The sequence below is a fragment of the Ranitomeya imitator genome, chromosome 2 (assembly GCF_032444005.1).
Source record: "Ranitomeya imitator isolate aRanImi1 chromosome 2, aRanImi1.pri, whole genome shotgun sequence".
Lineage (NCBI taxonomy): Eukaryota > Metazoa > Chordata > Amphibia > Anura > Dendrobatidae > Ranitomeya > Ranitomeya imitator.
In genome coordinates, this window is record NC_091283.1 from 391,004,448 (window position 1) to 391,138,807 (window position 134,360).

The window sequence follows — 134,360 nt, forward strand, 5'->3', positions numbered from 1 at the left end:
TAATGACTGCACATGATGCTCCATACTGTATAATGACCGTACATGATGCTCCATACTGTATAATGACCGTACATGATGCTCCATACTGTATAATGACCGCACATGATGCTCCATACTGTATAATGGCCGCACATGATGCTCCATACTGTATAACAGCCACACATGATGCTCCATACTGTATAATGACCGCACATGATGCTCCATACTGTATAATGACCGCACATGATGCTCCATACTGTACAATAGCCGCACTTGATGCTCCATACTGTATAATGACCGCACATGATGCTCCATACTGTATAACAGCCACACATGATGCTCCATACTGTATAATGACTGCACATGATGCTCCATACTGTATAATGACCGCACATGATGCTCCATAATGTATAATGGCCGCACATGATGCTCCATACTGTATATTGGCTGCACATGATGCTCCATACTGTATAATGACCGTACATGATGCTCCATACTGTATAATGACCGTACATGATGCTTCATACTGTATAATGACCGCACATGATGCTCCATTCTGTATAATGACCACACACGATGCTCCATACTGTATATTGGCCGCACATGATGCTCCATACTGTATAATGACTGCACATGATGCTCCATACTGTATAATGGCCACACATGATGCTCCATACTGTATAATGACCACACATGATGCTCCATACTGTATAATGACCACACATGATGCTCCATACTGTATAATGACCGCACATGATGCTCCATACTGTATAATGACTGCACATGATGCTCCATACTGTATAATGGCCACACATGATGCTCCATACTGTATAATGACCACACATGATGCTCCATACTGTATAATGACTGCACATGATGCTCCATACTGTACAATGGCCACACATGATGCTCCATACTGTATAATGACTGCACATGATGCTCCATATTGTATATTGGCAGCACTTGATACTTCGTACCGTATAATGGCCACACATAGCTACTCCTAACACACGCGGCTGCGCTCTGTAAACTTTGCACACACGGCTCCGTTCCGTACACACGGTTCCACTCCATACATCTCATACACACATGGCTCCGCTCTGTACACCTCGTACACATTCAGCTCCGCTCCATACACCTCATACACACACGGCTCCTCTCCATACATCTCGTACACACGGCACTACTCCGTACACCTCGTACACACACCGCTCCGCTCCATACACATTGCACACGCTGCTCCGCTCCGTATACCATGCACACACATGGCTCCGCTGCGTACACCTCATACACATAAGGCTCCTCTCCATACATCTCGTACACACACGGCACTACTCCGTACACCTCGTACACACACGGCTCCGCTCTATACACATTGCACACTCTGCTCCGCTCCGTATACCTTGTACACGCATGGCTCCGCACACGTAGCTCTGCTCTGTACACCTCGTACACACGTGGCTCCGCTCCGTACACACGTGGCTCCGCTCCATACACCTTTCACACTCTGCTCTGATCCGCACACCTCTTACACACACGACTCCGCTCCGTACACCTGTCACATGCTGCTCCGCTCCGTACACCTCGTACACACGCGGCTGCGCTCCGTACACCTCGTACACACGTGGCTGTGCTCCGTACACCTCGTACACACGGCTCCGCTCCGTACACCTCGTACACACGGCTCGGCTCCGTACACCTTGTACACACGTGGCTGCGCTTCATACACCTCGTACACACGTGGCTCCGCTCCGTACACCTCGTACACACGCGGCTCTGCTCCGTACACCTCGCACACACGTGGCTGCGCTCCGTACACCTCGTACACACACGGCTGCGCTCCGTACACCTTGTACACACGTGGCTCTGCTCCGTACACCTCGTACACACACGGCTGCGCTCCGTACACCTCGTACCCATGTGGCTCCGCTCCGTACACCTCGTACACACGCGGCTGCGCTCCGTACACCTCATGCACACGGCTCCGTACACCTCTTACACACACGGCTCTGCTACATCCACACTGTAAACACCTCCTGACCTCACACATACACTTTAACTTACCCTCCTCCGGCGCCAATGGCAAATAGCAGAGTCCTGTACAAGGATGTCCTCCCGATCATGTGACCCCTGACTCCTCCCATCCTGTGACCTCATCACAGGTCCTGTGCGCACAGAGCAGCCATCATATGGTGTGCTGCTGTGCGGGCCGGGTGCAGGGACTCGGGGAGCTCTCAGCTGACCGGCTGATACACACACCTCCCAACCAGTGCGGGACAATTAATGTCCCGCCCGGGATCGCGGGGCTGACTGTCAAAATCAGGACAGTCCCGCTGGATCCGGGACGGTTGGGAGGTATGTAATACTATGGGCGTGATCAATAGGTTGTCCAGACACTGTGCATCACATTTATCTGTGTGGATAGTGTCTTATGCAAGCCTTACCTCTTTTACCCTCACACTAGGACACTTATCATATAGGAAGGTCACACCCAGGGCCGCCATCAGGGCACTACAGCCGTGACTGGTGTATGGGGCCCGGTGAACAGAGGGGGCCCGCATCGGGCCCCCTCTTACCTGCTCACCGGGCCCCTACCGGCAGCCGCAGGCTGAACCGGGCCCTTAGCGGCGGCCGGCGCTACAGCTGTACGCTATTGACGTGCGGGCCCGCGCCCGCACGTCAATAGTTAACAGCCGCCAGCCGCAGCGTGCAGGTTGCCGGCGTCTGACGTCAGTCGCCGGCGAGTGCACGGTGCAGCTGCGTGGAGAGAGGAGCGCGGCAGGTAAGTAGAACTTTTTTGTTTTTTTAGGAGAGCTGCGATGCGGGGGGGGGGGGGGGGGCCAGGGCAGTAAAGCTGGACACGGGGTGGGGGACCGGGGGCAGTAAAGCTGGACACAGGGTGGGGGCCGGGGGGCAGTAAAGCTGGACACAGGGTGGGGGCCCGGGGGCAGTAAAGCTGGACACAGGGTGGGGGCCGGGGGGCAGTAACGCTGGACACAGGGTGGGGGCCGGGGGGCAGTAAAGCTGGACACAGGGTGGGGGCCCAGGGCAGTAAAGCTGGATACAGGGTGGGGGCCGGGGGGCAGTAAAGCTGGACACAGGGTGGGGGCCCGGGGGCAGTAAAGCTGGACACAGGGTGGGGGCCGGGGGGCAGTAAAGCTGGACACAGGGTGGGGGCCGGGGGGCAGTAAAGCTGGACACAGGGTGGGGGCCGGGGGCCAGTAAAGCTGGACACAGGGTGGGGGCCCGGGGGCCAGTAAAGCTGGACACAGGGTGGGGGCCCGGGGGCAGTAAAGCTGGGCACAGGGTGGGGGCCGGGGGGCAGTAAAGCTGGACACAGGGTGGGGGCCGGGGGGCAGTAAAGCTGGACACAGGGTGGGGGCCCACCAGGGCAGTAAAGCTGGACACAGGGTGGGGGCCAGGGGGCAGTAGAGCTGGACACAGGGTGGGGGCCGGGGGGGCAGTAAAGCTGGACACAGGGTGGGGGCCCAGGGCAGTAAAGCTGGACACAGGGTGGGGGCCGGGGGGCAGTAAAGCTGGACACAGGGTGGGGGCCCGGGGGCAGTAAAGCTGGACACAGGGTGGGGGCCGGGGGGCAGTAAAGCTGGACACAGGGTGGGGGCCGGGGGGCAGTAAAGCTGGACACAGGGTGGGGGCCGGGGGGCAGTAAAGCTGGACGCGGAGGGGGGCAGAGTGCTGGGCAGAGTGCTGGACAGAGATGGGGCAGAGTGCTGGACAGAGATGGGGCAGAGTGCTGGACAGAGATGGGGCAGAGTGCTGGACAGAGATGGGGCAGAGTTCTGAACAGAGATGGGGCAGAGTGCTGGGCAGAGATGGGGCAGAGTGCTGGGCAGAGATGGGGCAGAGTGCTGGGCAGAGATGGGGCAGAGTGCTGGGCAGAGATGGGGCAGAGTGCTGGGCAGAGATGGGGCAGAGTGCTGGGCAGAGATGGGGCAAAGTGCTGGGCAGAGATGGGGCAGAGTGCTGGACAGAGATGGGGCAGAGTGCTGGACAGAGATGGGGCAGAGTGCTGGACAGAGATGGGGCAGAGTGCTGGACAGAGATGGGGCAGAGTGCTGGACAGAGATGGGGCAGAGTGCTGGACAGAGATGGGGCAGAGTGCTGGACAGAGATGGGGCAGAGTGCTGGACAGAGATGAGGCAGGATTGGAAACAGATGGGGCAGAGTGCTGGACACAGATGGGGCAGGATTGCACACAGACTGGGCAGAGTGCTGGACACAGATGGGGCAGGATTGGACACAGATGGGGCAGGATTGGACACAGATGGGGCAGGATTGGAAACAGATGGGGCAGGATTGGAAACAGATGGGGCAGAATGGAGACAGATGGGGCAGGATGGATACGATAGAGACAGATGGGGCAGGATGGGGAGATCATGTGGGGCAGAATGGATACCCATGAGGGCAGGATGGGAGAACATATGGCTGGAGCCTGGAATGAGACACACGGGGGCTAGGATGGCGAATATTACCATAGGGGCTAATTAAGGGATATTATTATTGCAGTGATGTATTTATTTTATTTTTTGAGTATACTGTTTTAAATGGGGGGGAGGTCCTGTTACTGTGTAGAGTGATACTATGTTGCCTTCTTCATGTGGTGTAATGTAGAAGTTGGGAAAATTAAGTAATGTGTTCTACAAGTGGAACTCGAGATAACTGTTTTATTTCCTGCAGAGACGAGTCCTGGCTGGATGAAGTGATGGCGGTCTGTGCTGGATGAAAGATGAAGGACTTCACCTAGAGACGTCACTGGTGAGTCAGTGTTACCTATACACTGACACTATACACTGTATACTATATACAGAGGTCCTGTGTACAATGTCACCAGTGATCACTGTATTACCTATACATTATATACAGAGCTCCTGTGTATAATGTCACCGGTGATCACTGTATTACCTGTACACAGACACTGCATACTAATTACAGATCTCCTGTGTATAATGGCACTGCTGGTGATAGTATTGTGGTTTTTTTTTAATTACTGATCAGTATTGTAGTATTCAGTCATTTGTGGTTATATGCGGTCTGGTCATGGTGTAGCGGTATTTGTTCCTTGTATTTTATATTATTCGATCACTGTGGTGGTAATATGTCATCTGGTCATAGTGCGGTGGTATTTGTTCCTTGTATGTAGTATTATAGGTCATTTTAAAAATTGAAAAATAAATAAAAATATACCTAAATTGTATTGCATATTTTAACAAATATTTAGTAGGTTACAGTAGAGTAGGGCCCGGCCAAAAGTGTCTACCGTGTTATGGTGGCGGCTTAAAAAATCTTTTGGCCAAAACAAAAGCTGCCGGCTATATGTGTGATCTGGTGATGGGAACTGTCAATGTGTGATAGGTGAGAAGTGGAGATTTTCCAAGAGAGAGCGGTGGGACTGTGGACAGTTCGACGGGTGGAGCCTGGAGGCGGGGCTGGGGTGGAGCCTGGGCGGAGTTTCAAGGGGGCCCCGAAAATTTTGCCAGTATGGGGCCCCGAAATTTCTAGTGGCAGCCCTGGTCACACCTGCCACTGCAGGAGACCTTTATGAACCTGAACTATTTCTCCTGATGAACCCCCTGAACAGGGGAGGAAACGCGTTGGGAAAGGAAGACACATTACTCAGGGAGGCTATACTTGCCATGGGCACCGTGTAGTAGATCTATACTTGGGAGTCTTTTTGCAGGGGGCACGACAGGGAAGTCAGACCCTGAGACCCTCCCCCCCATATTTTTTCCTCTTGTTACTTCAAGTTCACCTGTCCTGATCTTTTATGAATGGTGGAAAATCAGGAAACAACAATTGGGTGAGATTGTACCATTTTATTACATGCACTGGTATTTTTGAGCACTTTATAATTTTTTGTTTATTGTCTTTTTATCGTATAAATTAAGGGATAAGTTTTATCAGATTTAGAAGCTGGCTACGCTGGGTGATTTCCACCTGGACAAGGGAACTCTGGACTTGCCTCCAAACCGGCTGGACTCTGCCTGCCCTGTGATCTGGTGCTCTGGACTGTGGATGCTGAGGTTTTCAGTAAAGATAAAGAGACTGCAACCTTGTGTCCTCGTTCTTCACTGCGCCATTCACCATACCACCAGCTACATACTGGGAAGCCCTGGGGACATACTTCACCTGTGGGAAGGTATACTATCTAGCTGCCATAATATCACCCCAGCGGACCCCTTAAAGCAGCGTCGGTCACCCTGACCGAATACCACAGGTGGCGTCACGAACATAAACTTTATCCCTTCAAAGACCTTTCCCTTTTTTACGGACGTCCCATGGCCATGGACCGGGTCAGCCACTGTGATATCCCCCTGTGAACTGCAGGACCCAGTACCGAGTACCCCACGTCCCTTGGGGGGTGATCCAACTTGGCGTCATGAACAGGATCCACTAAACCCCGTGAATGTGCGCCTAAAGACTGTGCCAGAACTGTGCCTGAACCGTATTTTATTGTGAGACTCTGTATTGCAAAAAGACTGCCAAAATTGCTGCCAAACCCGCTGCCATTACAGTGCCACGAGGAGCGCTGGAGAAGAAGGGCGTGCCATCGTTGGTGGGAACTGAGAAGCGCGAAAAATAATGGCCGCCCAGTCCAAGTATCTCTGTACCCTGAGGACGTGTCCATCAGCAACAGAGATCCGCCTTCTGATCCTAAATGGTGGGAGGATACCAAGAAGAAGGAACTGCCCCAGAAGGAGAGCGGGAAAGAGACCTGGACGCAGAGAGCCAAGTGGAGGACGCAATGGCCAGCAGCCCGGAACCAGAGCATGGGGTGGAAGCTGAGGACTGACTCCCCCAGAGACCTGGAAAGGAGCCGCGGCAAGCCGTCACCAGTCATCCCTACACTCCTGCAGACCGGAGTGGAAGCTCTTATCGACCAGCTCCTGCAGATGCAGTTAGACGCCGGGACCATTAGCAAGCCAGCACCTGCGGAAGACTTGCAGGAGCCGTGTCCCGTCCAGCAGCCCTTGACACCGAAGGAGCCCGGCCCCGGAGATGCTGCGGAAGGTAGGACCGACAACCCTGCCCTGGTAGACGAAAACCTCTTAGTGGGCCCCGTAGCTGCACCACCCTGTTATGGCTCTGCCTGACTCCAGATTCTAGGGGAGTGGGACCAGGCCACGGGGATGGAACAGTTCCTGAAGACCCCGATTCAACCCGCCAGCCTACCTGGAGAGGTATATGCGGAGATAACCATCTACTGCTGGGTGAATCCCGGATCAAATCTCATGGGGTTCCCCGGGATAGCCAAACAGGAGGGAGAAACCCTAGAGGTCCTGAGCTGGGACGAGTACCAGCAGCAACTCGCCCGCAGATAGGAGGAAAGAGAGGAGGAACACCAGGCCCGGCGCAGAGCCTTTGACAAAAGGGATCTGCAAGCCAAGGCCCAGGCCCACAAGGACCGCCATGTAAACCAGGCCCCACTTAAGCAGGGCACCGTGGTAACCTTTAAACTGAAAGGAGGCTGGGGCTTCATAAAGGAGCAGGGGTTGTACGCCAAAGTGTTCGTTAATCAGAGGGACGTGGACTCCCATCTCTGGGAAGGACACCCGGATAGGGATCTGTACCCAGGAGACCGTGTCACCTACACTAGGCATTTTGGTGAAAAAGGGTGGTACGCTTTAAATGTCCACAAGTACAAAGACTCCATGTCCAGGCCGCTCAGCTCCAAGACACCAGCCATGCCGCCTCGTGCTGTAACAGCGCCCCCTTGTGCCAAACCGGCTACAACCACCACTACTCCCACTGTCACCCCTTCCTGCACCACCACTAAGACTATGGTGTGTACCATCACCACTACGGAGACTGCTGTAGCCACTAGGCCAACCATCACCTGCACCCAAGCTGTAGTGGAGCGGAGGTCAGTGGTCACCCAAACCCCCGTCAGGAGTGCAGGCACACCATATGTAGCACCTGGTAGCCGCCCACTTCCAAAGGGACTGCCTTTACCAGTGCTACCCCAGTAGAACAAAGGAAATTTGAAATGACTGTATATAGTTCACCGTTAACTCTGCTGCTACCACAAAAAGTTCACTGTTAAAAAGTGTATTGAACCCGACCAGGGTTTCCTTTAAAAGGGTCCTATGCGTAAAGGGATCCTGTGTTTGCACAAGTTGCCTTAAAGAACTGTGAATCATGGACTGATAATGATCAAAAACTTTTCCTGTAAATAGTTTGCACTTTTTAAAGGTGCTTCCTACTGGTTTTACAAAAGAAGCTTTTAAAGACAAGAAATTGCTTCTAACACTGTTGTGAGAACTGCTTTGTTTTCCAGAGACCTGAAGAAAAACCCATCTGGCGCGGCAGGACTCCGAGTCTGGTTACACGCCTTGTAGCCCACCCAAGCCAACGTTGAGGGTTAATGACGGGTCCCTCACATCGTTATTGCTGATACTAAGTTATTGATTAACTTGAATATTAATGATTGACTTGCGTATTAATTGCACTACCTCAGTATTGAAAAGATTGCACTTTGTTGAGCAAAAGCCAGATAGTTAGTATATTAGTGAATTAATATATACTGAATGAAAATAAAATCGAGACTTGTAGTTAGTGTTGTGTGTAGAAAGTAGTAGAAATGTTTGATGTTGAACCTTTGAATCAGATAGACGTGATGTAGTATACCCGTAGGGGTAAGAGAATTCTGCACTTTTGAATAAAACTGAAAAGAGAATATAGTAAACCCGTGGGGGTTGATAGAAAGTTTTGCACTAGAAGAAGAGTAAGAGTAATAGAATGTTGATTTGCACTTTGAAGCCTTAAGAGATAGTATGCCCGTAAGGGTCATCGCATTTCATAGTTAGTTAATTGTTAAGTTGTTTTCTATTCTTATCAAAATGGGCCTATAATGTAAATAGTTTATGAAACGTTCAAGTGTTCTCACCTCCCATAAAGGGAAGCTTAGATATAGTATTAACTTGTTTTATAGCATTCCAAAAATTGTATGTCTTTTTGCTAACATGTATTGTTGTTCTTCTTTTCCCAGTCTGGGACTACTGGATTTAACAAGGGGGGGGGGGGGGATAACGGGGTTGGGCTTGGGGGAGTGCGGCGCCCCAGAGTCCTGGTCATCGCAGTGATATTGCTTTCCTCTCGGGGAGAGTGATGCTACGTTTGGAGGCAAAGAAAGGATAACTGCATCCAGGTATCACAAACATGCAAAACATTCACACTCCAGGCCACCAGGGGAAGCTTCTGCTCCTATTTATTAGGTCACTCCCTTATATATAAATGACTGGTAGTCTGTAGGGAAAGTCAGTGACTTCCAGACAGTAGTCTGAGAAGGACAGAGTGTCCAAGGAGCTGTGCATGCCCTCAGAGCTGCAGCTCCCAGAAAGAGACATTGAAAGGCAGAATTGTACTGCAGCGATCATGAAGGAAGTCGAAGCAAAGGAGAGGATACCAGAAGTGGACCAACCTCGCTCAGGCTGCCTCCTTCTGAGGTGCAAAATCCCGGTAGCCGGAACACCAAGGGAGTAAGGACCTCTACGCCTTATTTCAGAGACCGGCAGAACAGCTAATTGCAGGTTACCTGTCCACACCTACATCCAGGAGGCACGGTGACACCTACAGAGCCAGGTTATATAAGAGACACCATAAACAGGCTCAAGTCACCAGTCATACAGGTTTTGTCCTATACGGGGGACAGAGAGAGCGAAACATCGCATCTGTGAGACCCTTATGTGAAGCCATAGGCAGTAAGAGACTACACCACTGCAGCGCAAGGGAAGGCTACTGATTTCCACCTCGACAAGGGAACTCTGGACTTGCCTCCAAACCGGCTGGACTCTGCCTGCGCTGTTATCTTATGCTCTGGACTGTGGATGCTGAAGTCTTCAGTAAAGGTAAAGAGACTGCAACCTTGTGTCCTCGTTCTTTACTGCGCCATTAACCATACCACCATCTACATACTGGGAAGCCCTGGGGACATACTTCACCTGTGGGAAGGTATACCATCTAGCTGCCATAACATCACCCCAGCGGACCCCTTAAAGCAGCGTCAGTCATCCTGACCGAATACCACAGGTGGCGTCATGAACATAAACCTTATCCCTTCAAAGACCTTTCCCTTTTATACGGACGTCCCAGGGCCACGGACCGGGTCAGCCACCGTGACATCCCCCTATGAACTCCAGGACCCGGTACCGAATACCACACGGCCCTTGGGGGGGCGCTCCATTGTTATATATACAGTCTATGGCTTTGGACATATATAACCTGCCTCTGGGTTCCTTGCCGGAAATAGAGGTCAAGATTAACAAATTCTCCTATCTACATGATTATAAGCTGAGGCTCCTAGATAGAGCAAACACCAAGTTTCGACTTCGAGTCCTGGGAAAACCTCACCACAGGATGAAAAAGCAGTGAATATATAATTTAATTTATGCACTGACCAGTGCCACGCCCGAGGAGGAGCTACGGATTGAAGACGACGTCTGAGAGAAGAGAGTTGAGTATAGAAGCTGGAACAAAAGCTCTGATGTGACAGGACGCAGGACTGATTCCTCAAATCGGTATAGTCCTGCTGAATCCGGGGCAATTGGGAGCTATGCTTATGCCCCCTCCAACATCTCCTGCTGCCAGTGAACACTGCAATCTGCTGGACCAAACTGAAAGTGAAAGTAAAAAGAATTGTGTTAGCAGGAACCAAATTGTGCTGGGAGATTTGGAGTGGGAGTGAATTTGCCAGCTGAACCTGATCAGGTGACACACAAGAAAGACTTCCTTAATATAAAAGGCCTGACCAGCCTTTTTATATTAAGGAATATAAAATAGAGAAGAGCAGTTTGTGCCAGAGCCTTCACAAAAGTAATTTGTATACCTGTAAGGCGGGCTTGCAGTCACCATTGTTACAGAAGAGTCAGAGAGCGGTCAACTGCCGGACAAGGCCTGAGTTGTGAGGAAGATCCATGCCCTGCTCCACTGGAAGGTCGTGATAAAAGCCAAACCAGCCATGAGGGACGCTGCAGCCAAATTACTGAGACATGCTTGGAGAGTGAGACGGGGGACATTGTAAGCCAGTGAGGGCGATTATAGGATGACTCCAGTCAAGGCCTGGGATCCAGACTATGCTGGTCAACACCTGGAACCCAGCCCCCCCACTTTACCAGATTGTCGGTTGATCGGAGGATGTACCTGGTGTGGGCAGCAGATGAGACAGGACCTGATGCTAAAGCTGCACAGAAAGCGTTATTATTAGACTTTATCAGGGCCAAGAAAGCCACAAGGATGCCCTAGAGACTGTACCCGCTAAATACAGCATTTGCCCCCTTCCTGGTTAGACCAAGGTGGGACTGTAGACCCCGAACTGATCTCGAGGGCATATCAAGATTCAAAGAAGCTTTATTGGCAGGACCAAATACACATCAGTTTTGCCAAAGCAAGTGTATAAAGGCAATAGGGATAGGGACTGTGGGGATGTTGGGTAGGAGCTGTAGGGAAGGTGGATGGGGGCAGATCCATTGTGGGGGTTATAGTCCATGGCATAGGGGAGGTGGATGGGGCAGATCCAGGGTGGGGGCTATAGTCCATGGCATAGGGGAGGTGGATGGGGCAGGTCCAGGTTGGGGGCTATAGTCCATGGCATAGGGGAGGTGGATGGGGCAGGTCCAGGTTGGGGGCTATAGTCCATATCTCTTGTAATGTACTAACCAGTATATCTCTATACATATAATTGACTGTAAGTGCAGCTGTGAATATTGTTATTGTGCGATTTATCCGTGATAATAATATTTTCTGCATGTAACCCTGTTTAGTGAATAAAGTAGAAGTAGATTATTGATCCGTCCTGTTGTCTCCGCTGCTGCATTCAGATCACCTGCATTACATGAGACAAGTGGGAAATGACAATGGCCGGTGGGCACTAGAGGGGAAGAAACATTTGCCTGATGCTGAGCAGAGCTTCTCCCTCTCTCTATTCTGTGACCCTTTGGAATTCTGCTTCCAGGACCTGTGATGATGTCACAGTCATGTGATCAGTCACATGGGGGAGGAGCAGGATGGCGGCTTGTAGGAAGTGAAGGGTTTTCCATGTAGAAAGCAGCAACATGTAAGAGCTGAAGGGTTAATTGATTCTGGGGGGACTCCTACATGTACAGGTGTGTTTTTGTAAAGCTTCTTATCTTTTCTCAAGAGGTGATGTTGCTAGATGGTTGTATTGGATAATGGGCAAGAGATTCGGGGGAGGGAGAGGGGGTTGGTTTGGGGGTAAGGGTGTTTAGTAAAATGAAAATGTATTATCAGGTTATGTATCTAACGTACGGTATTTGTCTGGAAATTGTATAGACTGTGTTATTGGCGTTTCATATGCTTTAATAAAAAAGTACATGATTTTAAAAAAAGCTGAAGGGAGAAGTCTGCACTGGTGAGCGGTAATGGGGAGCAGGGACTGTGTGATAGAGGGGACAGGACTCAGTCCTGGGGGGCACCGGGACTCTGCACATTAGGGTACAGCCGGCTCCACATGTAAGAGCTGAAGGGAGAAGTCTGCACTGGTGAGCGGTAATGGGGGAGCAGGGACTGTGTGATAGAGGGGACAGGACTCAGTCCTGGGGGGCACCGGGACTCTGCACATTAGGGTACAGCCGGCTCCACATGTAAGAGCTGAAGGAGAAGTCTGCACTGGTGAGCGGTAATGGGGGAGCAGGGACTGTGTGATAAAGGGGACAGGACTCAGTCCTGGGGGGCATCGGGACTCTGCACATTAGGGTACAGCCGGCTCCACATGTAAGAGGTGAAGGGAGAAGTCTGCACTGGTGAGCGGTAATGGGGGAGCAGGGACTGTGTGATAGGGGGACAGGACTCAGTCCTGGGGGGCACCGGGACTCTGCACATTAGGGTACAGCTGCCTCCACATGTAAGAGCTGAAGGGAGAAGTCTGCACTGGTGAGCGGTAATGGGGGAGCAGGGACTGTGTGATAGAGGGGACAGGACTCAGTCCTGGGGGGCACCGGGACTCTGCACATTAGGGTACAGCCGGCTCCACATGTAAGAGCTGAGGGGAGAAGTCTGCACTGGTGAGCGGTAATGGGGGAGCAGGGACTGTGTGATAGAGGGGACAGGACTCAGTCCTGGGGGGCATCGGGACTCTGCACATTAGGGTACAGCCGGCTCCACATGTAAGAGCTGAAGGGAGAAGTCTGCACTGGTGAGCGGTAATGGGGAGCAGGGACTGTGTGATAGAGAGGACAGGACTCAGTCCTGGGGGGCACCGGGACTCTGCACATTAGGGTACAGCCGGCTCCACATGTAAGAGCTGAAGGAGAAGTCTGCACTGGTGAGCGGTAATGGGGGGGCAGGGACTGTGTGATAGAGGGGACAGGACTCAGTCCTGGGGGGCACCGGGACTCTGCACATTAGGGTACAGCCGGCTCCACATGTAAGAGCTGAAGGGAGAAGTCTGCACTGGTGAGCGGTAATGGGGGAGCAGGGACTGTGTGATAGAGGGGACAGGACTCAGTCCTGGGGGGCACCGGGACTCTGCACATTAGGGTACAGCCGGCCCCACATGTAAGAGCTGAAGGGAGAAGTCTGCACTGGTGAGCGGTAATGGGGGAGCAGGGACTGTGTGATAGAGGGGACAGGACTCAGTCCTGGGGGGCACCGGGACTCTGCACATTAGGGTACAGCCGGCTCCACATGTAAGAGCTGAAGGAGAAGTCTGCACTGGTGAGCGGTAATGGAGGAGCAGGGACTGTGTGATATAGAGGACAGGACTCAGTCCTGGGGGGCACCGGGACTCTGCACATTAGGGTACAGCCGGCTCCACATGTAAGAGCTGAAGGAGAAGTCTGCACTGGTGAGCGGTAATGGGGGGGCAGGGACTGTGTGATAGAGGGGACAGGACTCAGTCCTGGGGGGCACCGGGACTCTGCACATTAGGGTACAGCCGGCTCCACATATAAGAGCTGAAGGGAGAAGTCTGGACTGGTGAGCGGTAATGGAGGAGCAGGGACTGTGTGATAGAGGGGACAGGACTCAGTCCTGGGGGGCACCGGGACTCTGCACATTAGGGTACAGCCGGCTCCACATGTAAGAGCTGAAGGAGAAGTCTGCACTGGTGAGCGGTAATGGGGGAGCAGGGACTGTGTGATAGAGGGGACAGGACTCAGTCCTGGGGGGCACCGGGACTCTGCACATTAGGGTACAGCCGGCTCCACATGTAAGAGCTGAAGGAGAAGTCTGCACTGGTGAGCGGTAATGGGGGAGCAGGGACTGTGTGATAGAGGGGACAGGACTCAGTCCTGGGGGGCACCGGGACTCTGCACATTAGGGTACAGCCGGCTCCACATGTAAGAGGTGAAGGGAGAAGTCTGCACTGGTGAGCGGTAATGGGGGAGTAGGGACTGTGTGATAGAGGGGACAGGACTCAGTCCTGGGGGGCACCGGACTCTGCACATTAGGGTACAGCCGACTCCAAATGTAAGAGCTGAAGGGAGAAGTCTGCACCGGTGAGCGGTAATGGGGGAGCAGGGACTGTGTGATATAGAGGACAGGACTCAGTCCTGGGGGGCACCGGACTCTGCACATTAGGGTACAGCCGGCTCCACATGTAAGAGGTGAAGGGAGAAGTCTGCACTGGTGAGCGGTAATGGGGGAGTAGGGACTGTGTGATAGAGGGGACAGGACTCAGTCCTGGGGGGCACCGGACTCTGCACATTAGGGTACAGCCGACTCCAAATGTAAGAGCTGAAGGGAGAAGTCTGCACCGGTGAGCGGTAATGGGGGAGCAGGGACTGTGTGATATAGAGGACAGGACTCAGTCCTGGGGGGCACCGGACTCTGCACATTAGGGTACAGCCGGCTCCACATGTAAGAGGTGAAGGGAGAAGTCTGCACTGGTGAGCGGTAATGGGGAGCAGGACTGTGTGATAGAGGGGACAGGACTCAGTCCTGGGGGGCACCGGACACTGCACATTAGGGTACAGCCGACTCCAAATGTAAGAGCTGAAGGGAGAAGTCTGCACTGGTGAGCGGTAATGGGGGAGCAGGGACTGTGTGATAGAGGGGACAGGACTCAGTCCTGGGGGGCACCGGGACTCTGCACATTAGGGTACAGCCGGCTCCACATGTAAGAGCTGAAGGAGAAGTCTGCACTGGTGAGCGGTAATGGAGGAGTAGGGACTGTGTGATAGAGGGGACAGGACTCAGTCCTGGGGGGCACCGGGACTCTGCACATTAGGGTACAGCCGGCTCCACATGTAAGAGCTGAAGGAGAAGTCTGCACTGGTGAGCGGTAATGGGGGAGCAGGGACTGTGTGATAGGGGGGGACAGGACTCAGTCCTGGGGGGCACCGGGACTCTGCACATTAGGGTACAGCCGGCTCCACATGTAAGAGCTGAAGGGAGAAGTCTGCACTGGTGAGCGGTAATGGGGAGCAGGGACTGTGTGATAGAGGGGACAGGACTTAGTCCTGGGGGGCACCGGGACTCTGCACATTAGGGTACAGCCGGCTCCACATGTAAGAGGTGAAGGGAGAAGTCTGCACTGGTGAGCGGTAATGGGGAGCAGGACTGTGTGATAGAGGGGACAGGACTCAGTCCTGGGGGGCACCGGACTCTGCACATTAGGGTACAGCCGACTCCAAATGTAAGAGCTGAAGGGAGAAGTCTGCACCGGTGAGCGGTAATGGGGGAGCAGGGACTGTGTGATATAGAGGACAGGACTCAGTCCTGGGGGGCACCGGACTCTGCACATTAGGGTACAGCCGGCTCCACATGTAAGAGGTGAAGGGAGAAGTCTGCACTGGTGAGCGGTAATGGGGGGCAGGGACTGTGTGATAGAGGGGACAGGACTCAGTCCTGGGGGGCACCGGACACTGCACATTAGGGTACAGCCGGCTCCACATGTAAGAGCTGAAGGGAGAAGTCTGCACTGGTGAGCGGTAATGGGGAGCAGGGACTGTGTGATAAAGGGGACAGGACTCAGTCCTGGGGGGCACCGGGACTCTGCACATTAGGGTACAGCCGGCTCCACATGTAAGAGCTGAGGGAGAAGTCTGCACTGGTGAGCGGTAATGGGGAGCAGGACTGTGTGATAGAGGGGACAGGACTCAGTCCTGGGGGGCACCGGACACTGCACATTAGGGTACAGCCGACTCCAAATGTAAGAGCTGAAGGGAGAAGTCTGCACTGGTGAGCGGTAATGGAGGAGCAGGGACTGTGTGATAAAGGGGACAGGACTCAGTCCTGGGGGGCACCGGGACTCTGCACATTAGGGTACAGCCGGCTCCACATGTAAGAGCTGAGGGAGAAGTCTGCACTGGTGAGCGGTAATGGAGGAGCAGGGACTGTGTGATAGAGGGGACAGGACTCAGTCTTGGGGGGCACCGGACTCTGCACATTAGGGTACAGCCGGCTCCACATGTAAGAGCTGAAGGGAGAAGTCTGCACTGGTGAGCGGTAATGGGGGAGCAGGGACTGTGTGATAGAGGGGACAGGACTCAGTCCTGGGGGGCACCAGGACTCTGCACATTAGGGTACAGCTGGCTCCACATGTAAGAGCTGAAGGGAGAAATCTGCACTGGTGAGCGGTAATGGGGGAGCAGCGACTGTGTGATAGAGGGGACAGGACTCAGTCCTGGGGGGCACCGGGACTCTGCACATTAGGGTGCAGCCGGCTCCACATGTAAGAGCTGAGGGGAGAAGTCTGCACTGGTGAGCGGTAATGGGGGAGCAGGGACTGTGTGATAGAGGGGACAGGACTCAGTCCTGGGGGCACCGGGACTCTGCACATTAGGGTACAGCCGGCTCCACATGTAAGAGCTGAAGGTAGAAGTCTGCACTGGTGAGCGGTAATGGGGGAGCAGGGACTGTGTGATAGGGGGAACAGGACTCAGTCCTGGGGGGCATCGGGACTCTGCACATTAGGGTACAGCCGGCTCCACATGTAAGAGCTGAAGGGAGAAGTCTGCACTGGTGAGCGGTAATGGGGGGCAGGGACTGTGTGATAGAGGGGACAGGACTCAGTCCTGGGGGGCACCCGGACTCTGCACATTAGGGTACAGCCGGCTCCACATGTAAGAGGTGAAGGGAGAAGTCTGCACTGGTGAGCGGTGTTATGCTAGGCAATTCAGTAACACAATGTACATAGCGATCAGAGCACATACAGTGATCTGACAATAACCCAAAATAATAGAACGAGCTCTGAGACGTGGAAACTCTGTAGACCGCAATTCCTGATCCTCTCCAAACACAACTAGAGGCAGCTGTGGATTGCGCCTAAGGCTCCCTATGCAACTCGGCACAGCCTGAGAAACTAACTAGCCTGAAGATAGAAAAATAAGCCTACCTTGCCTCAGAGAAATACCCCAAAGGAAAAGGCAGCCCCCCACATATAATGACTGTGAGTAAGATGAAAAGACAAACGTAGGGATGAAATAGATTCAGCAAAGTGAGGCCCGATATTCTAGACAGAACGAGGATAGGAAAGATAACTTTGCGGTCTACACAAAACCCTAAAGAAAACCACGCAAAGGGGGCAAAAAGACCCTCCGTACCGAACTAACGGCACGGAGGTACACTGTTATGCAAGGCAATTTCAGTAACACAATGTACATAGCGATCTGAGCACATACAGTGATCTGACAATAACCCAAAATAATAGAACGAGCTCTGAGACGTGGAAACTCTGTAGACCGCAATTCCTGATCCTCTCTAAACACAACTAGAGGCAGCAGTGGATTGCGCCTAAGGCTCCCTATGCAACTCGGCACAGCCTGAGAAACTAACTAGCCTGAAGATAGAAAAATAAGCCTACCTTGCCTCAGAGAAATACCCCAAAGGAAAAGGCAGCCCCCCACATATAATGACTGTGAGTAAGATGAAAAGACAAACGTAGGGATGAAATAGATTCAGCAAAGTGAGGCCCGATATTCTAGACAGAACGAGGATAGGAAAGATAACTTTGCGGTCTACACAAAACCCTAAAGAAAACCACGCAAAGGGGGCAAAAAGACCCTCCGTACCGAACTAACGGCACGGAGGTACACCCTTTGCGTCCCAGAGCTTCCAGCAAAACAAATAGACAAGCTGGACAGAAAAAATAGCAACAAATAGCAAAGAAGCACTTAGCTATGCAGAGCAGCAGGCCACAGGAATGATCCAGAGAAACACAAGTCCAACACTGGAACATTGACAGGAAGCATAGATCAAAGCATCAGGTGGAGTTAAGTAGAGAAGCAGATAACGACCTCACCAGATCACCTGAGGGAGGAAACTCAGAAGCTGCAGTACCACTTTCCTCCACAAACGGAAGCTCCCAGAGAGAATCAGCCGAAGTACCACTTGTGACCACAGGAGTGAACTCTGCCACAGAATTCACAACAGTACCCCCCCCTTGAGGAGGGGTCACCGAACCCTCACCAGAGCCCCCAGGCCGACCAGGATGAGCCACATGAAAGGCACGAACAAGATCGGGAGCATGGACATCAGAGGCAAAAACCCAGGAATTATCTTCCTGAGCATAACCCTTCCATTTAACCAGATACTGGAGTTTCCGTCTTGAAACACGAGAATCCAAAATCTTCTCCACAATATACTCCAATTCCCCCTCCACCAAAACCGGGGCAGGAGGGTCAACAGATTGAACCATAGGTGCCACGTATCTCCGCAACAATGACCTATGGAATACGTTATGTATGGAAAAAGAATCTGGAAGGGTCAGACGAAAAGACACAGGATTAAGAACCTCAGAAATCCTATACGGACCAATAAAACGAGGTTTAAACTTAGGAGAGGAAACCTTCATAGGAATATGACGAGAAGATAACCAAACCAGATCCCCAACACGAAGTCGGGGACCCACACGGCGTCTGCGATTAGCGAAACGTTGAGCCTTCTCCTGGGACAAGGTCAAATTGTCCACTACCTGAGTCCAAATCTGCTGCAACCTGTCCACCATAGTATCCTTCAAGCCAATGACGCCACTCCTCGAATGCCCACTTCATGGCCAGCAACTCTCGGTTGCCCACATCATAATTTCGCTCAGCAGGCGAAAACTTCCTGGAAAAGAAAGCGCATGGTTTCATCACTGAGCAACCAGAACCTCTCTGTGACAAAACAGCCCCTGCTCCAATCTCAGAAGCATCAACCTCGACCTGGAACGGAAGAGAAACATCTGGTTGACACAACACAGGGGCAGAAGAAAAACGACACTTCAACTCTTGAAAAGCTTCCACAGCAGCAGAAGACCAATTGACCAAATCAGCACCCTTCTTGGTCAAATCGGTCAATGGTTTGGCAACACTAGAAAAATTGCAGATGAAGCGACGATAAAAATTAGCAAAGCCCAGGAACTTTTGCAGACTTTTCAGAGATGTCGGCTGAGTCCAATCATGGATGGCTTGGACCTTAACTGGATCCATCTCCATAGTAGAAGGGGAAAAGATGAACCCCAAAAATGAAACCTTCTGCACACCAAAGAGACACTTTGATCCCTTCACAAACAAAGAATTAGCACGCAGGACCTGAAAAACCGTTCTGACCTGCTTCACATGAGACTCCCAATTATCCGAGAAGATCAAAATGTCATCCAAGTACACAATCAGGAATTTATCCAGGTACTCACGGAAGATGTCATGCATAAAGGATTGAAACACTGATGGAGCATTGGCAAGTCCGAACGGCATCACTAGATACTCAAAATGACCCTCGGGCGTATTAAATGCAGTTTTCCATTCATCGCCTTGCCTGATTCTCACCAGATTATACGCACCACGAAGATCTATCTTAGTGAACCAACTAGCCCCCTTAATCCGAGCAAACAAATCAGATAACAATGGCAAGGGGTACTGAAATTTAACCGTGATCTTATTTAGAAGGCGGTAATCTATACACGGTCTCAGCGAACCATCCTTCTTGGCCACAAAAAAGAACCCTGCTCCCAATGGCGACGACGACGGGCGAATATGCCCCTTCTCCAGGGATTCCTTCACATAACTGCGCATAGCGGTGTGCTCAGGCACGGATAAATTAAACAGTCGACCTTTTGGGAATTTACTACCAGGAATCAAATTGATAGCACAATCACAATCCCTATGCGGAGGCAGGGCATCGGACTTGGGCTCATCAAATACATCCGGGATTAAGACAAGAACTCTGGAACCTCAGAAGGGGTGGATCACGAAATTGACAGAAATGGAACATCACCATGTACCCCCTGACAACCCCAGCTGGACACCAACATGGAATTCCAATCCAATACTGGATTATGGGCTTGTAGCCATGGCAACCCCAACACGACCACATCATGCAGATTATGCAACACCAGAAAGCGAATAACCTCCTGATGTGCAGGAGCCATGCACATGGTCAGCTGGGTCCAGTATTGAGGCTTATTCTTGGCCAAAGGTGTAGCATCAATTCCTCTCAATGGAATAGGACACTGCAAGGGCTCCAATAAAAACCCACAACGTTTAGCATAATCCAAGTCCATCAAATTCAGGGCAGCGCCTGAATCCACAAACGCCATGACAGAATACGACGACAAGGAGCATATCAAGGTAACGGACAGAAGAAATTTTGACTGTACAGTACCAATGGCGGCAGACCTAGCGAACCGCTTAGTGCGCTTAGGACAATCAGAGATAGCATGAGTGGAATCACCACAGTAGAAACACAGCCCATTCAGACGTCTGTGTTCTTGCCGTTCAACTCTGGTCATAGTCCTATCGCACTGCATAGGCTCAGGTTTAATCTCAGGTAATACCGCCAAATGGTGCACAGATTTACGCTCACGCAAGCGTCGACCGATCTGAATGGCCAAAGACATAGACTCATTCAAACCAGCGGGCATAGGAAATCCCACCATGACATCCTTAATGGCTTCAGAGAGACCCTTTCTGAAAATGGCTGCAAGCGCAGATTCATTCCATTGAGTGAGCACGGACCATTTTCTAAATTTCTGGCAATATAGCTCTGTCTCATCCTGAGCCTGACAAAGAGCCAGCAAATTTTTTTCTGCCTGATCTACTGAATTAAGCTCATCGTACAGCAATCCAAGCGCCAGGAACAACGCATTGATATCACTCAATGCAGGATCTCCTGACGCAAGAGAAAATGCCCAGTCCTGAGGGTCGCCACGCAAAAAAGAAATGACGATCCTAACCTGTTGCGCTGAGTCACCAGAGGAGCGAGGTTTCAAAGCCAGAAACAGTTTACAATTATTCTTGAAACTCAGAAATTTAGTTCTATCTCCAAAAAACAAATCTGGAATAGGAATTCTCGGTTCTAACAAAGAATTCTGAACCACAAAATTTTGAATATCTTGAACTCTTGCCATGAGCTGATCTACACATGAAGACAGACCTTTAATGTCGATTGTAACACCTGTGTCCTGAACCACCCAAATGTCTAGGGGAAAAAAAAGACAAATCACAGTGCAAAGAAAAAAAAATGGTCTCAGAACTTCTTTTTTCCCTCTATTGAGAATCATTAGCACTTTAGGCTTCCTGTACTGTTATGCAAGGCAATTTCAGTAACACAATGTACATAGCGATCAGAGCACATACAGTGATCTGACAATAACCCAAAATAATAGAACGAGCTCTGAGACGTGGAAACTCTGTAGACCGCAATTCCTGATCCTCTCCAAACACAACTAGAGGCAGCAGTGGATTGCGCCTAAGGCTCCCTATGCAACTCGGCACAGCCTGAGAAACTAACTAGCCTGAAGATAGAAAAATAAGCCTACCTTGCCTCAGAGAAATACCCCAAAGGAAAAGGCAGCCCCCCACATATAATGACTGTGAGTAAGATGAAAAGACAAACGTAGGGATGAAATAGATTCAGCAAAGTGAGGCCCGATATTCTAGACAGAACGAGGATAGGAAAGATAACTTTGCGGTCTACACAAAGCCCTAAAGAAAACCACGCAAAGGGGGCAAAAAGACCCTCCGTACCGAACTAACGGCACGGAGGTACACCCTTTGCGTCCCAGAGCTTCCAGCAAAACAAATAGACAAGCTGGACAGAAAAAATAGCAACAAATAGCAAAGAAGCACTTAGCTATGCAGAGCAGCAGGCCACAGGAATGATCCAGAGAAACACAAGTCCAACACTGGAACATTGACAGGAAGCATGGATCAAAGCATCAGGTGGAGTTAAGTAGAGAAGCAGCCAACGACCTCACCAGATCACCTGAGGGAGGAAACTCAGAAGCCGCAGTACCACTTTCCTCCACAAACGGAAGCTCCCAGAGAGAATCAGCCGAAGTACCACTTGTGACCACAGGAGTGAACTCTGCCACAGAATTCACAACAGTACCCCCCCTTGAGGAGGGGTCACCGAACCCTCACCAGAGCCCCCAGGCCGACCAGGATGAGCCACATGAAAGGCACGAACAAGATCGGGAGCATGGATATCAGAGGCAAAAACCCAGGAATTATCTTCCTGAGCATAACCCTTCCATTTAACCAGATACTGGAGTTTCCGTCTTGAAAGACGAGAATCCAAAATCTTCTCCACAATATACTCCAATTCCCCCTCCACCAAAACAGGGGCAGAAGGCTCAACAGATGGGACCATAGGTGCCACGTATCTCCGCAACAATGACCTATGGAATACGTTATGTATGGAAAAAGAATCTGGAAGGGTCAGACGAAAAGACACAGGATTAAGAACCTCAGAAATCCTATACGGACCAATAAAACGAGGTTTAAACTTAGGAGAGGAAACCTTCATAGGAATATGACGAGAAGATAACCAAACCAGATCCCCAACACGAAGTCGGGGACCCACACGGCATCTGCGATTAGCGAAAAGTTGAGCCTTCTCCTGGGACAAGGTCAAATTGTCCACTACCTGAGTCCAAATCTGCTGCAACCTGTCCACCACAGTATCCACACCAGGACAGTCCGAAGACTCAACCTGTCCTGAAGAGAAACGAGGATGGAACCCAGAATTGCAGAAAAACGGCGAAACCAAGGTAGCCGAGCTGGCCCGATTATTAAGGGCGAACTCAGCCAAAGGCAAAAAGGACACCCAGTCATCCTGATCAGCAGAAACAAAGCATCTCAGATATGTTTCCAAGGTCTGATTGGTTCGTTCGGTCTGGCTATTAGTCTGAGGATGGAAAGCCGAGGAAAAAGACAAGTCAATGCCCATCCTACCACAAAATGCTCGCCAAAACCTCGAAACAAACTGGGAACCTCTGTCAGAAACAATATTCTCTGGAATGCCATGCAAACGAACCACATGCTGGAAGAACAAAGGCACCAAATCAGAAGAGGAAGGCAATTTAGACAAGGGTACCAGATGGACCATCTTAGAAAAGCGATCACAGACCACCCAAATGACTGACATCTTTTGAGAAACGGGAAGGTCAGAAATAAAATCCATAGAGATATGTGTCCAAGGCCTCTTCTGGACCGGCAAGGGCAAAAGCAACCCACTGGCACGAGAACAGCAGGGCTTAGCCCGAGCACAAATCCCACAGGACTGCACAAAAGTACGCACATCCCGCGACAGAGAGGGCCACCAAAAGGATCTAGCCACTAACTCTCTGGTACCAAAGATTCCAGGATGACCAGCCAACACCGAACAATGAAGTTCAGAGATAACTCTATTCGTCCACCTATCAGGGACAAACAGTCTCTCCGCTGGGCAACGATCAGGTTTATTAGCCTGAAATTTTTGCAGCACCCGCCGCAAATCAGGGGAGATGGCAGACACAATTACTCCTTCCTTGAGGATACCCGCCGGCTCAGATAAACCCGGAGAGTCGGGCACAAAACTCCTAGACAGAGCATCCGCCTTCACATTTTTAGAGCCCGGAAAGTACGAAATCACAAAGTCAAAACGGGCAAAAAACAACGACCATCTTGCTTGTCTAGGATTCAAGCGCTTGGCAGACTCGAGATAAGTCAAGTTCTTATGATCAGTCAATACCACCACGCGATGCTTAGCTCCTTCAAGCCAATGACGCCACTCCTCGAATGCCCACTTCATGGCCAGCAACTCTCGGTTGCCCACATCATAATTTCGCTCAGCAGGCGAAAACTTCCTGGAAAAGAAAGCGCATGGTTTCATCACTGAGCATCCAGAACCTCTCTGTGACAAAACAGCCCCTGCTCCAATCTCAGAAGCATCAACCTCGACCTGGAACGGAAGAGAAACATCTGGTTGACACAACACAGGGGCAGAAGAAAAACGACGCTTCAACTCTTGAAAAGCTTCCACAGCAGCAGAAGACCAATTGACCAAATCAGCACCCTTCTTGGTCAAATCGGTCAATGGTTTGGCAACACTAGAAAAATTGCAGATGACGCGACGATAAAAATTAGCAAAGCCCAGAAACTTTTGCAGACTTTTCAGAGATGTCGGCTGAGTCCAATCATGGATGGCTTGGACCTTAACCGGATCCATCTCGATAGTAGAAGGGGAAAAGATGAACCCCAAAAATGAAACCTTCTGCACACCAAAGAGACACTTTGATCCCTTCACAAACAAAGAATTAGCACGCAGGACCTGAAAAACCGTTCTGACCTGCTTCACATGAGACTCCCAATCATCCGAGAAGATCAAAATGTCATCCAAGTACACAATCAGGAATTTATCCAGGTACTCACGGAAGATGTCATGCATAAAGGATTGAAACACTGATGGAGCATTGGCAAGTCCGAACGGCATCACTAGATACTCAAAATGACCCTCGGGCGTATTAAATGCAGTTTTCCATTCATCGCCTTGCCTGATTCTCACCAGATTATACGCACCACGAAGATCTATCTTAGTGAACCAACTAGCCCCCTTAATACGAGCAAACAAATCAGATAACAATGGCAAGGGGTAAAGATATTTAACAGTGATCTTATTAAGAAGGCGGTAATCTATACACGGTAACATAGTTAGTAGTAGTAAGGCCGAAAAAAGACATTTGTCCATCCAGTTCAGCCTATATTCCATCATAATAAATACCCAGATCTACGTCCTTCTACAGAACCTAATAATTGTATGATACAATATTGTTCTGCTCCAGGAAGACATCCAGGCCTCTCTTGAACCCCTCGACTGAGTTCGCCATCACCACCTCCTCAGGCAAGCAATTCCAGATTCTCACTGCCCTAACAGTAAAGAATCCTCTTCTATGTTGGTGGAAAAACCTTCTCTTCTCCAGACGCAAAGAATGCCCCCTTGTGCCCGTCACCTTCCTTGGTATAAACAGATCCTCAGCGAGATATTTGTATTGTCCCCTTATATACTTATACATGGTTATTAGATCGCCCCTCAGTCGTCTTTTTTCTAGACTAAATAATCCTAATTTCGCTAATCTATCTGGGTATTGTAGTTCTCCCATCCCCTTTATTAATTTTGTTGCCCTCCTTTGTACTCTCTCTAGTTCCATTATATCCTTCCTGAGCACCGGTGCCCAAAACTGGACACAGTACTCCATGTGCGGTCTAACTAGGGATTTGTACAGAGGCAGTATAATGCTCTCATCATGTGTATCCAGACCTCTTTTAATGCACCCCATGATCCTGTTTGCCTTGGCAGCTTTGGCAGACGGTCTCAGTGAACCATCCTTCTTGGCCACAAAAAAAGAACCCTGCTCCCAATGGCGACGACGACGGGCGAATATGCCCCTTCTCCAGGGATTCCTTCACATAACTGCGCATAGCGGTGTGCTCAGGCACGGATAAATTAAACAGTCGACCTTTTGGGAATTTACTTCCAGGAATCAAATTGATAGCACAATCACAATCCCTATGCGGAGGCGGGCATCGGACTTGGGCTCATCAAATACATCCCGGTAATCAGACAAGAACTCTGGAACCTCAGAAGGGGTGGATGACGAAATTGACAGAAATGGAACATCACCATGTACCCCCTGACAACCCCAGCTGGACACCAACATGGAATTCCAATCCAATACTGGATTATGGGCTTGTAGCCATGGCAACCCCAACACGACCACATCATGCAGATTATGCAACACCAGAAAGCGAATATCCTCCTGATGTGCAGGAGCCATGCACATGATCAGCTGGGTCCAGTACTGAGGCTTATTCTTGGCCAAAGGTGTAGCATCAATTCCTCTCAATGGAATAGGACACTGCAAGGGCTCCAATAAAAACCCACAACGTTTAGCATAATCCAAGTCCATCAAATTCAGGGTAGCGCCTGAATCCACAAACGCCATGACAGAATACGACGACAAGGAGCATATCAAGGTAACGGACAGAAGAAATTTAGACTGTACAGTACCAATGGCGGCAGACCTAGCGAACCGCTTAGTGCGCTTAGGACAATCAGAGATAGCATGAGCGGAATCACCACAGTAGAAACACAGCCCATTCAGACGTCTGTGTTCTTGCCGTTCAACTCTGGTCATAGTCCTATCGCACTGCATAGGCTCAGGTTTAATCTCAGGTAATACCGCCAAATGATACACAGATTTACGCTCACGCAAGCGTCGACCGATCTGAATGGCCAAAGACATAGACTCATTCAAACCGGCGGGCATAGGAAATGCCACCATGACATCCTTAATGGCTTCAGAGAGACCCTTTCTGAAAATGGCTGCAAGCGCAGATTCATTCCATTGAGTGAGCACGGACCATTTTCTAAATTTCTGGCAATATAGCTCTATCTCATCCTGAGCCTGACAAAGAGCCAGCAAATTTTTTTCTGCCTGATCTACTGAATTAGGCTCATCGTACAGCAATCCAAGCGCCAGGAAAAACGCATTGATATCACTCAATGCAGGATCTCCTGACGCAAGAGAAAATGCCCAGTCCTGAGGGTCGCCACGCAAAAAAGAAATGACGATCCTAACCTGTTGCGCTGAGTCACCAGAGGAGCGAGGTTTCAAAGCCAGAAACAGTTTACAATTATTCTTGAAACTCAGAAATTTAGTTCTATCTCCAAAAAACAAATCTGGAATAGGAATTCTCGGTTCTAACAAAGAATTCTGAACCACAAAATTTTGAATATCTTGAACTCTTGCCGTGAGCTGATCTACACATGAAGACAGACCTTTAATGTCGATTGTAACACCTGTGTCCTGAACCACCCAAATGTCTAGGGGAAAAAAAAGACAAATCACAGTGCAAAGAAAAAAAAATGGTCTCAGAACTTCTTTTTTCCCTCTATTGAGAATCATTAGTACTTTTGGCTTCCTGTACTGTTATGCAAGGCAATTTCAGTAACACAATGTACATAGCGATCAGAGCACATACAGTGATCTGACAATAACCCAAAATAATAGAACGAGCGCTGAGACGTGGAAACTCTGTAGACCGCAATTCCTGATCCTCTCCAAACACAACTAGAGGCAGCAGTGGATTGCGCCTAAGGCTCCCTATGCAACTCGGCACAGCCTGAGAAACTAACTAGCCTGAAGATAGAAAAATAAGCCTACCTTGCCTCAGAGAAATACCCCAAAGGAAAAGGCAGCCCCCCACATATAATGACTGTGAGTAAGATGAAAAGACAAACGTAGGGATGAAATAGATTCAGCAAAGTGAGGCCCGATATTCTAGACAGAACGAGGATAGGAAAGATAACTTTGCGGTCTACACAAAACCCTAAAGAAAACCACGCAAAGGGGGCAAAAAGACCCTCCGTACCGAACTAACGGCACGGAGGTACACCATTTGCGTCCCAGAGCTTCCAGCAAAACAAATAGACAAGCTGGACAGAAAAAATAGCAACAAATAGCAAAGAAGCACTTAGCTATGCAGAGCAGCAGGCCACAGGAATGATCCAGAGAAACACAAGTCCAACACTGGAACATTGACAGGAAGCATGGATCAAAGCATCAGGTGGAGTTAAGTAGAGAAGCAGCTAACGACCTCACCAGATCACCTGAGGGAGGAAACTCAGAAGCTGCAGTACCACTTTCCTCCACAAACGGAAGCTCCCAGAGAGAATCAGCCGAAGTACCACTTGTGACCACAGGAGTGAACTCTGCCACAGAATTCACAACAGTACACCCTTTGCGTCCCAGAGCTTCCAGCAAAACAAATAGACAAGCTGGACAGAAAAAATAGCAACAAATAGCAAAGAAGCACTTAGCTATGCAGAGCAGCAGGCCACAGGAATGATCCAGAGAAACACAAGTCCAACACTGGAACATTGACAGGAAGCATGGATCAAAGCATCAGGTGGAGTTAAGTAGAGAAGCAGCCAACGACCTCACCAGATCACCTGAGGGAGGAAACTCAGAAGCCGCAGTACCACTTTCCTCCACAAACGGAAGCTCCCAGAGAGAATCAGCCGAAGTACCACTTGTGACCACAGGAGTGAACTCTGCCACAGAATTCACAACAGTACCCCCCCCCCTTGAGGAGGGGTCACCGAACCCTCACCAGAGCCCCCAGGCCGACCAGGATGAGCCACATGAAAGGCACGAACAAGATCGGGAGCATGGACATCAGAGGCAAAAACCCAGGAATTATCTTCCTGAGCATAACCCTTCCATTTAACCAGATACTGGAGTTTCCGTCTTGAAAGACGAGAATCCAAAATCTTCTCCACAATATACTCCAATTCCCCCTCCACCAAAACCGGGGCAGGAGGCTCAACAGATGGGACCATAGGTGCCACGTATCTCCGCAACAATGACCTATGGAATACGTTATGTATGGAAAAAGAATCTGGAAGGGTCAGACGAAAAGACACAGGATTAAGAACCTCAGAAATCCTATACGGACCAATAAAACGAGGTTTAAACTTAGGAGAGGAAACCTTCATAGGAATATGACGAGAAGATAACCAAACCAGATCCCCAACACGAAGTCGGGGACCCACACGGCGTCTGCGATTAGCGAAAAGTTGAGCCTTCTCCTGGGACAAGGTCAAATTGTCCACTACCTGAGTCCAAATCTGCTGCAACCTGTCCACCACAGTATCCACACCAGGACAGTCCGAAGACTCAACCTGTCCTGAAGAGAAACGAGGATGGAACCCAGAATTGCAGAAAAACGGCGAAACCAAGGTAGCCGAGCTGGCCCGATTATTAAGGGCGAACTCAGCCAAAGGCAAAAAGGACACCCAGTCATCCTGATCAGCAGAAACAAAGCATCTCAGATATGTTTCCAAGGTCTGATTGGTTCGTTCGGTCTGGCCATTAGTCTGAGGATGGAAAGCCGAGGAAAAAGACAAGTCAATGCCCATCCTACCACAAAATGCTCACCAAAACCTCGAAACAAACTGGGAACCTCTGTCAGAAACAATATTCTCTGGAATGCCATGCAAACGAACCACATGCTGGAAGAACAAAGGCACCAAATCAGAAGAGGAAGGCAATTTAGACAAGGGTACCAGATGGACCATCTTAGAAAAGCGATCACAGACCACCCAAATGACTGACATCTTTTGAGAAACGGGAAGGTCAGAAATAAAATCCATAGAGATATGTGTCCAAGGCCTCTTCGGGACCGGCAAGGGCAAAAGCAACCTACTGGCACGAGAACAGCAGGGCTTAGCCCGAGCACAAATCCCACAGGACTGCACAAAAGTACGCACATCCCGCGACAGAGAGGGCCACCAAAAGGATCTAGCCACTAACTCTCTGGTACCAAAGATTCCAGGATGACCAGCCAACACAGAACAATGAAGTTCAGAGATAACTCTATTCGTCCACCTATCAGGGACAAACAGTCTCTCCGCTGGGCAACGATCAGGTTTATTAGCCTGAAATTTTTGCAGCACCCGCCGCAAATCAGGGGAGATGGCAGACACAATTACTCCTTCCTTGAGGATACCCGCCGACTCAGATGAACCCGGAGAGTCAGGCACAAAACTCCTAGACAGAGCATCCGCCTTCACATTTTTAGAGCCCGGAAAGTACGAAATCACAAAGTCAAAACGGGCAAAAAACAACGACCAACGAGCTTGTCTAGGATTCAAGCGCTTGGCAGACTCGAGATAAGTCAAGTTCTTATGATCAGTCAATACCACCACGCGATGCTTAGCTCCTTCAAGCCAATGACGCCACTCCTCGAATGCCCACTTCATGGCCAGCAACTCTCGGTTGCCCACATCATAATTTCGCTCAGCAGGCGAAAACTTCCTGGAAAAGAAAGCGCATGGTTTCATCACTGAGCATCCAGAACCTCTCTGTGACAAAACAGCCCCTGCTCCAATCTCAGAAGCATCAACCTCGACCTGGAACGGAAGAGAAACATCTGGTTGACACAACACAGGGGCAGAAGAAAAACGACGCTTCAACTCTTGAAAAGCTTCCACAGCAGCAGAAGACCAATTGACCAAATCAGCACCCTTCTTGGTCAAATCGGTCAATGGTTTGGCAACACTAGAAAAATTGCAGATGACGCGACGATAAAAATTAGCAAAGCCCAGAAACTTTTGCAGACTTTTCAGAGATGTCGGCTGAGTCCAATCATGGATGGCTTGGACCTTAACCGGATCCATCTCGATAGTAGAATGGGAAAAGATGAACCCCAAAAATGAAACCTTCTGCACACCAAAGAGACACTTTGATCCCTTCACAAACAAAGAATTAGCACGCAGGACCTGAAAAACCGTTCTGACCTGCTTCACATGAGACTCCCAATCATCCGAGAAGATCAAAATGTCATCCAAGTACACAATCAGGAATTTATCCAGGTACTCACGGAAGATGTCATGCATAAAGGATTGAAACACTGATGGAGCATTGGCAAGTCCGAACGGCATCACTAGATACTCAAAATGACCCTCGGGCGTATTAAATGCAGTTTTCCATTCATCGCCTTGCCTGATTCTCACCAGATTATACGCACCACGAAGATCTATCTTAGTGAACCAACTAGCCCCCTTAATCCGAGCAAACAAATCAGATAACAATGGCAAGGGGTAAAGAAATTTAACAGTGATCTTATTAAGAAGGCGGTAATCTATACACGGTCTCAGCGAACCATCCTTCTTGGCCACAAAAAAGAACCCTGCTCCCAATGGCGACGACGACGGGCGAATATGCCCCTTCTCCAGGGATTCCTTCACATAACTGCGCATAGCGGTGTGCTCAGGCACGAATAAATTAAACAGTCGACCTTTTGGGAATTTACTACCAGGAATCAAATTGATAGCACAATCACAATCCCTATGCGGAGGCGGGCATCGGACTTGGGCTCATCAAATACATCCCGGTAATCAGACAAGAACTCTGGAACCTCAGAAGGGGTGGATGACGAAATTGACAGAAATGGAACATCACCATGTACCCCCTGACAACCCCAGCTAGACACCAACATGGAATTCCAATCCAATACTGGATTATGGGCTTGTAGCCATGGCAACCCCAACACGACCACATCATGCAGATTATGCAACACCAGAAAGCGAATATCCTCCTGATGTGCAGGAGCCATGCACATGATCAGCTGGGTCCAGTACTGAGGCTTATTCTTGGCCAAAGGTGTAGCATCAATTCCTCTCAATGGAATAGGACAGGACACTGCAAGGGCTCCAATAAAAACCCACAACGTTTAGCATAATCCAAGTCCATCAAATTCAGGGCAGCGCCTGAATCCACAAACGCCATGACAGAATACGACGACAAGGAGCATATCAAGGTAACGGACAGAAGAAATTTAGACTGTACAGTACCAATGGCGGCAGACCTAGTGAACCGCTTAGTGCGCTTAGGACAATCAGAGATAGCATGAGCGGAATCACCACAGTAGAAACACAGCCCATTCAGACGTCTGTGTTCTTGCCGTTCAACTCTGGTCATAGTCCTATCGCACTGCATAGGCTCAGGTTTAATCTCAGGTAATACCGCCAAATGATACACAGATTAACGCTCACGCAAGCGTCGACCGATCTGAATGGCCAAAGACATAGACTCATTCAAACCGGGGGGCATAGGAAATCCCACCATGACATCCTTAATGGCTTCAGAGAGACCCTTTCTGAAAATGGCTGCAAGCGCAGATTCATTCCATTGAGTGAGCACGGACCATTTTCTAAATTTCTGGCAATATAGCTCTATCTCATCCTGAGCCTGACAAAGAGCCAGCAAATTTTTTTCTGCCTGATCTACTGAATTAGGCTCATCGTACAGCAATCCAAGCGCCAGGAAAAACGCATTGATATCACTCAATGCAGGATCTCCTGACGCAAGAGAAAATGCCCAGTCCTGAGGGTCACCACGCAAAAAAGAAATGACGATCCTAACCTGTTGCGCTGGGTCACCTGAGGAATGAGGTTTCAAAGCCAGATACAGTTTACAATTATTCTTGAAACTCAGAAATTTAGTTCTATCTCCAAAAAACAAATCTGGAATAGGAATTCTCGGTTCTAACAAAGAATTCTGAACCACAAAATTTTGAATATCTTGAACTCTTGCCGTGAGCTGATCTACACATGAAGACAGACCTTTAATGTCCATTGTAACACCTGTGTCCTGAACCACCCAAATGTCTAGGGGAAAAAAAAGACAAATCACAGTGCAAAGGAAAAAAAATGGTCTCAGAACTTCTTTTTTCCCTCTATTGAGAATCATTAGTACTTTTGGCTTCCTGTACTGTTATGCTAGGCAATTCAGTAACACAATGTACATAGCGATCAGAGCACATACAGTGATCTGACAATAACCCAAAATAATAGAACGAGCTCTGAGACGTGGAAACTCTGTAGACCGCAATTCCTGATCCTCTCCAAACACAACTAGAGGCAGCTGTGGATTGTGCCTAAGGCTCCCTATGCAACTCGGCACAGCCTGAGAAACTAACTAGCCTGAAGATAGAAAAATAAGCCTATCTTGCCTCAGAGAAATACCCCAAAGGAAAAGGCAGCCCCCCACATATAATGACTGTGAGTAAGATGAAAAGACAAACGTAGGGATGAAATAGATTCAGAAAAGTGAGGCCCGATATTCTAGACAGAACGAGGATAGGAAAGATAACTTTGCGGTCTACACAAAACCCTAAAGAAAACCACGCAAAGGGGGCAAAAAGACCCTCCGTACCGAACTAACGGCACGGAGGTACACCCTTTGCGTCCCAGAGCTTCCAGCAAAACAAATAGACAAGCTGGACAGAAAAAATAGCAACAAATAGCAAAGAAGCACTTAGCTATGCAGAGCAGCAGGCCACAGGAATGATCCAGAGAAACACAAGTCCAACACTGGAACATTGACAGGAAGCATGGATCAAAGCATCAGGTGGAGTTAAGTAGAGAAGCAGCTAACGACCTCACCAGATCACCTGAGGGAGGAAACTCAGAAGCCGCAGTACCACTTTCCTCCACAAACGGAAGCTCCCAGAGAGAATCAGCCGAAGTACCACTTGTGACCACAGGAGTGAACTCTGCCACAGAATTCACAACAGAGCGGTAATGGGGGAGCAGGGACCGTGTGATAGAGGGGACAGGACTCAGTCCTGGGGGGCACCGGGACTCTGCACATTAGGGTACAGCCGGCTCCACATGTAAGAGCTGAAGGGAGAAGTCTGCACTGGTGAGCGGTAATGGGGGAGCAGGGACTGTGTGATAGAGGGGACAGGACTCAGTCCTGGGGGGCACCGGGACTCTGCACAGTAGGGTACAGCCGGCTCCACATGTAAGAGCTGAAGGGAGAAGTCTGCACTGGTGAGCGGTAATGGGGGAGCAGGGACTGTGTGATAGAGGGGACAGGACTCAGTCCTGGGGGGGCACCGGGACTCTGCACATTAGGGTACAGCCGGCTCCACATGTAAGAGCTGGAGGGAGAAGTCTGCACTGGTGAGCGGTAATGGGGGAGCAGGGACTGTGTGATAGAGGGGATAGGACTCAGTCCTGGGGGGCACCGGGACTCTGCACATTAGGGTACAGCCGGCTCCACATGTAAGAGTTGAAGGGGGAAGTCTGCACTGGTGAGCGGTAATGGGGGAGCAGGGACTGTGTGATAGAGGGGACAGGACTCAGTCCTGGGGGGCACCGGGACTCTGCACATTAGGGTACAGCCGGCTCCTCATGTAAGAGCTGAGGAGAGAAGTCTGCACTGGTGAGCGGTAATGGGGGGCAGGGACTGTGTGATAGAGGGGACAGGACTCAGTCCTGGGGGGCACCGGGACTCTGCACATTAGGGTACAGCCGGCCCCACATGTAAGAGCTGAAGGGAGAAGTCTGCACTGGTGAGCGGTAATGGGGGAGCAGGGACTGTGTGATAGAGGGGACAGGACTCAGTCCTGGGGGGCACCGGGACTCTGCACATTAGGGTACAGCCGGCCCCACATGTAAGAGCTGAAGGGAGAAGTCTGCACTGGTGAGCGGTAATGGGGGAGCAGGGACTGTGTGATAGAGGGGACAGGACTCAGTCCTGGGGGGCACCGGGACTCTGCACATTAGGGTACAGCCGGCTCCACATGTAAGAGCTGAAGGGAGAAGTCTGCACTGGTGAGCGGTAATGGGGGAGCAGGGACTGTGTGATAGAGGGGACAGGACTCAGTCCTGGGGTGCACCGGGACTCTGCACATTAGGGTACAGCCGGCTCCACATGTAAGAGCTGAAGGGAGAAGTCTGCACTGGTGAGCGGTAATGGGGGAGCAGGGACTGTGTGATAGAGGGGACAGGACTCAGTCCTGGGGGGCACCGGGACTCTGCACATCAGGGTACAGCCGGCTCCACATGTAAGAGCTGAAGGAGAAGTCTGCACTGGTGAGCGGTAATGGGGGAGCAGGACTGTGTGATAGAGGGGACAGGACTCAGTCCTGGGGGGCATTAGGACTCTGCACATTAGGGTACAGCCGGCTCCACATGTAAGAGCTGAGGGGAGAAGTCTGCACTGGTGAGCGGTAATGGGGGAGCAGGAACTGTGTGATAGAGGGGACAGGACTCAGTCCTGAGGGGGCACCGGGACTCTGCACATTAGGGTACAGCCGGCTCCACATGTAAGAGCTGAAGGGAGAAGTCTGCACTGGTGAGCGGTAATGGGGGAACAGGGACTGTGTGATAGAGGGGACAGGACTCAGTCCTGGGGGGCACCGGGACTCTGCACATTAGGGTACAGCAGGCTCCACATGTAAGAGCTGAAGGGAGAAGTCTGCACTGGTGAGCGGTCATGGGGAGCAGGGACTGTGTGATAGAGGGGACAGGACTCAGTCCTGGGGGGCATCGGGACTCTGCACATTAGGGTACAGCCGGCTCCACATGTAAGAGCTGAAGGGAGAAGTCTGCACTGGTGAGCGGTAATGGGGGGGGCAGGGACTGTGTGATAGAGGGGACAGGACTCAGTCCTGGGGGGCACCGGGACTCTGCACATTAGGGTACAGCCGGCTCCACATGTAAGAGCTGAAGGGAGAAGTCTGCACTGGTGAGCGGTAATGGGGGAGCAGGGACTGTGTGATAGAGGGAACAGGACTCAGTCCTGGGGGGCACCGGGACTCTGCACATTAGGGTACAGCCGGCTCCACATGTAAGAGCTGAAGGAGAAGTCTGCACTGGTGAGCGGTAATGGGGGAGCAGGGACTGTGTGATAGAGGGGACAGGACTCAGTCCTGGGGGGCACCGGGACTCTGCACATTAGGGTACTGCCGGCTCCACATGTACAGTTATAGTAAAAAGTTTGGGCACCCCTATTAAGCTTAATGCTTTATAAAAATTGTGTTTTTTGCAACAGCTATTTCAGTTTCATATATCTAATAACTGTTGGACAGAGTAATGTTTCTGCCTTGAAATTAGGTTTATTGTACTAACAGAAAATGTGCAATCTGCATTCAAACAAAATTTGACAGGTGCATAAGTATGGGCACCCTTATCATTTTCTTGTTTTAAATACTCCTACCTACTTTTTGCTGACTTACTAAAGCACTTGTTTTGGTTTTCTAACCTCTTTGAGCTTTGAACTTCATAGCCAGGTGTATGCAATCATGCAAAAAGCTACTTAAAGTGGCCACTTGCAAGTTGTTCTCCTTTTTGAATCTCCTCTGAAGAGTGGCATCATGGGCTCCTCAAAACAACAGTCTAATGATCTGAAAACAAAGATTATTCAAACATAGTTGTTCAGGGGAAGGATACAAAAAGCTGTCTCAGAGATTTAACCTGTCAATTTCCACTGTCAGGAACATAGTAAGGAAATGGAAGAACACAGGTACAGTTCTTGTTAAGGCCAGAAGTGGCAGGCCAAGAAAAACATCAGAAAGGCAGAGAAGAAGAATGGTGAGATCAGTCAAGGACAATCCTCAGACCACCTCCAGAGAGCTGCAGCATCAACTTGCTGTAGATGGTGTCACTGTGCATCGGTCAACTATACAACGCACTTTGCACAAGGAGAAGCTGTATGGGAGAGTGATGCGAAAGAAGCCGTTTCTGCAAGCACGCCACAAACAGAGTCGGCTGAGGTATGCAAAAGCACATTTGGAGAAGCCAATTTCTTTTTGGAAGAAGGTCTTGTGGACTGATGAAACCAAGATTGAGTTGTTTGGTCATACAAAAAGGTGTTATGCATGGCGGCCAAAAAACACAGCATTCCAAGAAAAACACTTGCTATCCACAGTAAAATTTGGTGGAGGTTCCATCATGCTTTGGGGCTGTGTGCCCAATGCCGGCACCGGGAATCTTGTTAAAGTTGAGCGACGCATGGATTCCTCTCAGTATCAGCAGATTCTTGACAATAATGTTCATGAATCAGTGACAAAGTTGAAGTTACGCAGGGGATGGATCTTTCAGCAAGACAATGATCCAAAACACCGCTCCAAATCTACTCAGGCATTCATGCAGAGGAACAATTACACTCTTCTGGAATGGCCATCCCAGTCCACAGACCTGAATATCATTGAACATCTGTGGGATCATTTGAAGAGGGCTGTCTATGCTCGGCGACCATCAAACTTAACTGAACTGGAATTGCTTTGTAAAGAGGAATGGTCAAAAATACCTTCATCCAGGATCCAGGAACTCATTAAAAGCTACAGGAAGCGACTAGAGGCTGTTATTTTTGCAACAGGAGGATCTACTAAATATTAATGTCACTTTTCTGGGGGGGTGCCCATACTTATGGACCTGTCAAATTTTGTTTGAATGCAGATTGCACATTTTCTTTTAGTACAATAAACCTCATTTCAAGGCAGAAACATTACTGTGTCCAACAGTTATTAGATATATGAAACTGAAATAGCTGTTGCAAAAAAAAACAATTTTTATAAAACATTAAGCTTAAGATTAATAGGGGTGCCCAAACTTTTTAATATAACTGTAAGAGCTGAGGGGAGAAGTCTGCACTGGTGAGCGGTAATGGGGGAGCAGGGACTGTGTGATAGAGGGGACAGGACTCAGTCCTGGGGGGCACCGGGACTCTGCACATTAGGGTACAGCCGGCTCCACATGTAAGAGCTGAAGGGAGAAGTCTGCACTGGTGAGCGGTAATGGGGGAGCAGGGACTGTGTGATAGAGGGGACAGGACTCAGTCCTGGGGGGCACCGGGACTCTGCACATTAGGGTACAGCCGGCTCCACATGTAAGAGCTGAAGGGAGAAGTCTGCACTGGTGAGCGGTAATGGGGAAGCAGGAACTGTGTGATAGAGGGGACAGGACTCAGTCCTGGGGGGCACCGGGACTCTGCACATTAGGGTACAGCCGGCTCCACATGTAAGAGCTGAAGGGAGAAGTCTGCACTGGTGAGCGGTAATGGGGGAGTGGGGACTGTGTGGTAGAGGGGACAGGACTCAGTCCTGGGGGGCACCGGGACTCTGCACATTAGGGTACAGCCGGCTCCACATGTAAGAGCTGGAGGGAGAAGTCTGCACTGGTGAGCGGTAATGGGGGAGCAGGGACTATGTGATAGAGGGGACAGGACTCAGTCCTGGGGGGCACCGGGACTCTGCACATTAGGGTACAGCCGGCTCCACATGTAAGAGCTGAAGTGAGAAGTCTGCACTGGTGAGCGGTAATGGGAGAGCAGGGACTGTGTGATAGAGGGGACAGGACTCAGTCCTGGGGGGCACCAGGACTCTGCACATTAGGGTACAGCCAGCTCCACATGAAACTGAAAGCGAGGATGAGGTCTCATCGCCACACGATTACAGAGAGAAAACCCCTTTACCTGTGGCCAAGTATTACACAACATAAACAATATTAAAGTTATATTAAAAGGGAACCCTAACTTTAGCCCATCCCTAACCCTAGCCTCAACCCTAACCCTAGCCTCAACCCTAGCCCCAACCCTAAATTTAGCCCAACTCTAACCTTAGTGGAAAAATGGAAATTAATAATTTTTTAAATTTTATTATGTTTACCTAACGAGTGGGGTGATAAAGGGGGGTTGGATTTACTATTATTTTAATTTTGATCACTGTGATAGGGTCTGTCAGTGATCAAACTGAATAGGAAAAATGTCCTATTGTTGCCTGGTTCCGGCTGATTGATCTCGGCGCGCTCACTGCGCATGTGCTCACCATTTTCTCCCGCAGGAATATGCCGGCAGGCTGGGGAACTTCACGGGGGGTTGCAAGGATACCTGACGTACTGGGGGAGATCAGGGGCACTCATTTCTCTCTCCTCTGATGTGCGATCACATCAAAGGAGAGAGAAATTAAATAGGAAATCAGACTTTTTTTTAATGCGGTCTCAGTTATTCCATTAATAATGGCGATTGCAACACTGGGGTGGGTAAAAACCGACCCAAATCATGTTCTCTGGGGTCTGAGCTACCCCTGGTAGCCAAAACCCCGGAGAAATTCCGACACTGGGGGGCGCTATACACTTATTTATCCGCGCCATTAATGAGGCATAAGTAACCTTAACTGCCGTTGTTAAAAGGTGTATCGACTGTCGTTAAGGTGTTAATTGTCCATTTGTTATGCCGTCTGCTCTTTTTTTGTATGCATTTGTTTTTTTTCAGATATAGAGATAAGCGGACCTGTGGATGTTCAAAAGGAAGCAAAATAGGTGTAAGAGCAGGACAATTGAACAAATGTGGATAGGAAAAATATTTAAAATGACTGAATAAAACAAATAAATGACAACAATCTTACAGGAGGAGGAATTTTTCAAGCAGGCATTGAAGTGGGATAGTAACACTGATGATCAGCGCTGGTCATCTTGAAGGAGTACTCAAAGCAGTGCAACTCGGCACACGCTTCTCGAATGAAGGCCCACTAGGTGCTGGTGAAGTGGTGTTCCGCAGAGCGACTCACCCATACATGCTACAGCTGAAACTCCACTATTGCCGCCTGCTTCTCACAAAGTCTCTTCAGCATGTGACAGATGGAGATCCACCTTCTGGGTACGTCGCACATGAGGCGGTGAGCAAGAAGACAGGTGTGGCACTGCAGCGCGGACAGACGAGCAACAGCAGAGTGAGATCGCAGAACGAGCGCAAAGACGACCGAGCCCGGACTTTCAGCAGCAGCGCTGACATATCAAGGTAATTTTTAAGGAAGATCTGCACCATCAAATTCAGCACGTGCGCCAGGCAAGGGATGTGCGTCAAATTAGCTAGACCCAGAGCTACTATGAGAGTTTGCCCATTATGGTACACCACCAGGCCAGGCTTGAAGTTCAGCAGCATCTACACGTTCGGACCTTACCACTAGCCCAGGGGTGTTCAGGCCTACGAAATTATGCAGAACATCCTCTTGCCTGCGTGCACCACAGGAATGTGTTTGTTTCATTTGGGCACTTATCAGGTACAGAATGAACATGGCCGCTCCCTGCAGCAGCTACAACACCACCACAAGCAGCACCATGGCCACGTCCCCTATTTTATTTTTTTTTTCTACCCCAAAAAAGTGCACAGTAAAGAAGAGAAAGTGCCCAGCAGAATATTAAACTGTTAGGGTATTCTGCACCAGGCTGTTGGGGGCCTCCGCATCAGGCTGTTAGGGCCCCCTGCATTAAGCTGTTAGGGCTCCCTGCATAAGAATGATAGGGCCCCCAGCACCAGGCTGTTGGGGTACTCCGCACCAGACTGTTAAGGAACCCAGAACCAGGCTCATAGTAAACTGGCAGCGTTTATACAGACATGGCTGCAATGACTCCTGAAGTGCCCACAACCTAAAATATTGTTGATTAGCTGTGCTGCAGCCTTCTAACAAACTTTATTCTGCACCGAACAGTTGCACCGAACAGTAAAACGGACTTGCCTGAAAAAGTGTGTGTTCAAAGTTTGGCACCAGACAATAGGTGTCCGGCACGAACTTTACAGTTTGGGTTCACGCATCCCTATTCAGATACTGTGTTATACCATGCCTGATGAAGAGACCTTAGAAGTCTTGAAAGCTTGCTATGTAACAATATTTTATTTTTGATAGCTATTAAAAAGTATCATAACTACAAACTTATTATTGTTTTTCCAACTGAGAGCAATCTTTTTTTTGTAATACTTTTTACATACAGACCGCAATGATCTCAGTTTGCCAGTATGTTATTGCTGATCTCTCTATATTTATTCCGTTATTAATTCTATATCTCTTGTTATTGTTTATTTAATTATTCAATCTCATCATTCCCCTCACCCCATCTTTTTTTTTCTTTGTTTCCAATCCCACTTTACTACCTGTACTGGGAACAAAAGGGGCAGTACTGCAAAATGGTGCATAAATAGTAAGAAAGTAGTAATTGTTAAATATTCTTATTTCTGTATATCCATATATATATATAATTACCTTGTAATGTCTTCACATCCTGCTTCATCCAGATGTGTCTGGATCCCAGAATTCCAAGCGGCGCAAGTTCACCGACCTCCATATTGGGACACCCAAGTGATGTGTGTTTCAATATGGAAACTGCTGGTGGTACCAGCCTCTTGTGCAGTACCGCCAGCGGAACACCGTCACACCACACACAAACATTGTATACGCCATATGCACCACACACATACAGACTGTATACACCGTATGCACCACACACACTGTATACGCTGTACGCAGCCTCTTGCGCGGTACCACCATCGGAACACCGTCGCGAACACGCCGCTGCCAGGATCAGCCAAATGATTCACTGACTGCCGCCATATTTGTACAGGAGGAGCGCATGTGCAGTTTTAATATGACCGCCGCTGTCTGCTCAGGTGCAGTGAATCATTCAGCTGATCCAAGCAGCAGATGCTCGACGTGTCAACAGGCAGAGGAAGCCGGTCACATTAACGGGGTTTGCCCATGAACATGAAAGTTCATTTTAAAAATTGTCTGTGTCTGACCGCGTACAGGGCATACCACTTCTCCTGGGCTGGGGGAGGAAGCAAAAGACAATACTGACATTACAGCAGGGGATCACAGAGGATTTCTTTTGTCATGTAAAATATTTCACTGACTTTTTAAACAATATTTTACCTCACAAAATGTATCCTCTGTGATGTCCTGCTGTAATGTCAGTATTGTCTTTTGCTTCCTCCCCTGCACAGGAGAAGTGGTATGCTCTGTACATGGTCAGACACAGACAATTTTTAAAATGAATTTTCGTTCGTGGGAAAACCCCTTTAAAAAGCAAATATTAATGCCAACATGGCTCCTCCTAAAAAGTACACCAATGACAATGAAAGGAAAGCAGCAAAGGCACAACGTAGAAGACAACAGGCAAATGAGACTTTTGAAGAGCAACAGCATCACTGGGACAAATACATTGCATATAAGCGTAGGAATCAAGCATATGAGTCTCCTGAGAGAAAGCGCACAGGGGTGAGAGAGACAGCACAGTGGGTAGACAGCACATGAGGGGAGAACACAGCACAGGAAGGAGAGAGACAGCAGATGAGGGGGATATCATATGGGATAGACAGGTCAAAGAAGAGAGCACAGACGGGAGAAGTCAGCACATGGGGAAAGAGTGAGTGGATAGGTGGGTGAGCACATGGGGGGAGAGATTCTCAATGCTGCAAAGCCTGCCCCCATTGTGACAATACCGCTCTCCTGATGCCATAGCATCGGTCCTCCGTCTAGTTTATTTATATATGACTTCTTACCAGATGTGATGCTCCAAAGAATATGTCACAATAATTCTTTAAAGCAAAAAATAGGGGAAGTAGTTACAATGAGATTGATTAAATTTCAGGCTGTTCCCCCATGTTGGAATATTCTAGTTTGTATATATATGTACAGTATACGTAGACACACATATAAACAATTCACGCTAATTACAGCCACTAGAAAGGACTAGTAGTAGTTGATACTAGAGGAGTGAAAAAATAATCAGTATGGGATGACCGCTGAAAGAGCCCACCTAGTTGATTAAGACCATAAATAGTGAGTCCAATAAGACCATAAGTAGTGAGTCCAATAAGATTCCACAATCTGTAAACTGGAAAATCATACAGTTCTTACCCCAGTCCGGAACTCATAGAAGAAAATGATCCGCGATGGTAACAAAAGTTGAAGTCAAAGCGATGATTCAAGTAGTAACAAATAGCCGTCCCGGCCGGTGGCAGCCTATCCCTCCAAAGCTAGCAGCGTGCGGCAGGGTCCAAACAGGCGAGCGTCGCACAAGGTGTGAACGGTGAGAGCGACGCGTCTGAAGGACCTGCGTGACGTAGTGAGAAACGTGACCGCACACGTGACTGGAGGGAGATACGGATAGCGGTAAGGACCATATACCGACGATTATATCAAGCCATCCCTGAGGAAGGAGACAGATGTCTCTGAAACGCGTCGGTATATGGTCCTTACCGCTATCCGTATCTCCCCTCCAGTCACGTACACGGTCACGTTACTCACTACGTCACGCAGGTCCTTCAGACCCCAATGCACTCTTCAGACCGGAGCACGTGAGGACTGAGCGTCGGTAACCGCTTCGCTTGGATCCGGGGGCTCCGGAAGGTGAGTATATAACTATTTTTTATTTAAATTCTTTTTTTTAACAGGGATATGATGCCCACATTGCTATATACTACGTGGGCTGAGCAATATACTACATGGGCTGTGAAATATACTACATGGGCTGTGCTTTATACTACGTGGGCTGTGCAATATACTACGTGACTGGGCAATATACTACGTGGCTGGGCAATATACTACGTAGCTGGGCAATATAGTACTTAACTGGGCAATATACTACGTGGCTGGGCAATATACTGCCTCACTGGGCAATATACTACGTAGCTGGCCAATATACTAGGTTACTGGGCAATATACTAGGTTACTGGGCAATATACTAGGTTACTGGGCAATATACTAGGTTACTGGGCAATATACTACGTGGCTGGGCAATATACTATGTGGCTGGGCAATATACTACGTGACTGGGCAATATACTATGTGGCTGGGCAATATACTACGTAGATGGGCAATATACTACGTGACTGGGCAATATACTACGTGACTGGGCAATATACTACGTGACTGGGCAATATACTACGTGACTGGGCAATATACTACGTGGCTGGGCAATATACTATGTGGCTGGGCAATATACTATGTGGCTGGGCAATATACTACGTAGCTGGGCAATATACTACGTGACTGGGCAATATACTACGTAGCTGGGCAATATACTACGTGACTGGGCAATATACTACGTGACTGGGCAATATACTACGTGACTGGGCAATATAAGTGGCTGGGCAATATACTACGTGGCTGGACAATATACTACATACTACATGACTGGGCAATATACTACGTAGCTGGGCAATATACTGCCTCACTGGGCAATATACTACGTAGCTGGCCAATATACTAGGTTACTGGGCAATATACTACATGGCTGGGCAATATACTATGTAGCTGGGCAATATAGTACGTAACTGGGCAATAAACTACGTGACTGGGCAATATAAGTGGCTGGGCAATATACTACGTGGCTGGACAATATACTACATACTACGTGACTGGGCAATATACTACGAATTGAATGGTAGTTTCCATCTATCTCCACAGCAAGAGGAGCACTTGTCATCTGTTGCATGTAGCATTTTCTAATGCATGAAGTGATTGAAGAGCCACCTTTCCCTACATCACTTGGTTTATATACTGTATATACATGTCTCACATAACACCGGTTTCTGTATATGGCCTACCATCTACCCTAAGCTACGTGTACAGAAAACACCTAAATGTCAGCAAACCTTCCATGAGAGTGACGCAGTGTACCAATACAGAGTTAAGAGTAAAAATGAATACCCATAATTAATATCTAACAGTAATAAATGGGTTAAATTAATTAAGAGCATCAAAATTGAGCATGTAACAGAAATAATAGGTGACTGTGGAACATCTGATATACGAAAAACCTACAGTAATTGTGTACAGCCAAGAAAAGGTACAAAATTGCTATATATGATTGTATATAAATAGTAGACAAAAGTAACTTAAAAATAGAGGAAACACTAGAGAGTGACAAACACAGCAGGACGGGGCCATAACTGGATGTAGTGATTGTAGTGATCATGTGAAGCCGGTAACAGCTCCGGAGATTTCTTACATGGGATCTTTATGATGTTACATCGTCATCTCCCCATTCAGGTCCCTACAATATCGGATCCACTCAGTGGAGGTCTTCTATATAAGAACATTTTCCTGATTGACCCATCAAGGATGGATATGGACATGGACAAGATGGCGGAGAGGATATTACACCTCACCCTAGAGATCCTCTTCCGACTTACTGGAGAGGTGAGAGATTCTGATGAAGTCACATTACACCATTCTTATTTATGGGAATAAGAGATGGACAGAACTGGAGAGGTGAGGACTCTGGATATGTCTGTAGTGAGATTTTCTTAATGTGTCTCCATAACCAGGATTACACAGTAGTGAAGAAGACCTCTAGTGAGCACCGTGAGCCCCCTGTGTCTGATGAATGGGGAACTCCCCTGATCCCAATCACGGGGCCTCCACCTCACCCTCTGGTACATGAGGACATCAATGGCCAGAAGATCCTAGAACTCACCTACAAGATGATTGAGTTGCTCACTGGAGAGGTGGGAATGCAGGGACATAATACAGTAACGCTATGAAGGGTTCAGGGGATGACTGTATCATTCTATGTGTCAGGTTCCTATAAGGTGTCAGGATGTTGCCGTCTATTTCTCCATGGAGGAGTGGGAGTATTTAGAAGGACACAAAGATCTGTACAAGGATGTCATGATGGAAGTTCCCCAGCCCCTCATATCACCTGGTAACAGTCAGGACTACATGTACATGGTCTACAATTATCTGTATGTAAAGAATGAATTCAGTCCCTGTATGTGTTTCCTCTAGTTCTATCCAGTAAGAAGACAACACCAGAGAGATGTCCCCGTCCTCTTCTTCCACAGGACTGTAAACAAGAAGATCCCAATGTTCCTCAGGGTCATCAGGAAGATGGAGAGAAGGTATCATGAGATCTTCCATATGATGTGTAGAAGGCTGTGAAGGTCTTAAGCTCAGTCTTGTTTTATCCACCAGTATAAGGCTAAGTTCACACTTGCGTTGTGCAGTCCGTTCAACAAATCCGTTAAACGGACTGCACTAACGCAAGTGCCGACTTTGGCACAGCGCTAGCGCAGATGGAGCATCTGTTAGCTCCATCTGCGCTAGCAGTGACTGACCCGGAAACGCTGCAGCCCACATCTCGGGTCCGTCACTCAATGACGGCACATCACTAGCGCACGCCCATTGTGGGCTAGCGCTAGCAATGCGTTCGCCATTGCAAGTAATGGCGGCGTTAACGGACTGCGCTACACCGCGTTATGCCGCAGTGTAACGTAGTCCGTTAAACGGGTTCACACAACGCAGTGTGAACCCAGCCTAAGGGAAGAGTCAGAGGTATAACTCGGACGGGGATTGCATCACAATGCTCGAACTTGCCGGTGGCCCTCCCAACCCGAGCATGACAGCATGTATTTTTATGAAACTGTCATGCTTGGAGTCCACACCTAATATCATGCCTCAGGTGCCAGCAATAGCACAACCTCTCTTTACAGTGCCCTGCAATGGAAATACACTACAACTACAGTCTATTGTGAATATATATTAAATCACTGGAACTTTCAATAGTAACTTTCCCCTTCCCAACTGCAGGGCTGACCCTCTGTAACTTTCACCTGCCCAGCTGCAGAGCCGACCCTCTGTAACTCTCTCATGCCCAGTTGCAGCGCTGACCCTCTGTAACCCCTTTGCCCAGCTGCAGGGCTGACCATCTATAGCTGTCCCCTGCCCAGCTACAGGGCTGACCCTCTGTAACTCTCCTCTGCCCAGCTGCAGGGCTGACCCTCTGTAACTTTCCCCTGCCTAACTGCAGGGCTGACCCTCTGTAACTCCCCTGCCCAGTCCATAACTATCACATAAAAGTGACTATAATAAACCATGGCATTAGTCATATAGTTACAGTACTTTTCATCAGGGTCCTGTAATAACAAAGTATCCTACAGCATCACAAACATACCTTTATGTCATACAGAAACTATTATTAGGAGTTGTCAGGGTCATTCATTCCTTTACACCAGGAATATGACAGTGAGATTTCCTTGCTTTCTCGCCTTCACAATCCTCAGATCTTAACCCTATAAAGCATCTCTGGGACGAGGTAGAATTGGTTGTTCAGAGCATCTCAGCACCTTCATCTAATTTGTGTCAACTACAAGAACCTATCCTGTTGGCATGGGCCAGTATTCCTGGGGAACGATCTTATCACCGTGTGCCATCTATGACGTGGTTAATATCTGAGGTTCTGAAGGGCAAAGAAGATCCTATGTGTTACTGGATGGGTGTCTCCAGTAATGTGGCCATTCAGTGTATGTTTTATATCTAGTGGAGATGACAGGATAAAGCTGATCATAGACATTAGATGTTGTCTGGATCTTCTCAAATGTCTTTATCTGTTAGTGACTTTTACAATATGTATTTTAGGGTGAAGATCTGCCCCATATTAATACTACAGAGACATATGTGAGAGGTGATGAGTGGTGTAAAGAGGAGATTCCTACAGATAACCGCACAGGTGAGTAGTGACCACTAAATGCAGAAAAGTCACAGGTTCTAATCAGTCCCTGCCTTGTAGAGTAACTTTAGATGTTTGGAGTTTTTTATGTGTGTTTAATGAAATTTTTTATGTGGATGTAGGGATTGATTCAATATGGGGACTTTCTTTTTTTATATTTACAATGTGCTAAGAACTATCACGCACGTACAGTGCCTTGCAAAAGTATTCGGCTCCCTAGAACTTTTCAACCTTTTCCCATATATCATGCTTCAAACATAAAGATACCAAATGTAAATTTTTGGTGAAGAATCAACAACAAGTGGAACACAAATGTGAAGTTGAACAAAATTTATTGGTTATTTTAAATTTTTGTGGAAATTCAAAAACTGAAAAGTGGGGCGTGCAATATTATTCAGCCCCTTTACTTTCGATGCAGCAAATTCACTCCAGAAGTTCATTGTGGATCTCTGAATGATCCAATGTTGTCCTAAATGCCTAATGATGATAAATATAATCGACCTGTGTGTAATCATGTCTCAGTATAAATGCACCTGCTCTGTGATAGTCTCAGGATTCTGTTTGAAGCACAGAGAGCATCATGAAGACCAAGGAACACAACAGGCAGGTTCATGATACTGTTGTGGAGAAGTTTAAAGCCGGATTTGGATACACAATGATTTCCAAAACTTTAAACATCCCAAGGAGCACTGTGCAAGCGATCATATTGAAATGGAAGGAGTATCATACCACTGCAAATCTACCAAGACCCGGCCGTCCCTCTAAACTTTCATCTCAAACAAGGAGAAGACTGATCAGAGATGCAGCCAAGAGGCCCATGATGACTCTGGATGATCTTCAGAGATCTACAGCTGAGGTGGGACAGTCTGTCCATAGGACAACAATCAGTCGTACACTGCACAAATCTGGCCTTTATGGAAGAGTGGCAAGAAGAAAGCCATTTCTCAAAGATATCCATAAAAAGTGTCGTTTAAAGTTTGCAACAAGCCTCCTGGGAGACACACCAAACATGTAGAAGAACTTTTTGTCAATAATGCCAAACGATATGTTTGGCGTAAAGGCAACACAGCTCATCACCCTGAACACACCATTCCAACTGTCGAATATGGTGGTGGCAGCATCATAGTTTGGGCCTGCTTTTCTTCAGCAGGGACATGGGAAGATGGATGGAGCCAAATACAGGACCATTCTTGACTGTTATAGTCTGCAAAAGACCTGAGACTGGGACGGAAATTTGTCTTTCAACAAGAAAATGATCCCAAACATAAAGCAAAATCTACTAATGGAATGGTTCACAAATAAAAGTATCCAGGTGTTAGACTGGCTAAGTAAAGGTCCAGACCTCAAACCAATCGAGAATCTGTGGAAAGAGCTGAAAACTGCTGTTCACAAACAATCTCCATCAAACCTCACTGAGCTTGAGCTGTTTGCCAAGGAAGAATGTGCAAGAATTTCTGTCCCTCGATGTAAAAACTGATAGAGACATTCCCCAAGGGACTTGCAGCTGTAATCGCAGCAAAAGGTGGCGCAACAAAGTATTAAATTAAAGGGGATGAATAATATTGCATGCTCAGTTTTTGATTTTCCACAAAAATTTAAAATAACCAATACATTTCTCTAGTCACCTTCCACGGCGGCATATGGAGGTTGCCTCTTTGCCCTAATGGGGAACAGGAAATACGGAGAGGTTAAAAGGCCCTCCCACCTCCCCCTCACCAGTGTCTTTCCTGTTCCCCATGGGACAGAGAGAGGTTCCGTGTGCTGTGGTGGCCGGTAACTGCAGGACCTGACTAGGCTTTGCCTATTAAAACCGGGCAGCTTGGGTCGTTTCTCTCCTCCCCCTTGTGCTGCTTCCGCCGCGCGCTGCGGTGTCCTCGGGACCCTTCCCTGGCCTTCCCGCGCCCCCTTGAGGGCAAAGCAGGCCAGTGATCCCAACCAGAATCCTCCCTGAGCTCTCCGGTCTCCTCTCCTCTGCACGCTGCCAGGCGACCCGGAAGTGATCGCCTGTCACTTACGGTCTTTTCTGCCGCTCTGTGGGGCACTTCCGCTGGCGGCGCCTCGTGCAGGACACCGTTCCTCCACCCGGGACCATGGAGGGGAGGAGAATATCGTTAATCGCTGGGGGCAGGGGCCTGCTACATAGCATAAAACCTGCCGGAAAACGTCGCAGGTAAGACTTCCTGTCATGGAAAGCAGTACCTGCCCTGCACCTGCAGAGCCCAGCGCTGCCCCTGCCACAGTAAGTGCTGCAGAGACAGGGGTCCTTAGTTAGTGATCTAGGGGGATCTTATTATTTCTGACACTCTCTCTCCCCTCTCGTTGCAGGGAGACAAGTCCACCCCTAAAACTACTACTAGTAAAAATAAATGTGTCATCTGCAATATTAAGTTGCCCCCATTATGGGAGAAAAAACTCTGCAGATCCTGTACTGACAAAATTGTCAGAGCAGAGCAACCTTCCCTATTGGAAGAAATCCGCTCCCTAGTCAAACAAGAGGTGCAATCTTCTCTAGCGGCCTTTACCCCTCCACCCCCACCGCCAATTTCTCCAGCAACGCAAAGGAAAATTCAGGATGAGGATTCTGAATCTGAATCAGACCTCTCCTATGCCTCATCCTCGGGTCGACGGGAGGAACCTATGTCCCCTATAACCTCTGAAGCCAGAAAATATCTGTTTTCTTTAGAATGGATTGAGGATTTAGTATCTGCCGTACGCAGTACTATGGGGCTGGAGGAGGAGTCAGAACCACAGTCCATACAGGACCAGATGTTTGGTGGAATAACTAAGGGAAAACGTGTAGGATTCCCGGTACACTCTAATATATCTGATATGATTAACCAAGAGTGGGAACTACCAGAAAAACGCCTCAGTATTCCATCTGAGATGAAGCATAGATTCCCCTTAGAAGGAGATTCGGCCAAATGGGATGTCCCCAAGGTTGATTCACAAGGGGTAAGAGTGGCTAAAAGAACGTCTCTTCCATTCGAAGACTCTTCACAGTTAAAAGATCCAATGGACAGAAAAATAGAAAGTCTGTTGAAAAAATCTTGGGAGACTTCCACGGTAGCCCTTAAAGCCAATATTGCTTCAACTTGTGTGGCTAGAGCCCTTTACCGCTGGTTGGGGGAACTGGAATCCCATATATCCCAGGGCACTTCTAGGGGTGAATTGCTAGATTCTCTACCCAGTCTTCTTAGAGCTACTGGTTTCTTGGCGGATGCCTCTATGGAAACTGTCAGTTGCTGCTAGATCATTAGTGGAAACTAATTCAGCTAGAAGAGCTCTTTGGCTAAAAATGTGGTCTGGTGATATCACCTCCAAGGCCAAATTATGCGCCATACCATTTAAGGGTAACTATGTTTCCAGTTCACCACCTGACAGCACACTGGAGGACGTCCTTCTTATCCTTGATGGGACAGGAACACGAGAGGTTAAAAGGACCCTCGCCCTACCACCCTTCAGTGTTTTTCCTGTCCCATCAGGGATAGGAACGGAAGAGAGGACCTGCCGTTCTGTGCAGGGGGATGTGGATCGGGGGGGCTCGGCCTCACCCTTTCCTCCATGAGACACCCGCTGGCTGACACCCGCCCGAGGGTCCCTCGGCCTACCAGTGTAGCGCTGCTCCTGGTTGGGGATCGCTTCTCCCTGGGGGGGCTCTCGATCTCTCCATCCGTCCCCTGGTGCGCGCGATCCCAGCGACGGCCTCTGCAGTCGGCGGTGTCTCCATGCGGCCGCTGGGGGAACCAGATCATCGCCGCACCTTCCTCTCTTTCCGGCCGCATGTCACTTCCGGTTTGCGGCTGAGGGGGATGGACGGCGTCTCTGCAACAGGAAGTGCAGGGAAAAGAGCGGTGGAAAGCGCTGGAGCGCTGTTTTGAAGATGAGGAACAGAATAAAAGGTATGGTGCAGGGGCAGTAGCGATCTCTAGAGCATCATGGAGGACGCAGCTAGAGCAGAGGGGCAGGAGTCAGCAGCGTTAGTAAGTAGGGAAGCCCTAAAAAAAAAAAAACGCTAGTGGTTTATATATATATATATATATATATATATATGTATATATATACACATACATATATATATACATACATATATATATATATATATATATACACATATATATATATATATATATATATATATACACATATATATATATATATATATATATATACACATATATATATATATATACACATATATATATACACATATATATATATATATATATACACATATATATATATATATATATATACATATATATATATATATATATACATATATATATATATATATTTCATAGGCAGCCTCCTTATACGAGAAATCGGTAAAGAAGCCCGGTAGGAATAAGAAGTGTCCTATCTGTGCGGTTAAGCTAAAGGATTCCTGGCAGAAACCCTTATGTGAAGCATGCAACTCCAAAGTCATAGGAGAGGAACAGGCGTCTCTTATGTCAAATATGAGAGCCATGATAAGGGAGGAAGTTCAGGCTTCAGTTTCAAGTCTGGTACTCCCTCAAGTCTCACCTTCACCTTCGGAGAAGCCAAGGAAAAGGCCGAGGGTCGAGTACTCTTCCGTAGAGTCATCATCCTGTGGGTCGGAGGTAGAGGAGGAAGATGAGAATAGAGATCCCCCGGAGAAAGGGAGAAGATATTTGTTCTCCGCCACAGACACAGGAGAACTGTTGGAAGCAGTGCGGCATACCATGCAGATCGAGGAGCCGCAGCCGTCTTGCTCCGTTCAAGATGAAATGTTTGGGGGCTTGCGCTCACAGACTTCTAAAGTCTTCCCTGTAAACTCCCATATCAGATCTATGATTCTGGAGGAATGGGAGGAAGCCGAGAAAAGACTGACTATCCCTAAGGACTTCAGACTTCGCTTGCCGTTCGATCCAGATGAAGTTAAAGAATGGGTCGATATACCAAAGATAGACATACCTTTGGCTAAAGTATCCAGAAGGACGGCGATTCCGTTTGAAGACTCTTCCAATTTAAAAGAGCCCATGGACAGGAAGGCAGATGGCCTTCTAAAAAGGGCCTGGGAAAGTTCCTCGGCGATTATTGGGGCTAATATTGCAGCGACATCAGTGGCCCGCTCCATGGACCTTTGGCTAGATGATCTTCAGGATCAACTGGTAGCCAAGACTCCCAGAGAAACTATTCTAAAGTCCCTACCTTTGCTAAAACTAGCAACTACCTTCTTGGCAGACGCATCTGCAGAATCGGTCAGGTTTGCGGCTAGAGGGCAATCTCTATCTAACGCAGCCCGTAGAGCTATTTGGCTTAAGAGCTGGTCGGGGGACATGCACTCTAAAAATAAATTGTGTTCTATACCCTTTTCCGGGGGCAGGGTCTTCGGACCGGTCCTCGACGATTTTCTCGAAAAAGCCACAGATGTCAAGAAAGGTTTTCCGGAAGAAAAGCCTAAAAAATTCCAGCCCTTTCGAAGACCCCGCTATAATCAAAAACCCGATTATAGGGGTAAGGGAAAACAGGGTAGGTGGAGCTACCAGAAAGGAGGGGATAACAGGTCTAAAAATAAAGAAGCGAGCTACTCGGGACCAGGGTCTAGCTGCCGCAGGAAATGACGCCATCAGAGTAGGGGGTCGTCTGACAGGATTTCTGGGAGGATGGAGGGAGATCACAACAAGTCCATGGGTTCTACAGATAGTATCCCAGGGGTACAAAATAGAATTTACATCCCTTCCTCCCGAAAGATTCCTGGTATCCAGCTCTCATCTAAAGCTGTCATCCCCCATGTGGTCAGATTTTCAAGACCTTTTAAAAATGGCGGCTATCGTTCCGGTACCCCCTCAGGAAGAGTGCAGGGGTCACTACTCCAATCTCTTCTCGATAACAAAACCATCGGGAGAATCAAGAACGATTATAAATTTGAAACATCTGAACAATTGGGTCCTTTACAAAAGGTTCAAGATAGAGTCGATTCGGTCTACCATCCCTCTGTTGGGAAAAGACATGGTAATGTGCACTCTGGACTTAAAGAGTGCATATTACCATGTACCCATTTATCTAAGTCATCAGAGGTTCCTGCGGTTCGCGGTAAACTTGGAAGGAAAGATCTTCCATTTCCAATTCCGCTGTCTCCCCTTCAGCCTGGCTTCCGCTCCCAGGGTTTTTACAAAACTTATGGTGGAAGTAGTCGCTTTCCTGAGGAATCAGGATATAATGGTGGTTCCCTACTTAGACGACTTCTTCATAGCGGCAGACTCAGAAGTCCAGCTCAGGATCAACTGTCAGTCCCTCATCTCAACATTACAGAATCTGGGATGGATTATAAATTGGGAGAAATCAGATCTAATCCCAAAACCCAGAATAAAATTCTTGGGAGTCATGCTCGATTCGCAAGCAAGAATGTCCTTTCTTCCAGAGGACAGGCTAAAGGGCATAATACAGAAAATCCGTCACTTTTCTCGGGGCCGAAATACGATCAGAGACGGGATGAAAATACTAGGTCTGATGACTGCCTGTATTCCTTGCGTGAGATGGAGCCAGTTTCATTCTCGACAGCTTCAGAGGGGAGTTCTGAGGAGCTGGAACAGAAGGCAGAACTCGCTAAACCAGACCCTGAGCCTTACTCCGCAGGTCAAAAGATCTCTGGTGTGGTGGACTCTTCCCAGAAACCTCCGACTAGGGGTGCCATGGCTTCAGACACCAAGCGTATCAGTTACAACAGATGCCAGTCAGCTCGGTTGAGGAGGTCATGTACTGGGAAGATATTTTCAAGGTCGCTGGGAAAAGGAAGACAGCAACCAGTCATCGAACCACAGAGAGCTACAGGCGGTTTGGGAGGTCTTGACGGCAATGCAGCATCTGCTGCAGAACAAACACGTGAAGGTCTTCTCAGACAACACAACAACGGTAGCCTTCCTGCGGCATCAAGGAGGTCCAAGACATCTGGCGTTACAAGACCTGGCGGAACAGATATTCCGGTGGGTAGAAAGGTCGGTTCTGTCCATCTCGGCGATCCACCTGGAGGGCTCCAAGAACCAGTTGGCAGATTTCCTCAGCAGGAAAAGCGTATCCCCCACGGAGTGGGAACTGAACAACGAGGTGTTCAAAGATCTGTGTCAACGTTGGGGGATGCTGACGGTGGACCTATTTGCTACAAAAGGAAATGCGAAGCTCAAGATCTTCTACTCCCTAAACCCTTGGGAGAGTCCAGCCGCGATCGATGCCTTCTCACAACCCTGGAACCGCGGTTTTCTGTATGCATTCCCTCCTCTAGCAATGATCCCGAGGACACTCAGAAAGATCTGCGAGGACGAGGCCAAAGTCATACTCATAGCTCCTCACTGGCCGAAACGGAGTTGGTTTCCATTGCTAAGAAAACTGTCAGTGGAAGAACCCCTCCTGTTACCAGAAAGAGAGGATCTTCTTCTACAAGGTCCAGTTCTACACCAGAATCCAGGAGCACTTCAGCTGGCGGCCTGGATCCTGAACGGAAGGTCTTGAGAGCAAAAGGGCTTTCAGATGATGTCATTTCTACCCTTCAAGCCAGCAGGAAGCCGGTGACATCGGCTATCTATACGAAAATATGGAAGCGATTCTGTGGGTTTTGCGGAGAGATGACAGTTGATACTGACCATCCAAATATCCCCAAAATTCTTGACTTTCTGCAGTCAGGGTTTCAAAAAGGTCTTAGACCAAGTACATTAAGGGTCCAGATAGCGGCCCTGAGTGTATTCTTTGATTCCTTCCTGTCTGCCCATCCCTGGATTAGTCGATTCTCTAGAGCAGTCCAGAGATTAAAACCATTGATTAGAAGGTCAGTCCCGCCGTGGGATCTGAACTTGGTTCTAAATTTCCTATGTGAACAGGCGTGGGATGTAACAAGGGATATAGAAATTGATAAACTCTCCCTTAAAACCGCATTTTTAGTTGCGATCACGTCGGCAAAAAGATTGGGGGAACTACAGGCTCTGTCGGTACAGAATCCATATTTGCAGATATTCGAGGACAAATTAGTACTCAGACTCGATCCGGCGTTTCTCCCTAAAGTTGTGTCAGATTCCAATATGAATCAAGAGATTGTTTTACCATCATTTTGCCAGTTCCCTAAAAATCAGAAGGAAAGTTTTTACCACAACTTAGACGTAAGAGACTCGGTGCTCAGGTACCTCGATTTATCCAAACCCTGGAGACGGGACAACAATTTGTTCGTCCAGTTCAGGGGTCCAAATAAAGGAAGAAAAGCGTCTAAAGTGACTATCGCACGGTGGATAAAATCCACAATCAACTTAGCTTATAAAGCTAGAGGACAAGATTCCCCGGTTAACATCAAAGCCCATTCATCTAGGGCCATGGCCACGTCATGGGCAGAGAAAGGGGGGGGCGACGGCAGATCAGATCTGCAGAGCTGCGTCATGGTCTAGCCTTAGTACCTTTTCTAAACACTATAAGTTAGATGTAGTGTCACCTCAGTTGGCTTTCGGTAGAAAGGTACTGCAAGCAGTGGTCCCTCCCTAAATACCAGTCTCCTTTGGTATTTCTCCAGTGTGCTGTCAGGTGGTGAACTGGAAAACAGTAATTAGACCTACTGGTAATTGTATTTCCAGGAATCCATCCTGACAGCACTATTAGTTCCCTCCCTAATGTATGATCTTTATACTCATGTGATGTAACATTTGTATGATTGATTATTTTGTTAAAATAAACCTGTGTTTTTGCATCCACCCAGATGTGTTACTTTGGAAAAGCACTGAAGGGTGGTAGGGGGAGGGTCCTTTTAACCTCTCGTGCTCCTGTCCCATCAAGGATAAGAAGGACGTTCTCCAGTGTGCTGTCAGGATGGATTCATGGAAATACAATTACCAGTAGGTCTAATTACTGTTTTTTGGTCCTTCCCTAGATGACATCTTGGAAAAGGCAACCGATAAGAAGAAAGCTCTTCCAGAACAAAAAACTCCAAAGAAAAAGTTTTTTCGTCCTTTTCAATCCCAGACCTCTCAAAGAGGAAAAGGCAAGTCTGGAAGGTGGAGTTACCCGAAGGGAGGGGGGAAAAGTATCCTTATCCCTCAACAACAACAACAGTCTCAGCAGGAGAAGCGGTGACTTCTACCCGGTGGGGGGGAGACTCTCAAATTTTGTGCTTCAGTGGCAAAACATCACCAATTGCTCCTGGGTCCTCAATGTCATTAAAGCGGGCCTTTTAATAGAATTAATTTCCTCCCCCCACGGGGTCTAAAGATTACCTCCCTTCCCTCCTTAAGAGACCAGTCGATATTTTAAGCGGGGCCTCAGGGCCCTAAAAAAATCAAATGTGATATCTCAGATTCCGGAATCAGAGAGAGATCGGGGGCATTACTCCCGTCTTTTTCTGGTACCCAAACCTTCGGGTGAGTCCCGTATTATCATAAATCTGAACGGTCTCAACCGGCATGTGAAATATCAAAGATTCAAGATGGAATCAGTAAAAACTGCCATTCCCTTGATAAGCCCTCACTCCGTCATGGCTACTATCAATCTGAAAGATGCATACTTTCACATCCCAATTCACCCAAAACATCGACAGTATCTCAAATTTGCAGTACAAAGGGGACGTCTGATAGAGCACTATCAGTTCAATGTCCTTCCGTTTGGAATCTCCTCTGCACCAAGATTATTTTCCAAAATAATGGGGGAAGTAGTCTCCTTTATCCGGAGGCAAGGCGTCTGTATAGTGCCATACCTTGACGACCTTCTGATAATGGCTTCCACCAAACTGATCTTGGAGTCTCATGTCTGAAAGACTCTCAATATCCTGACGTCTCTTGGATGGGTCCCAAATCTGGAAAAATCACAGCTACGACCCTCCAAATCCAGAAAATTCCTGGGAGTTCTTCTGGACTCTGCAAGACAAATGTCCTTCCTTCCAGTGGACCATCGTCTAACCCTGCTATCGAAGGTCAAGACTTTCAGAGATACCAGATCCCCTACAATCAGAGAAGGCATGTCACTTCTAGGATCCATGACAGCCTGCATCCAATCGGTACCCTGGGCCCAGGCCCACTCCAGAATTCTTCAGGCACATATCCTGCAGAATTGGAGCGGTCATCCCAGTTCATTGAACAAAAGATTATACATGCCGGGTCGTGTCAAAGCCTCCCTGGCATGGTGGGTAAACCCGAAAAACATACAAAATGGAGTCAATTGGACCCAAGTCCCATTGGCTACAGTTACAACAGATTCCAGCAGGAGAGGCTGGGGGGCCATGATAAATCATACCCCTTTCCAAGGTCTCTGGGACCGGGCAACAAGCAGGAAGTCATCCAACTACAGAGAACTAAAGGCTGTAGAGGAAGCCCTTCTAGTAGGGTGTCAACTTATCAGGGGACATCACGTTCGAGTATATTCGGACAATATGACTGCGGTTGCTCACATCAGACATCAGGGCAGTTCAAAGAACAACAACCTAAAGAACATATCTACCCGATTATGTTCCTGGGCAGAAAGACATCTACTATCCCTGACGGCAATTCACCTGAAAGGCTCATCCAACACTTAAGCAGACTATTTGAGTCGCCAGGACATACATCCGGGGGAATGGTGTTTGAGCAACCGGAATTTCAAGATGCTTGTGAACAAATGGGGTCTTCCAGAAATCGACCTCTTCGCATCCTGCCAAAACGCGAAAGTCGAAGCCTTCTTCTCCCTAAACCCCAGGGACGGCTCCAGAGGGGTAGATGCGCTGGTCCAGAGGTGGAATTTTCGACTGGCCAATGCGTTTCCACCAATCCCAATATTGGCAAAAGTCTTAGGCTAGGTTCAGATTGCGTTAGGGCAATCCGTTTAGCGCTAAGCGCTAGCGGATTGCGCTAACGCAATGTCTTTTTCGGGGTAGCATTTAACGTCCCCGCTAGCGCAGATCCCCGATCTGCGAGAGCGGGGAACGGTCCTCAGGTGCGCCTCGGATGCTGCAAGCAGTGTCCGAGGCGCGTCACAAAACACCAGCACGCTCTAGCGATGCGCGTTCCCATTGCTGCCAATGGGCGCGCTAACGGACGCGTTGCACGGCGTTAATTTTGCTGTGCAACGCTGTCCGTTAGCGCGGTCTCATTAACGCAATGGGAACCTAGCCTTACAGAAGATCCGAGAAGAACAAACACCAACTATATTGGTAGCCTCGTTGTGGCCAAAGAGGAGCTGGTAAAACCTCATAGTGGATTTACAGGTGGACAGCCCGATCCAGTTTCCGATGGAAGACGACCTTCTTTCATAGGGACCAATCCATCTCCTAGATTCTCACAAATGGAAACTGGCGGCATGGCTACTGAGGCCCAGGTGTTGAGAGCTAAGGGACTATCAGAACCAGTGGTCTCCACACTTCAAAAATCAAGGAAACCAGTAACCAATGCCATATACAATAAAGTCTGGAAGAAATTCTCATCGTTTTGTCTTCCTGAATTACCAGATTCCTTCAATCCGAATTTAAGACAAATTCTAGATTTCCTACAAAAAGGCTTAGAAATGGGCCTCAGGCCTAGCACCTTAAAAGTCAAAGTTTCTGCCCTCAGTTCAATATTTGACCAGGATCTGGCAAATCATCTGGCAAATCTTCTCTAGTGTTAACTATCCCTCCTAGCTTTTCATCCTGTGGAAATTTGATTAGTTTACCTTCAGTTCCCTTATCTAGATCATTTATAAAAATGTTGAACAATACTGGGGCCAGGACAGAGACTTGTGGTACCACACTTGAAACATTCTTTCAATTGGATGTGCAACCATTTTTTATCACTCTGAGTACGATCAGTGAGCCAGTGATCTAGGACTTTTTGCTTGCACTTTATAGGTCTCAGGTTCTTTTGTGTTGACATTATTACGTCTGGCACTAGATGATAAGACCACTTGCTACCCAAAGGCTCTCACGACCGCCTGGTACTTTTTCACCAGGCCCACCTGGTCATCGGCATTCTGGGGATCTCCCTTGGGAACCTAGGACTCCATCAGCGTCGGAAGGGAGAGTATAAGCCTGTCTATGACGACCCTCTCCACCAATTGCATTGTGGAACAAGATTCTTGTTGCAACCACTTTAGAACCGGGTCTAGGAGGTTGAATATTTGGGACCGGGGAGTTTTATCACTGTGATAGGCTCAGCTGTGAACCCGTTGAGTCCTTACAGTCTGTCAATCCTAAGTGTGCTAAGATCTCTATTTTTAACATGGCGTACTATTTTGCACCCTGCAACGCCAGGTCAAAATAGGCCTTCTGCGGTTACCCCGTTGGCTAAGGCGCTAGAACCTCCGCTCACTGCTGCACAGACAATTTCTCCAGTTCTGCCACACTTCTGAAAACTGTCAAGAACGCCTCGACATCATCACACGGGGTCATTACCTTAACTTGGGGGGGGGGGGGGGGGGGGGGGCGGTTGCTGTCCCATGAATTGCCTCAGCTATGAGTTCTGCTGCCTGTGCTGTTGCTGGTGAAGCTGGAGATTAGCCTGCACAAGTTTATCAGCAACTCCATATTGTCTGGCTTTTGCAGTCACTTTTCCCAAGACTTGCGGTTTCCCCGCAGCAGACACGTGCCCCTCGTGATTTGTATGATTCGTTCTTGTGCTTTTTCACAACTGTAAAGTTTCTACTCACTTGGCTGTGCTTGAGGTAGGCACAGGAAGCGGTTTAGATAAAACGCCCAGATTGGTTTAAGACTCCATAATCTATTTCTTTATTAAGCTTTGCTTATATAGCGCTATCATATTCCGCAGCACTTTACATACTGTATATCATCATCGCTGTCCCTAATGGGGCTCACAATCACTAAATTCCCTATCGGTATGACTTTGGAGTGCAGGAGAAAACCATAATACCCGAAGGAAACCCACGCACACACGGTGAGAACATGCAAACTCCTTGCAGATATTGCCCTTGGTGGGATTTGATGCCACAAGGAAAGGAAATAAATGGCCTTTCAGTGAAGGCAAAACAAAGTAAACAGTTAAAATAACGGCACTTTAGTGATAGTTTAGGACCCTCAGACTGGATAGCATCCATGATACGCAGAGGTGTACATAGAAACCATAGGGCCACATAGCAGAAGTTCAAATATCCCCCGCCTCCCCCCCCCCCCAAAAAAAAAAAAATTGTCACAGAAGAGCATATCTCACAACTTTCCAGCTTTGACATAGTAGTTTTCTTTCTGCTGTCCTAGATTCCTTTTTCATTGCCCTAATGAAGTGATCTCCTATGCCTGTGAGACGCCCGCCAGGGCAGTGAGGTACTCGGTATCGGGTCCGGTCACAATTAAAGGGGTGGTCACGGTGGCAGCTACCCGGTCCGTGCCCCTGGGTGCACAAGTAAAAGGGGAACGTCATTAAAAGGAGTTGTAATAAAGTTTGTGTTCGTGACGCCATCTGTGGTTCTTGGTCAGAGGGGACCGACGCTGCTTAAAGGGGTCCTCTGGGGTGTTACTGCAGCAAAGATGGTGACTCATCCCACAGGTGAAGCGGGGTCCCCAGGGCTCCCGGTGTGCAGGGCAGGGATGGTGTATGTTGGCAAATAAATGGAGGACACAGAGTTGTGACGTCGTTACCTGTTTACTGGTTGTAATCAGCCGCAATCCAGGGTACCAGCAACAGGTGATGATATGGTCTGGCCGGCCTGGAGACAAAGGTGAATCCCTCTCCCAGGTGAAGTCCGTAAGCCTTCCTACTCGCACTCGTATGTGAGGTCCTTGCTGCCTGTGGCTTCCGTACAAAGTCCTCTCTCTCCTGACAGTTACCCGTATGGTGGGCACTGTGAGCCTTTTTATAGGGTCTCTATCACGACCCGGGCTCTTAGTGTACTGCTGCACCTTCAGGTGTGGATGCGGGCAAATTACATAAATTCCTATGCCCTCCGGTTCTGTCGTGTGACCTGGAGTAAAACACAGCCTCGGGCTCCCGGTGCCCAGTTCCTGCACTTCAGCCCAGAGGGTGCCCGGCACAGTTCCCCTCCGAGCTCTTTCCTGCTTCTATGCTCCGTTCCTCTGATGCTCACTGACATGCAACCCTTCAGGTTTTCTTCCGTTCCTGGAGCTGCAGCTCACACGTGGCTGCAATTCCCCACTGTCTCTGCTCTCAGTCATCACTATTCCTCTCTCTGCTCCAGACTAACTAACTCCTCCTCCAGAACAGAATACTTAAAGCTGGGGAAGCTCCCCTGAATCCGAGTTCAGACCTTCTGGCCTGGATTCAGAATGTGTTGCATGTAGGTGCTTACCTGATAAAAGAAATCCTCCTTGCTTCCAAGCATGATATCACCCTCCCTGAAAGGAAGGCAACATCGCTGTAAAAAATAGTTACCTGGGGTGTTACACTCACATTTAATTTTTTCATTTATTAAAAATATAGCGTGTGCTCCTGTGTATTTTTCATAACCAGCAGAGGGAAAGCCGACGGCTGATGGTAATATTCTAGGAAGGAGCCAATAGCCATAAAGATTTACAGGTTATTTTTATTAGCTCAAAGCTCTTTATTTTGCCTTTCTTGGCTAGTTTACAAGGTGACCCAGAAAAAATTGACGTAGGATCACCTTAAAAATTGTAATCAGCAAAGCTAAACGAACAGCTTTGGGCTGATATTAATAGCCTAGGAAAGGGCCATGGTTAACGGACCCCTCCCAGACTAAAAACATTAACTCTCAGCCATCCAAGAAATGGCACATAAATAAGATGCGATTTATACGTTTATACGTTGCTGCTAGTGTGTAACCGGCTTCCAGGTAGAGCAGTCTCATCAGCTTATGGATTACGACAGAAAGGGGAGGAATAGGGTGGATTATTATTTTTTCACGTTAATGAAAAATAATAAAATCATTTTTTTATTCTTGGCAGATGACTGTACCAGGAGCTCAGAGGGACATCTGATGCTCTCAGATTTTTCAGCAGATAATCTTGGTATCGCACTCGATACATGTGAAGAACATGTCATTATGCCAGATACACCTCAAGATCTCATCAGAAAAAATCTGTCATCTGATCCTTTTAAGCAGGTCCTTTTTTCTGCTTCATCAAAGACAAACATGCAAAACAAAAGTCACAGAAGGGCTGTTGAACATGAAATAGCTTACACAGGGGAAAAACCATTTTCATGTTCGGAATGTGGAAAATGTTTTACACACAAATCATGGCTCATAAAACATCAGATAGTACACACAGGGGAGAAATCATTTTCATGTTCAGAATGTGGAAGATATTTTACAAAGAAATCACATCTTGTTAGACATCAGATAGTACACACAGGGGAGAAGCCATTTTCATGTTCAGAATGTGGGAAATGCTTTACAGAGAAATCAATTTTTGTTGTACATCAGAGAATTCACACAGGGGAGAAGCCATTTTCATGTTCAGAATGTGGAAAATGTTTTACAATGAAGACAAGCCTTGTTAGACATCAAAGAATTCACACGGGGGCAAAGCCATTTTCATGTTCAGAATGTGTGAAATGTTTTACTCAGAAAGCACATCTTCTTGCACATCTGAAAAATCACACAGGGGAGAAGCCATTTTCGTGTTCAGAATGTGGGAAGCGATATAGTGAGAAATACGTACTTTTTAAACATCAGAGAATTCACACAGGAGAGAAGCCATTTTCTTGTTCAGAATGTGGGAAATGTTTTACATACAAATCAAATTTTGTTATACATCAGAGAATTCACACAGGGGAGAAACCATTTTCTTGTTCAGAATGTGGGAAATGTTTTACAGAGAAGTCAAGTCTTGTTACACATCAGCGAATTCACACAGGTGAGAAACCATTTTCATGTTCAGAATGTGGGAAACGTTTTACAGATAATTCAAGTCTTGTTGCACATCAGAGAAGTCACACAGGGCAGAAACCATTTTCATGTTCAGAATGTGGGAAATATTATAGTACTAAATCAAAACTTGCCAAACATCAGAAAATTCACGCAGGGGTGAAGTCATTTTCATGTTCAGCATGTGGGAAATGTTTTACAATGAAATCTTATCTTGTTAGACATAAGAAAATACACACAGGAGCAAAGCCATTTTCATGTTCAGAATGTGGGAAATGTTTTACAAGAAAATCACATCTTGTTAGACATCAGCAAATACACACAGGGGCAAAGCCATTTTCATGTTCAGAATGTGGGAAATGTTTTAATCAGAAAACAAATCTTATTACACATCTGAAAACTCACACAGGAAAGTAGCCATTTAATTTTTTTTTCAAATTCAAAGTGTTTTTATTTCATAATAGCATAATAGAACAATAAACTGAAAATCAAAGCCTGAAAGGAAGAACAGAAAAAAGTAATATATGGATGTCATTGCATAAAGAATGAAAGCATATGAATAAAGACAGATAGTCATGGTACAAATATCATGAAACTGATGTAGTGTATGAATAAGCAAGATGCTGCAAGGATGAGGACTAAGGAGAAGAAAAAAAAATATCAAAGGGATCAATGGATAGTCATCACTTCACAGGGTAGATTGAAAGCTGAAAGAATTAAACTGGAGTGTAAGTTGGTTTACATTCACATTGACGTCTGTTAACACATGGTAAAGTTTTAATACTACAGGATATAACTGTCTCTATTGGGATCACCTTTAGAGATGAGCGAATATTTCAATGTTTGGTTCGGCTCACGATCGCCGAATTTGCAATATTTGCCGATTTAATCGTCAATTAAATCTCCGAATATAGCCGACCATACACAGCATAAAAGCTGGTGTTTCCCATCAGTTGATCTCCTATCTCTGCTACCGCTAATAACAGTGAGAGCAGGAGCCGTGGATAAGAGTATTCATCAGCCTCCCCTGCGTTGTAAATAAATAATTTAAAAAAAACCTGCCTGGGTTTCCCTGCAGTTTTGATAACCAGCCAGGCAAAACTCACAACTGGGGGCTGCAACCCTCAGCTGTCAGCTTCAGCAAGGTTGGTTATCAAGAATAGAGGGGTCCCCACGCCATATTTTTAAATATTTAAATAAACAATTACAAAGTTAAAAAAAAAAGAGTGGGGTCCACTCCATTGACACCTATCCATTACTAATCCTATAGCTATATGATAAATAAAGACACAGCCAGAATAAAGTCCTTCATTAGAAATAAAACAAATCACAGTTTTCCATTTTGTTTAAAAATAACAAACAGTCATACTCGCCTAATGCCTAATTCCACCGAAGCCCTCGTTCTCCTGAAATAAAACTAAAATAAAAAAACAGCAATACACCATACCTGTCTGTCATTCTTTCCCATTCCGTAATCCATGTCTGGGGGATTAATAGTTTTCAACCTAGATGGTGCCAAGATGCGACCGTCCAGGCTGAGAACTACTGGGGAATGAACTGCTACGAGCGAAGGCTCAGTGACTGGTGGTGAAGTCATCGAGGTTACGTCCTGTCACTGAGGCTGTGTTCCCAGCCAGGCTGAACTGCTGACCTCGGTGAGATCCCCACTAGCACCATGGAAAAAAGTCACTGAGTTCAAGCTCAGTGGTTTCACAGCAGATCACTGAGAATTTTCTTCTTTCTATCGATCTATGTAATATATGTACACATATATATATGTGTATGTGTCACTGACATCTGTATATATATATATATATACATATATACATACATAGTATATACCGCATATACTCGAGCCGACCCGAGTATAATCCGAGACTCCAAATTTTGTCACAAACAACTGGGAAAACTTAATGACTCAAGTATAAGACTAGGCTGGGAAATGCAGCAGCTACTGGTAAATTTCAAAGATAAAAATAGATACCAATAAGAGTAAAATTAATTGAGACATCAGTAGGTTAAATGTTCCATATTGAATCAGGAGCCCCATATAATGCTCCATACAGTTCATGATGGGCCCCATAAGATGCTCCATACAAAATACACCCCATATAATGCTCCATAAAGTTTATGATGGGCCCCATAAGATGCTCAATATTAAAATATGCCCCATATAATGCTGCACAAAGGTTAATAATGGCCCCATAAAGTGCTCCATAGAAACATTTGCCCCATATAATGCTGCCCAAAAGTTGATTATGGCACCATAAGATGCTCCATAGAAAAATTTACCCCATACAATGCTGCATAAAGGTTAATAATGGCCCCATAAGAAGCTCCATAGAAACATTTGCCCCATACAATGCTGCATAAAGGTTAAAGGGAACTTGTCACCCCCAAAATCGACGTGAGCTAAGCCCACCGGCATCAGGGGCTTATCTACAGCATTCTGCAATGCTGTAGATAAGCCCCCGATGTATCCTGAAAGATGAGAAAAAGAGGTTATATTATACTCACTTGGATGGGCGGTCCGATCCGGAGGGCGTCGCGGTCCGGTCTGGCGCCTCCCATCTTCATAGGATGACGTTCTCTTCTGGTCTTCACGCTGCAGCTCTGGCACAGGTGTACTTTGTCTGCCCTGTTGAGGACAGAGCAAAGTACTGCAGTGTGCAGGAGCCAGGAAGGGTCAGAGAGGCCCAGCGCCTGCGCACTGCAGTACTTTGCTTTGCTGTTATGACCTGGTGGTAAGGACAATAATGGACCTGGTGGTTAAGAGCACACGGAATGACCTGATAGTTACAAATAATATAGGACGAGCTCTGAGATGTGGGAACTCTGCTGACCGCAATCCCTAATCCTATCACACACACTAGAAATAGCCGTGGATTGCTCCTAACGCTCCCTCTGCAACTCGACACAGCCTAAGGAACTAGCTAGCCCTAAAGATAGAAAAATAAAGCCTACCTTGCCTCAGAGAAATTCCCCAAAGGAAAAGGCAGCCCCCCACATATAATGACTGTGAGTAAAGATGAAAATTACAAACACAGAGATGAAATAGATTTAGCAAAGTGAGGCCCGACTTACTGAACACACAGAGGATAGGAAAGGTAGCTTTGCGGTCAGCACAAAAAACTACAAAAAGACCACGCAGAGGGCGCAAAAAGACCCTCCGCACCGACTCACGGTGCGGAGGCGCTCCCTCTGCGTCCCAGAGCTTCCAGCAAGCAAGACAACAATCAAAATAGCAAGCTGGACAGAAAAATAGCAAACCAGAGAAAAACAAGCAGGAACTTAGTTTCTGCTGGGAAGACAGGTCACAAGAACGATCCAGGAGTGAACTAGACCAATACTGGAACATTGACAGGTGGCATGGAGCAATGATCTAGGTGGAGTTAAATAGAGCAGCCAGCTAACGAATTAACCTCGTCACCTGTGGAAGGAACCTCAGAAGTCGCAGCCCCACTCACAAATACCAGAGGAAGCCCATGGACAGAACCAGCCGAAGTACCATTCATGACCACAGGAGGGAGCTTGACAACAGAATTCACAACAGTACCCCCCCTTGAGGAGGGGTCACCGAACCCTCACCAGAGCCCCCAGGCTGACCAGGACGAGCCAAATAAAAGGCACGAACCAGATCGGCAGCATGAACATCGGAGGCAAAGACCCAGGAATTATCTTCCTGACCATAACCCTTCCATTTGACCAGGTACTGGAGTTTCCGTCTCGAAATACGAGAATCCAAAATCTTCTCCACCACATATTCCAACTCCCCCTCAACCAACATCGGGGCAGGAGGATCAACGGATGGAACCACAGGCGCCACGTATCTCCGCAACAATGACCTATGGAATACATTATGGATGGCAAAAGAAGCTGGAAGGGTCAAACGAAACGACACAGGATTGAGAACCTCAGAAATCTTATACGGACCAATGAAACGAGGCTTAAACTTAGGAGAGGAAACCTTCATAGGAACATAACAAGACAACAACCAAACCAAATCCCCAACACGAAGTCGGGGACCCACACATCGCCGGCGGTTAGCGAAACGTTGAGCCTTCTCCTGGGACAATGTCAAATTGTCCACCACATGAGTCCAAATCTGCTGCAACCTATCCACCACAGTATCTACACCAGGACAGTCCGAAGACTCAACCTGCCCTGAAGAGAAACGAGGATGGAAACCAGAATTGCAGAAAAACGGCGAAACCAAAGTAGCCGAGCTGTCCCGATGTATTAATGGCGAACTCAGCCAAAGGCAAAAAGGACACCCAATCATCCTGATCAGCAGAAACAAAGCATCTCAGATATGTTTCCAAAGTCTGATTAGTTCGTTCGGTTTGGCCATTTGTCTGAGGATGGAAAGCCGAGGAAAAAGACAAATCAATGCCCATCCTAGCACAAAAGGCTCGCCAAAACCTCGAAACAAGCTGGGAACCTCTGTCCGAAACGATGTTCTCCGGAATGCCATGTAAACGAACCACATGCTGGAAAAACAATGGCACCAAATCAGAGGAGGAAGGCAATTTAGACAAGGGTACCAAATGGACCATCTTAGAGAAGCGATCACAACCACCCAAATGACCGACATCTTTTGAGAGACAGGGAGATCCGAAATAAAATCCATAGAGATATGCGTCCAGGGCCTCTTCGGGACCGGCAAGGGCAAAAGCAACCCACTGGCACGAGAACAGCAGGGCTTAGCCCGAGCACAAGTCCCACAGGACTGCACAAAAGAACGCACATCCCGCGACAAAGACGGCCACCAAAAGGATCTAGCCACCAAATCTCTGGTACCAAAGATTCCCGGATGACCAGCCAACACCGAACAATGAACCTCAGAGATAACTCTACTAGTCCATTTATCAGGGACAAACAGTTTCTCTGCTGGGCAACGGTCAGGTCTATCATCCTGAAATTTTTGCAGCACCCGCCGCAAATCAGGGGAGATGGCAGACAAAATTACCCCCTCTTTGAGAATACCCGCCGGCTCAGGAACACCCGGAGAGTCGGGCACAAAACTCCTTGACAGGGCATCAGCCTTCACATTCTTAGAGCCTGGAAGGTACGAAACCACAAAATCAAAACGGGAGAAAAATAGCGACCAACGAGCCTGTCTAGGATTCAACCGTTTGGCAGACTCGAGATAAGTCAAATTCTTGTGATCCGTCAAGACCACCACGCGATGCTTGGCTCCTTCAAGCCAATGACGCCACTCCTCGAATGCCCACTTCATGGCCAACAACTCTCGATTGCCAACATCATAATTGCGCTCAGCAGGCGAAAACTTTCTAGAAAAGAAGGCACATGGTTTCATCACCGAGCCATCAGAACTTCTTTGCGACAAAACAGCCCCTGCTCCAATCTCAGAAGCATCAACCTCGACCTGAAACGGAAGCGAAACATCTGGCTGGCACAACACAGGGGCAGAAGAAAAACTACGCTTCAACTCCTGAAAAGCTTCCACAGCCGCAGAAGACCAATTGACCACATCAGCACCCTTCTTGGTCAAATCAGTCAACGGTTTAGCAACACTAGAAAAATTACTGATGAAGCGACGATAAAAATTAGCAAAGCCCAGGAACTTTTGCAGACTCTTCACAGATGTCGGCTGAGTCCAATCATAAATGGCCTGGACTTTAACAGGGTCCATCTCGATAGTAGAAGGGGAAATAATGAAACCCAAAAATGAAACCTTCTGAACACCAAAGAGACACTTTGACCCCTTCACAAACAAAGAATTCGCACGAAGGACCTGGAACACCATTCTGACCTGCTTCACGTGAGACTCCCAATCATCCGAGAAGACCAAAATATCATCCAAATATACAATCAGGAATTTATCCAGGTACTCTCGGAAGATGTCATGCATAAAGGACTGAAATACTGATGGAGCATTGGAAAGCCCGAATGGCATAACCAGGGACTCAAAATGGCCCTCGGGCGTATTAAATGCTGTTTTCCATTCATCGCCCTGTTTAATACGCACAAGATTATACGCACCACGAAGATCTATCTTGGTGAACCAACTAGCCCCCTTAATCCAAGCAAATAAATCAGACAGCAGCGGCAAAGGGTACTGAAATTTGACTGTGATCTTATTAAGAAGGCGGTAATCAATACAAGGTCTCAAAGAACCATCCTTCTTGGCCACAAAAAAGAACCCTGCTCCCAATGGTGACGACGACGGGCGAATATGACCCTTCTCCAAGGATTCCTTTACATAACTCCGCATAGCGGCGTGCTCTGGCACAGATAAATTGAACAGTCAGCCCTTAGGAAACTTACTACCAGGAATCAAATTGATAGCACAATCGCAATCCCTATGAGGAGGTAGGGCACTGGATTTGGGCTCATCAAATACATCCCGGTAATCCGACAAAAACTCCGGGACTTCAGAAGGGGTGGATGACGAAATAGACAAAAATGGAACATCACCATGTACTCCCTGACAACCCCAGCTGGACACAGACAGATTTCCAATCTAATACTGGATTATGGACTTGTAGCCATGGCAACCCCAAAACGACCACATCATGCAGATTATGCAACACCAAAAAGCGAATATCCTCCTGATGTGCAGGAGCCATGCACATGGTCAATTGGGTCCAGTACTGAGGCTTATTCTTGGCCAAAGGCGTAGCATCAATTCCTCTCAATGGAATAGGATACTGCAAGGGCTCCAAGAAAAAACCACAGCGCCTAGCAAACTCCAAGTCCATCAAATTCAGGGCAGCGCCTGAATCCACAAATGCTATAACAGAATAGGATGACAAAGAGCATATCAGAGTAACGGACAAAAGAAATTTCGACTGTACCATACCAATGGTGGCAGACCTAGCGAAACGCTTAGTGCGCTTAAGACAATTGGAGATAGCATGAGTGGAATCACCACAGTAAAAACACAGCCCATTCCGACGTCTGTGTTCTTGCCGTTCAGCTCTGGTCAAAGTCCTATCACATTGCATAGGCTCTGGTCTATGCTCAGATAATACCGCCAAATGGTGTACAGCTTTACGCTCACGTAAGCGTCTATGGATCTGAATGGCCAAAGACATAGACTCATTCAGACCAGCAGGCATGGGAAATCCCACCATGACATCCTTAAGGGCTTCAGAGAGACCCTTTCTGAAAATTGCTGCCAGGGCACATTCATTCCACTGAGTGAGTACAGACCACTTCCTAAACGTCTGACAATATATCTCTACCTCATCCTGACCCTGACACAGAGCCAGCAAGATTTTCTCTGCCTGATCCACTGAATTAGGTTCATCATAAAGCAATCCGAGCGCCAGAAAAAACGCATCAACATCACGCAATGCCGGATCTCCTGGCGCAAGGGAAAATGCCCAGTCTTGAGGGTCGCCACGTAACAAAGAAATAATGATTTTCACTTGTTGAACAGGGTCACCTGAGGAGCGAGGTTTCAAAGCAAGAAACAATTTACAATTATTTTTGAAATTCAGAAACTTAGATCTATCCCCAAAAACAAATCAGGAATTGGAATCCTAGGCTCTAACATTGGATTCTGAACCACAAAATCTTGAATGTTTTGTACCCTTGCAGTGAGATTATCCATACAAGAGGACAGACCTTGAATGTCCATATCTACACCTGTATCCTGAACCACCCAGAGGTAAAGGGGAAAAGAGAGACAAAACACACTGCAAAGAAAAAAAAATGGTCTCAGAACTTCTCTTATCCTTCTATTGAGATGCATTAGTACTTTGGGCCACCTGTACTGTTATGACCTGGTGGTAAGGACAATAATGGACCTGGTGGTTAAGAGCACACGGAATGACCTGATAGTTACTGATAATATAGGACGAGCTCTGGGACGTGGGAACTCTGCTGACCGCAATCCCTAATCCTATCACACACACTAGAAATAGCCGTGGATTGCTCCTAACGCTCCCTATGCAACTCGACACAGCCTAAGGAACTAGCTAGCCCTAAAGATAGAAAAATAAAGCCTACCTTGCCTCAGAGAAATTCCCCAAAGGAAAAGGCAGCCCCCCACATATAATGACTGTGAGTAAAGATGAAAATTACAAACACAGAGATGAAATAGATTTAGGAAAGTGAGGCCCGACTTACTGAACACACAGAGGATAGGAAAGGTAGCTTTGCGGTCAGCACAAAAAACTACAAAAAGACCACGCAGAGGGCGCAAAAAGACCCTCTGCACCGACTCACGGTGCGGAGGCGCTCCCTCTGCGTCCCAGAGCTTCCAGCAAGCAAGACAACAATCAAAATAGCAAGCTGGACAGAAAAATAGCAAACCAGAGAAAAACAAGCAGGAACTTAGCTTCTGCTGGGAAGACAGGTCACAAGAACGATCCAGGAGTGAACTAGACCAATACTGGAACATTGACAGGTGGCATGGAGCAATGATCTAGGTGGAGTTAAATAGAGCAGCCAGCTAACGAATTAACCTCGTCACCTGTGGAAGGAACCTCAGAAGCCGCAGCCCCACTCACAAATACCAGAGGAAGCCCATGGACAGAACCAGCCGAAGTACCATTCATGACCACAGGAGGGAGCTTGACAACAGAATTCACAACACTCTGCCCTCAACAGGGCAGACAAAGTACGCCTGAGCCGCAGCGTGAAGAGCAGAAGAGGATATAATCTGATGAAGATAGGAGACGCCGGACGGGACTGCGACAGCCATCGGACCGGGACCGCCCCTGGGTGAGTATAATATAAACTCTTTTTGTCATCTTTTAGGATACATTGGGGGTTATCTATAGCATTCCAGAATGCTGTAGATAAGCCCCTGATGCTGGTGGGCTTAGCTCACCCTCGATTTTGGGGGCGACAGGTTCCCTTTAACAATGGCCCCATAAGATGCACCATAGAAACATTTACCCCATACAATGCTGCATAAAGGTTAATAATGGCCCCATAAGATGCTCCATAGAAACATTTGTCCCATATAATGCTGCACAAAGGTTGATTATGGCCCCATAAGATGCTCCATAGAAACATTTGCCCCATACAATGCTGCATAAAGGTTAAAGGGAACCTGTCACCCCCAAAATCGACCGTGAGCTAAGCCCACTGGCATCAGGGGTTTATCTACAGCATTCTGTAATGCTGTAGATAAGCCCCCGATGTATCCTGAAAGATGAGAAAAAGAGGTTATATTATACTCACCTGGGCGGGCGGTCCGATCCGGAGGGCGTCGCGGTCCGGTCCGGCACCTCCCATCTTCATAGGATGATGTCCTCTTCTGGTCTTCACGCTGCGGCGCAGGCAAACTTTGTCTGCCCTGTTAAGGGCAGAGCAAAGTACTGCAATGCACCAGGATTGGCAAATTCGCCACTGGCGCCCTGAACTGGCGCCCTGTGCTCTTCACAGATGAAAGCAGGTTCACACTGAGCACATGTGACAGTCTGGAGACGTCGTGGAGAGCGATTTGCTGCCTGCAACATCCTTCAGCATAACCGGATTAGCAGTGGGTCAGTAATGGTGTGGGGTGGCATTTATTTAGAGGGACGCACAGCCCTCCATGTGCTTACCAGAGGTAGTCTGACTGCCATTAGCTACCGAGATGAGATCCTCAGACCCCTTGTGAGACCATATGCTGGTGCAGTTGGTCCTGGGTTCCTCCTAATGCAGGACAATGCCAGACCTAATGTGACTGGAGTGGGTTAGCAGTTCCTGCATGATGAAGGCATTGAAGCTATGGACTGGCCCACCCGTTCCCCAGACCTGAATCCGATTGAACACATCTGGGACATCATGTCTCGCACCATCCACCAACGTCACGTTGCACCACAGACTGTCCAGGAGTTGGCAGATGCTTTCGTCCAGGTCTGGGAAGAGATCCCTCAGGAGACCATGTGCCACCTTATCAGAAGCATGCCCAGGCGTTGTAGGGAGATAATACAGGCACATGGAGGCCACACACACTACCGAGCATCATTTCCTTGTCTTGAGGCATTTCCACTGAAGTTGCTTCAGCCTGTAACTTCCATTTTCCACTTTGATTTTGAGCATCATTCCAACTCCAGACCTCTGTGGGATATTAGTTGTTATTTACGTTGATAATTTTTAGGTTTATTGTTCTCAAGACATTCCACTATGTACTGAATAAAGATTTACAACTGGAATATTTCATTCAGTGATATCTAGGATGTGGGATTTTATTGTTCCCTTAATTTTTTCGAGCAGTGTGTGTGTATATATATATAGATAGATAGATAGATATAGTTACACAGTTATGTGAAAAAGTTTGGGCACCCCTATTAATCTTAAGCTTAATGTTTTATAAAAATTGTTTTTTTGGCAACAGCTATTTCAGTTTCATATATCTAATAACTGTTGGACACAGTAATGTTTCTGCCTTGAAATGAGGTTTATTGGACTAACAGAAAATCTGCAATCTGCATTCAAACAAAATTTGACAGGTGCATAAGTATGGGCACCCTTATCATTTTTTTGTTTTAAATACTCCTACCTACTTTTTACTGACTTACTAAAGCACTTTTTTTGGTTTTCTAACCTCATTGAGCTTTGAACTTCATAGCCAGGTGTATGCAATCATGAGAAAAGCTACTTAAAGTGGCCACTTGCAAGTTGTTCTCCTGTTTGAATCTCCTCTGAAGAGTGGCATCATGGGCTCCTCAAAACAACTGTCTAATGATCTGAAAACAAAGATTATTCATCATAGTTCTTGACTGATCTCACCATTCTTCTTCTCTGCCTTTCTGATGTTTTTCTTGGCCTGCCATTACTGTCCTTAGCAAGAACTGTACCTGTGTTCTTCCATTTCCTTACTATGTTCCTCACAGTGGAAATTGACAGGTTAAATCTCTGAGACAGCTTTTTGTATCCTTCCCCTGAACAACTATGATGAATAATCTTTGCTGAATAATCACATGCTGTCTATTTCCTTGTGATCCTCCTTGAGATGGTTCTACTGCTTCATTGAAGTCCAGCTGTGTTTAAACTGATAGGACTTGATTTGTAAAGGCACACACCTGTCTATATAAGACCTCACAGCTCAGAGTGTATGTCAGACCAAATGAGAATAATGGGTCAAAGGAACAAGCCAAGGAGCTCAGAGACAGAATTGTGGCAAGGCACAGATCTGGCCATGGTTACAAAATAATTTCTGCAGTACTCAAGGTTCCTAAGAGCACAGTGTCCTCCATAATCCTTAAATGGAAAAAGTGTGGGACCAGCGGAAGTCTTCCAAGACCCGTCCAGCCAAACTGAGCAATCATGGGAGAAGAGCCTTGGTAAAGAAGAACCCCAAGATCACTGTGGCTGAGCTCTACAAATGCAGTTAGGAGATGGGAGAAAGTTCCACAAAGTCAACTATCACTGCAGCCCTCCACCAGTCGGGCCTTTATGGCAGAGTGGCCCAACGGAAGCCTCTCCTCAGTGCAAGACATATGAAAGCCCTCGTAGAGTTTGATAAATATGTGACGGACTCCCAGACTATGAGAAATAAGATTCTCTGGTCTGATGAAATGAAGATAGAACTTTTAGGTGATAATTTTAAGCGGTAAAAAAAAAAAGAATTTTTGCCTGTGGGATATTATTGCAAGAGAGCTTGGCTGAGTAGATTACACAAGAAGGAAAACACACAGCAAGTCAGCAGGATCTAGGAGCAACATGGCAGATGTGACAACCTACATGGTGAGCTGCAGCATGTGCTACATGTTCACAGATCGACCAGAAGAAGAATCAAATTTCACCTGTCAGAAGTGTAGACTAGTGGCCCTTTTAGAAGAAAAGGTGCGGGGTCTGGAAGAAAGAATAGCAACTTTGAAACTCATCAAAGAGAATGAAGACTTTCTAGACAGAACAGAAGCATCTCTACTGGTCACAGAAGGTTAAAAAAGTGTCAGAGAACCTCCAAAAGCAGATGAGTGGAAGCATGTGACCAAAAAAAGCAAGAAGTCCATGGAGAAATCACCAACCACACAACTGAAGAACCGATATAAAATCTTTGTAGAGGATGAAGATGGCACACCTAAGGATGAAGCAATACCAGCAAGCAAAAAAGAAAAGGGCACACAGCAACAAGTGACAGCAAAAAGTACAGCCAAGAAGCAACGAAGAGTGGTGGTGGTGGGAGACTCACTACTGAGAGGCACAGAAGCAGCCATCTGCAGACCGGACATAACTGCAAGAGAAGTATGCTGCCTTCCAGGTGCGATGATCAAGGATGTGACCGATAGGATACCAAAGCTCTTCAGCTCCAAGGACGTCCACCCATTTCTTCTGATACATGTTGGCACCAATGACACGGCAAGGAAGGACCTACCGACAATCTGCAAGGACTTTGAAGAGTTGGGGAAGAAAGTAAAGGAACTGGATGCACAGGTAGTTTTTTCTTCTATCCTTCCAGTAGACGGGCATGGCACCGGGAGATAGAACAGGATCCTTGATGCAAACAACTGGCTAAGACGATGGTGCAGACAACAAGGATTCGGATTCCTGGACCACGGTGTGAATTACTTGTACGATGGACTCCTCGCCAGAGACGGACTACACCTCAACAAACCTGGGAAACACACATTCGCCAGAAGACTCGCTACACTCATCAGGAGGGCGTTAAACTAGAAGAAGAGGGGACGGGAAGAAAAACATTAGACTTGAACAAAGAAGACCCAGGAAAACATACTCAGATGGGAGGTAAGAACATTTCTAAAACAATCCACAGCGAGGAGATTGGAAAAAAACAAAATCCTCTAAACTGCATGCTCGCAAACGCCAGAAGCCTGACAAACAAGATGGAAGAACTAGAAGCAGAAATATCTACAGGTAACTTTGACATAGTGGGAATAACCGAGACATGGTTAGATGAAAGCTATGACTGGGCAGTTAACTTACAGGGTTACAGTCTGTTTAGAATGGATCGTAAAAATCGGAGAGGAGGAGGGGTTTGTCTCTATGTAAAGTCTTGTCTAAAGTCCACTTTAAGGGAGGATATTAGCGAAGGAAATGAGGATGTCGAGTCCATATGGGTCGAAATTCATGGAGTGAAAAATGGTAACAAAATTCTCATTGGGGTCTGTTACAAACCCCCAAATATAACAGAAACCATGGAAAGTCTACTTCTAAAGCAGATAGATGAAGCTGCAACCCATAATGAGGTCCTGGTTATGGGGGACTTTAACTACCCGGATATTAACTGGGAAACAGAAACCTGTGAAACCCATAAAGGCAACAGGTTTCTGCTAATAACCAAGAAAAATTATCTTTCACAATTGGTGCAGAATCCAACCAGAGGAGCAGCACTTTTAGACCTAATACTATCTAATAGACCTGACAGAATAACAAATCTGCAGGTGGTTGGGCATCTAGGAAATAGCGACCACAATATTGTGCAGTTTCACCTGTCTTTCACTAGGGGGACTTGTCAGGGAGTCACAAAAACACTGAACTTTAGGAAGGCAAAGTTTGACCAGCTTAGAGATGCCCTTAATCTGGTAGACTGGGACAATATCCTCAGAAATAAGAATACAGATAATAAATGGGAAATGTTTAAGAACATCCTAAATAGGCAGTGTAAGCGGTTTATACCTTGTGGGAATAAAAGGACTAGAAATAGGAAAAACCCAATGTGGCTAAACAAAGAAGTAAGACAGGCAATTAACAGTAAAAAGAAAGCATTTGCGCTACTAAAGCAGGATGGCACCATTGAAGCTCTAAAAAACTATAGGGAGAAAAATACTTTATCTAAAAAACTAATTAAAGCTGCCAAAAAGGAAACAGAGAAGCACATTGCTAAGGAGAGTAAAACTAATCCCAAACTGTTCTTCAACTATATCAATAGTAAAAGAATAAAAACTGAAAATGTAGGCCCCTTAAAAAATAGTGAGGAAAGAATGGTTGTAGATGACGAGGAAAAAGCTAACATATTAAACACCTTCTTCTCCACGGTATTCACGGTGGAAAATGAAATGCTAGGTGAAATCCCAAGAAACACTGAAAACCCTATATTAAGGGTCACCAATCTAACCCAAGAAGAGGTGCGAAACCGGCTAAATAAGATCAAAATAGATAAATCTCCGGGTCCGGATGGCATACACCCACGAGTACTAAGAGAACTAAGTAATGTAATAGATAAACCATTATTTCTTATTTTTAGGGACTCTATAGTGACGGGGTCTGTTCCGCAGGACTGGCGCATAGCAAATGTGGTGCCAATATTCAAAAAGGGCTCTAAAAGTGAACCTGGAAATTATAGGCCAGTAAGTCTAACCTCTATTGTTGGTAAAATATTTGAAGGGTTTCTGAGGGATGTTATTCTGGATTATCTCAATGAGAATAACTGTTTAACTCCATATCAGCATGGGTTTATGAGAAATCGCTCCTGTCAAACCAATCTAATCAGTTTTTATGAAGAGGTAAGCTTTAGGCTGGACCATGGTGAGTCATTGGACGTGGTATATCTCGATTTTTCCAAAGCGTTTGATACCGTGCCGCACAAGAGGTTGGTACACAAAATGAGAATGCTTGGTCTGGGGGAAAATGTGTGTAAATGGGTTAGTAACTGGCTTAGTGATAGAAAGCAGAGGGTGGTTATAAATGGTATAGTCTCTAACTGGGTCGTTGTGACCAGTGGGGTACCGCAGGGGTCAGTATTGGGACCTGTTCTCTTCAGCATATTCATTAATGATCTGGTAGAAGGTTTACACAGTAAAATATCGATATTTGCAGATGATACAAAACTATGTAAAGCAGTTAATACAAGAGAAGATAGTATTCTGCTACAGATGGATCTGGATAAGTTGGAAACTTGGGCTGAAAGGTGGCAGATGAGGTTTAACAATGATAAATGTAAGGTTATACACATGGGAAGAAGGAATCAATATCACCATTACACACTGAATGGGAAACCACTGGGTAAATCTGACAGGGAGAAGGACTTGGGGATCCTAGTTAATGATAAACTTACCTGGAGCAGCCAGTGCCAGGCAGCAGCTGCCAAGGCAAACAGGATCATGGGGTGCATTAAAAGAGGTCTGGATACACATGATGAGAGCATTATACTGCCTCTGTACAAATCCCTAGTTAGACCGCACATGGAGTACTGTGTCCAGTTTTGGGCACCGGTGCTCAGGAAGGATATAATGGAACTAGAGAGAGTACAAAGGAGGGCAACAAAATTAATAAAGGGGATGGGAGAACTACAATACCCAGATAGATTAGCGAAATTAGGATTATTTAGTCTAGAAAAAAGACGACTGAGGGGCGATGTAATAACCATGTATAAGTATATAAGGGGACAATACAAATATCTCGCTGAGGATCTGTTTATACCAAGGAAAGTGACGGGCACAAGGGGGCATTCTTTGCGTCTGGAGGAGAGAAGGTTTTTCCACCGACATAGAAGAGGATTCTTTACTGTTAGGGCAGTGAGAATCTGGAATTGCTTGCCTGAGGAGGTGGTGATGGCGAACTCAGTCGAGGGGTTCAAGAGAGGCCTGGATGTCTTCCTGGAGCAGAACAATATTGTATCATACAATTATTAGGTTCTGTAGAAGGACGTAGATCTGGGGATTTATTATGATGGAATATAGGCTGAACTGGATGGACAAATGTCTTTTTTCGGCCTTACTAACTATGTTACTATGTTACTATGTTACTATGGTACGTGTGATGAAAACCAGGCATTGCTCATCACCTGCCCAATACAATCCCAACAGTGAAACATGGTGGTGGCAGCATCATGCTATGGGGGTATTTTTCAGCTGCCGGGACAGAACGATTGTTTGCAATTGAAGGAAACATGAATGTGGCTAAGTACAGAGATATCCTGGATGAAAACCTCTTCCAGAGTTCTCTGGACCTCAGACTTGCCTGAAAGTTCACCTTCCAACAAGACAATGACCCCAAGCACACAGATAAAATAACAAAGGAGTGGCTTCAGAACAATTCTGTGACCATTCTTGACTGGCCCAGCCAGAGCCCTGACCTAAACAAAATTGAGCATCTCTGGAGAGACCTGAAAATGGCTGTCGACCAACATTCACAATACAACCTGATGGAACTGGAGAGGATCTGCAAGGAAGAATGGCAGAGGATCCCAGATCCAGGTGTGAAAAACTTGTTGCATCATTCCCAAGAAGACTCATGGCTGTACTAGCTCAAAAGAGTTCTTCTACTCAATACTGAGTGAAGGGTCTGAACACTTACGACCATGTGATATTTCAGTTCTTTTTTAATACATTTCCAAACATTTCTACATTTTTGTATTTTTCAGTCAAGATGGGGTGCAAGGTGTACATTAATGAGAAAAAAATGAACTTTTTTGAAGAGTGAAAAATTTAAAAGGGTCTGAATACTTTCTGTATCCACTGTGTGTCAAAATTGTTGGTACCCCTCGTTTAATGACGGAAAAACCCACTGTGGTCACAGAAGGAACTTGAATCTAACAAAAGTAATAATAAATAAAAAATCTATTTAATGAACAAATGAAAGTCAGACTTTGCTTTTCAACCATGCTACCACAAAATGTAAAAAAAATAACTCAATAAATAGACCTGGACAGAAATGATAGTACCGTTAATTTAATATTTTGTTGCACAACCATTTTGTCATGGTATAGGACATGGTTCATGTCCTGCTCTCTTAGGGTTAATATTGCTGGCCTCTCTTTGGATCCAGACACTCCAGAATAGGATTCCCCATCAGCTATATTTTCGTTTATCCTGTGTGTCTGACCCCTTGAGTGTGTACACGGTTTACATTTGCTTGTTTTGTTCTGCGTGCCTTCGGCTCCCTTTCTGACTATCCCTCTGCCTCACCCCTCGGTTACCTTGTTATCTTCAGGTTTTGATTTTGGTTCGTTTAACTACTCTCCAGTGTATATCGTTTCCATTGCGCTGCCCCCGACCACCTACCCTGTCACGTGGTTCAGGTCCTGTTTGCTTCCAGGTGAATTCCCCACCACTCTGCTCTCAGCTCCCTTGTTGCGGCGCGCAGCTCTCCCCGAAGCAGTATACCCAGAGTCGTGACATTATAGCTGACCCTACAGTATTTCCTTGGTGGTGGGGTGTTAGTATATTATGGATTCAGTACAGGCTCTTATGAATCAGGTTATTGAGCTCTGCCAGCTTATGCAGAAGCTGTCCGTGGAGAAGCAGGTCGTGGTTCACTCGCACCAACAGGTGCTGAGAGATGTGGCAGGTGCTCTACAGGGGTCTGCTCTGTCAGGGTTCCAGGAGGGGAGCTCCACTGATGTATCCCTAGCGGATCCCGAGCCACCGGTAAAGTTACCCGACAATTTTTCTTCAAAGAGGGATGCAAGTTGTTCTTTGTATTGTGTCCCCGGGCCTCTGGAAATGAAAGGCAGAGGGTGAGGATCGTAATGTCCTTGTTAAGGGTGCCTCCACAGGCATGGGCTTTCTCTCTTCCTCTGCTTCTGAACGTATGTCTGTGAACCTGTTCTTTGAGGCTCTGGGGCACATTTATGATGAGCCTGACAGAGTGCGTCTGGCAAAGGATATGGTGAGTGTGACACAGGGGAGGCACTCCACTGAATAGTTCTGCTCAGAGTTTATATATTGGGCAGCAGAAGTAACTTGGAATGACGCCACCCTGAGGTGTGTCACGCTCACGCCCTGACTGGTGGGCGTGAGCTCGGGGGGTTTGTGGCCCCACTGTGCCACAAACCAGACTATCCTGGAAGGGGCGTAACTATGACAGCTGCCTGGGTTTTCACTGGAGCCTCTGATGGTGAGGTCAGGCTTGTGCAGCAGGCAGCTGCCAGGTGCTACTCCAGGGTGGTGTCTGGCTGTGGCTGCTGATCCCCCTTGGGAGACAGGAACACCAGGATTGGTGCGGGCATTAGGCAGGACTGGCAGAAGAGCACGGCTGGAACTCAGACGAGTAGGCTGGCAGAGACACGGCAGAGAACACAGGACTGGCTAGGACAGCAGGAACACAGGACTGGAAGGCAGGGCAGGACTGGCAGGAACACAGGATTGGGAGGCACTGCAGAGAACACAGGACTGGAAGGCAGGGCAGGACTGGCAGGAACACAGGATTGGTTGATGTGGTATATGAAGGAACAGGTAGGGGCCTGTTCACACTGGAGGTGCAGGTACAGATATGAAGTTTGGAGGAACAGGTAGGGGCCTGTTCACACTGGAGGTGCAGGTACAGATATGTAGTTTGGAGGAACAGGTAGGGACCTGTTCACACTGGACGTGCAGGAACAGATATGTAGTTTGGAGGAACAGGTAGGGACCTGTTCACACTGGAGGGTCAGGTACATATATATAGTTTGGAGGAACAGGTAGGGACCTGTTCACACTGGAGGTGCAGGTACAGATATATACTTTGGAGGGACAGGTAGGGACCTGTTCACACTGGAGGTGCAGGAACAGATATGAAATATGAAGGAACAGGTAGGGACCTGTTCACACAGGAGGAGCAGGAAAGGAAACAAGCAGAAAGGAATGAGGTATGAAGAAACAGGTTGGGACCTGTTCACACAGGAGAGGAGTGCAAGACTGCAGATAGGAGTGGAAAAGCAGCGAGAGATAGCGTAGCAACAAAAGCTGAGCAGAGCCACAAAGAATGTGGAGAGAAGCTGCAGCAAGAGATACTGCAGAAGCTAATCAGAGTGGAACCGCAAGGATTGCAGAGAAGAACTGCAGCAAAAGGTTTCTGCAGCAACGGGAGCGGAGCAGAGTAGAACGGAGCAGAACCGCAGGAGTGCGGAGCAGCGGCAAAGCCACCAAGATACAGAGCAGGCAGAGCCGCAAGAGTGCGGAGTGTAAGCAGACTGAGAACACAAGAAAAGACACAGCAGGGAAGGAAGCCACAGACAAGGAGACCAAGAAAAGACAAAGTACAGACAAGGCAATGGAACAAGACACAGGGACAAAGACACAGGGACCAGGATATTCAGCCTCCTGGAGGGCGGACAACAAGATCAAGGCAATAGCACAGAGAAAAGCCTCCAGAGAGGGAGTAACTCAGAGCAGGACCTGGCAAACTCAAGCAAGAAACAAACTGAGCTAACACATTGCACAGGCCCAGACCACAGGGTGGAGCAGCACTATATACAGGAGGCCTCTTGATAATTGGTCAGGAACTGATTAGACTGATGCACCTGATTCCTATAAGAACCAGAGAGTTCAGACGCCGGCCCCCTATACACATAGCCATGAGGCATGCAGAGAGCAGAGACACAGAACATGGAGCTGGCATGAAACAGAAACCACATCATGACCTGGAGCAGTGGGTAAGATAGTGTGAGAGATGTGAGGCCATGACATGATGCCAGCAGAGTTGTTACAAGGTGGTTGTTCCGCAGAGGCCTGTCTAACCGTCTACAGGACGCTCTGGCATTATATCCTCCTGATACCCTGGAGGACGTCATGACACAGGAGGTCTGTATGGATTGGAGACTCTGTGCGAGAGCAGTGATGCAACAAGAGACTCCCTTGTACTCCAAATTGTGTGACACAGCACCCAAACCTGCACCCATGGAGATTGGATCTATCTCGGTAAAGGAAAGTGAGAGAAGGCACCATAGAGACAACCTACTATGCTTCTACTGTGGAGCCTCTGGACATTGGAAAAGGGACTGTCCCTCCTACCCTTCTTCAGTGAAACCATCTGACTGAGTCTGGGCAATAATCGAGGAGGTTGTCCAGACTCCGAGGTACATTTTTCCTCGCTTGCTAAAATTGTGCTCCAGGTGGAATTGGAACTTGCTGGTGGTCCTGTGGTGACTACCGCCTTTGTTGACTGTGGTTCCTCCATTAATCTGATTGATGCCCAAGTTGTGACACTTAATAAGATAGGAACAGTTAGGCTGAAAGACCCTGTTAAAATTTTGGCTATTGATTCATCCTCTCTCACCCGGGACGGAATTTGTTTCATGTCTGATGTCTTTTCTCTAAAAGTAGGTTCCACTCGTATGGAAAAATTAAGTTGTTTCGTTATGAATAATCTGCTGGCAGGACTGGTACTGAGGATGTCCTAGCTGCAGCGCCAGAATCCTGTCATTGATTGGGTGACGGGGGAGATCACTCAATGGAGATGTAAGGATAACGGTCCATGTTGTAACCTGGGACCTTTTGTCAACCCGGTAAAATCTGTATCTGTGTCATCTGTCGGTCTGGAGCGTATTCCAGAATACCTTAAGGATTTCAAAGATGTGTTCTCCGAAAGCGAAGCTGAAGTGCTTCCACCACATCGACCTTTTGATTGTGCCATTGATTTAGTCCCAGGAGCTAAATTACCTAAGGCTCGTCTGTTTAATTTGTCCGGTCCTGAGTGCCAAGCAATGAAAGAGTACATCTCAGAGAGCCTCCGCAAGGGGCATATTCGGCCTTCTGTCTCACCCGTAGCAGCAGGGTTTTTCTTTGTATAGAAAAAGGATGGTGGTTTGTGACCATGCCTCGACTTTCGGGAATTGAACAAAATTGCTGTAAAGAACATGTACCCTCTCCCTCTGATGTAAAAAATTGGTCCATGTCTGCATCCCACCGAGATGGCTGAAAGCTCCCCTCAGCAAACATCACAGGAAGAATGGTTCGGCCCCCAGTCAAACTTGAGGGGTCTCTCTTATTCTCCCTCCAGTTTCCAAAGCTGCTGTCCGACACACAGGTGCGTCGACGGGTTGTTTAAACCACTGATCTGGTGTGTGTCCGGTTTGTCCACGCTTGGTAGTGCAGTTAGTTTTCAACTGAGTAGACGATTTAATCTACTACTTGTTAAGTTTAGAAGGTCTAATCTTCCTCCTAATAGTTTGTAATGTGAAGTCAGAGTTTAAAAATTAATATGGGAGGGGTTGGACATTGGTTAATTTTGTAGACTTAAATATTGCTTATTACTTGTTATTGTTTTACCTGGTCATGGGGGTGGCGGGTGAAAGTTGGACCCCATCCTCGGCTTTTCCTCACTTAAATAGATGTACCTGGTGGATCCTAGATACACCACCGCATCTCGACTTCTTCCTTTAGGTGTACACTCACCACACACTGAACTCTTATTATTAGTTTTTTCTTTCAATCTGCTTACTTTCTTTTTTCTTTTCCCCTCCCTGTTGTGTCATCCTAAACCCTCTGGCCTGTTCCCTACCCTGGAGTCACACATGAACTTCCAGGGGATCCGGTTTCCGCTCTCACACAGCCATTTGCTTAAACGACACCTTGACTATGGCTGAAGTAAAATTTTGCTCCTTTAATGTTAAGGGGTTAAATATACCAGAAAAAAAGAAAACAGATCTTGTACTCCGGCCATAAGAAACATGTCTCAATCCTGCTACTTCAGGAGACTCACTTTAAGACTGGTGTGACCCCTAACTGTGCGTCCTTTTACTACCCGAAAAGGTATCATAGTACAAATGCTCACTCTAAGTCCAAGGGTGTATCCATAGGTTTCCATAAGTCCTTTCTTCCAGAGGTTCTTGACTCAATGATTGATACAGAGGGGAGGTTTACTTTCTTGAAGTTGGCCTGGAGATCCCGAGAGCTCATCTTGGCAAATGATTATTTTCCTAACCAGGACCAGCAAAAATTTGGTTTTTCATGCAAAAAGCTCCTGGAGAAATTTTCAGGCGCCTCGCTGATTATCCTTGTGGGCGACGTTAACCTTCCGATGAATTCTCTAATTGACGTGTTAACGGGTAAGTCCTCTTATTCCTGGTCTACCATTAAAAAGGTGAAACAGCAGATGAGTGATCTGCGACTGGTTGATGTGTGGAGGGCTCTCCATCCAAGCACGAGAGATTATAGCTTCTACTCACAGGTGCATTCCACTTATAGTAGAATTGACTATTTTTTCGTATCCCACTCCCTGCTGGATTTGGGGGTGGGGGCAGAGGTGGGGTCGATATCGAGGTCCGATCATGCGCCCATTTATTTCTCAATAAAGTTGGACCCTACGGCGAAACCAAAATTTTCCTGGCAATTGAATGAGAACTTACTGAGGGATCCGATGTGCGCCTCAGAGGTGAAACGTACTGTTACAGAACCCCCAGCACCAAGAATATGTTATGCAGTATATATTATGTATAATAGGTTCCATGTGAAATGCATCAGTCCACAGGCTGCGCCCCTGGGCAGAGAGGACAAGATATCCCCCTTCTGTCCTCCCCCACCTTTGTAATTCCCCCAGTAAATATCAGCAGGCTCTGGCCCCCTGCGGCTATTGTAATGTATGTCTGGCCTTCTTTTCTATTGGCCTGCCCTGTGTATCTGTGTTATATATTCTGTGTGCTGTAAATAAAGTGAGTTCTTTTAGACTGGAAATACGTGGGGTAGCAGTCAGCTTTTATATGCTCTCACGTAACCAAGGAATTCCAGCCAGCGTCCTTCATTCAAAATCCAACAAAAGCAGAGTGGACCTCCTGAAACACGGGGTGGTACTGAAAGAGGTACCCCAGCTTGTTAGACCCCGTTACACGTACTATAGAAGGTTTTGTGGTAGATCATGCTTCGGACCCCACGCCCCCTGCGATAAGATGGGAGGCCCTGAAGAGTGTACTGAGGGGCGTTCTTATCTCGCATGGAGCTCGCCTCAAGAAGATCCGCATAGCAGAAATAGCTGATCTTTCCACTCAGATCTCTAAACTTGAGGCACAGCACAAAAAGGATCTTTCCCCACTCACCCTGGTGGATTTATCCACAGATAGACAAAAATTATTAACTATCCTAGATCAGAAATCCCGATGTTGTAGGGAGAGAGTTAAGAGCCGTTTCTATCACTTGGGTAACAAGAGTGGCAAACTTCTGGCGAGGGCTCTGCACCCGCGAGGCCCACAAACATTTATACCGTTTATAAGAAATGCTAAGAGTAAAGTTGCACAGAGTACACGTGACATATTATCCAGTTTTTATGACTACTATAATTCCCTGTATAATATAAAGGGCCACTTTAAAGATCTTCCAACTCACTTGTTCCACGACAAGATCAAATCCTATATACAATCAAACAGGTTGCCCGCGGTCTCGGAGGAGTGTCTGGCGGGTCTAGAAGAAGACTTCTCGTTAGAGGAGGTCACCTCAGTGATTGAGGACCTGAAGTTGGGCAAAAGTCCTGGTCCTGATGGTTACTCAGCAGGATTCTATAAACAATTCTCGGATCTGCTGAGCCCTCCATTCCTAGCTGCGTGCAATTTTGTTGCCTCGGGGGGATCCTTTCCTCCACAAGCTCTAGCTGTACATATAACAGTTATCCCGAAACCAGAGAAGGATCCCTCGTTATGTAGTAGCTATCGTCCCATCTCACTTATCAACATAGATGTAAAAATTTACGCCAAGATGATAGCTAAAAGATTAAGTTGTCTCATACCTCACCTGGTCAACCAAGACCAGGTGCGATTCGTCCCGGTAAGCGAGGCTAGAGATAATACAATAAGAACTATTTCTTTGATAGATAGAGCAAATAGGACAGGAGACCCTATGTGCATATTCTCAATCGACGCCGAGAAGGCGTTCGACAAGGTGGGCTGGGATTTTATGTACCAAACGCTAGAGGATATTGGATTAAAAAAGAAAATGCTGAGGAGTATTATGGCCCTTTATGAGTCCCCCTCTGCTCAGATCAAAGTTAATGGCTCTTTATCGGATCCCCTTCGTATACGAAATGGTACGAGGCAGGGATGTCCGCTGTCACCCCTGTTGTATATATTAACTATGGAACATTTGGCCAATGCGATTTGTAACAACAGATCTATAAAAGGGGTAGAGATCCTCTCAGAGGAACACAAATTGGCACTTTTTGCTGATGATGTGCTCATGTTTATTTCCTCCCCTATAACCACTATACCCAATATTTGATCGGAATTGCATTGCTTTGGCCAACTGAGCAATTTTAAAATAAATTCACACAAATCTAAAATGCTATACATTTCTTTGCCACCTGCGTTGGTTCTCCAATTACATTCCTTCCCGTTTAGATGGCGCTCTGGCTCCCTTAGATACCTGGGTATAGATCTGACTGCCAAGACATCACAATTATACGAAGCTAATCAAAAAATGGCCCTTCACAGAGCAGAGCTTGATCTGGAGAAATGGAACAGACTACACTTGTCATGGCTTGGGAGGATCAATACAATAAAAATGGATTTATTACCACGTCTTCTATATTTTTTTCAGACTATACCTATGGTCCTCCCTGCCTCTTTTTTCTCCAGACTCAAGACGGCAATTACAAGGTATGTTTGGTCGGGTAGGCGCCCTCGCCTGTCGTACCAACTGTTAGGCAGATTTAAACAGGATGGGGGATTGAGCCTCCCTAACTTTCAGCTTTATAGTCATGCCTCTCTTGGAACCTTCCTTTTAGATCTCTACCATCACAAACATAAAAAAAGTGGGTGGAGCTAAAGTCAAAGATCTCAATGACTAATCCCGAAACAAACATCTGGCAAAATGGAGGTACTGGGGTTCGGGGCGGAAATATCCCCTTCCTAACGAGAAACCTGACCCTTTTTGTGAAACGCAACAATTTAAAGCTCAATATCTCATCTACTCCAGGCCCCTTGACCCCAATCTCTGACAGCCCAGACTTCCCCGCGAGTCTAGATAAAGCCGTATTTCTTCACAAACATAGGGATGATCACCCAATAGTCTTTGATTACATCACCCAATCCTCCATGAAACCTTTGCAGTCTCTCTACGAAGGGGCGGAGATCCCCCCTGGGGTGTGGTTCTTTTATGAGCAAATTAAGAGCTTCATTTACAAGATTTCTAGACGGGTTGATTTATTCCGACCACTTACTCCCTTTGAGTCAGCTTGCTTGGATGGGGACTCTCCATCACACACGGTTTCATTCTTATATAAAATGTTCCAGGAGCATCGGCTGTCTACAGTTGACCCTCCAGTTTTCTTTTCCAAATGGGAAAATGACCTGAATAAGCCATTAACACCTGAAGAAAGGAATAGGAGTCTTATCCACACGTTCAGATCCTCATTATGTGCAAATTATCAGGAGAGGAGTTACAGAATTCTGTCTCGTTGGTACAGATGCCCAGACAGCATCCATGTAATGTTCCCCAATACTCCAGATACATGCTGGAGATGTTGGAAGGAGAAGGGAACATATCCACATATCTGGTGGTCTTGTTCACACATTAGAGGCTTTTGGGAAGACGTCTTTGATCTCAATAATAAGTTATCTCTTCATAAGGTCCGACCCACAATGGAGGTGGCTTTACTTTCTATTTGTGATTTGTCCATAGCCAGGTTTAAGAAATGCCTTCTCAGACATTTATTGACAGCTGCACACAATTTGATACCCCGTTATTGGAAGCAATCAAATATCCCATCAAGATCTGAACTTGTGGCGGAACTAAACCACATCTTCAGAATGGAGCAGCTAATCGGTCAGGACACAGGAACTCTGGACAAGGTGCTGAACATATGGACCCCTTGGATAATGTTTAGAGAAACCACAGAGCTAACTACTTGGCTTAACTAATTTATGGAAAATATTGTTGAAGCCTTCGGGCATGGGATTCTTGGGTGGTGAGCGGACATGCATTAACACTAACTAAAAAAAAAGGGAAGAAGCCAGCACTGCTTATGGTCAGAACGCAATAACTGAAGTGCAATTGCACATAAATTCTAACTGTATTTCAAATATGAGACATTTAGCAAACAATTGATCAATTCTTTGAGCTACCCCGCCACTTCACGGCATTCTCATAATGGGGCAGTCCTAATCTACGTATTTTATTTACATTGTGCCATTATGGCCTCCTGAATGTATAAAGAGTATAAAAAAAAAAAAGGACCACATTACATGCGAACTGTACCTGGAGCATTTTCAGAATCACTCCCTTGGTGCCAGGAATACAGTTAGAAATTATGTGCATTTGCACTTCATTTATTGCGTTCTGACCATAAGCAGTGCTGGCTTCTTTCCTTTTTTTTTTATTAACACTGCCCTCCTTCCCCCTCTTGTCTAGTCTTTTTCTGTCCCCCTCCACTTTTCACCTTTCTTTTCTTAATCATTAAAATGGTTAATGTTACAGTATACTCATAAGTAGGATACTAATTGGTTACCCTATTTTAACGATACATTCAAACTAGTTAATAGTTTTGGGTAAATTGGACTCTTAATGATGACCATGCATTCTGCCAGCAATGGTAATACGCTATAATAAGGTCAGCAGACTGAGCGTTCCTGAGTGACGCTCGGTAACCTCCTTGTGATCCCTGACTCTCTTTGAACAGTTACCAGATTAGCTTCATTACGTTAAAAAAGATGAAGAAGACACTACATGGAATTGTATGAAAGAGTTTATTGTATTTTCTTTGTATTTCTCTCCACGGTTATAATATTGAGAATATGACATGTTATTTCTAGCTGATTCCATTTGCTACTATTTCAACTTACAATGTATCATTATATGTGAATTTGCCTAATAAACTTGATTTACACAAAAATACCAGAAAATGTTCTACTTCTCCTCCCTACATTCCCAACCCCACAGCAGAGAGGAACAGACAGGGTCAGACTGGGGTGCCTAGGGCCCACCAGGGGAATTAACTCTAGGGGCCCACTCTACAGCTACCATAAACATTTTTTTATATAATATAAGGACAGGGATCTTAAACATATTTGTAATATACCTCATTAGGAAAATAAGTTTATGGGAACAGCAAATGATGAGTCCTGAAGTTCCTGAGCTCCTGGCTTTCTCTACACCCGGACTCTGATTTACAGCTTTTTTTTAAAAACTGAATTAACAAGGGCGGAGAAAGTCAGGAACTCATGAATATTCAGGACTGATCATTATGTGCTGAGCTTCCGATGCAAGATTTTGGTACAATGGAGTGACCCAAAATTCTGCTGTGGGGATCTGTCACTAGTTTGTTGCCCGTAGTTAGGACACGATGAAATCAGAGACCGATTCCTTGTAACAAAATCCCTGGATACTACCTTTATGGTACTTTGTACTTTCACACTAGTGAGTCCACTGCGGGATGCCCGCTGCTTATATCCCACAGTGGATTCGCTCTGCCGACATTATACTGATATATATTCATATATAATGCTGGGTACATTATATACAATGTTATGAGTCAGAGTGAAATCCTTCAGGTGTATTGGACACCTCTTTAAAGGTTCTCTGTCAGCACAGAATGACTATTCAAACCAAGCAGAGAAGCTCAGATTATCATGGCGGACAATCATTTATATTCACCTTCCCAACTGCTTGCTCTCCATCCTTCTCTGACTCTATGAAGCCAGAGCTGTCAATCAAATTAGTGGGGGCTGGAGAATGATGTAATATAAACAGGTGGGAAGGTGAATTTTCATGATGGGCCCTGCCGTCAAGCACCGAGCAGCAGGGCTTATTTTGAACAGTCATTCTGTAGAGACAGAGTGCCTTTAAGGGTAACTTGTCTCCTTGAGAAATGCTGTTTATCTGAAGATATAGGGTTAATTTGCAGGTAAATGGGCTTTAAAGCCTGGTTAGCCAACTTAATGGGAAAGTGTTGGCTGCAGGGAGAAAATTAAGCTTTATTCTCCCTTCCAACAGTCGCTGGAGGGTGACATTACATTCACAGCTAACTACAAATTGAGCATGCTGTAATAATGTCCCATCCCTAGGGGTACTTGGTGGTCGTTAAAGGGGTAGTCACACTTGCAGTGACCCGGTTCGTGGCCCTAGGCATCCAACTTAAATGGAAAGTTTTTAAAGGGGTTGTTTTGAATAAAGAATGTTTGTGACGCCACCTGTAGTATTTGATCAGGGATGACCGACGTTGCTTAAAGGGGTCCTCTGGGAATGAGGGCACTGCAGCAGGGATGGTATGGCTTCCCACAGGTGAAGCTTGATCCTTAGGCCTACCAGTGTTGTGGATAAAGATGACAGATGGTCATCTTTACACCGGGAGCCCTGGTGACCCAGCTTCACCTGTGGGAAGCCATACCATCTTAGTTGCCATAACATCACCCCAGTGGACCCCTTTAAGCAGCATTGGTCATCCCTGACCGAGAACCACAGGTTGCGTCAAGAACAAGCTCTATTCCTAAAAACCCCTTTAAAGACTTTCCCCTTAACATTGGCACCCAGGGCCAAGGACCGGGTCATTGCCGCCGTGATACATCCCTTTAAATACCGGACCTGGTACCGAGTACCTCTGTGCCCTGGCGTGCGTTCCATTTTGGTGTCATGAACAGGATTGACTGACCCATTGAAGTGGGTCTTGTGCGCCTGAGAGACCGTGCTTTATTAAAAGACTGTTAAATTTCTAATTGCTGCCAAAACCGCCGCCATTATAGCACCATGTGGCATGCAAGAGGAGTGGGGCGTGTTGTCATGGGCGGAGCCTGGAGGAACAGCGCAATAGTTATGGCCGCCCCTCATCGATATTACTATGTCCGAGAGATCTGACCGTCAGTACGCCTCCTAGTCTGGGATGTTGGGATTGAGAAGAGATAGAACCTCCTACGGAAGAGGACGTGGAAGGAACAGCAGGAAGGTGCTGCCCAGAACCCAAATGGTAAGATGGCGAGCGGAGGTCACCTGGAGGAGGGGGAGGAAGCAGGAAGCTGCCCCAGCCAATGGGAGAAAGAAGACGACTTGCCGTCAGCAATGAACCCAGAAGTTCTTGGAGCCGAAGTGGAGGAGTTGTGCTGTCAGCTCCGGCAGTCCTGGTTCCGCGCAGCCGCAAAAGTGTGGGAGCTGCAGCGAAGCTAGCTTCCGGGTTCCCAGCCTGTAGCGGAGGAGTCGAGCAGTGGAGACACCTCAGCGACAGGTAAGGAGACTGACCCTGCCACAGTAGCCAAAAGGCACCCTGATAGGGCCCATAGATGCTCCAATGCCCCTACCACCCAGAAGGGCACGAAGATTAATCGATTGAGAGGAGCCCTGGGATGTCGCATATACCTCCGCATCCCCGCTACAGCCATCGAGGGGGACCCAGGAAGCACATGGAGAATGGGTGACCTTGCGGTGGGAGCACTCCGGCACCAACCTGATGGGGTTCCCCCGGGGAGGCCCAGGCTGAGAGAGAGTGTCTGGAGGTCATCAGCCAGGAGCAGGAGGACAGAGAGCGGGACCTCCGGCGCAAGGCCATAGAAGAAAGAAATTTGCCTGCTAAAGCTCAGGCTAGAAAGATAAACCATGAGGACAGGGGGCCTCGGAGACAAGGAACTGTAGTAGCGTTCCTTATAAAATCCGACTGGGGATACATTAAAGAACCAGGAATGCAGCTGGAAGTATTTATCACCAGGCGTGATGTAGAACCCCACCTATCAGAGGGACACCCGGACAGGGACCTCTACCCAGGAGACCACGTTATTTACACCAGACACTGGAGAGAAAAAGGGTGGCATGCGCTGCATGTGCACCAATGTGCCCCAAAAGGAACAGTACCCAGGTCACCCGCAAGTGACCCAGAGCTACAGCCAATAGCAACATCTAAGCTATCAGCGCCATTACCTGGCAAGGTAATCCCTGCATCTGTATCCATCAGGGAAGCAACCAAAATGTGTTCCAGGGCTACAAGAGCACCCAGACTCCCATAGTGGGTACTGATCAACTGTATGTTGTACCTGGCATACGCCTGAACACTCGTCAAGGAGACTGTAATGTCCATGTGTGCTCATGGAAACAGTAAAATTAGTACCGAAAGAAGAACGTGACTGTGAATAGTTACAAAATTAACTTGGTTGGTTGTGTTATTGTTGCTTCAGTTTAAAAGAACTACAGAATCATGAACTAGGCATGATCAGAACTTCCCTGTATATAGAGGGCCCCTCTTTAGGTGCTTTCTACTGGTTTTACGTGGAACCATTCTCTGAACTGAAACATCCTGCATGTCTATTGCTCCATTCCCTGACAGCAAGCAGCCTGAATGGTATCTGACTCATTCTATCTTCGGCATTGAATCCTGCATATATCTTTCTATGTTAGATATCTTCTTATGCAATTGTTTTTGTTTATAGATATTTAACTCACTTCTGCTTGTCCTTATGCAGAGAGATCACATGACCGCGTATGGCCAATAAAGGATCCTTTCCGTAAAGCATCCCCCACCCCCAACTACCTTGCCCCTCTTAACCCCTCCATCTATTACCCAGGAAAACACACCACCACGTTAATTTCTTTTTGGATAATTTGGCCACAGCGGCCATTTTATTAACAAACAAATACATAAATAACAACATGTAAACAGTAAATATATAAAACCTCGAGGGGGGGGCTCTTGGAGCTAAAAAATCTGGCTCATAATAGGCAGAGAGCCTACCCAAAATTTTTACAAAAAACACGTATTTACCCTCAGCCGTAACCACCAGCTCGAGGGCACCATGTAACCCATTTCGGGCAAACCAACCACAAAGCTCCCGAGGTAAACACCCCGTCCAGAGCCCGTACCAAAAGCCAGATCAACCCTATCAGCATCATCACCAACTCCAAGAACCCCACCCCCCGCCACACACGAACAGCCCTGACCACCTCAGGCTCGTGAGTGCCCCACCACCGCCAAAGCTCTTTCAACTCCTTCCTGTAGACCGAGCGCCCATAAATCCATCCCGATCTCGTTAAGATGCACTCCATCATCCCTCCAAAAATTACCGACCCCGGCCTCCAGCTCGAAATGCCTCACGGCAATACCCCCATTCCGGGACACAAAACTCGCCACCATCCTGTTCAATTTTACCCTGGCTCTGTTAATCCCTTTATGGGAACGGGCCTCCCGCCACGTCTTCCGCGGCACAATGTCTGACCACACAGTCAGCATACCGGGAAAAGATACCCACAGCCTCAACAAGTCATAACGGATATCCCGAATGAGTTCCCTCACGGGTTTTGCCCCCAAATCATTACCCCCCAAGTGAACCACTAAAATATCCGGAGGGCGATCCAGACGGGCGGCGCGGGAGAATTCCGGCAAAAAACTACGCCACGACATACCACGAGTCCCCATCCAACGGATGATCACTGCCTCTCGGCCGAAACCCAGTTGCCTACCATTCGCGCGCGCATCGGCCCGGAGGGCGCCCCAATAAACGAAAGAGTGTCCGACAATCCACGCCAAAAGAGGGGTACGACCTGAAAAACACAACCATAATTAACAATCCGCAAAGACGTCCCTCTTCACCCCGCATTGTTGATTTAATGCCGCACATAAGACAGGTAACGATTAGAACTCCATCTGCCTATTTTCTTGATCACCTCCGGCCCAAGGCCCAAACCATCGGCCTCAGATGCGGCCCCAATCCTAAAAGAATGCGAGCCGAAATTTTCCGGGTTAACACCCAGCAAACCCAAGCCCTTCTTCAAAATGGCTACAAACTGGAAACGTGACAAGAAATCCCCCTCTTGGTGTTGCAACAGAGGGCCTGACCTGACTGATGACAAATTCCAATATGCCTCTAAGCAGCGTTGCGGACACATCCCGCTACCCGCCACCCTTCCTAGCACTACTTTCTTTCCCCTACCTAGCTGATCCGTCTTTGAACGCCTTATCCAAAAGGCAACTCCCCCTTCCCAAAAAACCACATCTTCCGCCAAAAGACCACCTGACCTGTCCTTGCTCGGGGAAACCAATTCACCCAGACGCAAAGCACCAAAAAACGCTAGAGAAAAGGCCAATTGAAACAGTACCACCTCAAACTGAGATGAACAAATTACGCCCAAGGCCTCCCCTAACCGCTGCAACAACCCAAAAGAAATGGGCCTGCGCTTATCAAAAGTCGAATTACCCTTACGAAAACCTTTCAACGCCTGCCGTATAACAAAGTCCTTTGTGACGTCCCTCAATCCTTGCAACTGAAAACCAAAAGCCAAACCTGCTATAAACTTGTTTAACCTAGACACGGACCAACCCCACTCCAAGACCTTACCTACCAGTGCCAATAACGCCATTGCCCTGTCGCTATCTGACTCAGCCGAGCCGCATTGAAACAACCAACTTTCCCACATGGCCCATGACGCCGCATAATCTGACCATGTCCTGTTTGACACCGAGGCTTGGATCAATCGGCCTCCCCTTCCGTAACCACCTGCCACAGATGCAAAGGACATGCTGCTCCTGCCGCCTCCGAATCTGGAGCCAAATCCCGGAATCGGTCCCACTGCAAACGAGACAAAGCATCAGCTATATTGTTCTGAACTCCTGGCACGTGCACCGCCGTAATCCATGCATTCAACTCCAAGCATCTCAGTACCAACTCCCTGACCAACCTAATTACTGGAGGGGAAGAAGAAGATAAGCTGTTAATCACGGCCACCACGCTCGAGTTATCGCAATGGAAACGTACTCGCCGATCACGAAAGCTGTCACCCCAAACAAACACTGACACCACAATCGGGAACAACTCCAACAATGCCAAATTCTTGGTGAGCCCCTTCTTTCGCCAATCCTCTGGCCACACCCCGACGCTCCATTTTCCTCCACAGTAGGCCCCATAACCAACTCCACCTGCTGCGTCTGTGTAGATCTCGCAATCAAAAGCATTCAGATCCTCCTGCTGAATAAGCGACCTGCCATTATAGCCTTCCAAAAAACGTTGCCAAACAAGAAGGTCCTCCTTATGCTCTCTACCCAAACGAATAAAATGATGAGCCGACCGAACTCCAGCCGTCGCCCTGGACAATCTGCGGCAAAATATCCTGCCCATTGGCATAATACGACAAGCAAAATTCAGGCGGCCCAGCAGCGACTGCAACTCCTTCAATGAAGTCTTCCGCAATTTTCCAATCCGACTCACCTCTCGCTTAAGCAACTCCAACTTATCATCAGGCAACCTACACTCCATTTTCTCAGAATCAATGAGAATCCCTAAGAAACTCAAGACCGTGCAGGGGCCCTCCGTTTTTCCCTGTGCCAAAGGAACACCAAACTGTCCGGCCACCCATTCCATGGTCCCAAGTAAATGACAGCACACTGCTGAATCCGGTGGACCAACAAACAAAAAATCATCCAAATAGTGAATGACAGAAGGAACGGCCGATACATCTCTCACTACCCACTCTAAAAAGGTACTGAAAGTCTCAAACAATGCACAGGAAATAGAACATCCCATAGGCAAACACCTATCCAAGTAAAAACCACCCTCCCACCAACAACCTAACAAAGGAATGCTCTGCGGGTGCACCGGCAAGAGCCTAAATGCCGACTCGATGTCCGTTTTTGCCAGCAATGCTCCAGGCCCGTACATTCGCACCCACCGAACAGCCGCATCAAACGATGTGTAAACAACGGAGCACAACTCCTCCGCAATCCCGTCATTAACCGAGGATCCTTTGGGATATGAAAGATGCTGAATTAGCCGGAACTTGTTCGGCTCCTTCTTGGGCACCACCCCAAGCGGGGAAACAATTACACCCGCCATGGGCAACGAACTAAAAGGCCCCGCCATTCTTCCCAGCTCAACCTCTTTTGCCAATTTAGCCGAAACCACCTCCGCATGCAAGCCAGCTGATCTCAAATTTTTTGTAGAAAAAGGAACAACATGCATCGGGTGAGGGATCTTAAACCCCTCAAGAAAACCGTCCCTAATAACCTCCGCCTTTTTAACATCCGGGTATCTACTTAGATAGGGGGCCATCTTTTGAACCCTCACCGGAGTCACCCCCTTGACCGCCACCCACTGATGGCTTACCACGTGATTTCTTGAAACACTTAGCGGCTCCGTGAGAGGCCCCGTTGCAATGGGAGCACACGTGTTTAAATTTACAAGTGGTGCCATACTTGCACTGGCCCTCATTAAACTGCCAGCATGTCCCAGATTTTTCCTTTGAACCCTGAGACCCGTGTCCTCCACTTTGTCCTGACTGCTGACTGCTACCCCCCCTCCCCCCTGAAAGGACTGCCCATAACGCACCGGAGCCATCACCTTCAGGCACAACCCGATGTCTTTTTGGTCCCACCTTATCTCCGGCCTCACTGCTTTTCGCTGCCTGAACTGTTCATCGTATCTCAGCCAAGCCTGGCCCCCGTAGGTACGATGCGCTTCACCAATAGCATCCAAATAACAAAACAGGCCCGAGCAATTCTCGGGGAATTTCTCCCCTATAACACTCGCTAGAATGGCAAAGGCCTGCTGCCAGTTAACGAACGTCTGAGGAATAAGGCGCCAACGCCTCTTTTCTTCCTCTTCCTTTTTGCTGTCGTCTTTCTTTCCTTTATCCAAGTTAAATTTTTCTAAAGGAAGGAGAGAGAAAATCTCTACGTATTCATCTTTCCAAATCTTTTCCTTGACTTCTTTCTTCAAATGGGCCCCCAGCGGACCCTCAAAACACACATATACCTCGCCTTTTGCCCTGTCGTCTAACTTAACGGTATCACCTTTTCCCGTTTCCGTTTGTACCGACACCGACACCCCCGCCACAGAAACAGGTGTCCCGCTACCCGAGCTCGCAATCTCGTTCGAACCCCCTGCTACGCCCCCGGCAACTGACACCCAGGCACCAGCGGGCGACGATCCCACACTGTTAGCAACTGAGCTACCCCCGCCCCCATCCAATCTACGCAAAATCTGCGACATACCCGCTAGAAGTTCTCTGACCCCCGGGACCTCATTACAGCCCCCACCCCGCTCCACCACACCCGAAACACCCGGCACTGGGGAAAGACTGGACATGTACTCACGTGGCTGCGCAGGTGCTGTGTCCCCACCAGCCGTGCTTCCTGAATCCTGCTGGTCCATTTCGTCGCGATGTTCGTTCCCGGAATCATCGCTGCCGCTCATCTGCCCCAGGCCCGCGCCCCTGGCCTCCACGTCACCAGGGGGGACCGAGACTGGCGAAGGCGACCGGTCCCTCGACCTCCTGCTGGATCTGGATCTGTCCGGCTCCGTGATTCCTCTGCCTCCAGCCGCTGGACTGTCTCCTCTGGACGCCGCTCCTGCGGCCCGACCGCGACCCACTCCTTGCCGTGATGCCGCCGCTGTCCTGCCCGATAGTCTGCTCTGCCGTCCTGTCGCAGAGCCAGGTGCACTGGGGGGATGGGATCCGGGTGCCCCCGCCGCAATTGCGCCCGCCGCGATACTCCCCGGCTCCTGCCTGGTGGATGCTGCCGCCGCCGCTGGGCTCCTTCCCCGTCCCCCTGCTCGTGTTGCCGCCACCGCGGGAGGTGCTCCCCGGCGGGTAGAAGCTGCTGCTATCGGTGCTGCGGCGCCGCCGCGCCCTCTGCTAGGCCGCACCGGAAGTGCGGCCCTGACATCCTGTGCAGCGCCGGCGTCCTGCCGCGTCTGCACCGCTCGCCCAGCACCGCGCCGCCTCGCGCCGGCAGGGCCGCCAGGTGGATTCCTGCCGGGGGAGGGGGTGGGCAAGGTGGATCGGCCGCGTCCCCCAGCCCCCGCAGGGTCCCTGGAGGGGCTCCGCGGCCTGCGCCTGCCGCGCGGTGTAGTGTCGGGGGACAGCCTGTCTGGCGGCCTAGACCGCCTGGTTCTGCTGCCCCGGCTCCCGCTGTCCTGGCTCCCACTGCCTCCGAGCAGCCCTGTGAGCTGCTCCTCCAGCCATCCGGCCCTCCTGGAACTGGCCTCCCGACGAAGCTGAGCTACCAGGCTGTCCACAGAAGACATGGTGAGAGGGATGTGGCAGCAGGTCCACTCACTTCGCCCGTCTAAGGTAACTGATCTCCCCTTTTCCCGCACTTTCCCAAGCCCCCACCTCCCTTTTTGCATAAATCCCCACCCCAAATCCTACTCTTCCAATCCCCGGGCTCCTTTACTCAATAACACCTTTATTTTTTAAAAGAAAACCTACTGCACTGCTCCCATGGCAACGCAGTCATGTGGGGGCCTCCTTTTAGCTGCGCCCCATACAGCCCCCCCTCTTAACTGTTTCAAAGTGGTTTATGATCCATGTTGACCTGGACATTTGTTTATCTGATCACTACATTTATTGTGTCCTGCTGTCTCAACTGTGTTAGATTGGTAACGAGACAAAAAAAAAAAAATCTAAGAGCTAGCCTTCTATAAATGTAAACATAGCTTGGGGAAGCATTCGTTCAGGGGTGCATTCGTGCACTATTATTCGTGTACTTTTATTCAAAGTACTTTTTTCTAAGTATTCGCAGTTATAACATGGCAGTTAGACAGGGCAGGAGACAGGTAACAAAAACAAAATCTATTCCCTATTCATTTGGAACAGAACAAATATTCACCATATGTATTTGTATAATCTATATCCTGGCTACCACATTCACTCACATTCACCGCCCTTGCATTAACTCTCTATACTCCATCCATATCGGCCCCTCTGTCCTTGCCTCTCCTATGTATAGCACTCATGCTCTGTTCACACTGCTTAACAGCGCAGATCCATTCAGTCCCATTATCCAATACAAGAGACGCTCTCACAAGTCACTTAACCATCTGCTCACTCTTTCTATCCTCCTTCTCCTAGTTGCTGGAGATATCTCTCCCAACCCCGGCCCCCCATGTTATAGCCAGTCAAACCTCACAACTGCTACACTCAGAAACCCCTCTAACCTTATTAATATTCCATGCATGCCTTCTGTCTCTTTGAATTGTGCCCTTTGGAATTCTCGCTCTGTGTGTAATAAACTCTCCTTCATTCATGACTTCTTCCTTTCTAATTCTCTTAATCTCCTGGCTCTTTCTGAAACCTGGATCCAGCAGTCTGACACCACTGCTGCTGCTGCTCTTTCATATGGTGGACTACACTTTTCTCATACCCCAAGATCGGACAACAGAGCAGGTGGAGGCGTCGGTCTGCTCCTTTCACCCAAATGTACCTTCCAAGTTATCCCCCAAGTACCCTCACTTGTCTTCCCTTCGTTTGAGGTCCATGCTGTCAGACTCTACATCCCCTTCTCCATGAGAGTGGCGGTGGTGTATCGTCCTCCCGGCCCCTCTCATCAGTTCCTGGATCACTTTGCCACCTGGCTTCCACACTTTCTCTCTTGTGACACCCCAACCCTCATCATGGGTGATTTCAATATCCCCATTGCTACTCCCCTTTTATCTCTAACCACCTCTTTCGGCCTCTCACAGCATACTTACTCTCCAACACATGAAGATGGAAACTCCCTTGACTTGGTCTTCTCCCGGCTTTGCTCAGTGGACAATTTCACAAACTCCCCTTTCCCGCTCTCTGACCACAACCTTCTTTCATTCTCTATCAAGAACTGCCATCCTGCTCAGGTCATCCCCACTTTCCACACTTATAGAAACATTCAGGCCATTAACACCCAGAAACTTATGAAGACCTTGCAATCCTCATTGGCCCCAATCTCCTCCATCTCATGTCCTGATTCAGCTCTGAAGCATTACAATGAAACCCTGCAAAGTACCCTGGATGAAGCTGCACCTCCTATACATAGAACAACTCGGCACAGACGGCGACAACCGTGGCACATGCTGCAAACATGTTTCCTGCAGCGGTGATCCAGGTGCGCAGAACGTCTGTGGAGAAAATCTAATCTACCCGAAGATTTTATCCATTATAAGTTCATGCTAAAAACATACAATTCTGCCCTTCACTGTTATGTTTGCTAATGACAGGTGTTATGAAGGCAATCCAGAAACACAGTGTGCTTAGCGATCAGAGCGCACACAGTGATCTGACAAATACCCAAAAATACAAGAACGAGCTCTGAGACGTGGAAACTCTGTAGACTGCACACCTGATCCTATCCTAAACACAACTAAAAGCGGCTGTGGATTGCGCCTAACAATTACCTAGGCAACTCGGCACAGCCTAAGAAACTAGCTAGCCTGAAGATAGAAAAATAGGCCTGACTTGCCCCAGAGAAATTCCCCAAAGGAAAAGGCAGCCCCCCACATATAATGACTGTGAGTAAGATGAAAAGACAAAACGTAGGGATGAAATAGATTCAGCAAAGTGGGGCCCGATATTCTAGGACAGAGCGAGGACAGTAAAGCGAACTTTGCAGTCTACAAAAAACCCTAAAGCAAAACCACGCAAAGGGGGCAAAAAAAAACCCACCGTGCCGAACTAACGGCACGGCGGTACACCCTTTACGTCTCAGAGCTTCCAGCAAAACAAAAGACAAGCTGGACAGAAAAAAAGCAACAAAAAAGCAAAAAGCACTTAGCTATACAGAGCAGCAGGTCACAGGAACAATCAGGAGAAGCTCAGATCCAACACTGAAACATTGACAAGGAGCAAGGATAGCAGCATCAGGCGGAGTTAAGTAATGGAGCAGTTAACGAGCTCACCAGAACACCTGAGGGAGGAAGCTCAGAAGCTGCAGTACCACTTGTGACCACAGGAGTGAATTCAGCCACAGAATTCACAACACTTCACCTCTCCAAACAAACCTATTTCAACACCCTGATCACCTCCCTGTCCAATAACCCTAAACGTCTCTTTGACATGTTCCAGTCCCTACTCAACCCAAGAGTGCAGGCCCCAACCACGGATCTCCGCGCTGACGATCTGGCCAATTACTTCAAAGAAAAAATTGGCCACATTCCACAGGAAATTATCTCCCAATCTCTTCATACCATGCACTGTCCTCCCTCCCCCACTGCATCTAGTTCACTCTCGGACTTTGAACCAGTTACAGAAGAAGAAGTAATCAGGCTCCTTGCATCTTCTCGCCCAACCACTTGCACCAGTGACCCCATTCCATCACATCTCCTCCAGTCCCTTTCCCCGGCTGTCATCTCTCTCCTAACAAAAATATTCAACCTTTCTTTCACTTCCGGTATTTTTCCTTTCTCATTTAAGCATGCCATCATACATCCATTACTTAAAAAACCATCCCTCGATCAAAACTGTGCCGCTAATTATAGACCTGTCTCTAATCTTCCCTTCATCTCCAAACTCCTCGAACACCTGGTCCACTCCCGTCTTACCCGCTATCTCTCAGATAACTCTCTTCTGGACCCTCTTCAATCTGGTTTCCGCTCTTTACACTCTACTGAAACTGCCCTCACTAAAGTCTCCAACAACCTACTAACAGCTAAATCTAATGGTCACTACTCCATGCTAATTCTCTTGGATCTCTCCGCAGCATTCGACACTGTGGATCATCAGATCCTCCTCAATATGCTCCGCTCCATCGGCCTCAAGGACACCGTTCTCTCCTGGTTCTCCTCCTATCTCTCTGATCGATCCTTCACTGTATCTTTTGCTGGTTCCTCCTCCTCTCACCTTCCCCTTACTGATGGAGTTCCTCAAGGATCAGTCCTAGGTCCCCTCGTCTTCTCTTTGTATACTGCCCCTATTGGACAAACAATCAGTAGATTTGGGTTCCAGTACCATCTCTATGCTGACGACACCCAATTATACACTTCTTTTCCTGTTATCACGCCTGCCTTTTTAGAAAACACCAGTGATTGTCTTACCGCTGTCTCCAACATCATGTCCTCCCTCTATTTGAAACTGAACCTGTCAAAAACTGAACTCCTTGTATTCTCTCCCTCTACTAACCTACCTTTGCCTGACATTGCCATCTCCGTATGCGGTTCCACCATTACTCCAAAGCAACATGCCCGCTGCCTTGGGGTCATACTTGATTCCGAGCTTTCATTCACCCCCCACATCCGATCACTGGCTCGCTCTTCTTATCTGCATCTCAAAAACATTTCTAGAATTCGCCCTTTTCTTACTTTCGACTCTGCAACAACTCTTACGGTTTCACTTATTCATTCTCGTCTGGACTATTGTAACTCTCGGCCTCCCTCTCACCAAACTCTCCTCTCTCCAATCTGTCCTGAATGCTGCTGCCAGGATTATATTCCTCACCAACCGTTACATCGATACCTCTACCTTGTGCCAGTCATTACACTGGCTACCCATCCACTCCAGAATCCAGTACAAAACTATTACCATCATCCACAAAGCACTCCATGGCTCAGCACCACCCTACATCTCCTCTCTGCTCTCAGTTGACCACCCTACCCGTGCCCTCCGCTCCGCTAATGACCTCAGGTTAGCATCCTCAATAATCAGAACCTCCCACTCCCGTCTCCAAGATTTTACACGTGCTGCGCCGACTCTTTGGAATGCACTACCCAGGTTAATATGATTAATCAACAATCCCCACAGTTTTAAGCGCGCCCTAAAAACTCATTTGTTCAGATTGGCCTACCGCCTCAATGCATTAACCTAACTATCCCTGTGTGGCCCATTCAAAAAAAAAACAAACAAACAAAAAAAAAAACATAATCAGGTTCCTTGGATCATGTCCTCATACACTTCATGCAGTTAATAGCCTCTGTGTCTGTACTGCTACATACTTAGGCAGTTAACTTGTTCATGCAGCTTTACATGAACACCCGAGCCTTACACTATGGCTGGTCCGAATAACTAAAGCAATTGTTACCATCCACCTCTCGTGTCTCCCCTTTTCCTCATAGTTTGTAAGCTTGCGAGCAGGGCCCTCATTCCTCTTGGTATCCATTTTGAACTGTGATTTCTGTTATGCTGTAATGTCTATTGTCTGTACAAGTCCCCTCTATAAATTGTAAAGCACTGCGGAATGTGTTGGCACTATATAAATAAAATTATTATTATTAAATTATTATTAACCTTTGAAAAAACTGTTAATGTTTGCCTTAAAAAGTTATTTTGCCTTAAAGAGACCTGAAAAGAAAAAACATTTGGTGTGGCTGAACACCGGGTCTGGATGTTACGCCTTGTAACCTGCACAAGACCTGTTTGGGGGTTTATGACAGGTCCCCCGCTTCGTTGCTGTTGTTAAAATGTTGTTAAATGACTTGAATATTGATTTCACTTTTAAATTAATGTTGAATTTGTTGCACTTTGTTTAATAGAGTGATAGTGTTTAACCCCTTTGACATTGGACGTACTATTCCGTCCATGTGGGGTGGGCCCTAATTCCCAAGGATGGAATAGTACGTCCAGCGCGATCGGCCGCGCTCACGAGGGGAGCGCGGCCGATGGCGGCTGGGTGTCCGCTGACTATCGCAGCTGACATCCGGCACTATGTGCCAGGAGCGGTCACGGACCGCTCCAGGCACATTAACCCCCGGCACACCGCGATCAAACATGATCGCAGTGTGCCGGCGGTATAGGGAAGCATCGCGCAGGGAGGGGGCTCCCTGCGTGCTTCCCTGAGACGATCGGTACAAGGTGATGTGCTCACCTTGTACCGAGCGTCTCCTCCCTGCAGGCCCCGGATCCAAAATGGCCGCGTGGCTACTTCCGGGTCCTGCAGGGAGTACTTCCGGGTCCAGAGTGTTGTGAATTCTGCTCTTGGGCTCCCTCCGGTGGTTGTTGATGGTAATGCAATTAATCCTGAGCAGCAGTCTTGGACAGGTGTTTCTGCTAATTGCAATTCTGACTGGGGTATTTAGCTGTGCAGGACTCATTAGTCCTTGCCAGTAGTCAATGTTCCTTTGGAAGTGTTGGTCCTCTGCCTGGCCTCTCCTGCTTGCTGCCAATTCAGCAAAGGTAAGTGTTTGCTTCATTTTTTTAGACACACTGCTGTGTGTTTATTTTCTGTGCTTATCTTGTTTCTATTTTGTTCCTGCTAGACTGTGCCTGATGTTTTTCTCAGTCTAGTTGGACTCGCTGGAGTCGCAGATCTAATAACCACATCTTTAGTTAGTGGAGTTTTTGTATTTTTCTGCTGTGGATATTTTGTAGTGTTTTATGCTGACCGCATAGTATCCTGTACTATCCTTTCCTATCTAGGTAGAAGTGGCCTCCTTTGCTTATCCCTGTTTTCTGTCTGCGTGTGTCTTTTCCTCTCCCACTCACAGTCATTATTTGTGGGGGGCTATCTATCCTTTGGGGGTCTACTCTGAGGCAAGAGAGTTTTCCTGTTTCCATCTTTAGGGATATTTAGTCCTTAGGCTGTGTCGAGGTGTCTAGGTCTGGTTAGGCACACCCCACGGCTACTTCTAGTTGCGATGATAGGATCAGGGTTTGCAGTCAGTAAAGTTACCACTGCTCCAGCGAAGGTCATTTCATGCTGCTCCAAGGCCACCTGATCATAACACCAGAGCAGGCTCTGGTAACCAAGCAGCAGGGCACGCCAGATGGCTGATCTGACACAGTGCTCTGCAAAGTGTGAGATCAGCGATCTGTCACTATACAGTGATGTCCCCCCTGGTACAAAGTAAAAAAGTAAACAAAATTTTTTTTTAGATGTGTAAAAAAAAAAATAAAAAAAAAAAACCTAAATAAAGAAAAAAAATATATGTATTGTTCCCATAAATACATTTCTTTATCTAAAAAAAACCAAAACAATAAAAGTACACATATTTAGTATCACCGCGTCCGTAACGACCCGACCTATAAAACTGTCCCACTAGTTAACCCCTTCAGTGAACACCGTTAAAAAAAAGAAGCAAAAAACAACGCTTTATTATCATACCGCCGAACAAAAAGTGGAATAACACGCGATCAAAAACGGATATAAATAACCATGGTACCGCTGAAAACGTCATCTTATCCCGCATACAGCATCATCAGCGAAAAAAATAAAAAAGTTACAGTCCTCAGAATAAAGCGATGCAAAAATAATTATTTTTTCTATAAAATAGTTTTTATCGTATAAAAAGCACCAAAACATAAAAAATGATATAAATGAGGTATCGCTGTAAACATACTGACCCGAAGAATAAAACTGCTTTATCCATTTTACCAAACGCGGAACGGTATAAACGCCCTCCCCCCCAAAAAAAAAGAAATTCATGAATAGCTGGTTTTTGGTCATTCTGCCTCACAAAAATCGGAATAAAAAGCAATCAAAAAATGTCACGTGCCCGAAAATATTGCCAATAAAAATGGCAACTCGTCCCGCAAAAAACAAGACCTCACATGACTCTGTGGACCAAAATATGGAAAAATTATAGGTCTCAAAATGTGGTATCGCAAAAAATATTTTTTGCAATAAAAAGCGTCTTTTAGTGTGATGGCTGCCAATCATAAAAATCCGCTAGAAAACCTGCTATAAAAGTAAATCAAACCCCCCTTCATCACCCCTTTAGTTAGGGAAACATAAAAATTTTTATAAAAATGTATTTATTTCCATTTTCCCATTAGGGTTAGGCCTAGGGCTAGGGTTGGGGTTAGGGTTGGGGCTAGGGTTAGGGTTGGGGCTAGGATTAGGGTTGGGGCTAAAGTTAGGGTTGGGGCTAAAGTTAGGGTTAGGGTTACATTTACGGTTGGGATTAGGGTTAGGGGTGTGTCAGGGTTAGGGGTGTGGTTAGGGTTATGGTTGGGATTAGGGTTAGGGGTTTGTTGGGGTTAGGGTTGGGGCTAAAGTTAGGGTTGGGGCTAAAGTTAGGGTTAGGGTTGGGGCTAAAGTTAGGGTTGGGGCTAAAGTTAGGCTTAGGGTTTCGGTTTGGTGATTAGGGTTAGGGTTGTGTCAGGGTTAGGGGTGTGGTTAGGGCTATGGTTGGGATTAGGGTTAGGGGTGTGTTTGGGATAGGGTTTCAGTTAGAATTGGGGGTTTCCACTGTTTAGGCACATCAGAGCTCTTCAGGCGTCCGATCTCAATTCCAGCCAATTCTGCACTGAAAAAGTAAAACAGTGGTTCTTCCCTTCCGAGCTCTCCCGTGCATCCAAACAGGGGTTTACCCCAACATTTGGGGTATCAGCATACTCAGGACAAATTGGACAACAACTATTGTGGTCCAATTTCTCTTGTTACCCTTGGGAAAATAAAAATTTGGGGGTCTAAAAAAACATTTTTGTGGGAAAAAAATTAATTTTTATTTTCACGACTCTGCGTTAAAAACTGTAGTGAAACACTTGGGGGTTCAAAGTTCACAAAACACATCTAGATAAGTTACTTCGGGGGTCTAGTTTCCAAAATGATGTTAATTCTGGGGGGTATCTACTGTTTAGGTGCATCAGGGGCTTTGCAAATGCAACGTGACGCCTGCAGACCAATCCATCTAAGTCTGCATTCCAAATGGCGCTCCATCACGTCCGAGCTCTGCCATGCACACAAACGGTGGTTCCCCCCCACATATGGGGTATCAGCGTACTCAGGACAAATTGGATAACAACTTTTGGGGTCGAATTTCTCCTGTTACCCTTGGGAAAATACAAAACTGGGGGCTAAAAAATAATTTTTGTGAAAAAAAAAATATATATATTTTCACGGCTCTGCATTATAAACTGTAGTGAAACACTTGAAAGCTGTCAAAACACAGCTAGATAAGTTCCTTAGCGGGTCTACTTTCCAAAATGGTGTCACTTGTGGGGGGTTTCAATGTTTAGGCCCATCAGGGGCTCTCCAAACGTGACATGGTGTCCCATCTCAATTCCAGTCAATTTTGCATTGAAAAGTCAAATGGTGCTCCTTCCCTTCCGAGTTCTGCCATGCGCCCAAACAGTGGTTTACCCCCACATGCGGGGTATCGGCGTACTCAGAACAAATGGCACAACAACTTTTGGGGTCCAATTTCTTCTCTTACCCTTGGGAAAATAAAAAATTGGGGGCGAAAAGATCATATTTGTGCAAAAATATGATTTTTTATTTTTACGGCTCTGCATTATAAACTTCTGTGAAGCACTTCGTGGGTTAAAGTGCTTACCACACATCTAGATAAGTTCCTTAGGGGGTCTAGTTTCCAAAATGGTGTCACTTGTGGGGGTTTCAATGGTTAAGCACATCAGGGGCTCTCCAAACGCAACATGGCGTCCCATTTCAATTCCAGTCAATTTTGCATTGAAAAGTCAAACGGCGCTCCTTCCCTTCCGAGCTCTGCCATGCGCCCAAACAGTGGTTTACCCTCACATGTGGGGTATTGGCCTACTCAGAACAAATGGCACAACAACTTTTCTGGTCCAATTTCTTCTCTTACCCTTGGGAAAATAAAACAAATTGGAGCTGAAGTATTTTTTTTGTGAAAAAAAGTTAAATGTTCATTTTTATTTAAGCATTCCGAAAATTCGTGTAACACACCTGAATGTTTTGAATTCCGCTCTTGGGCTCCCTCCGGTGGTTGTAAGTGGCACTTTTGTGAGTTCTGCTCTTGGGCTCCCTCTTGTAGTTTCTAGTGGTATGGCTGCTCCTTGGAGTTAGCTGTCTTCAGCTGCCTCCACTTATCTTCTCTTCTGCTCGGCTATTTAGGCCTGGCTCTTTCTTCAGCCAGTGCCACTTAGAAATGGTTCCTGGTTGGATTCACATCTCTTTGGAGTTCCCTGTTATCCTGACCAGTTCTGCAAAGCTAAGTTTTTGCTTGCTCTTTTCTGTCCATAGATTGTGGACTTATCCATTCTGTGCTTTCTATGTTTGTCCAGCTTATCAGTGTGAATTAATTCTGTCTTGCTTGAAGGTCTGGGAGGCAGATTTGCCCTCCACACCTTTAGTCAGGTGTGGAGATTTTTTGTAAACTCTGCGTGGATTTTTGTAGTGTTTTATACTGACCGCACAGTATTCCATCCTGTCCTTTCTATCAAGCTAGACTGGCCTCCTGTGCTCATCCTGGTTTCATCCTGTGTATGTCTTTTCCCTCTCCACTCACAGCCATTATTTGTGGGGGGCTAATCTATCCTTTGGGGATTTTCTCTGAGGCAAGATAGCTTTCCTGCTTCTTTCTTTAGGGGTAGTTAGCTCTTAGGCTGTGACGAGATGCCTAGGGAGAGTTAGGAGCATTCCACGGCTACTTCTAGTATTGTGTTGAGCTTAGGGACTGCGGTCAGTACAGTTACCACTTCCTTCAGAGCTCGTTCCATGTTGCTCCTAGACCACCGTATCATAACAGTACAAGTGGCCAAAAATGAATTAAATGCATCTCAAAAGAAGGAAAAGAAAGTTATGAACCATTTTTTTTCTGTGCTCTGGTTTGTCTTTTTTTTCCTCTTGATATCTGGGTGGTTCAGGATATATGCTTTGGCATGGATGTTCAGGGTTTGTTTTCTCGTGTGGATCAACTTGCTGCAAGAGTACAGAGTATCCAGGACTATGTTGTCCAGACTCCGGCTTTAGAGCCTAGAATTCCTACTCCTGATTTGTTTTTTTGGGGACAGATCCAAGTTTTTGAACTTTAAAAATAACTGCAAATTGTTTTTTGCTTTGAAACCCCGTTCTTCTGGTGATCCCATTCAGCAAGTAAAAATCATCATATCCTTGCTGCGTGGTGACCCTCAAGACTGGGCTTTTTCTCTTGAAACAGGGGATCCGGCATTATTGAATGTAGATGCATTTTTTCAAGCGCTCGGATTACTGTATGACGAACCTACTTCTGTGGATCATGCAGAAAAAACCCTGTTGGCCTTGTGTCAAGGTCAGGAAGTGGCAGAGTTATACTGCCAGAAATTTAGAAAATGGTCTGTGCTCACTAAATGGAATGAAGAGGCTCTGGCTGCTATTTTTTAGAAAAGGTCTTTCTGAAGCCCTTAAAGATGTTATGGTGGACTTTCATATGCCTGCTGGTTTTAGCGAATCTATGTCTCTAGCCATTCAGATTGATCGGCGTCTGCGCGAGCGCAAAGCTGTGCACCATATGGCAGTATCCTCTGAGCAAAGTCCTGAACCTATGCAATGTGATAGGGCAGCACGGTGGCGTAGTGGTTAGCACTGCAGCCTTGCAGCGCTGGGGTCCTGGGTTCTAATCCCACCCAGGACATCTGCAAAGAGTTTGTACGTTCTCTCCGTGTTTGCGTGGGTTTCCTCCGGGCACTCCGGTTTCCTCCCACATTCCAAAGACATACTGATAGGGATTCTAGATTGTGAGCCCCATCAGGGACAGTGATGATAATGTGTGCAAACTGTAAAGAGCTGCGGAATATGTTAGCGCTATATAAAAAATAAAGATTATTATTATTATGTGATAGGATTTTGACTAGAATAGAACGGCAGGAATTCAGACGTCAGAATAGGCTGTGTTTTTACTGTGGTGATTCGGCTCATGTTATCTCTGATTGCCCTAAGCGTACTAAGAGAGTCGCTAGGTCTGTTACCATTAGTACTATACAGCCTAAATTTCTCTTATCTGTTACCCTGATTTGCTCATTGTCGTCCTTTTCTGTCATGGCATTTGTGGTTTCAGGCGCTGCCCTGAACTTAATGGACTAAAGGTACCGTCACACTTAGCGACGCTGCAGCGATACCGACAACGATCCGGATCGCTGCAGCGTCGCTGTTTGGTCGCTGGAGAGCTGTCACACAGACAGCTCTCCAGCGACCAACGATCCCGAGGTCCCCGGTAACCAGGGTAAACATCGGGTAACTAAGCGCAGGGCCGCGCTTAGTAACCCGATGTTTACCCTGGTTACCAGCGTAAAAAAACAAACACTACATACTTACATTCAGCTGTCTGTCCCTTGCCGTCTGGTTCCTGCACTGACTGCTGGCCGTAAAGTGAAAGTGAAAGCACAGCACAGCGGTGAGTCACACAGCGGTGACTCACCGCTGTGGCTGTGCTCTGCTTTCACTTTACGGCCAGCAGTCAGTGCAGGAACCAGACGGCAAGGGACAGACAGCTGAATGTAAGTATGTACTGTTTGTTTTTTTACGCTGGTAACCAGGGTAAACAGCGGGTTACTAAGCGCGGCCCTGCGCTTAGTTACCCGATGTTTACCCTGGTTACCAGTGAAGACATCGCTGAATCGGTGTCACACACGCCGATTCAGCGATGTCTACGGGGAGTCCAGCGACGAAATAAAGTTCTGGACTTTCTTCCCCGACCAGCGATCTCCCAGCAGGGGCCTGATCGCTGCTGCCTGTCACACTGGACGATATCGCTAGCGAGGACGCTGCAATGTCACGGATCGCTAGCGATATCGTCTAGTGTGACAGTACCTTTAGAATTCGCCAGGTGCTGTGATTTTTCCTTGCAGCCTTTGCAGAGCCCTATTCCTTTGAGGGGTATTGATGCTACACCCTTGGCCAAGGATAAACCTCAGTACTGGACACAGATGACTATGTACATGGCTCCTGCACATCAAAAAGATTGCCGTTTTCTGGTGTTGCATAACCTGCATGATGTTGTTGTACTGGGATTTCCATGGTTACAGGAACATAATCCGGTGCTGGATTGGAAAACTATGTCGGTGACTAGTTGGGGTTGTCGAGGAGTACATAGTGACGTTCCTTTGATGTCAATTTCCTCTTCCCCCTCTTCTGAGGTCCTTGAGTTTTTGTCGGATTTCCAGGATGTATTTGATGAGCCCAAGTCCAGTTCCCTTCCTCCGCACAGGGACTGTGATTGTGCTATTAACTTGATTCCTGGTTGCAAGTTCCCTAAGGGCCGACTTTTCAATCTGTCTGTGCCAGAGCATGCCGCCATGCAGAGTTATGTTAAGGAGTCTTTGGAGAAGGGGCATATTCGGCCCTCTTCGTCACCATTGGGAGCGGGATTCTTTTTTGTTGCTAAGAAGGATGGCTCCTTGAGACCCTGTATTGATTATCATCTTCTTAATAAGATCACGGTCAAATTCCAATACCCCTTGCCTTTGCTTACTGATTTGTTTGCTCAGGTTAAGGGGGCTAGTTGGTTTACTAAGATTGACCTCCGAGGGGCATATAATCTTGTTCGTATTAAACAGGGTGACGAATGGAAAACTGCATTTAATACGCCCGAAGGCCATTTTGAATACCTTGTGATGCCACTTGGGCTCTCTAATGCTCCATCTGTGTTCCAGTCTTTCATGCATGATATTTTCCGCAATTATCTTGATAAATTCATGGTCGTATATTTGGATGATATTTTTATTTTTTCCGATGATTGGGAGTCTCATGTGAAGCAGATCAGGATGGTGTTCCAGATCCTTCGTGATAATGCTTTATTTGTGAAGGGGTCTAAGTGCCTATTCGGAGTTCAGAAGGTCTCTTTTTTGGGTTTTATTTTTTCTCCCTCGTCTATAGAAATGGATCCTGTTAAGGTCCAAGCTATTCATGACTGGATCCAACCCACATCTGTGAAGGGTCTTCAAAAATTTTTGGGCTTTGCTAATTTCTATCGCCGTTTCATTGCCAACTTTTCCAGTGTGGTTAAGCCCCTTACTGATTTGACGAAGAAAGGCGCTGATGTGACGAATTGGTCCTCTGAGGCTGTTGAGGCCTTTCAGGAGCTTAAATACCGATTTACTTCTGCCCCTGTGTTGCGTCAGCTGGATCTTTCTCTTCCTTTTCAGGTTGAGGTCGACGCTTCTGAGATTGGGGCAGGGGCCGTTTTGTCTCAGAGGGAGTCTGATGGTTCTTTGATGAAACCGTGTGCTTTTTTTTCCAGAAAGTTTTCGCCTGCAGAACGCAATTATGATGTCGGCAATCGGGAGTTGTTGGCTATGAAGTGGGCGTTTGAGGAATGGCGACATAGGCTTGAGGGAGCTAAACACCGTGTTGTGGTCCTGACCGATCATAAGAATCTGATTTACCTCAAGTCGGCCAAGCGGCTGAATCCTAGACAGGCTCGATGGTCCCTGTTTTTCTCCCGTTTTGATTTTGTGGTCTCGTATCTTCCGGGATCTAAGAATGTTAAGGCTGATGCCCTCTCTAGGAGTTTTTCGCCTGATTCTCCTGGAGTCCTTGAGCCGGTTGGCATTCTTAAGGAGGGGGTGATTCTTTTTGCTATGTCCCCTGATTTGCGGCGGGTGCTTCAGGAATTTCAGGCTGATAGGCCTGACCGCTGTCCAGTGGGGAAGCTGTTTGTTCCTGATAGATGGACAAGTAAGGTAATTTCTGAGGTTCATTGTTCAGTGTTGGCTGGTCATCCTGGGATTTTTGGTACCAGAGATTTGGTTGCTAGGTCCTTTTGGTGGCCTTCCTTGTCGCGCGATGTGCGTGCTTTTGTGCAGTCCTGTGGGACTTGCGCCCGGGCCAAGCCTTGCTGTTCCCGCGCTAGTGGGTTGCTTTTGACTTTGCCGGTCCCTGAGAGGCCCTGGACGCATATTTCCATGGATTTTATTTCGGATCTTCCTGTTTCCCAGAAGATGTCTGTTATCTGGGTTGTTTGTGACCGGTTCTCTAAAATGGTCCATCTGGTACCTTTGCCTAAGTTGCCTTCCTCCTCAGATCTGGTTCCATTATTTTTTCAGCATGTGGTTCGTTTGCATGGCATTCCGGAGAATATTGTGTCTGACAGAGGTTCTCAGTTTGTCTCTAGATTTTGGCGGTTCTTTTGTGCTAGGATGGGCATTGATTTGTCTTTTTCTTCGGCGTTTCATCCTCAGACTAATGGCCAAACTGAGCGAACTATTCAGACCTTGGAGACCTATTTGAGATGCTTTGTGTCTGCTGATCAGGATGAATGGGTGTCTTTCTTGCCGTTGGCCGAGTTTGCCCTTAATAATCGGGCTAGTTCGGATACTTTGGTTTCACCTTTCTTTTGTAATTTTGGTTTTGATCCTCGTTTTTCTTCTGGGCAGGTGGAGCCTTCTGATTGTCCTGTTGTTGATTCTGTGGTGGACAGGCTGCAGCAGATTTGGACTCATGTGGTGGACAATTTGACGTTGTCTCAGGAAAGGGCTCAACGTTTTGCTAACCGCCGTCGGTGTGTTGGTCCCCGGCTTCGTGTGGGGGATTTGGTTTGGTTGTCTTCTCGTCATGTTCCTATGAAGGTTTCTTCTCCTAAGTTTAAGCCCCTCGGTTTATTGGTCCTTATCTTTTGGCTCTTCCAGCCTCTTTTGCCATTCATAATGTTTTCCATAGATCTTTGTTGCGGAGATATGTGGTGCCGTTGTTCCCTCGGTTGACCCTCCTGCCCCGGTGTTGGTTGAGGGAGAGTTTGAATATGAGGTTGAGAAGATTTTGGATTCTCGTTTTTCGAGGCGGAGGTTTCAGTATCTTGTCAAGTGGAAGGGTTATGGCCAGGAGGATAATTCTTGGGTTGTTGCCTCCGATGTCCATGCCACAGATTTGGTTCGTGCTTTTCACTTGGCTCATCCTGATCGGCCTGGGGGCTCTAGTGAGGGTTCGGTGACCCCTCCTCAAGGGGGGGGGTACTGTTGTGAATTCCGCTCTTGGGCTCCCTCCGGTGGTTGTAAGTGGCACTTTTGTGAGTTCTGCTCTTGGGCTCCCTCTTGTGGTTTCTAGTGGTATGGCTGCTCCTTGGAGTTAGCTGTCTTCAGCTCCCTCCACTTATCTTCTCTTCTGCTCGGCTATTTAGGCCTGGCTCTTTCTTCAGCCAGTGCCACTTGGAAATGATTCCTGGTTGGATTCACATCTCTTTGGAGTTCCCTGTTATCCTGACCAGTTCTGCAAAGCTAAGTTTTTGCTTGCTCTTTTCTGTCCATAGATTGTGGACTTATCCATTCTGTGCTTTCTATGTTTGTCCAGCTTATCAGTGTGAATTAATTCTGTCTTGCTGGAAGCTCTGGGAGGCAGATTTGCCCTCCATACCTTTAGTCAGGTGTGGAGATTTTTTGTAAACTCTGCGTGGATTTTTGTAGTGTTTTATACTGACCGCACAGTATTCCATCCTGTCCTTTCTATCAAGCTAGACTGGCCTCCTGTGCTCATCCTGGTTTCATCCTGTGTATGTCTTTTCCCTCTCCACTCACAGTCATTATTTGTGGGGGGCTAATCTATCCTTTGGGGATTTTCTCTGAGGCAAGATAGCTTTCCTGCTTCTTTCTTTAGGGGTAGTTAGCTCTTAGGCTGTGACGAGATGCCTAGGGAGAGTTAGGAGCATTCCACGGCTACTTCTAGTGTTGTGTTGAGCTTAGGGACTGCGGTCAGTACAGTTACCACTTCCTTCAGAGCTCGTTCCATGTTGCTCCTAGACCACCGTATCATAACACCTGAAGGGTTAATAAACTTCTTGAATGTGGTTTTGAGCACTTTGAGGGGTGCAGTTTTTAGAATGGTGTCACACTTGTTTTTTTTCTATCATATAGACCCCTCAAAATGACTTAAAATGTGATGTGGTCCCTAAAAAATATTGGTGTTGTAAAAATGAGAAATTGCTGGTCAACTTTTAACCATTATAACTCCCTAACAAAAAAAAATTTTGATTCCAAAATTGTGCTGATGTAAAGTAGACATGTGGGAAATGTTACTTATTAATTATTTTACATGACATATCTCTGTGATTTAAGGGCATAAAAATTCAAAGTTGGAAAATTGCAAAATTTTCAAAATTTTCGCCAAATTTCCGTTTTTTTCACAAATAAACGCAAGTTTTGTCGAAGAAATTTTTACCACTAACATGAAGTACAATATGTCACGAGAAAACAGTGTCAGAATCGCCAAGATCCGTTGAAGCGTTCCAGAGTTATAACCTCATAAAGGGACAGTGGTCAGAAATGTAAAAATTGGCCCGGTCATTAACGTGCAAACCACCCTTGGGGGTAAAGAGGTTAACACTGCCAGAGAAGTTACCCTGTAAGGGAAGTGAATAGTTTTATATGCGAGATAGTTAAAGTATGCAAATAATATTGACTAGTACAGTGTGAGCTTTATATACTGGAAGTAAAGTTAATGTTTTTGTACTTCAGTGTAGGAAGTATTGCTAAAGATAGTATATCCGTAAGGGGTAATTGTTAATATTTCATATTAAATGTCATAGAGAGTTCTATTTTAGGAAAAGTTATATTTATAACCTGTAATAAAGTTATGTAACAGTAAAAGTATCAATTACTCCCATAAAGGGAAGCTAAAGTTTTAAGATGTTTAACCTGTTTACATGCATTTCAAAATTTTGTATGTCTTTATCTAACCTGTATTGTTGTTTTTCTGTTTTCCCAGTCCAGAAGTACTGGATTTAATGGGGTAGTGTGACACCCCAGGTTTCTGGTTGTCAAAGTGGCATTGCTTCCCTCATGGGTAGAGTGATGTCACGCTTGGAAGCGATGAAGGATCTTGTCTATCAGGTACACACAAGCATTCAACATGTTCACACTCCAGGCCAGAAGGGGGAGCTCTGATCCAGCTTGTGGGTGGCTCCTCTCTCTATATATATATTCTGGTCTGGATGGAAAGTTAGTCAGTCTGTAAGAGAGACAGAGCAGAGAGCAAGTGAAGGGCTGTGCAGCCACAAGAAGTGCTGCAGCTCCTGGAAGGAGATAGAACAGAGAAGAGCACAAGCTGTAGAGAGCGTAAAGGAGGAAAGAAGTAAAGGCGAAGTTAAGAGAAAAGAGCTGCAACTGGGCTACCTCCCTACTGAGCGCAGACACTGGTAGCCGGAAGACCGAGGTTGTGAGGGACTCCAAGTGTCACAGCAGAAAACGGCAGGACTGCTGGATTACATGTCACCTGTCCGCCCTTCGCCCTTATACCTAAAGACACAGTAGCACATGCAGCCCGAGTCATGATAGAGACCCTGTAAAAAGGCTCGAGCTACCTGTCGTACTGGTAGTGTCCTACCAATCTGGAGGACAGAGACAACATGTGAGGACCTTGTAAGAGGCTTAAGGCAGCAAGGGACTACACCACAGTGCTAGAATGAAGGCTTCCAACCCCACCTGGTAAGGGGGACTCCAAACTCTCTTTCAAGCTGGCCGGACCATACCTGCACCTGTGATCCGGTACCCTGGACTGTGGCTGCCTGTAAAAGCGACTGCAAACCTGTCCTCCGTTTCTTGATATACCACCCACCATCTTAATCTATACACTGGGAGCCAGCTTCACCTGTGGGAAGCCATACCATCTTAGCTGCCATAACATCACCCCAGCGGACCCCTTTAAGCAGCGTTGGTCATCCCTGATCTATAACCACAGGTGGCGTCACAAACAAACACTATTCCTAAAAACCCCTTTAAAGACTTTTCCCTTAACATGGGCGCCCAGGGCCACATACCGAGTACTCCTAGGCCCTGGAGGGCGTTCCACTTACATCTTAGTCCCTGTAACAGGCTGGGATTTGACCTCTAGTACTAGGGGTAGATCTACACAGGACAGGTACTGAGAGTGATCTGACTGGATTCGCTAGGTTTGCTATCACTGGTGTTGTGCGCTCTCTTATGGCTACGCTACAGGTGACCTGACCTTGAGAAAAACACCCTGTTGTGTCGATACGTGTGGGTCTAGCACCTACTTTGCCTGACTGTTCTGCCACATGGGGGGCGACCATGACCTTAGAATAGGGTAAAGTATTTGGTCTTACTGGTTCATTGGTATCTCAAGTGGCAGTCTCTCTATCTTTATGCCTCATTTTGCCTTTTTTTTTGCACTTTTTATGGACCATTATATCCACATGGGTCTAAATTATTATCTGGTAATTGTGATAAGGGTATTATGTTGCTTACTAGATTGTGGCCCGATTCTAACGCATCGGGTTTTCTAGAATATGCATGTCCCCGTAGTATAAGGACAATGATGATTCCAGAATTCGCGGCAGACTGTGCCCGTCGCTGATTGGTCGAGGCAACCTTTATGACATCATTGTCGCCATGGCAACCATTATGACATCTACGTCGATACTGTGCCCGTCGCTGATTGGTCGAGGCGAATTCGCGGCAGACTGTGCCCGTCGCTGATTGGTCGAGGCAACCTTTATGACATCATCGTCACCATGCTGTGCCCGTCGCTGATTGGTCGAGGCCTGGCGGCCTCGACCAATCAGAGACGCGGGATTTCCAGGACAGACAGACAGACAGAAAGACAGACAGACGGAAAAACCCTTAGGCAATTATATATATAGATGTGTCAGCGGTTTACACATTACTTCTTAGCTTCATTAATTTACATCTATGCTTAATGAGGTCCTTGCAGCTGACTGGTTTCATATAACCCTCTCACAAGAGGATGGTTTGAATATCTAAAATTTACTATATGATAGCAGCAGGTATATTTTGTATATATTTCGTGAACGCTACCAGCCTGCATTTATTTATTCTAATCTGCAAATCTTTGCATCGGGCTACTATTTAGAGGTTTGTTAACTATCAAATATTATGGCATGTAGGACTCTGGTGTATTGTACACATCACTTGTATGACCCATACTCTTTTGATTGTAATCGGAGTTGTGTATTTTTTAAATGTTTTTAATGGTTTTTGTATGTGGTGGTTTTCCATAAAAAGCATTCTTATATAACACTTCATAAAAAATTCTCTTGGTGATCCCCTTCTTTTTTATGCATACACTTTTTCTTTGATTTGTGCTACTGGTGATTCTATGTAGCACAGGTGTATCTGTTCCCCTACGAGTATTTCTGCTCCCTGTGGGAATGACAGATTCACCGATGGCAGGGGGTGTATTCTCTTGCTCCTCTGCTGGTGTGATGTCTGCTGCTTGAGCCCGCTGGTGTAGAGTCTCTTCTGGTTCAGATTGATTTCGAGTCACATCTGCTTCTGGTATTTCCAACTGGGGAAAGGTCAAATCGGACACCACTATGGCCTGATTTACTTGAGTCCATGACTAGTGAAAGTCTCCAAGAACGGTACAGATTCTTCTTTCCTCCTCTTCTGTGGGTTTTTCCTTGTCTCTCAGTTGGTCAGGGCATACCTTAAGATGATCTCTTGATACCGCAGTTGAGGTTTCTCCTCCATCTTTGCTGATGAATCTTACTTTTTCTTTTTTGAACGTGTTCACCTGGTGACAAAGGAATTGCAGGGGCTGGTTATAGTTTCTTTCCTGCCTCTGTCTTGCCTGGGACAAATTTCTTTCCACGCATTCTTGTACTTGACGGTATTTCTGCTGACGCTCTGTATCCCAATCTGCATCTGGTGATGTTGTTTCTGGAGTTAGGACTCCCAAATCAAGGTCAACAGGTAATTTTCTAGATCTTCCTCTCATTAGGTAGGCTGGAGTGCAGTAGGTGGAATACATCGGGATATGATTGTACAGATCTACCAAGTCCGGCAACTTCTCTGGCCATAGGTTTCTCTCTTCCAGGGGCAAGGTTTCCAACAGGTCAATTACCACCTGGTTCATCTTCTCACACATGCCATTTGTCAGTGGATGATATGGCGTTGTCCTGATCTTCTTGCATCTGTACAGGTTACAGAACTCCTGGAATACTTCCGCCTCAAAGGCTGGGCCTTGGTCGGTGAGTACCTTTTCAGGGTAACCATGTGGTCAACAAAAGTCTTGTTGGAATGCCTTGGCTGCTGTCTTTGCTGTTTGGTCCTTGACAGGCACGACTACCAGGAATCTTGAGTAATGGTCCACTCTGGTCAAAGCACAGACATAGCCTGTCCGGCTTGTGGCCAACTTCACGTGGTCTAAGGCTACTAATTCCAGTGGCTGTTTCGTGACTATGGGCTGTAGGGGTGCCCTTTGGCTGCCACGGTCGTTTCTGCGCAGGTTGCATGGGCCACACTCTCGGCACCTCTTTTCAATGGCTTTTCTCTTGCCAATCCAGTAGAATCTCCCACGAAGTAGGACCTCCAACTTCTTCCATCCAAAGTTTCCTGCTCCATTGTGGTATGCTTCCAAGACCATTGGCGCATCCTGCCTCGGGACTACCACCTGCCAGACCAGCTCGTGAGTGCGTGGGTTGATATTCCTACAACACAGCTTACTGTCGTAGATAAACAATATCTCAGATATGTAGTTGCCTAGGTAGTTTGGCACTTCCAATAAATAAACACATCAGATGAAGAGAACAAGGAAGTAATATGCCATAAAAATTCAACATTTTATTGATGTACTGTATATTAAAAAGATAATTACATTAAAAACAATAGGGACAGAAGTACAAAGGAAAAGTGCCACAAAGAAAAAATATTGAGTAAGTATATATGCTGTTCGCACAAGATGACCCACAATATATTAGTACACCTCAAAAAGTCAAAAGAAGTGAGGGTGAACAATTATAATTTAAATGTTACATCAATCAAAAGAAGCTGAGTTCATGCCTCCTGGGTTCTACCCCTGGCCAGGAGAGGGGGCGCCCCTTGCATTCAAAAACAGGGGCAGGATGAGTCATGCACCCTCTCCAGGTGCTGTGGGCGGCCCGCTTGGCTTCAGGGGCCCGGTTATTGGCATAGTCATTTGCCAGGGCGGCTGTAGGAGCGGACCCCTTTGGTACTGCTGGAGGTCCTCTGGGCAGTTCCACAAGAATTGCTTTGTGACAAATGGTTCCTGGATCTCCTGGCTGGTGGTGAGCTCCGGACCCTTGGTCCAGTGCTGCAGCTCACAGGAGGACCCGCATATGATCGGCCCAGGTGTCCTTGGGGTCTTTTTGCAGGCTCAGGAACTTCCTGCGATAAGACTCTCGAGTGAGGTTGAACTGCTGGATCAGGGCCTGTTTGATGCTCTCATAGTCCTGCTCCTCCTCGACAGGTAAGTGCCCCAAAATTTCCAGGGACTTACCCCTCAAATGGAAGGTCAGGTATTTGGCCCACTGATCGGGGCCAGATGGTGTTGGTGGCTGGTCCGCTCAAAGGCCCGCAGAAAGGAGTCCAGGTCTCCATCCTTCTCCAGCAAGGGGAAATCCTTGGCTTGGACCTTGGCAATCTTGGGCTCCGGGGGTGCTGTGGTGGGCAGTAGGAAACTCTGCCGAGCTAACTCCAGCTGATACTCTTGCTCTGCAGCTTCACGGTATTTCACCGCCTCACACTCCCACTCTGCTTGCTGTTCTACTGCCCCTCACTCTGCTTGTAGTTTTGCTGCCTCTCGCTCTGCCTGGAGTTTTGTAGCTTTCAGAAGGGTTGCATAGGTTTCTTCGCGTCCTGCCTTGAGACTGGCCAGGGCAGCTTGAAAGAGGGCCTCTGACCTGAGCTGCCCAGGGAGAAGAGAAGTAGGAGGGTGTTCTCCTGTGGCAGGGTAGTGCACTGGCAGCGCGATGCTTGGGGAACCCAGATAGGACCCCCATGGTTCTCCCCTTCGTCGGAACCAGTACAGTAATTCTACGCATTACAGGATAGCTCTGCCGCCATCATTCTCGTTCGGCTTTGAATGCTTGCAGCCAGTCTTTTCAGCCCTCTATAATGGACACAGCGGCAACCCAAGCACAAACACACCTACAGTACTTGCACTCGGACTGTCTAGTGTTGAGCTGATCTTAGGACCCCAGCAGCAAATAGCTACTGCTGTTAGTCCTTAGTAACTGGGAGTAGGGATCCTATTCACACTATTATCTAGATCCCACCGCACTGCCACCAATCTGTGATGCATCGCACAGAGGAAGGGGTGTGTCGACTTCACTCACCTCTGGGGAGGGGAGAGGACTCAGCAGGGATTGGCTCTCTGGCGTGACCACTTGCCCCAGGTCAGTCAGGGAACTGCACCAGGGGAAATAGTCACCAGAAAGGCTTCCCTCATAGGTACGAATTATTGAAGCACTCCCAGTGAGGGGGGATATATATCACCAGACCAGGCTGGGAATATATATATTAACCTCCCAGCCGTCACTGTCATGGTTCCTCACTAACACAGTACGGTTTGCTGCCACCAGTTCCTCGTTTGATAACAGACTTATATCAGGTCAGGAACCAACCCCGGGGTAGCGAATAATATAACCAACAAGCGTGCGGAAGTTGGGATTTGTGAATCGAGATAAAAGTGCAGCCCAAGATTAATTTTATATTTAATTGCCGAAAGGTGCACTAGAAAGATACAGGTATATATACAAAAACAATTATACAAGTATACAGTCAGGAGTGAAGTACAAGGGTAGGGTACAGATAGATTGCAATTACTGTGTTATGTAACATGTGACCACATGGAGGAGCTGATGGATCACAGGTCCAAATCTTTGTTACGTAATTCTCTGGCCGCATCAGATAATGGGTCTCCTGCCAGTAGAAAAGACTCAGTTCAAAATGAGGAGCTGCCTATTATCCTCTAGGCTGCTCCCTCCCACACACTGCACCAGCCCCTGGGCTGGGCAGCCTCCCTCCTCCCATATCTGAGAGTATGGTTTTCAAGGTCAGAACTGTGGATGTCCATAACTTTCTGCCTGAAGCTCTAAATGGAATGGTAGCGGCGCCAGTGGATTCGGCTGGATTTAATCTGTTCAGGGAGACCAAATACGGCTACTGTATTTAATTCCTGGTAGCCATGCTTTATAACTCCATACTACAGGGTTCTGGAGGTGGCTGAATGGTATGGGCATGTGGGGAAAGGTATTCCGATTCTGATTATGTGCTCAGCTAGGTCAGAGATATTGCTTTCTGTTATTATACTGTTGTGGACAAAAGTATTGACACCCCTGCAATTCTGTCAGATATTACTCAGTTTCTTCCTGGAAATGATCGCAATCACAAATCCTGTGGTATTATTATCTTCATTTAATTTGTCTTAAATGAAAAAAACACAAAAGAGAATGAAGCAAAACATTTATCATTTCACACAAAACTCCAAAAATGGGCCAGACAAAAGTATTGGCACCCTCAGCCATAATACTTGGTTGCACATCCTTTAGCCAACCGCTTCCGGTAACCATCAATGAGTTTCTTACAATGCTCTGCTGGAATTTTAGACCATTCTTCTTTGGCAAACTGCTCTAGGTCCCTGATATTTGAAGGGTGCCTTCTCCAAACTGCCATTTTTAGATCACTCCACAGGTGTTATATGGGATTCAGGTCTGGACTCATTGCTGGCCACCTTAGAAGTCTCCAGTGCTTTCGCTCAAACCATTTTTTAGTGCTTTTTCAAGTTGGTTTTGGGTCATTGTCCTGCTGGAAGACCCATGACCTCTGAGGGAGACCCAGCTTTCTCACACTGGGCCCTACATTATGCTGCAAAATTTGTTGGTAGTCTTCAGACTTCATTATGCCATGCACACGGTCAAGCAGTCCAGTGCCAGAGACAGCAAAGCAACCCCAAAACATCAGGGAACCTCCGCCATGTTTGACTGTAGGGACCGTGTTCTTTTCTTTGAATGCCTCTTTTTTCTCCTGTAAACTCTATGTTGATGCCTTTGCCCAAAAAGCTCTACTTTTGTCTCATCTGACCAGAGAACATTCTTCCAAAACGTTTTAGGCTTTTTCAGGTAAGTTTTGGCAAACTCCGGCCTGGCTTTTTTTATGTCTCGGGGTAAGAAGTGGGGTCTTCCTGGGTCTCCTACCATACAGTCCCTTTTCATTCAGACGCCGACGGATAGTACGGGTTGACACTGTTGTACCCTCGGACTGCAGGGCAGCTTGAACTTGTTTGGATCTTAGTCAAGGTTCTTTATCCAACATCCGCACAATCTTGCGTTGAAATCTCTTGTCAATTTTTCTTTTCCGTCCACATCTAGGGAAGTTAGCCACAGTGCCATGGGCTTTAAACTTCTTGAAAACACTGCGCACGGTAGACACAGGAACATTCAGGTCTTTGGAGATGGACTTGTGGCCTTGAGATTGCTCATGCTTCCTCACAATTTGGTTTCTCAAGTCCTCAGACAGTTCTTTGGTCTTCTTTCTTTTCTCCATGCTCAATGTGGTACACAAAAGGACACAGGACAGAGGTTGAGTCAACTTTAATCCATGTCAACTGGCTGCAAGTGTGATTTAGTTATTGCCAACACCTGTTAGGTGCCACAGGTAAGTTACAGGTGCTGTTAATTACACAAATTAGAGAAGCATCACATGATTTTTCGAACAGTGCCAAGACTTTTGTCCACCCCCTTTTTTATATTTGGTGTGGAATTATATCCAATTTGGCTTTAGGACAATTCTTTTTGTGTTTTTTTCATTTAAGACAAATTAAATGAAGATAATAAAAACAAAGAATTTGTGTTTGCAATCATTTTCAGGAAAAAACTGAGTATTATCTGACAGAATTGCAGGGGTGTCAATACTTTTCATTTTCCAGATTCCGTATCAGATTCAGAGGCTGTGTGGGGAATAGGGGGATGATGAGGAGCTGTGTGGCGAATGGGGGGTTGATGAGGGGTTGTGTGGAGAAGGGGGATGATGATGTGAGGCTATGGGGAGAAAGGGGGAGGATCAGGGGCCTTCTGGGGAAAGGAGATGATGACGGGTTTTGCAGGGAATGGGGGAATGATGAGGGGCTGTGTGGAGATTGGGGGGGATGATGGACTGTATGGAGAATGGGGGATGATGAGGGGCTGTGTGGGGAATGGGGGGATGGTGAGGGGTTGTGTGGAGAATGGGGGGATGATGAGAGGTTGTGTGGAGAAGAGGGGGGGCGATGAGGGGTTGTGTGGAGAAGAGGGGGGATGATGGGGGATTGTGTGGAGAAGAGGGGGGATGATGAAAGGTTGTGTGGAGAAGAGGGGTGATGATGAGAGATTGTATGGAGAAGAGGGGGGATGATGAGGGATTGTGTGGAGAAGAGGTGGAATGATGATGTGAGGCTATGGGGAGAAAAGGGGATGATCAGGGGCGATGCGGGGAAAGGGGGATGAGGGGTTTTGCAGGGAATGGAGGAATGATGAGGGGCTGTGTGGAGAATGGGGGGATGATGATGGGCTGTGTGGAGAATGGGTGATGATGAGGGGCTGTGTGGGGAGAAGACCGAGGGGCTGCACCATTGAGCCGTGTGAGGAGAGAACCAAGGAGCTGCACCATGGAGCAGTTTGAGGAGAGAATCGCGGGGCTGTACCATGGACCCTTGTACAAATGGGAATGTGGACACAGGACTGGCGTGAGTGGTCTGAGGATGTATTTTGGAAACGGTTGATGTTACTTTAATGGGGCTGCATAGGGAAGATGATAATGAGGGGCTGTGGGGAGAATGGGGGGATGATGAGAGGCTGTGTGAGGTATAGGGGGATGATGAGGGGCTGTGTGGGGAATGATGAGGGGTTGTGTGGAGAAGGAGGATGATGATGTGAGGCTAGGGGGATGATCAGGGGCCGTGCAGGGAAGGGGGCATGATGAGGGATTTTGCAGGGAATGGGGGAATGATGAGGTGCTGTGTGGAGAATTGGGTGATGATGGGCTGTGTGGAGAATGGGGGATGATGAGGGGCTGTGTCGAGAAGGGGGATGATGAAGGGTTGTGTGGAGAATGGGGGGATGGCGAGGGGGTGCGTGGAGAAGAGGGGGGATGATGAGGGGTTGTATGGAGAAGGGGGAGATGATGAGGGATTGTGTGGAGAAGAGGGGGGATGATGAGGGATTGTGTGAAGAGGGGGGATGATGAAAGGTTGTTTGGAGAAGAGGGGGGATGATGAGGGGTTGTGTGGAGAAGGGGATGATGAGGGGTTGTGTTGAGAATGGGGGATGATGAGGGCTGTGGGGAATGGGGAGATGATGAGGGGTTGTGTGGAGAAGAGGGGGGATGATGAGGGGTTGTGTGGAGAAGAGATGATGAGGGGTTGTATGGAGAAAGGGGAGGATGAGGGGTTGTGTGGAGAAAGGGGGGATGATGAAGGGTTGTGTGGAGAATTGCAGGGAGATGAAGGGCTGTATGGATAATGGGGGGAAGATGAGGGTCTGTGTAGAGAATGGGGGGATGATGAGGGGCTGTTTGGGGAATGTTGGGATGATGAGTTGTGTGGAGAAGGGGATGATGAGGGGCTGTGTGGGTAATGGGGGATGATGAGGGGCTGTATGGTAAAGGGGGATGATAAGGGGCTGTGTGGGTAATGGGGGATGATGAGGGGCTTTGCGGGTAATGGAAGATGATGATGAGGGGCTGTGTGGGGAAGGGGGATGATGATGAGGGGCTGTGTGGGGAAGGGGGAATGATGTAGCAATGCGTTTCAAACACACAAGGCCATGTGCGTCTGAAATGCATTTCTATGCTGTCTTTCCAATTTAGCATGTTTTCATTTTTTTTATATATTTTCCAATAAATGTAGCCATTTCCAAGTAGCTGGATATTCTTTACATTTGTAAATCCCATGGGGCTGTGTCGGCAAGTGGGTAATGTCACTCTCGTGAGGCTGCATGTTGGTGGGGCTGTGGGAGGAAGAGGGTCCTTTTTGTTTTTCTTACTTATCTCTAACGTGGCTTAGGGTACCGTCACACAGTGGCATTTTCATCGCTACGACGGCACGATTTGTGACGTTCCAGCGATATATCCGTGACGTTCCAGCGATCTCGCTGTGTCTGACACGCTCCTGCGATCAGGGACCCCGCTGAGAATCGTACGTCGTAGCAGATCGTTTGAAACTTTCTTTCGTCGTCTAGTGTCCCGCTGTGGCGGCATGATTGCATGGTGTAACAAAGGTGTGCACAATATTGTATACGATGTGCGCATAGTAACCAACGGCTTCTACATCGCACATACGTCATGAAATTATCGCTCCAGCGTCGTATATTGCAAAGTGTGACAGCAGTCTACGACGCTGGAGCGATATTGTTACGATGCTGGAGCGTCACGGATCGTGCCGTCGTAGCGATCAAAATGCCACTGTGTGACGGTACCCTTAGTTCTACATATTGTTTTGTAAAACTTATTGCTATAGATTTGTTTATAAATATTTATATTTTTTCCTCCTTTTTGTTAGACTTTTTTATTTGGGTTTTTAATAAAACTTTGAGAACTATGGGTTGAATTTTTTTTTCTATATTTCTAAAGCTTGGGGTATGTTCACACATTGACAATATCTTTCAGATTGCAGTCAATAATGGGATTATGCATACGCAACCAAGGAATACCCAACACAATTCCAGCAGGTAAATTATTCAAAACATAACAGGAGATTAATTCCGTATGAAGAGACCCCACCTTGAGTGTTAACTCCACCATAACTAACTGAACCAGATTTTTGAGCAATGGTGTTCTATCAAAGGCCATGATTTGAATAGGGCTTTCTAGCTTAACTGAACTAATTCTAACTTCAGAACAAGTCCTGAATCAATGAAATTAGCCGCAGATCCACAGTCAATGAAGGCAAATGTTAACAGACACTGATTTTGAAAGAGAATCAACAATCACCCAGACTTAGGCGTTTCTCAATGGCTTGTTTGCTGAAGGTCGTGCCAAGTAATCCTTTAAGAAATGTCCAGCTTGGCCACAATGGTGACAAAGTCCAAGCTCCCGACTGCGTCTCCTCTCATTAATCCTTGAGCTGGCAGCACTAACCTACTTAGGTTCTGGAGTGCCCCGTCAGGGCAAAGGGGGATACTTGGTACCGGGTCCTGCGGTTCACAGGGGGATGTCATGGTGGCTGACCTGGTCCGTGGCCCTGGGACGTCCATATAAAAGGGAAAGCTCTTAAAAGGGATAAGGTTTATGTTCATGACGCCACCTATGGTATTCGGTCAGGGTGACCGATGCTGCTTTAAGGGGTCCTCTGGGGTGATGTTATGGCAGCTAGATGGTATTCCTTCCCACAGGTGAAGTATATCCCCAGGGCTTCCCAGTGTGTAGATGGTAGAATGGTGAGAGGTGCAGTGAAGAACGAGGACACAGGATTGCAGTCTCTTTACCTTGTTTACTGTTGGTTTTAGCAGCCACAGTCCAGGGCACCAGATCACAGGGAAGGTAGAGTCCGGCCGGTTTGGAGGCAAGTCCAGAGTCCCCTTGTCCAAGTGGAAATCAATAGCCTTCCCTTGCACTGTAGTGATGTAGTCCCTTACTGCATAAGCTTCAAATAAGGTCCTCACAGATGTGGTGTATTGTGGATTCTGTTTTTGGGCTCCCTCTGGTGGTTACAGATGGTACTGGGTGACTTGTGTTCTCTGCGGTCTCTGGTGTCCACCTGTTCTATCAGGATATGGGAGTTTCCTATTTAACCTGGCTTTCTTGTCATTTCCTCGCCGGCGATCAATGTAATCAGTGTGTCTTGTTACCTCTGCTTTCCGCTTCAGTAATCTTCAGGACAAGCTAAGTTTTTGATTTTCCTGTTCCACGTTTTGCTTTATTTTTGTTTTAGTCCAGCTTGCAGTTATGTGATTCCTTGTTGCTGGTTGCTCTAGTGGGCTGATATTAGTCCTCATGTTCCATGAGTTGGCACATGAGTTCAGGTAATTTCAGGATGGTTTTTTGTAGGGTTTTTCGCTGACCGCGCAGTTCACTTTTGTATCCTCTGCTATCTAGTTTTAGCGGGCCTCATTTTGCTGAATCTGTTTTCATTACTACGTATGTGCTTTCCTCTCATTTCACCGTCATTACATGTGGGGGGCTGCTATTTCTGTGGGGTGTTTCTCTGGAGGCAAGAGAGGTCTTTGTTTCTTCTAATAGGGGAAGCTAGTCCTTCGGCTGGCGCGAGACGTCTAGAATCATCGTAGGCACGTTCCCCGGCTACTGCTAGTGTTGTGAATTAGGTTCAGGATCGCGGTCAGCTCAGTTTCCATCACCCTAGAGCTTGTTCTGTTTTTTGTGTGCTTGTCCTTTTGTGATCCCCTGCCATTGGGATCATGACAGTATCGCCGGCCCGAAAAGTGGTAATCATATTGGCTGAAGTAGGAGGAAAAGTAGTCTGAGGAAGTTTTTTTTTTTTTTTTTTTTCCCCTTCTACTATTGAGATGGATCCCGTCAAGGTTCAAGCTATTTGTGACTGGACGCAGCCTACATCTCTTAAGAGTCTACAGAAGTTTTTGGGCTTTGCTAATTTTTATCGTCGTTTCATAACCAATTTTTCTAGTGTTGTTAAGCCTTTGACGGATCTGACTAAGAAGGGTGCTGATGTTGCTGATTGGTCTCCTGCGGCTGTGGAGGCCTTTCAGGAACTTAAGCGCCGGTTTTCTTCTGCTCCTGTGTTGCGTCAGCCAGATGTTTTGCTTCCTTTTCAGGTTGAGGTTGATGCTTCTGAGATTGGAGTGGGGGCGGTTTTGTCACAGAGAAGCTCCGATTGCTCGGTGATGAAGCCATGTGCGTTCTTTTCTAGAAAGTTTTCGCCCACTGAGCGGAATTATGATGTTGGTAATCGGGAGCTTTTGGCCATGAAGTGGGCATTTGAGGACTGGCGTCATTGGCTTGAGGGTGCTAGACATCGTGTGGTGGTCTTGACTGATCACAAAAATCTGATTTACCTTGAGTCTGCCAAGCGTCTGAATCCTAGACAGGCTCGTTGGTCACTGTTTTTCTCCCGTTTCGATTTTGTGGTTTCATACCTGCCAGGTTCAAAGAATGTGAAGGCGGATGCTCTTTCTAGGAGTTTTGTGCCTGATTCCCCTGGAAATTCTGAGCCCACTGGTATCCTTAGGGATGGGGTGATTTTGTCGGCTGTCTTCCCAGACTTGCGACGTGCTTTGCAGGAGTTTCAGGCGGATAAACCTGATCGTTGTCCGCCTGAAAGACTGTTTGTTCCGGATAATTGGACCAGTAGAGTCATCTCCGAGGTCCATTCTTCTGCGTTGGCAGGTCATCCTGGAATATTTGGTACTAGAGACTTGGTGGCCAGGTCTTTTTGGTGGCCTTCCTTGTCGAGGGATGTGCGTTCTTTTGTGCAGTCTTGTGAAGTTTGCGCTCGGGCTAAGCCTTGCTGTTCTCGGGCCAGTGGATTGTTGTCACCTTTGCCTATCCCGAAGAGGCCTTGGACGCACATTTCCATGGACTTTATTTCGGATCTCCCTGTCTCTCAAAAAATGTCCGTCATCTGGGTTGTGTGTGACCGCTTTTCTAAGATGGTTCATCTGGTACCCTTGCCTAAGTTACCTTCCTCCTCTGAGTTGGTCCCTCTGTTTTTTCAGAACGTGGTTCGTTTGCATGGGATTCCGGAGAACATTGTTTCTGACAGGGGATCCCAGTTTGTGTCTAGATTTTGGCGGACGTTCTGTGCTAAGATGGGCATTGATTTGTCCTTTTCGTCTGCATTCCATCCTCAGACGAATGGCCAGACGGAACGAACTAATCAGACCTTGGAAACTTATTTAAGGTGTTTTGTTTCTGCTGATCAAGATGACTGGGTTACCTTTTTGCCGCTTGCCGAATTTGCCCTTAATAATCGGGCTAGTTCTGCTACCTTGGTTTCTCCTTTCTTTTGTAATTCGGGGTTTCATCCTCGTTTTTCCTCTGGTCAGGTGGAGCCTTCTGATTGTCCTGGAGTGGACATGGTGGTGGATAGGTTGCATCAGATTTGGAGTCATGTGGTGGACAATTTGAAGTTGTCCCAGGAGAGGGCTCAGCAGTTTGCTAATCGCCGTCGCCGCGTGGGTCCTCGACTTCGTGTTGGGGACTTGGTGTGGTTGTCTTCTCGTTTTGTTCCTATGAAGGTCTCTTCTCCTAAGTTCAAGCCTCGGTTCATCGGTCCCTATAGGATCTTGGAAATTCTTAACCCTGTGTCGTTTCGTTTGGATCTCCCGGCATCGTTTGCTATTCATAATGTGTTCCATCGGTCGTTGTTGCGGAGGTATGAGGTACCTGTTGTTCCTTCGCTTGAGCCTCCTGCTCCGGTGCTGGTGGAGGGAGAATTGGAGTATGTTGTGGAGAAGATCTTGGATTCTCGTGTTTCCAGACGGAAACTTCAGTATTTGGTCAAGTGGAAGGGTTATGGTCAGGAGGATAATTCTTGGGTGGTTGCCTCTGATGTTCATGCTGCTGATTTGGTCCGTGCATTTCATAGGGCTCATCCTGGTCGCCCTGGTGGTTCTCGTGAGGGTTCGGTGACCCCTCCTCAAGGGGGGGGGGGTACTGTTGTGGATTCTGTTTTTGGGCTCCCTCTGGTGGTTACAGATGGTACTGGGTGACTTGTGTTCTCTGCGGTCTCTGGTGTCCACCTGTTCTATCAGGATATGGGAGTTTCCTATTTAACCTGGCTTTCTTGTCATTTCCTCGCCGGCGATCAATGTAATCAGTGTGTCTTGTTACCTCTGCTTTCCGCTTCAGTAATCTTCAGGACAAGCTAAGTTTTTGATTTTCCTGTTCCACGTTTTGCTTTATTTTTGTTTTAGTCCAGCTTGCAGTTATGTGATTCCTTGTTGCTGGTTGCTCTAGTGGGCTGATATTACTCCTCATGTTCCATGAGTTGGCACATGAGTTCAGGTAATTTCAGGATGGTTTTTTGTAGGGTTTTTCGCTGACCGCGCAGTTCACTTTTGTATCCTCTGCTATCTAGTTTTAGCGGGCCTCATTTTGCTGAATCTGTTTTCATTACTACGTATGTGCTTTCCTCTCATTTCACCGTCATTACATGTGGGGGGCTGCTATTTCTGTGGGGTGTTTCTCTGGAGGCAAGAGAGGTCTTTGTTTCTTCTAATAGGGGAAGCTAGTCCTTCGGCTGGCGCGAGACGTCTAGAATCATCGTAGGCACGTTCCCCGGCTACTGCTAGTGTTGTGAATTAGGTTCAGGATCGCGGTCAGCTCAGTTTCCATCACCCTAGAGCTTGTTCTGTTTTTTGTGTGCTTGTCCTTTTGTGATCCCCTGCCATTGGGATCATGACAGTGGTGTTTCTTTCTCTGTCCCCTGTAGTAGGATAGGACCAAACCCGTATGGCTGGTGGCTTGAGGCTGTTTATAGGGATTCTAGCAAGCCCCGGCCTCTGAGGTTTGCCACCGTATCTCCTGGGTGTAAGTGCGGACAGGTAACGTGCAATTAGCTGTCCTGCCGGTCTCTGAAGTAAGGCATAGAGGTCCTTACTACCTCGGTGTTCTGGCTACCGGTTATCTGCGCCTGAGAAGGAGACAGCCTGCTTGGGGCTGGTCCCCTTCTGGTATCCTCTCCTGTGCTTTGCTTTCCTGCACGCTCACTACAACATATTCAGCTTTCTGAAATATCTCCTTCTGGGAGCTGCAGCTCTTAGGGCATGCACAGCTCCGTGGACCCTCTGTCCTCCTCAGACGGCTGTCTGGAACTTTTTAACTCTCCCTACAGACTACCAGTTATATATATATGGGGAGTCACCTAGTAAATAGGATCAAAAGCTCCCCCTGGTGGCCTGGAGTGTGAATGTGTTGCATACTTGTGGTACCTGGATATAGTTATCCTTCCTTGCCTCCAAACGTAACATGACTCTCCCCTGGAGGAAAGCAATGCCACTGTGATGACCAGGACCCTGGGGCACCACAGTTCCATCTCAGGTAAAAGAACGGGCAGTTGGACAAAATGGAACCTCTTGTTGAACTGGGGCGGCACGGTGGCTCAGTGGCAGCACGGTGGCAGCACTGGGGTGTGTAAAATAAATAAATAAAAAAAATCTCAAGTCTCTCCCACATCCTCCGATTCATGCAGATAGCCTGAGTCATAGCCTTCACCAAACAACCAGGTGGAGCATGTAGAGCCAGAGTGTCTTTTAGAGACTCCGAAAGACCCCGGAGGAATTGGCATAAGAGAAGCTGCGTCATTTCATAGTACCTCAGTAGACGACTGACGAAACTCCGTACAATAGTCTTTTGCTGTGCGGTTCCCCTATGTCAGGTTCATGATCCTTGTGTCTGCCACCTTGACCCTGTCAAGTTCGTCATAGATCTGTTCTAAAGCGTCAAAAAAGGCATCCACATAAAGACGTTCAGGAGCAAAAGGGGGTGACTCCGCTGTGACTTATTCCCTGATGACCAACGGGGCAAGGTAAACAATAATTTACAACTCTCTTTGAAAATTCTGAACTGGTCTTTTTCACCCGAAAATTTGTCAGGTAGTGCTACAACAGGTTCAGGGGGCTCAAAGATACATCAGATAGTTCAGAAATCAGAAGTCAAGGCAGCGGTTGGAGGAAAGAAATTCTGAGGAGCAGTAAAAGTACCTGTTGCACCCGGTTCTGGCACTGCCCCCAGTTCTGGTCCCTCACCAACTCCTGTTCCCGAGGCTGCCCCGGTACCTCTGCGAGGTCCCTGTCAGGATCCTCGCTCTCTGTCTGTCCCTCAGCGTCCTGCTGCTGCTGCTCTCTCCCCGAATTCTTGGCACACTGCCAGCAGGCCTCCAGAGAGAATGCTTAGGACAGGCAGGCGCTTACCTCCAGTCTCTTAAAGGGACAGTGCGCATTTTTTTTAAATTCCAATTAACCAATGGCAGCGAACTGATTGCTACTTCTGGCCCCTCCGTCATAGGGAGGGTGCCGTGGAAACGAGTATCTACTCTTGTTATTTCCAGTTCTGTTCCTGTTCTGTCTCCGCTGTTATAGCATTCCGTTTTGCACTCTGCTTATACTGTTTGTTTCCGCAGAATATCAGTGACCAATGGTTCGGCTATCCTAAGACGACACCTGTACCTTTATACTCAAGTGACATCCCATTTCGCCACTCACCATCCGAACCCCTGGACAATGCTAAAGGTGCTGGAGCCATCTTCCTCCCATCTACCTGGAATCTGACTTCCCTCACCAGAGCCAGCTTCATATCTCATACCCGACGTCCGCCGATCAGCTCCACCCTGTTATATCTGTTTATCCGTTTGTCCAGCTGGGACAGCTGCCACGTGTCCGGCGTCTAACTGGAGGTAGCACCTGTGCCCTTCCAAATATACCATTCTGGTCCTGTTCGAGGGATCTTACTACGGATACCTGGGGCTCACTATTTATGCCCCCTTCGGAGCCCCTGGACCAAGGTCCAGAGGTTCCACTCAAAAAATAAGACGAATGTGAACTTCATCACCTGTGCCTCCGCTTTCATTCGCTACAGATTGCTCTGGGCATGGAACCCGCTGGATCCCAGAGACCTCCGACTGTGGAGGTTTGCCAAGAGGGGATCCAACAGGTTAAGACTTATGTTCACAGCTTGTCTACCCGCATGGATTCCCTGCTGTCCCCAACTGCAACTGACTCGTCTACCAGCACCCAGGTAGCCTCCTGCAAGGCAAGTAAAGGTCCTCGCCTGGCAGCTCCTACTCGCTTCCATGGTGATTCCACTCAGTGTCACGATTTCATCAATCAGTGCACGCTACACATCGAAATCCTGGGGCATATGTTTGCTTCCGACCGATACAAGGTGGGCTTCATAATGTTACTCCTTGCCGGAGAGGCCCTCGCCTTGCTGAACCCTCTATGGGATAGAGGGGACCCTCTGGTTAATGATCTCCAGTCTTTCCTAGAAGCATTTTAGAACACACAGATGCACCAATAAAGAATAAAACAATAATAATATAGATCTAAAAAAATATAAAAAAGATATATATTGTGTATCAGTGCTCTGTGAGGAAGTAGTGACTAAACACTAGAGTACGAAACAACCGCAACAACCAAGACCTGGAAAGCCAAAAGGAGTTGAGTAGGGGTGCGCGGTGTCAGGACCTGGCGTCTCTCCCTACAGGTAGTCTACAGATAGAATACTTATTATTTCTTTTTTTCTGCACCTTGCACTTTTTTGGTGTGATTACTTTGCAGCGGTGTGCTGCCTTCACGAGTGGCTCTGCACTCATTGAGTACATACTATAGCACAGAAATAATCATGGCATACTATACACTATAGCTGTGTGCTCTTATGCTTTGTGGCTCCACACATTAACATATGTGGCACAAGGTTGGATTCCTATATTTAGCACTATATTTTGTCACTCTAAGAATTGGGTAATATTTTTTCTTTAATTGTGGTTTTTTCATTTTTTAGCCCATCATATAGCATTTATAATTCTTGCACTTATGCACTTTAATGCGTTTTCTTGAGCTGATATTTAGACCTCTCTATAGGTTATGACTTTGTATATTCATATTTTGACATAAGGGCATATTTTTGTATGATACACGTCATTTCTTCTAAAAAATCTTTTCTGTGAAATTCGTTGCTGCTTCTTCTTTTTGTCTTTTTTTCATTTTGCAAATTTGCACTTATACACCTATACACAGATAAGTGTTGTTTTTCGGTATTTTTGTTTTGCTTTAGGAGTACACTTTTTACATTTTTTATTTTATTTTTTTATTTTTTATTTTTTAATCAGGTTTCTATCTGTATTAACCGGGATTGGAGGTCACCATATATTACTATATATTTTTTAAAAAAAATATTTTTTTCTTATTGTCCTGAAATTAAATCGCGTACTTGTTTTTATTGTATTTTTTAATGTAATTTTTATGTATATATAACTTTTTTGCCACTCACTGTAATAAAGGCTATTTTATATCTATCTTCTGTGTGGATCAACTCCTTTTGGCTTTCCAGGTCTTGGTTGTTGCGGTTGTTTCTAGAAGCATTTTGCAGGATCTTAGATTAACCTGGTTGAGTCACGTCGACAGCTTCAGCTCTGCTCCGCCTACGTCAAGGAACGCTCACGGTGCCTCAATATGCTGTTCGGTTCCGCACTCTCAAGTCCTTGCTGGCTACCTTCTGGGAGTGTTTGTCGGGAAGAGTCAAGGATGAGCTGGCGGGACGGGACAAGCCTACCACCTTGGACGACCTGATATCCCTTGCAACCCAAACAGATCTGCGTTTTCAGGAATGTGCCAAGGAGATCAAAAGAGACAAAGGGCCCTACTACCTGGGTTCTACTTCACC

At 47.2% G+C, this 134,360-nt stretch overlaps 1 protein-coding gene across 6 annotated transcripts; it reads left to right on the plus strand.

The window, feature by feature from the left end:
- Positions 1 to 11,981: 11,981 nt before the first annotated feature.
- LOC138667008 (oocyte zinc finger protein XlCOF6-like) lies at positions 11,982 to 63,932 on the plus strand. Of its 6 annotated transcripts, XM_069755233.1 has the most exons (9): positions 11,982 to 12,098; positions 38,762 to 39,286; positions 44,316 to 44,465; positions 44,594 to 44,773; positions 44,847 to 44,970; positions 45,054 to 45,166; positions 46,683 to 46,773; positions 55,640 to 55,750; positions 61,580 to 63,932. In XM_069755233.1, exons 3-9 carry the CDS (start codon positions 44,388 to 44,390, stop codon positions 62,917 to 62,919), a joined length of 2,037 nt encoding a protein of 678 aa, XP_069611334.1. In that variant the 5' UTR covers positions 11,982 to 12,098; positions 38,762 to 39,286; positions 44,316 to 44,387; the 3' UTR covers positions 62,920 to 63,932. The 6 variants fall into 6 exon arrangements, with proteins under 6 accessions (XP_069611334.1, XP_069611333.1, XP_069611335.1 ...); XM_069755232.1 differs by lacking the exon at positions 38,762 to 39,286; XM_069755234.1 differs by lacking the exon at positions 38,762 to 39,286 and having other exon boundaries at positions 11,982 to 12,049.
- Positions 63,933 to 134,360: the final 70,428 nt, after the last annotated feature.

Bases quoted from the DNA above. Each gene is read 5' to 3' on its own strand.
- LOC138667008 (XM_069755233.1), top strand. From the start codon at position 44,388: ATGGATATGGACATGGACAAGATGGCGGAGAGGATATTACACCTCACC. The intron at 44,466-44,593 runs GTGAGAGATTCT...CTCCATAACCAG, and splicing joins TCTTCCGACTTACTGGAGAG to GATTACACAGTAGTGAAGAA. The intron at 44,971-45,053 runs GTAACAGTCAGG...TGTTTCCTCTAG, and splicing joins CCAGCCCCTCATATCACCTG to TTCTATCCAGTAAGAAGACA.